This window comes from Pristiophorus japonicus, chromosome 11 (assembly GCF_044704955.1).
Source record: "Pristiophorus japonicus isolate sPriJap1 chromosome 11, sPriJap1.hap1, whole genome shotgun sequence".
NCBI classification, from domain to species: Eukaryota; Metazoa; Chordata; class Chondrichthyes; family Pristiophoridae; genus Pristiophorus; species Pristiophorus japonicus.
Window position 1 is genome coordinate 93,905,580 of NC_091987.1, and position 144,179 is coordinate 94,049,758.

A 144,179-nucleotide genomic window follows, 5' to 3' on the forward strand; every position below is an offset into this window, starting at 1 on the left:
GCTGCACTCATCCAGGCAAGTGGAGAGTATTCCATCACAATCCTGACTTGTGCCTTGTAGATGGTGCAAAGGCTTTGGGGAGTCAGGAGGTGAGACACTCGCTGCAGAATACCCAGCCTCTGACCTGCTCTTGTTACCAAAGTATTTATGTGGCTGGTCCAGTTAAGTTTCTGGTCAATGGTGATCCCCAGGATGTTGATGGTGGGGGATTCGTTGATAGTAATGCCATTGAATATCAAGGGGTGGTGGTTACTCTTGCTTGTTGGAGATTGTCATTGCCTGGCACTTGTGTGGCGTGAATGTTACTTACCACATATCAGCTCACTTACCCCACTACCACCCCTTTTGCTTCCTTGCTCCATCATACCCTTTTGTACTTTAATCTCTCCTGCCTTCCACCCTATCACAGACCTTGCCTTTTGTTCTTTCCTCCCCTCCCCCTTTCCCTGCCTCTGTACCCGCTTAAAACCTGTTACATCTCAAAATTTTGTCAGTTCTGACAAAAGGTCATCAACCTGAAACGTTAACTCTGTTTCTCTCTGCACAGAGGATGCCTGACCTGCTGAGCATTTCCAGCATTTTCTAATGATATTAATAAAGAGCTAATAGTTGGCAGGCCATCTCCTTGTGGTACTTCCACAACACTTCTCAAAATCATATTTCAGCAACTTTGCTCCTCACTTGTACCGTCCACTTTATGTTAACGTGACGTTGACTCTGTCGTATGAGTGCCTAATTAGTGACTCCCACTATTACTGAAGAAGTGAACTAAGGCTTAAACCATGCGACACTAAAATATAATTGTATCTGGAGCAGTAGAATTGGGAGTTTTGACTCTCATTGTCCACGTGGCGGGTGCTTGATTTTCAGCCTTCAGTGGGATATGTATGGTGGAGCCCTGACAGGGAGTCACAATCAATGGCTACATCTTACTCAAACCCCAGTAGCCTGTTGCAGAGGAACGAAAGCAAAGGCTCAGAGTTGGGCGTCTCTCAGCCAGGTACGGTACATGGCGTGAAAAGACATGAAAGAAAGAGATAAAATTCTATTTTTTTAAATAAAAAGAGAAACAAAACAATATAATTGTGTTAGCAGTTTGCTGAATCACAGAGGGTGGCAAATAGCAGTTTTGATACTTGTTTTAAAATTGCAATTGAAAGAACAAAAATCCACCCATGATAGTGATTGAATAGGGTATAACAGTAACTATCTCTGCATATTGAAGATATATTATCAGTAGTCTGGAGTTTTCCTTTAATGATATTGCCTAATGCTTATTGGTTTATTAATGAGAAAAGATTAGTGAATACACTTGAAATCTTTAAATTTTAATATTTTGGATGTCAGCTCTAATTGCTTTGAGATACATTTTTATGCATTACCGACTTTTTCTTTCATCTTTTTTTTCCTCACTTGCCTTCACAGCTGCTCCACAGAGATGAGCGGACCCAATCCCCAAATCCCTGAGTAACATGATGTGAAGTTCCCGCCTACCTGACAGAATTAACTCAACAAAAACAAATGAGCTCGAGTGATAAATGGTCCTTGCCATCAGATCACTGGCGTATTTGAGCTGAAGATTGGAGCATTGCAGGGATTCACACTAAAGCTTGTAGCTCAATTTGTTATTAAAAAAAAATCACTTTAGTGAATTTCTTTCCTTCTCTCCCCCACCACCTAAAAGAGATGCCACTGCTTCTGAAAGTCCCATAAGTAAACTATGATAAGTATGGGGCGAAATTGCCCCGCGCCCCGATTGGAGGCAGTAACCTTCCGGGCCCGGGACTTTTTGCGCCCGGCGCGCAAGTCCCGCCCTGCTGCGGAATTGCCCTTACCGCCCCAGAAAGGAAGCGGAGAACAATCTCCCGCGCTCCACTTCCTTTGGGGGCGGTAACCGGGGCGCTACTGGGGCGGGGAATCAAACTCTACGCTGATGCTCCGCATAGCGCTGATGCACTTCAATGCCCCTCCCATTCGCTTAAAAGGGATGGACACTGCACACTCTGCATGGCCTGTGATGGCCTCCACTCGGCCACCAGTGTGTGACCGGGCCAACAGTCCAGCAAGACAGAGTGCCAGGCTGCACAATGGCGGCCCAGACAATGTTAGGGCCACTATCATCGAGCCCACCGGAGAGTTGGCTGACAAAGAAAGATGGCGGCCTGGGGTGCTGGCATCCTCCCCTTCAAGCACCGCCCCGAGAACGGTTGTCGGCCATCTTCGCGACTCGCGAAGTGGGTATTGACATCCGCTGGCGCTAGCCTCACAATTTCCCCCACGGAGCGGTAAGGGGTTGGCGCGGGGCGGTGAGGAGTTGCTGCGCACGGCAATGACATCATTGTCGGTTGCGCGGCAGCTAACCATGGCAGAGCCTCCTCAAACTCCCGGGCAATTTCCGGGAGGTGGTAGAGCCCTCCCTCCCTCGGGCAAAAACTGTCTTGTGCCCCATTAGTGCCCCGGGCGGCACTAACAGGACTATACAAAGGGTAAATTTCACCCCCTCAATTTATTAAGGCAGGCTTGTTGGTCTTTTCCTGCCCATCATTTTTGTGTGCCATTTTCTTACGTAAGTCTGATAAAGGAAAGTTGAATCCACAAGCAGTTTGAAGATGCTGCAGTTTAAGAGCTAACAGTTATTCGGGTGTTGGTGTACTTCCAGTGAGACTGAGAGCTAGAAATTCATTACAGCCCAGGAATGGGCGTTACAATTAGAAAAGTTGGAGAATTAGCACCAGGCGCTAATGTTTTAGACTGCGTGCAAAATTCGTACTCACTGCTCAAAGAAATGATTGGAGTCCTAATTCAAGTCTGAAAGCCCCAAGCTCATTGGTGTTAAACTCAAAGGGTGGATCAATATCGTGCAGTCTAATCGCAAGTCATCAAAGCCACAAGCTTTTTTCACTGCTTTAATGGGAGGTTCATTGATGCTGCAGAACCTCATTTTTAGCATTGCTGGCTGTGCAGCTGTCTCAGCAAGACGCAGCAGGACAAGGAGAAGGAGCCGGAGGACTGAAGCAGCTGTAGTCATGGCAGATCCATGCCCAGGGACAGAGCCCGCAGATTCTGCGATCAAGCATTGGAGATGTTGGCGTTTGCTGTGGTGAGACAGAGATCGGTGGCAGGAGGCCCTCACCGCAAGTCTTCTGCACCATGTGGAGGGAGATAGTGCAGCACATATCGAGCAGCACCATGGTCCCCAAGATCCACGCACAGTGCAGGAAGAAATTTAACGACCTCACCCATGTGGTCAGGGTGAGTCAATGCTTCAACAAATGCTACATACCACCATCTGAACCACAGTCTTCACACACTGCCCAAAGCACCACACCCTCAGCACTCACCCATCAACAATTGCTACCTACCAACACTCACACCCACATCTCACTGACAGATATTCAGCTATGGCAGGCACATCACCCAAACTAGCACGAAATATAACAACAGATTGCAAGAGTTTCTATAGGTATATAAAAAGGAAAAGAGTGGCTAAAGTAAATGTTGGTCCCTTAGAGGATGAGAACGGAGAATTAGTAATGGGGAACATGGAGATGACAGAAACTCTGAATAAATATTTTTTATCAGTCTTTACAGTAGAGGACACTAACAATATCCCAACAGTGAATAGTCAAGGGGCTATAGGCAGGGGGGGTGAGGAACTTAACACAATCACAATCACTAAGGAGGCGGTACTCAGTAAGATAATGGGACTAAAGGCAGATAAATCCCTTGGACCTGATGGCTTGCATCCTAGGGTCTTAAGAGAAGTAGCGGCAGGGATTGTGGTTGTCATTGAACAAAATTTCCTGGATTCTGGGGAGGTCCCAGCAGATTAGAAAACTGCAAATGTAACGCCCCTATTTAAAAAAAGAGGCAGACAAAAAGCAGGAAATTTTGACCAGTTAGCCTAACATCTGTGGTTGGGAAAATGTTGGAGTCCATTATTAAAGAAGCAGTAGCAGGACATTTGGCAAAGCATAATTCGGTCAGGCAGAGTCAGCATGGATTTATGAAGGGGAACTCATGTTTGACAAACTTGCTGGAATTCTTTGAGGATGTAACGAACAGGGTGGATAAAGGGGAAGCAGTAGATGTGGTGTATTTGGACTTCCAGAAGGCATTTGACAAGGTACCACATAAAAGGTTACTGCACAAAATAAAAGTTCACGGGGTTAGTGTAATATATTAGCATGGATAGGGGATTGGCTAACTAGCAGAAAACATAGAATCAGGATTGTAGTGTATGCAGCACTCAAATCACTGACTCCACGCAGTCTGGTGTTGTCGTAATTGCTGTGACCTTAGTCCTTTATTGTGTAACTCCAGAGTGCCTCCCAGGTGTGGTGGGCAGCCTTTTTTACTCTGTCTTGCAGGTACCTTCAGGTCTCCCACCACAGCGCCCTCTGTGGCGCACCATTGTACTTATACATTTAATGTACCTGGACAATACATGACATCTCACTCCCCCCTCAGTTCCAGAAGCCATTGCCGGTGACCTCGGCCTTGTTCGTCCTGGTTGATTTGTGAGTGTGAGTCCATGAAGTCCATAACCGTCCACTTCCCTCTTCTCCCCCATGTAAAGGTTAGGCTTGCGATCCGGTACAAGCTTATGGTATTTGCAATCCTTACATGGGTGATGAAGTACACAAGCATAACCTCCAACAGAAAACAGGTATACATAGACAGTGCATTTGTATGGTACATATAATATGTGGTACAGATGTTGCAGATACACTGAACAGTTATTTAATTCCAGCTCCTCTGGGTGAGGTGCGGTGGCGGTATACTGCCCCTTTTTTTTGCCCGAGGTAACGGGCTGCGCTGAGACAGGGTATCACAACTAGTGCGGCTCATCTGCAGCCACTGAACAATTGCATGAATCACATAAATCAAGAGTCTCATTGGTCCATTAATCATGTTAGTCACGGATCCATTTACCCTTTTTCTGTACCTTGTGGTAGTAACTCTTTTCGCAATACATATCCCTTATTTTAAACACAGTACCCATTCAGCATCAAACTATTAACTCTTATCATAACTCACGTCATCATACAAATCACATTGTTCATTTAGACTTGCTCTTGCCTTACAAAAGTCTCTTTGTGGGGCCCGCCACGGTGTAAAGCCCTTTTAAGACTCCCAGGTGCATTTTCCTTTTAAGACGCCATCTTGTGGTTCCCACGAGGCTTCCCTTGGGTGCCGCCATTTTAGTTGCTCTGCTTGCCTTTGCCTGCAGAGCTCTGTTGCCACGAGGCTTGCCACCATCTTGGGCTCGCTGGCATGACGTTTTACTCTCTGGAATAGAAGAATTAAAGAGGAAAGAAGAAAGGAAAACGGTCAAGACAATTTGGTCGTGGCTCTTTGCATTCGATCAGTCATAGTCCCTGTGAGAGCGGCCTCCGTAATTGCTGCCGTATCCGCCGCTCTGGCTCTTGTACCCACCCGAGTAGCTGTCGCGTTCTCCCGAGTCATACCTGCCGCCGCCGTAGCCTCCGCTGCCGCTGTAGCCTCCGCTCCTGCCATTGTACCAGTAACTGCCGCCTTTCCTGTAGCCTCCGCTCCTGCCATTGTACCAGTAACTGCCGCCTTTCCTGTAGCCTCCGCTCCTGCCGTTGTCCCAGTAACTGCCGCCTCTCCTGCGGCCGCCGTAGCCGCCACCACCGCTGCCAATGTCCCGGCCTCCACTGTAGCCGTGACTGCCGCCCAACTTTTTCTCCGCGTGGGCACCCCTGGATTTGTCGGCCATCGATGGAGCTCCCGTTCATCGCCTGCAGCGCGTCGTCGGCTCGCACCTCAGGGATTGGCCCGTACTTGAAAAACTGCTCTTCCAGGGTCTGCTTGTCTGTGTGGGGATTTCTCCTCCAGCTCGGTCTGTGCTGCTCTTTGGGAACCTGGGGAACAGCAGTCTGTGGAGGAATGAAGTCTTTCCAGCTCCCATAGACCTTCCCCAGCTACCTCCTGCCGAGAAGCGTCGGCCCATTGCCTGCAATGACCCACAAAGGTAAACCGTGCGTCTTGCCCCTGTGAGATACCTACACATCCGCTCTGCCAAGAACAAGTATCAGTTCCTTGGCGTAGGTACGCAGCTTCGCCGTGACCGAGACCAGCTTGGGTAGTACAGCTGGGTTGATCCACAGTTTATCAAAAGTTTCCTGACTCATCAATGACGGACCCGATCCAGTGTCCACTTCCATACTCACTGGGATGCCGTTAATCTTGATTTCCATAATCACTGGGGCCGAACCGTCGGTACACGTATACAGTCCAAACGCCTCATCTTCTTCTGTCTGCTCCTCGCTGGAAGATGGACCCTCTATCATCTCCTCAGCCACACGGTGAGTCAGATTTCTTTTGCACATACGCTGAAGGTTGGCCTTTCGTAAATGGCAGGCATTGCAAGAATACTCCGCAAACCTGCACCGGTGAGCCCCATGGCTTCCTCCGCAGCGCCAGCATGGTGCTGCTCGATTAGCTCCCCTCGGCGGACTCTGAGTTCCAGGACCCGAGGTCCGTGCTCTCTGCCCTGGACAGAGCCATGTTCTGCAGTTTTGTCCGTGGTGGGCGCTATCCTGTGGACAGTGCCTGCCGGGTTCAAGACTGTGTGTATCATCTGCTTGGTGCTGCAAGTCGAGGTCATAAATACCCTGCTGATGGTGATGGCTTGTTTTAGGGTGACTGTGGGTTCAGTGGTTAGCAGTTTGTGGAGGAGACCCTCATGTCCAATCCCCATGACAAAGACGAATCGAAATGTCTCGTCAAGGTGTGTGCCCAAATCACACAACGCCGCGAGTCTCCTGATGTCCGCAGCATATTTGATGACATCCTGGCCCTCAGGTCTGCAGTGGTGGTAGAATTTGTGCCTGGCCGTGAGGATGCTCTCCTTCGGTTTCAGTTGGTCACGAATAAGTTCAATCAGCTCCTCATATGACTTGTCCTTGGTGCTCGCGGATGCCAGCAAAGCCCTGACGAGACATAAACCTCATCACCACAACTGGAAAGCAATATCGCCTTACGCTTCTCTCTCAGTGCGTCCGTGTTCCCCGTCAGGTCATTTGCTGTAAAGTAGTACTCGAGCCTTTCCGTAAAGGCCTCCCAATCATTGCCCACCGTAAAATCCTTTAACGAGCCCAGAGTAGCCATGCTTGCGTGAAGCTCGTCCTTGTCCTCGTTGCCAATGTAGTGTATGCAGCACTCAAATCACTGACTCCACGCAGTCTGGTGTTGTAGTAACTGCTGTGACCTTAGTCCTTTATTGTTTAACTCCCGAGTGCCTTTTTTACTCTGTCTTGCAGGTACCTTCAGGTCTTTCACCACAGCGCTCTCTGTGACGCACCATTTAATGTACCTGGACAATACATAACAGGGATAAATGGTTCATTCTATGGTTGGCAATCAGTAACTAGTGGGGTGCCGCAGGGGTATCAGTGCTGAGACCCCAACTATTTACAATCTATATTAACGACTTGGAAGAAGAGACTGAGTGTAACGTAGCCAAGTTTGCTAATGATACAAAGATGGGAGGAAAAGCAATGTATGAGGAGGACACAAAAAATCCTCAAAAGGACATAGACAGGCTAAGTGAGTGGGCAAAAATTTGGCAGATGGAATATAGGGCCCAAGTTTCCACACGTGCCTAGAACGGCGCAGTCCCGACCTGGACGCCCGTTTTTCGCGCCACAAAGTGCGCCTAAAAAAATCTTCGGTATTCTCCACCTACTTGCAGGTCCTCTGGCCCTCGGCGCAGCCAGCACGAGCTGTGGGGGGGCGGAGCCAGGTCCCTGTGCTGAAAACAGTGCCGGGATCTCTGCACATGCGCGCTACAGTGGGCACGCAAGTGCAATAGCTCCAGGCGCCGAACTGTGTGGGAGGGGCCCGAAGCACGCAGCCCCTAGCCCTGGCTGAATGGCCTCACTGGGGCTGCGTGAATAAGGCTCCTCCACGGCCAGCTCCTGCTTCCCCTCCCCGACCAGACCCGACACCCGCTCCCCGCCACCCCCCCCCCCCCCCCCCCCGACTGACCCGACCCGACTCCCGCCCACGGACTGGATCCGACCTGACCTCCCCCCCTCCCTCTCTCTCTCTCTCTCTCTCCCCCCCTCTCCCTCTCCCCCCCCTCCCTCTCTCCCCCCTCTCCCTCTCTCTCTCTCTCTCTCTCCCTCCCTCTCTCTCTCTTCCCCCCCCCTCTCTCCCTTCCCGCCTCTCTCTCCCTTCCCCCCTCCCCCCGACCTGACCTGACCCAACCCGACCCAACCCAATGCCACCTACCTGTAAATCTGGTGCTGGGAACTGGCCGGCAGCCTTCGGTCCCGAAAGGCCTGCCTGAAGCACTTTCACACAGGTAGGAAGATGGTTTATTTAATCTTTTCTTTGCTTATAAATGTTTATTTAGGTTGGATTTATTTGTATAATATTTGTATAAGTATAAATAAGGATCTATTATAGAATTTAATGACTTCCCTTTCCCCCCCCCCACCTCGTTCTGGACGCCTAATTTGTAACCTGCGCCTGATTTTTTAATGTGTAGAACAGGTTTTTTCAGTTCTACAAAAATCTTCACCTGCTCCATTCTACTTTAGTTTGGAGTACGTTTTCACTGTGGAAACTTTCAAATCAGGCGTCAGTGGCCGGACACGCCCCCTTTTGAAGAAAAAATTCTGTTCCAAAGTAGAACTGTTCAACCTGACTAGAACTGCAGAAAAAAAAATGTGGAGAATTGCAATTTCTAAGATAGTCCATTCTCCACCAGTTGCTCCTAAAAATGAGGCGCAAATCATGTGGAAACTTGGACCCATAATGTTGGAAAGTGTGAGATCATGCACTTTGGCAGAAAAAATCAAAGAGCAAGTTACTATTTAAATGGAGAAAGATTGCATAGTGCTGCAGTACAGCGGGACCTGGGGTTACTTGTGCATGAAACACAAAAGGTTAGTATGCAGGTACAGCAAGTGATCAGGAAGGCCAATAGAATCTTGGCCTTTATTGCAAAAGGGATGGAGTATAAAAGCAGGGAAGTCTTACCACAGCTATACAGGGTATTGGTGAGGCCACACCTGGAATACTGAGTGCAGTTTTGGTTTCCATATTTACAAAAGGATATACTTGCTTTGGAGGCAGTTCAGAGAAGGTGCACTAGGTTGATTCCGGAAATGAGGGGTTTGACTTATGAGGAAAAGTTAAGTAGTTTGGGCCTCTATTCATTGGAATTCAGAAGAATGAGAGGTGATCTTATCGAAACATATAAGATTATGAGGGGGCTTGACAAGGTGGATGCAGAGAGGATGTTTCCACTGATAGGGGAAACTAGAACTAGAGGGCATAATCGAAGAATAAGGGGCCGCTCATTTAAAACAGAGATGAGGGGAAATTTCTTCTCTCAGAGGGTTGTAAATCTGTGGAATTCGCCGCCTCAGAGAGCCGTGGAAGCTGGAACATTGAATAAATTTAAGACAGAAATAGACAGTTTCTTAACCGATAAGAGAATAAGGGGTTATGGGGAGTGGGCGGGGAAGTGGACCTGAGTCTATGATCAGATCAGCCATGATCTTATTAAATGGTGCAGCAGGCTCGAGGGGGCCGTATGGCCTACTCCTGCTCCTATTTCTTATGTTCTTATGTTCTTATGTTCTCCACACTCACTCACGCACTTTCCTTTCTCTTGCAGGCCAAGGCAGCTCACAACAGGATGGAGCAGGAGCACACAGGTGGGGGACAAGGTGACACCCAACCACTATCTGAGCTGGAGGAGAGTGCTGCAGGTTATTCTACAGCAGGTGGTGGATGCCATTGGGACAACAATGGAATGTTCATCCCTACTCCTTTTTCTCACATCCCACCTCCCCGTCACCCCACAAGCATTTCACACTTTCCAGCTAATCATGCAATATGCATGCATTTCTCCCTCACGCTTTTGTGCCTTTATGCTTTCAGATAATCCGCAAGCACCTGAGCAGCCTGTCCCTGAGGGCACGCTAAAGTGCGAGGCAGGGGAAGAGGATGAGGAAGAACATACTGCGTCACTGCATGTCTCACCCGTAACCACCAACTTAGATACTGGCACTTTGCATTCTTTAGAGTCTAGTATATTAGCGTGATCTGCACAGGGTGAGGCACCGGGGATGAGTGGGCACCGGCAAGGCCAGGGGGAAAGGGTAGTTCGGAAGCCACTTCCCCAGAGGGCAAGTTCGCGCATAAGTGTTGCTGCACAGGATTCAGATGAGAACCTCGATGAGTAGGCGATGGGCATGCACACGGAGATGATAAGTGCAATGGCAAGGATGCCCGAGAGCATCTCGACAATGATCAGGACCATGGAGGAGTCCACCATCGACATTGCACAAGGCTCGGTGCACACCATGGAGCCTATAATTTCCAATTTCGAAAGGATGGTAGACTCCCAGAGAGACTGTGGCACCTGCGGGGTGTTCTCTGGCTGGTCGGTGGGGGGGGGAATTTTGGCAGGAGAGTCACGGAAATCCGTTTACTCTGTTTACCAATGTTGCCACAGATCTTCCGCCAAAGTTACAGAGGGTGAGCAGGAGAACCCGCGCAGAAATTCACCTGCTTTGTGTTTCATGAACAGAATAATACACATTCTGTCATTCCAGGAGGTGAGGAAGGGGCTGAATTTCCACAGGGAGTTCTCCTACTTGACCACTGTAACTTTGGCTGGCTCTCTCATTCTGACAATGACAGTTGAATCCTGACAACATAAAATGGTCACATAAAGCACCTTTCACAACCTCAGAATGCCCCAAAGCACGTTATAGCCAATGAAGTACTTTTGAAGTGTAGTCTCTGTTGTAATGTAGGAAAAGTAAGACAGCATGGATGAAGGCAACAATGCTTAACTACATCACTTATATTTTCAAAGACAAAGCATGTAGTTCAGCCAGCAACCGTATATTTACATCAGTAATCTAAGTAGCGAACTGCCTACTCACATCACTGTGGAGTAGAGGAGAGTGGAGCTCCACACCTGTGTAGAAATTTAAAGGCAGCCCACTGGAGAGTTAGGAGGAAAAATTCGGGTTGTTTGCGCCTCCCGTTAGCGCCCCTCCGCTTAGTGCTGAAAAATTTGGGTTCCTTTCCCGTCACTGAGAGGAAGTGGAGATTTTATGCTCCACTTCCTCGGTGGCGTGGTAAGCCCAATATAGCTCGCAGGGCGGGACTTCTGCACCTAGCGGCGGTTACCACCTAATTTTCAACCGTTAGTGTAAAAGCAGGCTTCACATGGCGCAGCCATTATATACCTACCTTTATCAGACTTACTTATCAAAATGGCATATGGAAATGATGGGCAGGAAAAGACCAGCTGGTCCGTCAAGCCTGTCTTAATAAAGTGTATTATTGTTACTTATCACAGTTTTCTTATGGGACTTCCAGAAGCAGCAACATGAAGTGAGATTATCTTGTTCCTCCAACAGCAACCTCTTCCAGCATATATGCCAAAAATCTCAATGCGGTAACGGTACCATAAAGTGTTGTATTTTACACTGTGTTCAGCATATTGGCTACGAAATTACAGTGTACAGTAGTAAATATACTAACATTTAATACATACATTGACATTCATACAAACATAGGAGTCGATAATATTGGACAAAGTAATTTCATATGAATACATGAAGTGTTCATATAATAAAGCTGCACATATTCTTTCGCTCAGTTTAAAACCACCCCAATCCCCAAACAAGCAAGGGAATTTCAAGGAACATGCGAATGTTACACACCAACAATTCAAGACCAATGAAGATCATTTAAATCCCTCTATATGAAAATCACATCTGTCTCAAGCAAATCTAAACCTTTTAAATACAAATTGCATGTGAAACCTTTCATTTTATGCATTTAAATCTCTCCAAATATATATTACTATCTTTATAATGCAGATCTATTTACAAATAGTAATTTTTGTTCTTGTGTTTAGAAAATAGAAAGCTCTAATAACATTTGGTAAGAGCTTTAATAGATATTACAGCTGACATAAGATTTTTTTTAAATCGGAAGCCTATGATTTTTCTTTCATTTTTTAGAATGAAAAATAGATTGTGATTTGTTGTACTTATCATATTTATTTACTTCTCTTCAGAGTATTAGTTCTCAATTCTACATATGAACACCAGCGACTGCAATACTCTCTGCAAATAGTCTCTCAGAGCTGAGGATTTTTGTATTCGCATTCATTTCTACAAAGTGGCACCACTGGATGATAAACGACCTACATTAGGATGTGGCTCCAGCTACAAAAGTTTGACCTTGCATGTAACAACTAAACTGCACTAAAGCATCTTCGTACTTGTCATTCTAAGAACCTATTGAAATTTGTTATCTGCCAGGATTTTATTGTAAATTGCCTTCAAATACAGTGTCTAGGTCTTGGGGGGATATTAGTCATTCAGGAAAGACTCACACACAAAAAAACCGAGCACATTTCCAATTGTAAGCTCAGCACTTTTAATGTTTACCTGGGAAAATCTATTTCTGACACAGGCTGGCCTATTGGGTGTAGCATAAATTTACTTTATTTCTTTACCCTAATGTATTCTTCGTTAAATGGATAAGCAAAATGGATTGAAACTAAAAATGACTGAATAGCTTTATACTTACTTATTAGCCATTTGAGAGTCCCTAAGCTCTTTCCTGTCCCATAGTTTCCAACATTCTGTGATTGCCCGCCCACCTGTAGCTTGAAGGGGAACCAGGGGGAAATGATACCAATGTGCTATAGTATGCCGATTACCTGGGTTTGTACAGCCTCCACCATCCCAATTCATTAAGATCATATTCTAACTCATTTAGTTAAACAGCATGGTCTGTACAGCATAATATGCAGAGTGTAGGCTTTGAAACATGGATTGCATGTACAGGTTGAACCTCCCTTATCCGGAACACTCGGGACCTGGCCTGTTCTGGATAAGGGATTTTTCCGGACGAGGGATGGTCATGTTAAATTGGATGGTACAGGTACTGAGCAAGGGGATATCAGGGCTGGCTGGCTTGGGGCTGGGAGTGCGGCAGAGAGATGTTGGGGGGGGTGGATCGCGGGGTGATGCCAGCAATTGCGGGAGTCATCAGCGAGGAAGGACTTCAATTTGTTCAATTTGTTCATGTCGGAGTTCTGCACATGCAAAACCCGGTGTCCGGGAATGGTTCTGGACGAGGGGTTGTTCCAAATAAGGGAGTTCTGGATAAGGGAGGTTCAACTTGTACAATTGAATGTTCCACAATAAAATAACTTGCTGAGCACCAAAAATACAAGAACCAGTTGCACATATACAAGAAGCACAGATCTAATTTATAATGCTATACAGTGTAACCAATATTATCCAATACAATAGAATGGGCTCTCCTGATGTTCAATGGATATTGGCGGATAATCAAAAGTCTCCAAACTTGAGTCTTCCACGAATTGTCTTACAACACCCTAGGTACCAGAATGAAGACAAGTAAAACAGAAATAAGACATCTTGAATTTAACAAAAGAAAAATACAGCAAATGCTGGAAATCTGAAATAAAACCAGAAAACGCTGGAAACATTTTTGCTTCTGGAATACATTGCTGGATGCTGCGTTAGGTGCTGACTCTCTGTTTACCTTCAAGAAGGAGCTGAACCATTTCTTGACTGAAGCAGATATCGCATTATAAAGAAGGTAAGTATCAATTTAAATAATATTTGGTCCATGTGATTTCCTCGACTGTTTTCGATCACCTGAGGGGGTCGGAGAGGAATTTACCAGAGTATTTTTCCCTTATCAACTGTGGTTCAAAAAGCACACTCGCCTCCAAGTCAGAAGGTTGTGGGTTCAAGAATCACTCCAGGAACTTGAGTACAAAAAAAGATCTAGGCTGGCACTCCAGTGCAGCACTGAGGAAGTGCTGCATTGTCAGAGGTGCCATCTTTCAAATGAGATGTTAAACCGAGGCCCCATCTGCTCTCTCAGGTAGACATAAAAGATCCCATGGCAGTATTTTGAAGAAGAGCAGAGGAGTTATCCCAATATTTATGTCATGACCAATATTTATCCCTCACTCAACATAACAAAAAAAAACAGATTATCTGGTCATTATCACATTGCTGTTTGTGGGAGCTTGTTGTGTGCAAGTTGGCTGCCGCGTTTCCCACATCACAACAGTGACTACACTCCAAAACTACTTAATTGGCAGTTAAGTGCTTTGAGACGTTTGGTGGTCGTGTAAGGTGAAATGTAAGTCTTTCTTTCTTTTTATTGGCTATGGGTTTTTTTCTCTGTTTTTTTTTTGCCCCTCAGTGAAGATTACATGGCTGTGAGGGTGGGAGAGAAAGAAGAAGTGTTTAGTCACGATGGTTTGGACATCATCATGTGGGGCAGGCTTGATGCACCAGCTGGTCTTTTCCTGCCCATCAAATTTGTATGTACATATCGTCATGTGGAAATCTCAACATCTCCGGCAGCATCGGTGGCAGGACAAACAGAGTTAACACTTCAGGTCGATTACCTCAACCGTTAACTACATTGAATTTAATCTTTCTTAGGCTGTAAGGTTGACTTATTTCAGACAGGGTTAGATTGGTATTAGGCAAATAAACAGGAAGGTCGATAATTCAAGCATGGATTGTGGAGGTTCCACTGTATCTTTTTCACTTTATCATTTTATTTAGAAGAACAGTTCCTGTTTGTTTTAGAATACAAAAGTTTGCTTATAGCATATTCCTTAGAAGTGGGATGAATGTATCCCCCATGGGCTCAGTGGGTAAGTGCCTTGCCCAGTGTGGTACTGACTGATTTAGATAGGGAGGTCTCAGGTTCTATCAATGATTTCAGCAAATGTATCTAAGCTCAGTCAAGGGCAGGTGCCTTGGTTGACTACACTCTTCACAGGTTCGGAGGCAAAAATCAGCCACAGTTTCTGCTCTGGATTGTTTTGCAGTGAACTTACTGTAAAATGTGTGACCATTTATGTGGACAATCGGAGGAAATGAATTGGGCTGAGCCGTGATGCCCCACACAATCATGCCTACTCATTGACTAGGCTAAAACATTACGGGCCCAAGTTTCGGGCCGCGCCTAGAACAGCGCAGCCCCGACCTGGATGCCCATTTTTCGCGCCACAAAAAAAAACGTACAGATTCTCTGGCTCCCTGCAGGTCCTCTGGAGTTGGGCACGGTGCAGCACGAGCTGTGGGTGGCGGAGCTAGGTCCCTGCGCTGAAAACAGTGCCGGTACCTCTGCACATGCACGCTACAGTGGGCGCGCATGTGCAGTAGCTCCAGGCGCCCAAAACTGTTTGGGAGGGGCCCGAAGCACGCAGTCCCTAGCCCTGGCCGAATGGCCTCACTGGGGCTGCGTGCATAAGGCCGCCTCCCATGCCCAGCTCTTGCTTCCTCCCGACCCGACTCGACTCCTGCTCCCACCCATCCCCCCTGCTCCCGGACCAGACCCGACCCCGACTCAACTCCCGCTTCCCCCCCCCGCCCACCCGGACCTCCCTCTCCCTCCCTCCCTCCCCCCCGACCCGAACAGAACCGACCTCCCTCCCACCACCCCGCCCCCCCGACCCGACCCGTGCTCCCGACCCCCACCCGGACCGGACCGGACCGGACCCAACCCTACCCGCGCTCCCCCCCCCCCCACCCACCCGACCTGACCTCCCTCTCCCTCCCTCCCTCCGAACCGAATCGACCTCCCTCCACCCCCCCGACCCGACCCGCGCTCCCGACCCAGGACCCCGGACCCGACCCGACCCAACGCCACCGACCTGTAAATCTGGTGCTGGGGACAGGCCCTGCCCGAAGTCTTGGGCCCGGCCGGGCCCGGCCCGTTCAGCTACCCCCCTCCCCCCCTTCTCCTTTCCCCCTTCTCCTTCCCCCCTTCTCCTTTCCCCCCCTTCTCCTTTCCCCCCTCCCTTTCCCCCCTCCCTCCCTCTCCCTTCCCCTTCTCCCCCCCTTCCCTTTCTCCCCCCTCCCCTCTCCCCCCTCCCCTCTCCCCCTCCCTCTCACCCCCTCCCCTCTCCCCCTCCCTCTCACCCCCTCCCCTCTCCCCCGCTTCCCTTCTCTGCCCCCTTCCCCTTCTCCCCCCTTCCCCTTCTCCCCCTCCCCTTCACCCCCTTCCCCTTTTCCCCCCTTTCCCTTCTCCCCCCCTTCCCCTCTCCCCCCCTTCCCCTTCTCCCCCTTCCCCTTCTCCTCCTTCCCCTTCTCCTCCTCCCCCCTTCCCCTTCTCCTCCCCCCCTTCTCTCCCCCCCTTCTCCCCATCCCTCCCCCTTCCCTCCCTCCCCCTCTGCCTCCCTCCCTCCCCTCCCCCTGCTCCCCCCTCTCTCCCTCTACTCCCCTCCCCTCGCTGTCAGAAACACAGACACTGACAGACAGAGAGTGAGAGACACACACAGACAGACAGACAGAGAGATAGAGACACTGACAGAGACACACTGGGGGGGTGGGGGGGCATCCCAGCACGCTGTTGGAGGGCTCCTGGTGCTGCAGTCGGTAAGTAGAAAATGTTTTATTTATTGATTTAAAAAAAAAATGATTTCTTATTAATTTTTTTTTGATTGATTTATTGGTTGATTTATTGATGTTTTTATCATTTATTATTGATGATCGCTCTTTATTTGTAAAACTGAAGTATTTAATGTTTGTAAACTTCCCTTTAAACCCTAACATCCCCCCCTCCCTCGCCCCCATTCCCGACGCCTGATTTGTAACCTACGCCTGATTTTCTAAAGTGTAGACAAGGTTTTTTCGAGCGTACAAAAATCTTCACTTACTCCATTCTAAGTTAGTTTGGAGTAAGTTTTCACTGCCGAAACTTTGAAAACAGGCGTAAGTGGCAAGACACGCCCCCTTTTGAAAAAAATATTCTGTTCCAAAGTGAAACTGTTCCAACTGACTCGAACTGGAGCAAACTAAATGCCGAGAATTTGAATTTCTAAGATATTCCGTTCTACACCAGTTGCTCCAAAAAATCAGGAGCAACTGAGGCCTAAACTTGGGCCCAAAGAATGGGCACTTGGGCTAAAATCATAGACCAACACCCCAACATGAGTCAACACGTTCAGGAGAAAATGTGAGAAAGCTAGACAAAAAAAAGCAATTAAATGAACAGGTTTTTTTTAAATTTCAGTATTCTAGGAATTATACTAAGGAATAGATAACATAGGGGAGAAATTAGGCTCTTCTACATCTGTTTTTCAGGCACTAAACGGGACCAAACATCACTAATTTCACAGTGCTGTCTCCCATGCCCCAAACGCACCTGAAATATGGGTCTGACTATTTTTCAGGCATGCCTGGTGGCCACTGAAATTGCATTTTGAACTTCTAACATATGTAAATGAGGGGCATAACACTTGTCTTAGGATCCCGCTCCTAAATTGGACAGCGATGAGTGGATATGCACCGAGCCTACTCTGCAGAGGCTTCTTCAGCGACTCCTCTGGCTAAACGGCATAAAAGTAAGTAATGTTTTTTTATTTAAGTTTGATGTGAAGCCAGGAAGGACAGGAGTACTTCTCTCAGCTGCAGGGCACTCCCGAGAACCACTGCTGCCCACGATTGACCCCCCCCCTTTTGATTTACTTGCCACCCTTGCTTCCCGTGATTTACCTGAGAGTCACTGACGACGAGGCAAGTGGCCTGAAATTAATCCTCTTGAAATGGAGAAGCTGTCACTGGAGGTGTGTCAGGCAGCTGTAGCTTGTTCAGAGTGCACTCCCGGCTCAGGCACCCGCTGTTTGCGCACTGTTGGTTATGTCCCCAAAAAGTGACCATAAATCATTTCTAACCCCATGGTTCTGAGTCATGTGGCAGTTCTTCATTTAATAACAAAGAAATGACTAGATAAAGGAAAATTGTCATTTGCTTGTGGACTTTTTGGAAAGTTATTTTTAAATTCATTCGTTCATGGGCTGTGGACGTCGCTGGCAAGGCCCACATTTATTGCCCATCCCTAATTGCCCTTGCTAGCCCATTTCAGAGGGCAGTTAAGAGTCAACCACATTGCTGTGGGTCTGGAGTCACATATAGACCAGACTGGGGTAAGGACGGCAGATTTCCTTCCCTAAAGGACATTAGCGAACCAGATGGAATTTTACCACAATCTGTTAGTTTCATTACTGATACTAGCTTTTTTTTATAATTCCAGACTTATTTAACTGAATTTAAATTCCCCAGCTGTTAGGGTAGAGATTTGAACCCATGTCTACCAGATTATTAGCCCAGGTCTCTGGATTATTCATCCTGTAACATCACCATTATGTTACTGTTCTCCTGTGACACAGTTGTGAAAGGTGTTATTGCTGTTGTGAAACATGTAATGCTGATGTGGTCAAGGTTCCACCACATGTCAAACTTAAAGGCATAGCTGTCAAGGGGACTAGTGTTGATGCCAGAGCTTTCACCTACCTGAATAGAATGCTGCACATGCATCGAGCGAGTGAAGTCACATTCATTTTTGCTGTTGCATTGTGCAGTGCTATCTGGTTTAGGTACAAGCAAGGAAAATTTAAGTTCTAGGCAAGAGAGAGCTTGTTGAGGTAGACTTTAGAATTATTATGCTTTATGCTTCTTGGCATGTATATGGGACCAATTTTAGATGTGGCCCCCTGGCATAAACAGAGTGATTGCAGGCTGAAAACTTATGCTCATGCTCCAGCCCACTGTCATCCATGCAAATGAAGGCCGGGTCTCAAATTGGCTTGGGCCTCGCGTATCAACAACAGCAGGAGGTGGCAAGCTCCACCATCTATTTGAATCGGCCCCAATATCTCTAAACTCATCAGCACTTGCTGTTGCGATTACTACTGTGTTATATATGTGGGCTTGTATTTACTCTGCACATCCACCAGAGGGCTCATCCCCCGGAGTCCCAAGGGATCACATAATCCCTTGGGAGTACAGGTATTTAAGAAGGCTTCACAGATTGGAGAGGCACTCTGGAGACCTACAATAAAAGACTAAGGTCACAATTTACTTTGAGCTCACAGTGTTCAGTCTGACTCTTTCTCCATACACAGCAACTGACGATGAAATACAGATAGCGAACCCAAAGATGCAGAGAACAGTGGGCATCCTGGAGAAATTTTCGGAGGGAGATGATTGGGAAACTTTTGTGGAGCGACTCGACCAATACTTCGTGGCCAACGAGCTAGATGGGGAAGAGAGCGCTGCCAAACGAAGGGCGATCCTCCTCACCGCCTGTGGGGCACCAACGTATGGCCTCATCAAGAATCTGCTCACTCCAGCGAAAACCACGGAGAAATCATACAACGATTTGTACACACTGGTCCAAGAGCATTTGAGCCCGAAGGAAAGCGTTTTGATGGCAAGGTACCAGTTCTACACCTACAAAAGGTCTGAAGGCCAGGAAGTGGTGAGTTATGTCGCCGAGCTAAGAAGTCTTGCAGACACCTTGAATTTGAAGGACATTTGGAGCACATGCTCAGAGACTTTTTCGTACTTGGCATTGGCCATGAAATCATACTTCGCAAACTTTTGACTGTAGAGACCTCAACCTTGAGTAAGGTCATAGCGCGAGCCCAGCTGTTCATAGCCACCAGTGACAATACTAAGCAAATCTCTCAGCACACAAGTGCTGTGAACAAAGTGATGTTGTTTTCGAATGGTAACGTACAGTTTAGGTCACACTTATCTGCAGTTGCACATCCGCAGATGTCTCAGAGTCCACCACCAAGGGTGATGAATGCAAGGCCATTAACACCTTGTTGGCGCTGCAGGGGTGATCATCGTTTCCATTCATGCTGATTCAAAGGATACGTTTGCAAGGTCTGTGGAACAATGGGACACCTCCAATGAGTGTGCAGGCGAGCTGCTAAGCCTGTTAAACCTGCAAAGCATCATGTTGCAGAGGAGGATCATGATGAAACAGAGCCTCAGATAGAGGAGGCAGAGGTACATGGGGAGCACACATTCACCACAAATTGTCCCCCGATAATGCTGAATGTTGAACTAAATGGACTCCCGGTGTCAATGGAGCTGGACACGGGAGCAAGCCAGTCCATCATGGGTAAAAAGATTTTCGAAAGGTTGTAGTGCAACATGACCTCAGGGCCAGTCTTAACTCCAATTCGCATGAAACTAAGAACTTACACAAAATAACTGATTCCTGTAATTGGCAGTGCTACCGTAAAGGTCTCTTACGATGGAGCGGTGCACAAGCTACCACTCTGGATGGTACCGGGCGATGGTCCCACGCTGCTCGGCAGCAGCTGGCTGGGAAAGATACGCTGGAACTGGGATGACATCTGAGCACTATCGCCCGCTGACGACATTTTGTGTGCCCAGGTCTTAAACAAATTTCCTTCGCTGTTCGGACCAGGCATCGGGAAATTCCAAGGAGCAAAAGTGTAGACCCACCTAATTCCGGGGGCGCGACCCATCCATCACAAGATGAGAGCAGTACCGCACATGATGAGAGAAAGGGTAGAGATCGAGCTAGACCGGCTACAAAGAGAGGGCATCATTTCGCCAATCGAGTTCAGCGAATGGGCCAATCCTATTGTCCCAGTCCTCAAGGGAGACGGCACCGTCAGAATCTGTGGTGATTACAAAGTAACTATCAATCGTTTCTCCCTGCAGGACCAATACCCATTACCAAAAGCCGATGACCTCTTTGCAATGCTGGCGGGAGGAAAGACATTCACAAAGCTGGATCTGACTTCAGCCTACATGATGCAGGAACTGGAGGAATCATCGAAGGCCCACACCTGCATCAACATGCACAAAGGTCTTATTGTTTATAACAGATGCCCGCTTGGAATCCGATCAGCGGCGGCGATATTCCAGAGAAACATGGAAAGTTTACTGAAGTCGGTCCCGCACACTGTGGTCGTCCAGGACGACATCTTGGACACAGGTCGGAACACAGTTGAGCACCTGCAGAACCTGGAGGAGGTTCTTAGTCGACTCAACCGTGTGGGGCTCAGGTTAAAACGCTCGAAGTGCGTTTTCCTGGTGCCTGAAGTGGAGTTCCTGGGAAGGAGGATTGCGGCGGACGGCCTCAGGCCCACCAACGCGAAGACGGAGGCAATCGAGAACGCACCGAGGCCGCAGAGCGTGACAGAGCTGCGGTCGTTTCTGGGACTCTTGAACTACTTTGGTAACTTCTTACCAGGTCTCAGCACCCTGCTCGAACTACTACATGTCTTACTATGAAAAGGGGTCGAATGAGTTTGGGGCAAAAGCCAAGAAAATGCCTTTGTAAAAGCGAGAAAATTGTTATGCTCAAACAAATTGCTTGTGTTGTATGATCCATGTAAGCATTTGGTACTAGCATGTGATGCGTCATCATATGGCGTTGGGTGTGTATTGCAACAAGCTAATGATTTTGGGAAACTGCAACCGGTTGCTTATGCATCCAGGAGTCTGTCTAAGGCTGAGAGAGCCTACAGCATGATTGAAAAAGAAGCGTTAGCGTGTGTCTATGGGGTAAAGAAAATGCATCAATACCTATTTGGGCTAAAATTCGAATTGGAAACTGACCATAAACCACTTATATCCCTGTTTTCCAAGAGTAAAGGGATAAATACCAATGCATCGGCCCGCATCCAGAGATGGGCGCTCACGTTGTCCGCATACAACTATGCCATCCGCCACAGGCCAGGCACAGAAAACTGCACAGATGCTCTCAGTAAGCTGCCATTGCCCACCACGGGGGTGGAAATGGCGCAGCCCGCAGATCTAGCCATGGTTATGGAAGCATTTGAGAGTGAGCAATCACCCGTCACTGCCCAGCAGATCAAAACCTGGACAAGCCAGGACCCCTTATTGCGCCTCATTTTTAGGAGCAACTGGTGGAGAACGGACTATCTTAGAAATCGCAATTCTCCACATTTTTTTTTCTGCAGTTCTAGTCAGTTAGAACAGTTCCACTTTGGAACAGAATTTTTTCTTCAAAAGGGGGCGTGTCCGGCCACTGACGCCTGATTTCAAAGTTTCCACAGTGAAAACGTACTCCAAACTAACTTAGAATGGAGCAAGTGAAGATTTTTGTAGAACTGAAAAAACCTGTTCTACACATTAAAAAATCAGGCACAGGTTACAAATTAGGCGTCCAGAACGAGGGGGGGAGGGGGGGGAAGGGAAGTCATTAAATTCTACAATAAATCCTTAGTTATACTTATACAAATATTATACAAATAAATCCAACCTGAATAAAAATTTATAAGCAAAGAAAAGATTAAATAAACCATGTTCCTACCTGTGTGAAAGTTCTTCAGGCAGGCCTTTAGGAAGCGGTTTGCCGTCGGGACCGAAGGCTGAACGAGCCGGGCCCGAGATTTCGGGCAGGGCCCGTCCCCAGCACCAGAGGTAGGTGGCGTTGGGTCGGGTCGGGGAGAGAGGTTCGGTTCGGGTCGGCGGGGGGGGGGAGAGGGGGAGGGAGGGAGAGAGAGGGAGGGAGGGAGGTCAGGTCGGGGAGGGAAGTCAGGTCGGGGAGCGGGGGGGGGGAGGTCGGGGAGGGGGAGGTCAGGTCGGATCCAGTCCGGGGGCGGGGGCGGGAGTGGAGTCGGGTCGAGTCGGGTGGGAGCGGGAGCGGCAGCGACAGACGGGTCGGGTCGGGTCCGGTCCAGGGGGGAAGCAGGAGCGGCAGCGACAGGCGGGTCGAGTCGGGTCCAGTCCGGGGGGGGTGGAGGGGGAAGCAGGAGCGGCAGCGGCAGACGGGTCGGGTCGGCTCCGGTCTGGGGGGGGCGGGGGGGCGGCGGGGGGGAAAGCAGGAGCGGGAGTCGGCAGGAAGCAGGAGCTGGCCGTGGGAGGAGCCTTATTCACGTAGCCCCAGTGAGGCCATTGGGCCAGGGCTAGGGGCTGCGTGCTTCGGGCCCCTCCCACACAGTTTCGGGCGCCTGGAGCTACTGCACTTGCGTGCCCACTGCAGCGCGCATGTGCAGAGGTCCCGGCACTGTTTTCAGCGCAGGGACCTGGCTCCGCCCCCCTACAGCTCCTGCTGCGCCGTGCCGAGGGCCAGAGGACCTGCAGGGAGGTGGAGAATACGGAGGGTTTTTTTAGGCACACTTTGTGGCGCGAAAAACGGACGCCCAGCTCGCGGCGCAAAGATGAAATGTCTATACAGGCAGACTGCCTTCTGTGGGGCAATCGAGTAGTGGTTCCCAAGAAGGGCAGAGACACCTTCATCAATGACCTCCACAGTACCCACCCAGGTATCGTAAAGATGAAAGCGATAGCCAGATCCCACGTGTGGTGGGCTGGTATCGATGCGGACCTAGAGTCCTGTGTTCACAGATGTAATACATGCTCGCAGTTAAGCAATGTATCCAAGGAGGCGACGCTAAGTTTATGGTCTTGGCCCTCCAAACCGTAGTCTAGGGTACATGTCGACTATGCAGGCCCGTTCTTGGGTAAAATATCCCTTGTGGTTGTAGGCGCGTGCTCCATGTGGATTGAATGTAAGATAATATCGACTAGCACGTCCGCTGCCACTACTGAAAGCCTGCAGGCCATGTTTGCCACTCAAGGCTTACCCGATGTCCTGGTGAGTGACAATGGACCATGTTTTACCAGTGCTGAGTTCAAAGAATTCATGACCCGTAACGGGATCAAACATGTCACATCTGCCCCGTTTAAACCAGCGTCCAATGGTCAGGCAGAGAGAACAGTGCAAACCATCAAGCAAGGCTTGAAGAGGGTAACTGAAGGCTCACTGCAGACTTGCCTATCCCGGATCTTACTTAGCTACCGCACGAGACCCCACTCACTCACTGGAATCCCACCTACTGAACTGCTCATGAAAAGAGCACTTAAGACAAGGCTCTCGTTCATTCACCCTGATCTACATGAACAGGTAGAGAGCAGGCGGCTTCAACAAAGTGCATACCATAATAGCACAAATGTGTCACGCGAGATTGAAATCAATGATCCTGCATTTGTATTAAATTATGGACAAGGTCCCAAGTGGCTTCCCGGCACTGTCGTGGCCAAAGAGGGGAGCAGGGTGTCTCGGGTCAAACTTTCAAATGGACTCATTCACCGCAAATCAAAATCAGATTTACGGACTATCCTGAGCAACCCACCTTGGACCTCACCTTTTTTGATCCCCCAACATACACACCAGTGGCAACCGGCATCACGGTTGACCACGAAGCAGAACCCATCATCCACAGCAGCCCTGCAGGGCCCAACAAATGATTCAACAACACCAGCTTTCACACCGAGATGATCAACCAGGACCAGAAGGGCCCCAGATCGACTCACATTGTAAATAGTTACACTATTGCCTTTGGGGGGGAATGTTGTTATATATGTGGACTTGTATTTACTCTGCACAGCCACCAGAGGGCTCATCCCCCGGAGTCCCAAGGGATCCCATAATCCTTTGGAAGCACAGGTACTTAAGAAGGCTTCACAGGTTGGAGAGGCACTCTGGAGACCTGCAATAAAAGACTAAGGTCACACTTTGGTGGATTACAGCCGGTGCATCCACGGTCCCTGACGCTGCTTCTCTTGGGACTCTGGGATGCGGGCCATGGGGTCCAGGGGATTTGTCCGCCTTTGGTCCCCTTGTCTTGCTGAATGCCACCTCCTTTGTGGTTGTGTTGAATTCCTCGCCCCCCCCCCCCCCCCCATAGTCCCTTGACTATCCACTGTTGGGGTGTTGTTGGTGTCCTCTGGCATAGGGACTGATGCAGGGTATTTGTTCGGAGTTTCTGCCATCTCCATGTTCCCTATTGCTGGTTCCCCGGTCTTGTCCTCTAGGGGACCAACATTTACTTTAGCCACTCTTTTCTTTTTATATACCTATAGCTGAGGCCCCAGTACTGATCCTTGCCATACCCCACTAGTTACAGTCGACCAACCTGAAAAAGTCCTGTTTATTCCTGCTCTGTTTTCTGTATACTAACCAATCCTCAATAGGAGATCACATGGCTCCAGTTGGGGTGGAGTATAGATGTGTTTAGTATAAGGGTTGTTGCAGTGGTGTGGGGCGAACTGGTTGGGCTGGGTGCTCTTTGCCTTTCCAATATTATTCATGGGTTTATATGTAACCTTTAGGGCTGGTGACAGAGGGCCGTGCGGCTCTTTGTCAGCCGGCGCAGACACAATGGGCCGAAATGCCCTCCTTCTGCACTGTAAATTTTGATGTTTCTATGTTACTTTGAGCTCACAGTGTTCCATCTGACTCTTTCTCCATACGCAACATACTGTTTGTAAGGAAGAGGAGGGTGGGGGGTCAGTCAGCCGCTTTGACTGCTGCGTCTCCATGAGATGAGGATTGTTATGGCTGAATTCACTGTAAGTTGTTAAAGATAGGATCAAATTCAGGGGCGTAGTGAACAATCTAGCTGGGGCTAAAGTTCGATGTCACTGCCTGGGTGGTAATGTGAAGAAGCGGATTACCCACATGTTATAGCACTCGGCCCATTTTCATCCGATTGAAAGCAATAAGATGAAAAGCGTCTGAGTTCTATAATGGGCAGGCGTTACAGAATGCTGCTAGGTTACCACCCAGGAAGTGAAGCTGAAAATAACCCCAACTGATTTTTTTCTAAGTTCCATTGGTCTGGTCTCATAAATGATGCACAACAGTATTCCAATATGGTATGTCATGTTAAACCCTTAAATCTTGTAAAGAACAGTGTAGTATTATCCACTGACTGAGTGATTAGTTCCCTTATTTTATAACATATAGCCAACTGTAACTAATTACGGTTATTAGCAACAGACATTGGATTGTGTCAACAGCCAATTCCTAGAATTGAGGAGATTATGTTTGTTTGTTCCTGGGTCTTTGCATCTTTATGAGAAAAAATTGTTAATGGCAAATAAATAAAGTATCTATTTTTTGATACCATAATGGATATTATCATACCGATACTATGAAATCAGCAGAGTTATTTAAATGCTATGGGGGTGAATTTCCTTGGGTATTTATGCCGTTTTCCAGGGTTTCCTGGTTCTTCCGTTGAAGTTATGGTGGAGAATCCTGGCGGAAATTCACCCCCTAATTAATGAGGAGAGTTATTAAACATGTACGATGTTTTCTCTGGTGTACCTTCGATAGAACTTACTTGAACTGTCTGAGCTTCGTGCTCACACCTCAACATGTGTCTGTTCCGTTCTCAAATGCTTCTTCGTTATCTAGTCTTCAGAGTAGTCCCTCTCTTTTAATCCTACTGAAATGCTTTTTATCCCTTCTAAACCAGCCAATCTGTTTCATCTCTCTGCTGGATCCAAAAATGTGATCTTCACAACATCACTAACAAACTCCACCACCCTCCTGAACCTATTTTGGGACATCCTGGGGTCAGGAAAGGCACTATGTAAATGTAAGTTCTTTCATTCCTTATAGATTCTTCTGGTAAAGTATTTCAAATACACTGAACATTTCCTTCTCCTTCACAAACCCGTTGAACCCTTTTGCGTCTCCCATGTCTACTGATTTTATGGAATGAGATCTAAAAATATTACTCCAGTGTATTATTCCTGCTCACTTCCATTTATAGAGAATAACCTATCCGATAGTAGGTTAATAATACCCAGCTAATAGGAGTGTGCATTTATTGAGATTAAACTGTAATGCAAAAGAGTAATTCATAAATCTATTTAGATCTTAGGTTTTGTGAAATAATTGGAAGTGCAGCCCAGTCTCTTTCCATGCTGCACATTAAAATGTGGATCTCAGGAGGAAAATCTAAAGAAAATTATTGGAATGAAAGAATTGGGTTCATTACAAAACAGACAGCTATGACTTTATAATGTACTTCTGTCAACAGACTAAAATTATATACCGGTTATTCTCACCCACACCAGTGCATCATGGCTGCAGTGTGTGCTATCTACAGGATGCACTGAAGCAACTCGCCAAGGCTTCTTCAACAGCACCTCCCAAACTCACAACTTCCACCACCTAAAAGGACAAGGGCAGCAGACGTATGGGAGCACCATCACCTGCAAGTTCTCCTCCAAGTCACACATAATCCCGACTTGGGCGTAAATCGACGCTCCTTCATTGGCGCTGGGTTAAAATCTTAGACTCCTTACTTAACAGCACTGTGGGAGCAACTTCACCACATGGACTGCTACGGTTCAAGAAGAGGGCTCTCCACCATCTCCTCAAGAGCAACTAGGAATGGCCAATAAATGTTGACCTTGCTAGCGATGTCCACATCCCTAGAATTTAAAAGCCAGTGTTCTCTAAAGTTTTACTTTCTTCAAAGATTTTAGCAACAAGTAGTAAACTCTTCAGGGTTTTATTGCTGTGTGTGTAGTTGAAGTATTCTGTGTTTTATCATATAGAAAGTAATTCAATTATTTATGCCTCGCACTTATATTTGACATTGCAAACAATATAATAGAACAGTGTTATGGGCACAAAAGTAGGTTCAATTTAATTATTTACCAAGCTGTAAAAATTTCATTAATCTTTCAAAGTACTGTCTGCTGAGTAATAAAAAGATCAACAAACAGCTTATATGGTACATGCACAATGCATTAATGAGGAAGCAGTTTTATTTGATCCCTTTCATGAAGTGTCTTGATAATGAAAGAACAAAAGTGTGAGACGCTCCATCATAAGTTATATGAAATTACACTGCACTGTTCGTAGGCAGGCTTCCATATCAAAAGAGTACAAGTGCTTAATAACAGACCAATGCAAACTTTGATATCGTGCTACCTGTACCAAAACAGTACAGCCAATGTCAAGGTGATGTTACTAGAAAATTACTTTAGAATGTTCCTCGGCACTGACTTAAAGGACATTTTTTAACTGAATGATCAATGCATTAGGAAAAGCTTTGGGGGAGAAAGTGGTACCCGTTGTGCTTGTTTTTTGGGTGCAAAATGCATGTCGGGGATACGACTTTCCGGGCAGCATCCCCCACACCTGATCCCCCCCGGAATTGTGGCAGCTTCCAATTCGTTGACTCCCGAATCCTCCTAATACAGGCTTAAGGCCCCCAGGAGTCTATTGCCAATTGCAAGACCCCGATGCCAAATTCACCGAAAATAGGCGAAGTATGCACCACACATGCTCCATACAGTTTTTCCAGGTCTACGGCAGGCTAACCAGCGGTGCTTAAAAGGACCACAAGAGGCCGTCGAAGAAGAGGTAAGTTTTTCTTTCTCCACTTACCTTAGTGTGGAGCCAGGAGGAGTAGGTGATCTCCTCATGGTTCAACAGCAATATTGGCGGACCCACACTCATCTCCGTGCATATCTCTTCCTCCTACCACACAGCACTTACCTAGGGGATATCTCGGCATCCAAGCCAGCCATTTTTGGTAAGGCCCCAATCGATGAGCTGCTTCGAGATGACTGATTGGCGTTCGAAGCTTGTTGGTATTATGGAGAGGAGACCTGAGGCCCAATTTGGAGTGTGTCCTTTATCACACACTGTGGATGCATTGTCGTTTTGTGCCAGCTCCCAGTGTTACCCGAATTTCCTGACCATTGTTTATTTCCGTTTTGATCCATGATACCTCATTTTGCAAAGAAGGCCGCAGAGGCGTTCGGTCCCTTGTTGGCATATTCAAAGTCAGCAAATCAGGTAGCACTTCTGCAGAGAGAGAAACAGAGTGAACAGGGAGAGTTTTAACATTGAAGAGCGTGTAGGTTTAGGTGGGAGATTAAATTTATTGAAAAACTCAGCACGTCCAGAAGTTGGTTCCAACGCGTTGACTTCTGGGTTCATTCTTGGGTGCGTTCAGCTGCATGGGTTAATAATTTGAATATAATATGGTGCAACAATATTTTAACCGGCTTTAAATTTAGCGGTGAATGCATGGGATTCCTGTGCTTCTTGAAACTCTGAATTGAACCAAGGCGAGAAGATTGAACAGCAATTCATGTGGCTCATTAAAGGTCAGCCACGCACCATACTCTGTGCTCACAGCTGCTTTCTTACCTCCCCCTAGGAACGGGTTTGGCAAGAGTACTTGTGGTGAAAGGCTAATTTGGAGATAATGAGACTCAACAGCAGGATGGTTGGTGCCAAGACTGCCTTAGATTGGACTTCAGATGAAGAGCAAGATAACCATTAACAGCAGCAGCGGCCTTCTGTGGGTAGAGCTGCAGGTGGTCAGCAGAGAGGGGAGCAGCCAGGAGTAACATAAAGCACAAGTACTTCCATTCCATCAATGTTCAGCTGATGTGCAACCACAAGAAAAGGTTCCAGATTCCCAGAGAGCTGCCATGATGCTTTCATCCTGCGGCAGTCCAACCTCCCTGGCATCTTTGGATCTGAATTTGACATCGGGGGTGGCTGCTGGGAGATAATGGATACCTCATTCAACCCGACTGATGATACCGTGAGAAATCCAACCAATGAAGCCCAAGAGCAGTACAATGAAAGTAATTTGACAACCAGAGGTGTCACTGAGCAAGTGATCAGCATGCTCACGATGTGCTTCAGGTACCTGGACAGATCTGACGGTGCCGTTCAGTACTCGCCAGCCAGGGTCTCCAGAATGATCATGGTCCGCTAGAAGATGTTAGAGATTAACAGCTTTTAAGCATGTATAAAGGTAGGGTAAAGTGGGTAGGGGGTGGTTGTCATGTATCCTACATGGCTAACTGTTGGTACTATCACAAGGTGTGCCACCAGAGGGCACAGCAGTGGGAGACTTGTAGGTTACCTGTACAGGTGTGCCTGGCCTAGTATAAAAGACAGGCCACCAGGTGTGATCCTCACTCTGGAGTTAACAATTAAAGTACTAAGGTCACTACAGTTCAAATACAACACATTGCCTTGTGGAGTAATTATTGGAGCATCCAAGGACACAACAATTGGCAACGAGATTACAAACTTTCACGCGAAAATGGCTACTCTTGGTACATTGCAGCAGTTCGCCGATGGTGATGATTGGGACGCCTTTGTGGAGAGGCTCGACCATTCTTCACAGCAAATGACATGGCAGGAGATGACCTGGCCACACTGGCTGATAAGCGCAGAGCTATCTTGCTAACCAGTTGTGGGCCCACCATCTATGGCCTCGTCAAGGACTTGCTGGCACCAGTGAAGACAACGACCAAGACGTACAAGGAGCTCGTAACCCTGATCTATGGGCAACTCAAGCCCAGGGAGAGCATCCTCACAGCCAGACACCGGTTCTACATCCAAAGGCCAGGAAATTGCAAAATACGCCGCAGACCTCAGGAGGCTGGCGGCATTGTGTGAATTCGGCAACCACTTCAACAAAGCGCTGAGGGACATTTTTGTCATTGGAATCGACCATGAGGGCCTTCTTCATAAGCTACTGTGGGCAGATAACACAGTCACACCGCAGAAGGCCATTTCCATGAGCCAGGCATTCATGACCTCGACTTGCGGCTCTAGGCAGATGACTCACCCTCAGGATTCCAACCCGGCAGGTACTGTGCACAGAGTGATGCCTTTTAGAGGCTGGGCTGTAGAACGCGAACCCTCTCAGGGGAGAGAGAACAGGCTCCCGAGTCCCTTAACTCAGAGTCCGCTGAGGGGGGCTAATCAAGTATCTCCATGCTGGCGTTGTGGAGGGAATCACAGGGCTCACCAGTGCTGCTTTAAAGACTATGTAAGCAAGGGCTGCAGCACAAAGGGCCACCTCCAGCGAATGCGTAAGAGAAATCTGACTCACTGTGTTGATGAAGAGTCTGCAGATGGTCATGAATCCAGCGTGGATTATGAAACGATAGGCAGAGGGGTAGCTCAGCAACACGATGAGGTATATAGCATGTTTCCCTGCACCGCCGAGTGTTCCTCGTTGAGGATGGAAGTCGAGATAGATGGCGTTCCAGTCTTCATGAAGTGGACACAGGGGTGAGCCAGTCAGTAATGAATCAAGAAGCCTTTGAGAGGCTATGGGACAATCAAGCTGAACGACTCAAGTTGGTCGTGGTTCAGGCTGGAACTTATCCCAGTCGTTGTTAGTGCGAATGTAAAAGTACTCCATGATGGCGCGGTGCACAAGTTACCTCAGTGGATTGTTGCAGCTGATGGACCAACGCTGCTCGGCCGAAGGTGGATGGTGAAGATCCATTGGAAGAGGGAAGACTTCAACCCTCCAGCAATCGACGTCCTCCACGTTCGAAGGCACAGCAAGCCCTCACTTGAGGGTGGACCCGGCACCAGAGAGCAGACCAGCACAGCACCCGAGGCAAAGACCGCTCAGCACGACTGCGTGGAGATGATCCAGCTGAGGAAGAAAATCGGATCCAAAGGTGACTTCCCAGCTTCGGTGGCAGAACCCGGGGAGAAGAGGGTCACCGCAGTCGACATTGTGGATGAAGGAAAGATGGTGCCTAAACCACGAGGTGAGGCGCTGAAGAAAAAGATGCCGGCGGCCAGACCACGAGGTGCAGCGCTGATGGAGCAACATGTGGCATCAAACGGAGAAGAGGATTGGGGTAAACAAAGCAAGGCTCTCTTAAAGAAGGCCTGCAACCCACTACAATTTCAGGGACAGTTCCACACACTCAAGCAATGTAATAGCAACTCTAAGTTAGAGACTTTGGGCCCAAGTTTCGGGCCGTGCCTAGAACGGCGCAGTCCCGACCTGGACGCCCATTTTTCGCGCCACAAAGTGCGCCTAAAAAAAACTTACAGATTCTCCGGCTCGAGCTGTAGGGGGCGGAGCTAGGTCCCTACGCTGAAAACAGTGCCGGGACCTCTGCTGAATGGCCTCACTGGGGCTGCGTGCATAAGGCTGCCTCCCACGCCCAGCTCCTGCTTCCTCCCGATCCGACCTGAGTCCCGCTTACCCCCCCCCACCCCACCGCCCCCGGACCGGACCCGACCCACGCTCCCCCACCCACCCCCACCCAATCTGACCTCCCTCTCCCTCCCTCCCTCACCCCCCAACCTGAATCGTGCTCCCGACCCCACCCCCCCCACCCGGACCGGACCCGACCTGACCTGACCTCCCTCCCCCCCGCCCCCGACACGAACCGACCCGAACTAACTCCCTCTGTCGCCCTCCCCGAACCGAACCGAACCGAACCGAACCGACCCGACCCGACCCGCGCTCCCGCCCTCCCCCCCCCACCCAAACCAACCCGACTTCCCTCTGACCCTCCTGACCCGACCCGCGCTCCCGACCCCGGACCCCGGACCCGACCCGACCCAACGCCACCTACCTGTAAATCTGGTGCTGGGGACGGGCCCTGCCCGAAGTCTTGGGCCCGGCCGGGCCCGGCCCGTTCAGCCCCCCTCCCCCTTCTCCTTCCCCCCCACCCTTCTCCTTCCCCCCCTTCTCCTTCCCCCACTTCTCCTTTCCCCCACCTTCTCCTTTCCCCCCTTCTCCTTTCCCCTCCTTCTCCTTTCCCCCCTTCTCCTTTCCCCCCTCCTCATTTCCCCTCCTTCTCTTTCCCCCACGTTCTCCTTCCCCCACTTCTCCTTTCCCCCACCTTCTCCTTACCCCCCCTTCTCCTTTCCCCCATTCTGCTTTCCCCCCTCCTTCCCCTTCTCCCCCTTCTCTTTCCCCTTCTCCTCTTCTCCCCTTTCCCCTTCTCTCCTCCCCCCTTCCTCTTCTCCTGCCCCCCTTCCCCTTCTCCTCCTCCCCCCTTCCCCTTCTCCTCCTCCCCCCCTTTCCCCTTCTCCTCCTTTCCTCTTTCCCCTTCTCCCCCTCCCCCCTTCCCCTTCTCCTCCTCCCCCCTTCCCCTTCTCCTCCTCGCCCCGCTTCCCCTTCTCCTCTCCCCCTTCCCCTTCTCCTCCCCCTCTTCTCTCCCCCCCTTCTCCCCCTTCCCTCCCTCCCCCTCTGCCTCCCTCCCTCCCCTCCCACTGACCCCCCTCCCTCTACCCCCTCCTCCCCTCCCCTCGCTGTCAGAAACACAGACACTGACAGACAGAGAGTGAGAGACACACACAGACAGACAGACAGAGAGATAGAGACACTGACAGAGACACACTGGGGTGGGGGGGGGGATCCCAGCACGCTGTTGGAGGGCTCCTGGTGCTGCAGTCGGTAAGTAGAAAATGTTTTATTCATTGATTAAAAAAAAAAATTATTTCTTATTATTTTTTTTGATTGATTTATTGGTTGATTTATTGATGTTTTTATCATTTATTATTGATGATGGCTCTTTATTTGTAAAACTGAAGTGTTTAATGTTTGTAAACCTCCCTTTAAACCCTAACACCCCCCCCCCCCCCCATTCCCTACGCCTGATTTGTAACCTACGCCTTATTTTCTAAAGTGTAGACAAGGTTTTTTTGAGCGTACAAAAATCTTCACTTACTCCATTCTAAGTTAGTTTGGAGTAAGTTTTCACTGCCGAAACTTTGAAAACAGACGTAAGTGGCCGGACACGCCCCCTTTTGAAAAAAAAATTCTGTTCCAAAGTGAAACTGTTCTAACTGACTAGAACTGAAGCAAACTAAATGCCGAGAATTTGAATTTCTAAGATACTCCATTCTACACCAGTTGCTCCAAAAAATCAGGAGCAACTGAGGCCGAAACTTGGGCCCAAAATGTGTAACTGACGATCAGAGTTGTGTGCATGCAATAAGCAAGGAAACGTCAAGCGATCATGTAAAATTTGTAATAGATGATCAGAATTGTGTACATGCTACCAGCGAAGAAAATTTGCGCGATCGCGATCAGAGCTACAGAGTATCCACAATAAGTAATGAAAAATTGTGCAATGTAGGATTTCAACTGCACGCAGCCAATGCAGCGGGCAGGCACCCATCGGGAGCACACAGGTCCAGCGAGCTATCCAATGCTGTAGCCTGTATCCTGGGGACCAGGGTTATGCACCATGGAGTGTGGCCACAAGCAGCCAATACACACGAGCTCCAGAGCAAGCGATCTCAGCAAGGCAACAGCACCGGTATCGATACCCTGCCCCTGATCGGCTCCACCTCTCAGGCACCCGATGGCACCAACCGCCACGAGCCTGAAAGAGCAAACTGTGCTAAGGCGCAGCCCCCAGACCCCATCGCCACCAAGGCCATACCCGGAAGTGAAGGGTCACCCATTACAGTCCCCCCAAAGGGGACCGGGACCAGCCAGGATCCCAAACCAAACAACGCCCAGGCTAGCGAGTCAGCAGTTCCCTGTGCACTGCTAGACGACAGCTCCTCAGGGAGCAGCAGCGACCCAGGGTGTAAAGAAAGGTCAGGGGGTCACAGATATCTGTGAACCTGCCCAACGCTGGGAACCACCGCAACAGCCCCAAGAGCAGGCAAGTTGAGCCAACCAGGATCCCACTGCCAGCACTGGGCACCGCGCCGCCATCAGACTGCCTGGACTCCATCCAGCAGTTCTGGAACTAGTTTGTCTTTACGCACCGGTCACCGCATCGATAATGTATCTCACCAGTCTAACGTACTTGTCTCACAACGGAACCATAAATGTAATGCAATCTTGTTTTTCTGAACTTGAATGCAATGAGCTTCTGGCATAATCTATTTGTGCGGGGGGGAGGGTGGGAGAATGGAGTGATCAGGGACACACACAAACAGCAACCACCAGCACTCTACTGCACCAACCACTCACCCAAGATTGAAACGATCTGCCAAGGGTCAACCAGATAGAGCCCAGATAGAGCTAAGCCTAAAGCACATTCAATGCAGAGGCGATTTGCATTAAAGGCTTGGGGGAGAGTGATGTCATGTATCCTACATGGCTACTGTTGGTACTATCACAAGGTGTGCCACCAGAGAGCACAGCAGTGGGAGACTTGTAGGTTACCTGTAGAGGTGTGCCTGGCCAATATTAAAGGCAGGCCACCAGGTGTGACCCTCACTCTGGAGTTAACAAATAAAGGACTAAGGTGACTACAGTTCAAGTACAACACATTGCCTCGTGGAGTCATTATTGGAGCATCCAAGGGCACAACAGTGGGAGTGATGCGAGCGGGGCAGGTTCTGATGAAAGGTCATCGACCTGAAACATTAACTCTGTTTCTCTCTCCACAGATGCTGTCTGACCTGCTGAATGTTTCCAGCATTTTGGGGTTTTATTTCAGATTTCCAGCCTCCGCAGTATTTTCCTTCTGCCAAAGGAGAACACTGACTGCTTTCTTTTTAACTTTGTGAGTTAAGTTTAAGACTAGTTAAATACTTTTATGGAATGCAACCTTATAGTCAGTGTTTTACTTTGTTATCTACAAGTAGATCTGCGGCATTCCAAAATTGATGACTTTTAGGTTCCACGAAATAATGTTGTTAATACTGCTCAGTCTCATTGGTTTACTGACAAATAAACCACTTATGAGTCACACCTCATAACCTGCTCAATGGTTTATCTCAGCCAGTGTCTGCCACATATTGTCTATCTGTCTCGTACTTGAATCGGAGAATGACACACAAAAGCTTTGATATTGAAACTGCAAATTCTTGGCTTTTCAATGGAATTGTAAATTTTGCCACGTAGGCTGCAGTATCTCCAGCTATAGGATTTGTGAGATACAGGTTATTAACACGTAGGGGAATCATAATTCCACTTTCTCGGAATACAGGAAAGATTATTTTTTAAATCATTATTGCCATCAATATAAATGCTAAATAGAAAAGGGAAATTGGATCCCACCTTGTATAACAATTTCTCTGACAGGAAATTATAGCACCGAGGATGATTCTGCCAAATCTTTACATTTGAAGCTCAGCAAGGGTACACAAGGCTTCATAGAAAATAAATGACAAAACACCTCTTAATTAAACAGCACTTTTGTTCAGCCTAAATGAATGTTCTCCATATGTCCACTGAGCAGCAGACAGCAATTTCCCTAAGGCATCGTAAAAGTCTGAAAGTTAGTGGAAAGAAAATTGATAAATCCACCCCTCATTATCTTCAGTGTTCAGTACTGCTGAGCTGATGGTAGTGCTGCCTCACGGATATTATGCTCTGAATTCATTAGCGGTAAATGTGTTAACTGTCTGAAAACCAAAGAAGCACCAAACCGCTACGGTCAACATTAGCACTTTGACAAGCTTACTTTACTATCACCTCACTAACTAGGTTTTGAGATTATTTAATAGCAATCTGTTTACCCCCCCCACTCCCCCCCGGCCCCCGTGCTGCCGGCAGCTCCAGGGAAATGATAAGCCCCGAATTTCTTTGGGCTTTCTGCCACTGTGCCCCCCGCAACTTCTCATGAAGCTCGGTCGGAAATCCCAGTGTATGTGGTTGAATGGGACTTCCGCCACATTTCCGGCAACATTACCACCGTGCAGCAGAAGAAAGTGCAAGGAAATTTAGGCCCATAGTCTCCTGAGACTGGCCGGTATTTTAAATTTCTGAAACAAAAGACTGCTATCACATTAATAAAGCTATCGAAACGTCTGGAACGGAGTCCTTGGATTATGGTTCATTGCACACCCCTCCCTCCTCCTCATCTACAAACATAGCTTCCAGCTGTCCACATCAGTCCCTCTGGAACTCTATAAACCTAATTTTTTAAAATATTCTATCTGTTGTAGAATAACCTGCTCAGACTATTTTTTGCTTTAGGTATCATTTTTGCTATTTTAATTTAGAAAGCAAAAACTAGGTTTGACAGGTAAATTCAGTGCTCCCAAGCTCAAAGGGAGTGACGATCAGAGACTGTGGCCTTAATTCATAGGAACTTAGGAACAGCTAGATGCTGAAAGACCCAAGGTCCATCTTGTCGGCCATCTGCCATCCTGGTAGTCACATGATACAATATGAGGTGAGGAAAACACTACTGGTGGAGAACTTTGGGAAACACAGGTCCAAAGAGACAAATTCCTCCAAAGCATGCTACACTTACCACATCTGATGTCTCAAATTACTCATACACTGTATCCCAAATTGTCAATAAACGTCTCCCGAGAGCTCAGATCAATGATGGGAACATCTAATAAGAACATAAGAACATAAGAAATAGAAGCAGGAGTAGGCCATACGACCCCTCGAGCCTGCTCCGCTATTTGATACGATCATGGCTAATGCGATCATGGACTCAGCTTCACTTCCCTGTCCACTCCCCATAACCCCTTATTTCCTTATTGGTATATCTCTGTCTTAACTCCATTCAATGTTCCAGCTTCCACAGCTCTCTAAGGCAGCGAATTCCACAGATTCACAACCCTTTGAGAGAAGAAATTCCTCCTCATCTCAGTTTTAAATAGGCGGCCCCTTATTCTAAGATTATGCCCTCTAGTTCTAGTCTCCCCTATCAGTGGAAATATCCTCTCTGCATCCACCTTGTCAAGCTCCCTCATAATCTTATATGTTTCGATAAGATCACCTCTCATTCTTCTGAATTCCAATGAGTAGAGGCCCAACCTCATCAACCTTTCCTCATAAGTCAACCCCCTTATCTCCAGAATCAACCTAGTGAACCTTCTCTGAACTACCTCCAAATCAAGTGTATCCTTTTTTAAATATGGAAACCAAAACTTTACGCAGTATTCCAGGTGTGGCCTCACCAATACCCTGTATAACTGTAGCAAGACTTCCTTGCTTTTATACTCCATCCCCTTTACAATAAAGGCCAAGATTCCATTGGCCTTCCTAATCACTTGCTGTACCTGCATACTAACCTTTTAGGTTTCATGCACAAGTACCCCCAGTTCCCGCTGTACTGCAGCACTTCGCAATTTTTCTCCATTTAAATAATAACTTACTCTTTGATTTTTTTCTGCCAAAGTGCATAACCTCACATTTTCCAACATTATACTCCATCTGCCAAATTTTGCCCACTCTTTTAGCCTGTCTATGTCCTTTTGCAGGTTTTTTGTGTACTCCTCACACATTGCTTTTCCTCCCATCTTTGTATCGTCAGCAAACTTAGCTACGTTACACTTGGTCCGTTCTTCCAAGTCATTAATATAGATTGTAAATAGTTGGGGTCCCAGCACTGATCCCTGCAGCACCCCACTAGTTATTGATTGCCAACCCGAGAATGAACCATTCTCTGTTTTCTGTTAGTTAGCCAATCCTTTATCCATGCTAATATATTACTCCAACCCTGTGAACCTTTATCTTGTGCAGTAACCTTTTATGTGGCACCTTGTCAAATGCCTTCTGGAAGTCCAAATACACCACATCCACTGACTCCCCTTTATCCACCTTGTTTGTTACATCCTCAAAGAATTCCAGCAAATTTGTCAAACATGACTTCCTTTTCATAAATCCATGCTGACTCTGCCTGACTGAATTATGTTTTTCCAAATGTCCTGCTACTGTTTCTTTAATAATGGACTTCAACATTTTCCCAACCACAGATGTTAGGCTAACTGGTCTATAGTTTCCTGCTTTTTGTCTGCCTGCTTTTTTAAATAGGGGTGTTACATTTGCAGTTTTCCAATCTGCTGGGACCTCCCCAGAGTCCAAGGAATGTTGGTAAGTTACAACCAATGCATCCACAATCCCCGCCGCTACTTCCCTAAGCTGCTTCAATTACCTATTAACTTCATCCTCCCTCTCATTGTTCATTTTGGAGGTGGAACACCATCCACAAAATGGAGCTGGCTGATCAACCATCTCCAAAGGGCTAACAGTAAGTGTTACATTGCATTTGTGCCACCATAAGCACAGTCTGGGAGCCCCAATGTGCTTTGTAAATTGTTGGCATGCTGGATAATCTGGTTAATTGTGTTCAGCAAGCTTGGGAGGGGAAGAAATATGTGAATTGGGGATGGGATGATGCTGCTATATGGTTCCTCAGACCAAGTTTCATTTTTTTTTCTCAGCAGCATTAACAAAAGTGCATGTAGTGTACAAGTTAGACCTTGGTTCTGGCCGTGCAGTCATTGCATTATGCCGTTGATTTGCCTTTATGTAAAAACATTTTTGGTTGGCACAAGTAAAAAAAAACAGGATCCTATTACAAAAACAATCTTCATGAATTATCTAAGAGCTGTCCCGCAGACAGGCCATCTCTCCCTATTATTTTGAAACTACATTATCATACACATTCAAATATTGCCACTAATGACTCGAAGATAGTCCATTTGTGTTACACTGCAACATGACATTAATAGCGCAGATTTCATTCGTCCAAAAACCTCATATCCTTTGAAAGTACCTTGTTATCTTGTATAATTTTACATAGTTTATTATCTGCGCTGTGCAGTGAGATTAGAGCATTGTTGCGATATCCAGCATGTCTGCTGCCAAAACTTTTCTTATAATTGCATCACTATAGTTTGTGCTATACTCGACAACACCAGTTCTTCCTGGGACTATATGGCCGCTCTGAGACATAGGTTTTACAAAGCAAGGATATGTCCGACTGCTTCAGAAACTGAGCCTGTCTAAAAACATGATAATCACCCCTTCAACTTTTACTGATGCAATCTGTACTCAGCACACTTGGCTGCAAATATGAAATCGCTTCTTCCAGATGAACAGGATGTACCACGACAGATTCAGGTGCATGTGTGATCCTCATATGGAGAATCCAATGACAAAAAGTAAAAAAAAATATTGAGACCAGGTGACAACATCAGACAATTCATGGTATTGTCTAGTGGAAGTACGAATAGATCACAAAAGTTCTAATCTCACATCCCTGCTTTCACTGAAACTTCAGCTCGCCTACCAGCTTATTGAGTGAGTTTAACTAGATCTTCACGGATCCGGTAGATGGATCATCTTTCAGCACCAGGGCATTCTCCATCTTGGAGATAGGAGCGATAAAAATCATGGAATTTCACAGCACAGAATGCAGCTGTACCGGGTCACTGTAAAGACCGGCTCACTTTTAATCCCACTCTCCTGCTCTTTCCCCACAGGCCTTTAAAGTTTTCTTTTCAAATACTTATCCACTTCCCTTTGAAAGAATAACAACTGCCCACAAAACTCAGCCTGTTGTCGGCCAATAAATCCATTAACAGTGGTCATAGAGGAACCCCAGATATTCGTGCTGACTAGCTAGAGGAGGAACCATGGGAAATGCGGCGGCAGAAATGGAAGTGGAGCAATATAAATGACCGGAGTGAATATTTGTCCTGTGATGAATTGTCCAGGTACATTAAATGTATGGTTACAATGGTGCACCACAGATGGCGCTGTGGTGGGAGACCTGGAAGTACCTGCAAGTCAGAGTATAAAAGACTGCCCACCACACCTGAGAGGCGCTCTGGAGTTACACAATAAAGGACTAAGGTCACAGCAGTTACTACAACACCAGACTGTGTGGAGTCAGTGATTTGAGTGCTCCATACATCACATGTCCTAACTCCGCCTCTGCGCATGCGTCTCCCGATTCCGCCCCCCACCGCCGAGCGTAATTTCCACTAACCATTTTCTGCATATGCATCCTCCCTCCGCCATCCCGCCGCCGCCCCCCGACGCCCAATCCGAAGCCGGAACCAGAACCAGAAGCAGAACCAGAATTGGCCCCGAACACCATGTTGTCTCCATTGTGTAGACTGAGTGCCGATCCATCCCCCCGCTGAGCCACCGTGCCAGGAGCATCCCGCTGAGCCACAAGTTGCCGAACGCTGAGCCGGGGGGAGAGCAGCGGGGAAAGAGAGCCAGCGGGCGATCAGGAGAGAGAGAGAGAGCCAGTTTGTTGTGGGGGGCGGAGAGAACCTGGTTGTTGGGGGTGAGGGGGGGAGGGTGGGAAAGCCTGGTTGTTGGGTGGGGAGAGAGAGCCTGATTGTTGCGGGGCGGGGGGAGAGAGAGCCTAGTTGTTGGGGGGGGTGGGGGGGCAGAGCCTGGTTGTTTGCGGGTGGGGGGAAGAGAGAGAGCCTGATTGTTGCAGGGTGGGGAGAGAGACACAGTGGGAGAGAGAGACAGAGTGGTGGGGAGAGAGGGAACTCAGGGAAGACGGATCACATTCTTCCAAACCCCTTTACACCCACACCCGATTTCTCGGAAAGCTCGGTGCGTCAGGGACACCGTTGAAGTGGATGAAATCCAGAAGTTACGACACTCTCACTATTCACGTCATACCCAATAAATCTGTTAACAATCCGCACACAATGCCCATCTATGGAGTGGGGGTGGTGGTAAGGTGGTAATGCACTTGCACTGGGGTAAGGAGGGACTTCGGTTGGGGGAGGCAGCACATGCTGTGGTAAGGGACTTTCCCTTGAGGAGGGATGCACTTGCGCTGGGGTAAGGAGGGACTTCGGCTGGGGGAGGGATGTGTCCTTACTGACTTCTGAAGTCAAAATGGATCATGTTACAATGTGCAAAGTTAGGCTGGGCAGTTCCATTTACACATTCAAGAGAAACTTCAGGATGTGGCTTATCCTAAAAAGGTACCAATTAGCAATAAGTCATGTGATAATGGAGAGCCAATCTGAGGAATGGCTGCAATTCAATGAGTACAAATAAACACATCCATAAATGACATAGCTACAGGTGCAAATTATTATTTTCTCCTCCATTACAAAAGAACATAAGAAATAAGAGCAGGAGTACGCCATTTGGCCCCTCGAGCCTGCTCCGCCATTCAATGAGATCATGGCTGATCTTCTACCTCAACTCCACTTGCCTGCACTATCGCCATATCCCTTGATTCCCTTAATATCTGAAAATCTATCGATCTGTGTCTTGACTATACTCACCGACTGAGCTTCCACAGTCCTCTGGGGTAGAGAATTCTAAAGATTCACAACCCTCTGAGTGAAGAACTTTCTCCTCATCTCAGTCCTAAATGGCCGACTGACCCCTTAAATGACTTACTACTTATAGTAGGAGAATACCATCTGTGATTTTTCCAGTTCCTCATTCTCTTTGGTGACAGTTCCTCTTACAAAGTCCTTTTTAAAAATAAATTGTTGATGGGATGTGGGCGTCGCTGGCAAGGCCAGCCTTTAAGAACATAAAAACATAAGAATTAGGAACAGGAGTAGGCCATCTAGCCCCTCGAGCCTGCTCTGCCATTCAACAAGATCATGGCTGATCTGGCCGTGGACTCAGCTCCACTTACCCACCCGCTCCCCATAACCCTTAATTCCCTTATTGGTTAAAAATCTATCTATCTGTGACTTGAATACATTCAATGAGCTCGCCTCAACTGCTTCCTTGGGCAGAGAATTCCACAGATTCACAACCCTCTGGGAGAAGAAATTCCTTCTCAACTCGGTTTTAAATTGGCTCCCCCGTATTTTGAGGCTGTGCCCCCTAGTTCTAGTCTCCCCGACCAGTGGAAACAACCTCTCTGCCTCTATCTTGTCTATCCCTTTCATTATTTTAAATGTTTCTATAAGATCCCCCCTCATCCTTCTGAACTCCAACGAGTAAAGACCCAGTCTACTCAATCTATCATCATAAGGTAACCCCCTCATCTCCAGAATCAGCCTAGTGAATCGTCTCTGTACCCCCTCCAAAGCTAGTATATCCTTCCTTAAGTAAGGTGACCAAAACTGCACGCAGTACTCCAGGTGCGGCCTCACCAATACCCTATACAGTTGCAGAAGGATCTCCCTGCTTTTGTACTCCATCCCTCTCGCAATGAAGGCCAACATTCCATTCGCCTTCCTGATTACCTGCTGCACCTGCAAACTAACTTTTGGGATTCATGCACAAGGACCCCCAGGTCCCTTTGCACCGCAGCATGTTGTAATTTCTCCCCATTCAAATAATATTCCCTTTTACTGTTTTTTTTCCCAAGGTGGATGACCTCACACTTTCCGACATTGTATTCCATCTGCCAAACCTTAGCCCATTTGCTTAACCTATCTAAATCTCTTTGCAGCCTCTCTGTGTCCTCTACACAACCCGCTTTCCCACTAATCTTTGTGTCATCTGCAAATTTTGTTACACTACACTCTGTCCCCTCTTCCAGGTCATCTATGTATATTGTAAACAGTTGTGGTCCCAGCACCGATCCCTGTGGCACACCACTAACCACCGATTTCCTACCCGAAAAGGACCCATTTATCCCGACTCTCTGCTTTCTGTTAGCTAGCCAATTCTCTATCCATGCTAATACATTTCCTCTGACTCCGCGTACCTTTATCTTCTGCAGTAACCTTTTGTGTGGCACCTTATCGAATGCCTTTTGAAAATCTAAATACACCACATCCATCGGTACACCTCTATCCACCACGCTCGTTATATCCTCAAAAATTCCAGTAAATTAGTTAAACATGATTTCCCCTTCATGAATCCATGCTGCATCTGCTTGATTGCACTATTCCTATCTCGATGTCCCGCTATTTCTTCCTCAATGATAGCTTCAAGCATTTTCCCCACTACAGATGTTAAACTAACCGGCCTATAGTTACCTGCCTTTTGTCTGCCCCCTTTTTTAAACAGAGGCGTTATATTAGTTGCTTTTCAATCCGCTGGTACCTCCCCAGAGTCCAGAGAATTTTGGTAGATTATAACGAATGCATCTGCTACAACTTCCGCCATCTCTTTTAATATCCTGGGATGCAGTTCATCAGGACCAGGGGACTTGTCTACCTTGAGTCCCATTAGCCTGTCCAGCACTACCCCCCTCGTGATAGTGATTGTCTGAAGGTCCTCCCTTCCCACATTCCTGTGACCAGCAATTTTTGGCATGGTTTTTGTGTCTTCCACCGTGAAAACCGAAGCAAAATAATTGTTTAAGTTCTCAGCCATTTCCACATTTCCCATTATTAAATCCCCCTTCTCATGTTCTAAGGGACCAACATTTACTTTAGTCACTCTTTTCCGTTTTTTATATACGTAAAAGCTTTTACAATCTGTTTTTATGTTTTGCGCAAGTTTACTTTCGTAATCTATCTTTCCTTTCTTTATTGCTTTCTTAGTCATTCTTTGCTGTCATTTAGTTTCCCACTAACCTTGGCCACCTTATACGCATTGGTTTTTAATTTGATACTCTCCTTTGTTTCCTTGGTTATCCACGGCTGGTTATCCCTTCTCTTACCGCCCTTCTTTTTCACTGGAATATATTTTTGTTGAGCACTATGAAAGAGCTCCTTAAAAGTCCTCCACTGTTCCTCAATTGTGCCACAGTTTAGTCTGTGTTTCCAGTCTACTTTAGCCAGCTCTGCCCCCATCCCACTGTAGTCCCCTTTGTTTAAGCATAGTACGCTCGTTTGAGACACTACTTCCTCACCCTCAATCTGTAATACAAATTCAACCATACTGTGATCACTCATTCCGAGAGGATCTTTTACTTGGAGATCATTTATTATTCCTGTCTCATTACACAGGACCAAATCTAAGATAGCTTGCTCCCTTGTAGGTTCTGTAACATACTGTTCTAAGGAACAATCCCATATGCATTCTATGAACTCCTCCCCTAGGCTACCCTGTGCGATTTGATTTGACCAATCGATATGTAGGTTAAAATCCCCCATGATTACTGCCGTTCCTTTTTCACATGCCTCCATTATTCCCTTGATTATTGCCTGCCCCACTGTGAAGTTATTATTTGGGGGCCTATAAACTACGCCCACCAGTGACTTTTTCCCCTTACTATCTCTAATCTCCACCCACAATGATTCAACATTTTGTTCATTCGAGCCAATATCATCTCTCACAACTGCCCTGATATCATCCTTTATTAACAGAGCTACCCCACCTCCTTTCCCTTCTTGTCTATCTTTCCGAATCATCAGATACACCTGTATGTTTAATTCCCAGTCTTGGCCACCCTGCAACCACGTTTCTGTAATGGCCACCAAATCATACCCATTTGTAATGATTTGTGTCGTTATTTCGAATTTACTTTATTTCGAATGCTGCGTGCATTTAGGTAGAGTGTTTTAATACTAGTTTTTAAACCATGATTTTTAGTTTTGACCCCCCCTGCAGCCCCTTTATATTCAGTGGCCCTTTTTGTTTTTTTGCCTTGGGTTTCTCTGCCCTCCACTTTTACTCATCTCCTTTCTGTCTTTTGCTTTTGTCTCCTTTTTGTTTCCCTCTGTCTCCCTGCATTGGTTCCCATCCCCCTGCCATATTAGTTTAACTCCTCCCCAACAGCACTAGCAAACACTCCCCCGTCCCCACCCCCTTTATTGCCCATCCCTCAACCTCCCTCCAAGCAAGTGCCCCAAGGACGTGGAATATTACTGCATAATTAAATGTATAAGTCACATATATTCTTATATCCTCTAAATATAGAGGAGGTGCATATTGGTGTGATTTGTCGGGTTTTTAACAAACTGGTGATTGTAAAGCAGACAAGTAAATCATGTATCTAATTTTACATGCAGTTTATGCAACTAATTATGCAGTATATCTTCAGGTAAAATTGGAGAACTGCAGCTGATCGCGTTCCCTGGATAAAGTATGTTTAGCCTAGAAATTACTGCTGGGAATATTAGTGGACAAAGGCTTACGCATTTATATTAAACTCTAAAACAGTGGACAGAGCGCATTAAGGATGTGTTCACTGTCATCATTAACGTCATTTCTAGGCTAATACTTCTGTGGAGAGGCTAGAGATGCTGGGATTGTTCTCCTAAGCGCAGAGAAGCTTAAGGGAAGATTTAATAGAGGTTTTCAAGAGTATGTAGAGTTTTGATAGACTAAAGAAGGAGAAACTGTTTCCACTGGAGTAACCAGAGGACACAGATTTAAGATGATTGGCAAAAAACCAGAGGGGCGAGGAGAAGAACTTTTTTATGCAGCGAGTTGTTATGATCTGGAATGTACGGCCAGAAAGGGTGGTGGAAGCAGTCGGTGGAAGCAGATTCAATGGTAACTTCCAAAAGGGAATTGGTTATAAACTTGAAAAGGAAAAAAAATTGCAGGGCTATGGGGAAAGAGCAGGGGAGTGGCATTAATTAGGTCGCTCTTTCAAAGAGCTGGTCCAGACACGATGGGCCGAATGGCGTCCGTCTGTGCTGTACGATTCTATGATCTATGATTCTGAAGGAATCAGCCAGTGGGGGCTTTCAGCAGGTTCAGAAATAATTTTCATTTTGTCTAATATCTTTGATAAGCAACATGCAATTCACTTACACATCGAGCATGTTGAACAGCAACTGTCAATAACAGCTCAGTTTAACTCGAGTTATTCATACATTTATGGGGGTGATGCGCATTGGGGAGAGGAGCACTGAATTCTAAAAACAAGATCATCAAATGGCAGTGAATCTTATATATCCTGAGCACATACAATCACTGGTATTCGGCAATCTTAATTCCAGGAAGGTGCAAGCTGCGATTTACACCTTTGTGGGGCCAGGAATTTACGCCCGGGTTCCACTGGAGCAGTGTCGCGGCAGAAATTCCCTTCAGCTTCAGAGCCCGCCACGTGAAGTCAGGATGGGATGATGTCAACTGCGCTAAATTCTAGGACATCAGGCTTCCCATCTTCCCTGGAAAATCGCCACTGCTGTTTAAAAGCTAGATCATTTTTATTTTGTCCAATTGTGTAAATCGGCTGACTTCAAGGGAAATAAAAGTCAAGGAGAGATGTAAAATGGGCCGCTGACTTGCTGTTACCCGTTTTACACTATTGCACAAAGACAAAATTGCCCCCATGTTTACCGGGGCCCATTCATCAAGGCAGAAACATTTGGTTAATGGGGCATTGCTCACTGAGATTGCTTGTGGAGACTTTTGGTCCTTTCTTGGGACACACTGCAGGGATTGCAAATTTGTTTTCCACCCTTGTGAGGAAGCCTTCCCCACATTCTGCATTACCCTGGGAAAGTATTGTATTTCAACACAATTACTGAGCGAGAGTCTGAGGGCTGCACAATAGGTTTCCCAATGGGAATTCCACTCTAAATGATAGATATGCTGCAGGAGGAGAAGTGGCAGGAGGCTGTAATGGATGCCAGATAACTCAGGCAGCACCAGAGGAGAGCCAGACTGTTGTATATCTGTAAAGCATGCGCTCCCATGTTCCGCCACCAGCGAGCGCATCCCCTGAAGTCCCAAGGGATCCCAGAATGAGGTCACTGTTACTTTAACCTCACTGTGTGCAGTCTCATCTGCGTTAGGAACACAATAACTGGCGACGAGTGTATGAATCCAATGCAAAGATGCAGCAAACTGTGGGCATCCTGGAGAAGTTCTCGGAGGGTGAGGACTGGGAAGCCTATGTTGAACGGCTAGACCAGTACTTTGAAGCCAACGAGCTGGACGGAGAAGGAAGCGTTGCAAAAAGGAGAGCGGTCCTCCTCACGGTCTACGGGGCACCGACCTACAGCCTCATGAAGAATCTTCTAGCTCCAGTGAAACCCACTGATAAGCCGCATGAGGAGCATCTTAACCCGAGGGACAGCATGCTGATGGCGAGGTATCGGTTCTACATGTGCCAACGATCTGAAGGTCAGGAAATGGCGAGCTACGTCGCTGAGCTAAGGCGACTTGCAGGACAATGTGAGTTTGATGGCTACCTGGAGCAAATGCTCAGAGAACTTTTTGTTCGGGGCACTGGCCACGAGACCATCCTATGAAAATTTTTGACTGTAGAGACACTGACCCTCAGTAAGGCCATTGCGATAGCACAGGCGTTTATGTCCACCAGTGATAACACCAAACAAATCTCTCAGCACACAAGTGCTAGCAATGTTCATAAATTAACTGGAACTGTGTTTGCGAGCAGAAATTTACAGGGCAGAACCCAAGAGTCTGCAACTGCCAGCAGGCCGCAGGTGACCCAGATGACTCAGAGTCCGCAACAAAGAATGAATGCAAGGCAATTCACACCTTGTTGGCGTTGTGGAGGTCTCCATTCAGCCTATTCATGCTGCTTCAAAGGGTATGTTTGCAAGAGCTGTGGAACAATGGGGCACCTCCAACGAACTTACAGATGAGCTGCAAGCTCTGCAAAAGCTGCTAACCACCACATGGCAGGGGAAGATCGGTCCATGGTGGATCAAAGCAATTTCGAGCCTCAGAGAGAGGAGGCAGATGTTGAAGTACACGGGGTGCACACATTTTCGACAAAATGTCCACCTATAATGCTAAATGTAAAATTGAATGGCTTACCCGTAGCCATGGAACTGGACACTGGCGCTAGCCAATACATCATGAGTAAAAAGATGTTTGAGAGACTGTGGTGCAACAAGTCACATGAGGAACTGTGTACACTGGTTTGGGGGCATCTTAACCCAAGGGAGAGCGTGCTGATGGCGAGGTATCAGTTCTACACGTGCCAGCGATCTGAAGGTCAGGAAGTGGTGAGCTACGTCGCCGTGTTAAGGCGACTTGCAGGACAATGTGAGTTTGATGGCTACCTGGAGCAAATGCTCAGAGAATTTTTTTTACTGGGCATTGGCCACGAGACCATCCGACAAAAACCTTTGACTGCAGAGACACCGACCCTCAGTAAGGCCACTGCGATAGCACAGACCAGCCCTGAGCCCCATCCACACGAAACTGAGAGCATACACCAAAGAGCTTATCACTGTCCTTGGCAGCGCCATGGTCAAGGTCACCTACGAGGGCACGGTGCACAAACTGCCACTCTGGATTGTCCCGGGCGATGGTCCCACACTGCTTGGAAGGAGCTGGCTGGGCAAAATCCACTGGAACTGGGATGACATTCGAACGCTATCACATGTCGATGAGGCCTCATGTACCCAGGTTCTTAACAAATTTCCTTCCCTTTTTTGAGCCAAGCATTGGAAACTTTTCTGGGGTGAAGGTGTGGATTCACTTGGTCCCAGAGGCACAACCCATTTACCACAAGGCGCGAGCAGTACCTCACATGATGAGGGAGAGAGTGGAAATCGAGCTGGACAGGCTGCAATGCGAGGGCATCATCTCCCCAATGGAATTCAGCGAGTGGGCCAGCCCGATTGTTCCAGTACTCAAAAGTAATGGCACGGTCAGGGTTTGCGGCGATTATAAAGTAACTATTAATTGTTTCTCGCTACAGAATCAATACCCGCTACCTAAGGCAGATGACTATTTGCGATGCCGGCAGGAGGCAAGACGTTCACCAAGCTCGACCTGACTTCGGCCTACATGACGCAAGAGCTGGAAGAGTCTTCAAAAGGCCTCACCTGCATCAACACGCACAAGGGACTGTTCATCTACAACAGATGCCCGTTTGGAATTCGGTCGGCTGCAGCGATCTTCCAGAGAAACATGAAGAGCCTACTCAAATCGGTATCACGCACGGCGGTTTTTCAGGACGACATATTGGTCACGGGTCGGGACACCATCGAGCACCTACAAAACCCGGAGGAGGTCCTCCAGCGACTGGATCGTGTAGGGCTGCGGCTGAAGAGGTCGAAATCCGTCTTCATGGCAACAGAAGTGGAGTTTATGGGGAGAAAGATCGCGGCGGACGGCATTCGGCCCACAGACGCAAAGACAGAGGCTATCAGGAACGCGCCCAGGCCACAGAATGTCACGGAGCTGCGGTCGTTCCTGGGACTCCTCAATTATTTTGGTAACTTCCTACCGGGGTTAAGCACCCTCTTAAGCCCCTACCTGTGTTATTGTGTAAAGGTGAGAACTGGGTATGGGGAAAAAAACAAGTAATTGCTTTTGAGAAAGCCAGAAACATTTTATGCTCCAACAAGCTGCTTGTATTGTATAACCCGTGTAAAAGACTTGTGCTAGCATGTGATGCGTCGTCGTACGGAGTCGGGTGTGTATTATAACAAGCTAACGTTGCGGGGAAGTTGCAACCTGTTGCCTATGCCTCCAGGAGCTTGTCTAAGGCCCAGAGGGCCTACAGCATGATTGAGAAAGAGGCATTAGCGTGTGTGTTCGGGGTAAAGAAAATGCATCAGTACCTGTTTGGCCTCAATTTTGAGCTGGAAAACGATCACAAGCCCCTCATATTCCTGTTCGCTGAAAACAAGGGGATAAATACTAATGCTTCAGCCCGCATACAAAAGTGGGCACTTGCGCTATCAGCGTATAACTATACCATCCGCCACAGACCAGGCACCGAGAACTGTGCGGATGGTCTCAGTTGGCTACCATTGCCCACCACGGGGGTGGAAACGGCGCAGCCTGTAAACTTGTTGATGGTAGCACAGCCCGCAGACTTGTTGATGGTCATGGAAGCATTTGAAAATGAGAAATCACCTGTCACGACCCGCCAGATTAGTACTTGGACCATCCAAGATCCTCTGCTGTCCCGAGTAAAAAAACTGTGTACTGCATGGGAGCTGGGCCAGCATCCCCGTTGAAATGCAAGAGCTAATCAAGCCGTTCCAGCGGCGAAAGGACGAGCTGTCCATTCAGGCAGACTGCCTGTTGTGGGGTAACCGCGTCGTGCTAGCCAAAAGGGGCAGGGAGACGTTCATCTCGGATCTCGACAGCGCACACCCGGATATAGTAATGATGAAAGCGATAGCCAGATCCCACCACGTGTGGTGGCCCGGTATCGACTCTGACTTAGAGTCCTGTGTACGGTGATGCAGTGTGTGTGCTCAGTTGAGCAACATGCCCAGAGAGGCACCACTAAGTTTGTGGTCCTGGCCCTCCAGACCATGGTCGAGGATCCATGTCGACTATGCGGGCCCGTTTCTCGGTAAAATATTCCTGGTAGTAGTGGATGCTTTTTCAAAATGGATTGAATGTGAAATAATGTCGGGAAGCACCGCCACCGCCACCATTGAAAGCCTGAAGGCCATGTTTGCCACCCACGGCCTGCCTGACATACTGGTCAGTGATAACGGGCCATGTTTCACCAGTGCCGAATTTAAAGAATTCATGACCTGCAATGGGATCAAACATGTCACCTCGGCCCCTTTTAAACCAGCCTCCAATGGGCAGGCAGAGCGGGCAGTACAAACAATCAAACAGAGCCTTAAATGAGTCACAAAGGCTCACTCCAAACCCGCCTGTCCCGAGTACTGCTCAGCTACCGCACGAGACCCCACTCACTCACAGGGGTGCCTCCGGCTGAGCTACTCATGAAAAGGACACTTAAAACCAGACTCTTACTGGTTCACCCCAACCTGCATGATCAGGTAGAGAGCAGGCGGCAGCAACAAAATGTAAACGATGGTCGCGCCACTGTGTCATGGGAAATTGATCTGAATGACCCTGTGTACGTGCTAAACTATGGATATGGTCCCAAGTGGATTGCGGGCACGGTGATAGCTAAAGAAGGGAATAGGGTGTTTGTAGTCAAATTAGACAATGGACAAATTTGCAGAAAGCACCTGGACCAAACGAGGCTGCGGTTCACAGACTGCCTTGAACAACCCACAGCAGTCACCACCTTTTTCGAGCCCACAACACACACCCAAAGGATCAACGACACCACACCGGACCAGGAAATCGAACCCATCACGCCCAACAGCTCAGCAAGGCCAGGCTCACCCAGCAGCCCTGCAGGGTCAACAACACGCCAGCCCAGCGAGGGCACAGCCAACACACCAGAACAGACATTTGTACCGAGGCAGTCCACCAGGGAAAGAAAGGCTCCCGACCACCTCACCTTGTAAATAGTTTTCACTTTGACTTTGTGGGGGAAGTGATGTTGTGCATCTGTAAAGCATGCACTCCCATGTTCCGCCACCAGGGAACGCATCCCCTGAAGTCCCAAGGGATCCCAGCATCCCTTGGAAGCACTGTATATAAGCCAGCCCCTAAAGGCCTGTTACTCACTCTGGAGTGTCTTAATAAAGACTGAGATCACTGTTACTTTAACCTCCCTGTGTGCAGTCTCATCTGTGTTCGGAACGCAATACAGACAATCCCAGCACAACACAACCAGCAGGATCTGTGGACACAGATGCACTTTCTGAGACTTGTCCCAGGAACTCTGTCTCAGGAGGCTTCACTGCAGTCATGAAGTTTTGGAGAGGTTCCATTTGTTGCTGCCATCAGATCTGCAACCCACCAATGCCCTGTTTTTTTTTAAGGAACCAATTAGTTTATGAACAAAAGTGTATCAATCACGCCACACATTATCAGTTCATCCACCTGCCTCCAATGCCCCGTTTATCAGAGCAGCTCAATTTATACAGTTTGTCAGAGCTCCAACAAAGCTGATTGAGAGGGTCATCACTTTTTTCAGAATTTCTTTTTGTGGGGGTCCTTGATTGTACCTCCGTGATATTTCATGACACACATATAACCCTCCCCCCCCACAAGTTTTTACGAAATGCAAAGGCTTCCATTCTATTCCATTCCATTCTAAACTATTTACAATCTATATTAATGACTTGGATAAAGGGACTGAGTGTAATGTAGCCAAGTTTGCTGCTGATACAAAGACAGATAGGAAAGAAAATTTCGAGGAGGACACAAAAAATCTGCAAAGGGGTATAGACAGGCTAAGTGAGTGGGGAAAAATTTGGCAGATGGAGCATATGTGGGAAAATGTGAGGTTATCCACATTGGCAGAAAAAATAGAAAAGCAAATTGTAATTTAAATGGAGAAAAATTGCAAAGTGCTGCAGTACTTGAAACAGAGAGTAGGAATAAAAGCGTCTTTTTCGAGGTGGCGGGCAGTGACTAGTGGGGTACCACAGGGATCAGTGCTTGGGCCCCAGCTATTCACAGTATATATATAAATGATTTGGATGAGAGAACCAAATGTAATATTTCCAAGTTTGCTGACGATACAAAACTAGGTGGGGTTGTGAGTTGTCAGGAGGATGCAAAGATGCTGCAAGGTGATTTAGATAGGTTGAGTGAGTGGGCAAACACATGGCATATGCAGTATAATGTGAATAAATGTGAAGTTATCTACTTTGGTAGGAAAAACATAAAGACAAAGTATTATTTAAATGTTGATAGCTTGGGAAATGTCGATGTACAAAGGGACCTGGGTGTCCTTATACACCAGTCATTGAAAGCAAACATGCAGGTGCAGCAAGCAGTTAGGAAGGTAAATGGTACATTCGCCTTCATTGCAAGAGGATTTGAGTACAGGAGCAAGGATGTCTTTCTACAGTTATATAGGGCCTTGGTGAGACCACACCTGGAGTATTGTGTGCAGTTTTGGTCTCCTTACCTAAGAAAGGATATACTTGCCATAGAGGGAGTGCAGTGAAAGTTCACCAGACTGATTCCTGGGATGGCAGGACTGTCGTATGAGGAGAGATTGGGTCGACCAGGCCTATATTCAATAGAGTTTAGAAGAATGAGAAGGGATCTCATTGAAACATATAAAATTCTGACGGGGTTGGACAGATTGGATATGGGGAGGATGTTTCCCCTGGCTGGAAAGTCTAGAACAAGGGGTCACAGTCTCAGGATACGGGGTAGGGAATTTAGGACCGAGATGAGAAGAAATTTTTTTACTCAGAGGGCCGTGAACCAGTGGAATTCTCTACCAAAGAAGGCTGTGGAGGCCAATCATTGAATATATTTAAGAAGGAGATAGATAGATTTCTCGACACAAAAGGCATCAAGGGGTATGGGGTAAAAGCAGGAATATGGTGTTGAGATAGAGGATCAGCCATGATCATATTGAATGGCGGTGCAGGCTCGAAGGGCCGATGGCCTATTACTGCTCCTGTTTTCTATGTTTCTATGTTTCTAAGTACAGAGGGACCTGGGTGTCCTTGCGCATGAAACGCAAAACGTTAGTATGCAGGTACAAGAAGTAACCAGGAAGATATTTATTGCAAGGGGGATGGAGTATAAAAGCAGAGAAGTCCTGCTACAACTCTACAGGGTATTGGAGAAGGTTCAATAGGTTGATTCCGGAGATGAGGGGGTTGACTTATGAGGATAGGTTGAGTAGGTTGGGCCTATACATATTGGAGTTCAGAAGAATGAGAGGTGATCTTATTGAAACTTATAAGATAATGAGGAGGCTTGACAAGGTGGATGCAGAGAGGATATTTCCACTCATAGGGGAAACTAGAACTAGGGGACATAGGGCTAGAACCGCCACTTTTTTTGCATGCTGAACGCTCACTTAACGCCTATTTTACCGCTGAAATGACGTAGAACACACACATATCGTCCATTTTGGCACAAAATGGAAACTAACAGGCATTTTGAGGAAACTTATCGCCGAGCGTTACTTTCCCCATGTGCTTAACGGCGGGAAAAAATATTACCGTCCGGCCACTTTTTTAGGGCGGCAGCATCAGAATGGGCGAAATCAACACCCATAATATCGCCCAGCATTACTTTCCACACGGAATTAACGCCAAGATTCAATACTATTGCCCGCCCATTTTTTTTTGTTGTAAAGAGCGCATTTGACGAAACTAACGCCCAGGAAATCGCCCACCGTCACTTTCACCACCTCACACACATATCGCCCACAATATCGCTCGCCCAAAACAACGCCCAGAAAAAGTGGTACTGTTCTGAACGAACGCCAGTGGTGTGGCTGCCATTTTTTAAATCACAGGTTGCATCATTCAAAAAGCTGCTTCAACTTCACTGAAGTTTGCATTGACTCTGGAGTTCTTCTCAGGTGAAGTGAACATCTAAACAGACATATTTTCAAAGTCTGGACTATTGGGGGTTTACTCGAGGTGTATTTTAATGAGGAAATCATTGCTTCTGATCAATCGCTATTATACTTTCATTGCAATGGGGCTAGCAAACAATAACTGTGCTTATGCAACGCTTCAGATGTCTTGACCACTCAGGACGGGAGCTACAATACAACCCTGAGCAAGTAGGTAAATTCATGGTCGCATGCTCGATGCTGCACAACCTGGCTATCAGGAGGGGCCAAGAATTGTCAGAAGGCACTGATGCTCCATCTCAGGAGAGAGAGGAAGAGGACAACGAGGGGCTGGACGCTGACCTAGGGCCAATCAGGCTGGCTATACAACCATGCCCACGACCCCCTCCAGACCGCAGGAAAGGGCCCGTGGTGGCTACATAGCTGCAAGATTCTTACGTAAGGAGTTGATATCTGAACAACTTGTCTGAAAGAGCATTGATGTGAGTGACAACGCTGACACACTGCTGTGTGTGTGCAGCTCAGACATCAATGGTGCCCATCATCTTGGTGCCAGTTAAAGTTTATATTGATTGAAGTTAAGTCGTATTTAACCCTTTCATATTAAGGAATCACCAGTGTGTAATGGTCCAGCTATCTGAGATAATGCGCAACAAGGTTATGTTCAATAAAATAAATGTTATTCCAACATTGTTCTGAAACCATAAGTATCACAGGCAATAACACCCAACCCCCTCCCACACCCCACGTTTTCTATCATTGACATCACTCAAATGTTCAACATGTCCAGCAACACAGAATACAAAGGCAAAGCAGGAGGGTGGTTCCAAGCCCCCATACATTACAACAAATTGCCTCAACCAAATGGAGATATAACAAAGCCATCACCTGCGGACATGCACCTCACTTTCCTTCTCCCCTCCCCTTCTTCCCCTCACCTCTACTCCTTCCCCTCCTCGCTCCAAGGCGCCTGGTCGAGGGGCTCCTCAGGCGGTGCCTCATTGGGGGGGATGAAGGCAGATACGTTTGTTGGATGGGTATGAGAACGGAGGGTGCCGAGGGGGCAACATTCTCTGATGCAGAAGCAGGATCTTGGTCCTTGCCCTCATCTGTCGATGCAGAAGCTAGGGGTGGAGTGCCACGCTCGGGGACCACTGGGAGGCCTGTGGCAGCAGTGTTCCTGGCTATCGCATCCAGGGCCTCCGTCATCCGCGGAATGTACTCGGTCATGGTGGCCACCTGTCGGGATATGCCCCACAATGCTTCGATGAGCGGATCATCAATGTCTACAGTCCTCCTGGACAACTGTACCTTCTCTCCGCTGTCATGTGGCGCTCATGGAACAGACCTGCCGCGTCCACGAGACCTCCGCAGGGCGCCATCCTGGGGACAAATGGGGTGCCCTATGGCAAGGTGCTTGGGGCCGGCACCTCCAGAGTGGAGGCGGAAATGATCGGAGGATCACTAGATGGTCTTGGGGTGTAATGGCTTCTGGAGCGTGGCGATGCAGGTTCCTCGAAGTTCACGCTCTCATCCGTGGAGAACAGACTGAGCAGATTGACGGGCGAGAATCAGAGCTCCTCAGCATCAGATGTAGTAGGATCGTCTGGAGAGTCCAGCCCCCACCTTCTGGCCTCTGTGGTCTTGCCTGGGGCCACGCTGCTGGCTGGACTGCAAAACACAAATGAGGTTATTAGAGGAGAAAGGGGGTGCTAGGGTCACAAGGTTATTCCAGCGCTACACACAGCATATGCACAACAAAAGCACCACCGCTCTCAAAATCATCGCAGACATCACATTTCATGACCATCAACGCATTTGCATTCCAATGATTTTCATTAGGCCATCATTATTTCTATGACAATTTTAGAAATCACCTATCACATGTGATTGTTCGGATATGAGTGGATGTGGCAGCTATTGACTTTACATCACGCAATGGTGTAAGCTTTACTCACGTAGCATCACTTCAGAGTCTGCCGATGCATCCATGGCTATCTGGGTGTGCTTCCCCACGAGTGCGAGCACCCGCTCCTCCATCTCAGTGATGTCGCTGGTAACTGGTGGCCCCCCAACTGTTCGCATCTGCATGGACCTCATCGTCGATAGCTTCTTCTGTAAAAGGTGACAGGACGACATGGCATGAGATCATTGCGTGATATCATTGCTAGGTACAGTCACAGAGACTGATACAACACATAACCGACAGATGTAATCATGATTATTATAAAAATGATCATTCTTGACCTAAAGACGTACACCATGACCACAGGCTTTGAGTAAAACATTCCCGGTAAAAGTGAAAGACCTCACATCTGCTGATAGTCACTCATGACTGTTACAAATCAAATTATATAAATACATAAGTACATTTAAATCAATGGAATACTTACTCTTGCAGATCTCACAAGGTCGTTTGTGGCATTGGTTGCCCTCACGAACCTCGTTGGTCGCCAATGAGACCACCTCTGCTATCTCGCTCCATATCCTCTGGTATGCCTTTGGGGTGGGCTTCCCACGCCCTCCCTGTGTCAAATCACCCCAGCGTGACTCGACCTCCTGCAGGAGGGATGCATTTGCCTCGTCCGAGAACCTCCTGGCTCTTTTGCGCCCTTCAATGTGCTCCTCTCCCACCTTACTGCTCTCTCCAGCGTCAGTCTCCACAGTGTGCTGTGATGCCTCCTCCTCTCTCTCCATTATAGTCCAAATTCAGGCAAATATATTTTTGTTTGCCTTCTTGCTGTGAAGCTCTAAAGTCTCCCTCCTTCCTCCTAAAGCAGCCACACCACACCCAGACACGCCTTCAGTCCCTCTGAGCTCCCTCTTTCTCTGTCTCCTCTTCTGCGCATGTCATGATGATTCTTGACCTCCTGAATCGCGGGAATCGAGCGTTACCATGCTATTGCTAAGGACGGTGACACTTTGCGGCAGAAGGTCAAAAAAAATTAACGCTACCTCCCTTTTCATATCGCTCGCGGTAACGCCCATTTTAAAAAATGGAGACTAGGTGCTTTGAGAATAGGCGAGAAGCCAGCGATGTGAAAATTCTTTTTTACCGCCCACGCAGGAAATAACGCCCATTGTTGGGCGATAAGCACAAAAGTGTAAAATCTAGCCCATGGTCTCGGAATAAGGGCCGCCCATTTAAAACTGAGATGAGGAGGAATTTCTTCTTTCAGAGGGTTGTAAATCTATGGAATTCTCTGCCCCAGAGAGCTGTGGAGGCTGGGTCATTGAATATATTTAAGGCAGAGATAGACAGATTTTTGAGCGATAAGGAAATAAAGGGTTATGGGGAGTGGGCAGGGAAGTGGAGCTGAGTCCATGATCAGATCAGCCGTGATCTTATTAAATGGCAGAGCAGGCTCGAGGGGCCAGGTGGCCTACTCCTGCTCCAATTTCTTATGTTCGTATGTAATCACGAAATGTGCAGCTCATTTGCAATGATACGTCAGACTTCTTGCACATGAATTCACGACATGCTGGGAGCTGTCATGATGTTTTTGTACTTCATCAATCCAACATCTCAGCTCCATTTTAACAGTAAAGACAAGGGCCAGGATGGCTGCTGAACAGCAAGGGATACCTTTTACTCTCATGACTCATGATGCCTCTTCATAGGACCAGCAGTGCTGCAGAGGAGCACCGCAATGATGTACACATGAAGACAAGGACAGATATGCGCCCAGCATTGCCTCACAAATTAAGGTAGCACGTTCACAACTTTGCAAGCAGGAAAGGGTTGATGGAAGTTGACCCAGCGAAGAACCCGATGGTTACACTCTTGATGCTGTAGACCAGGCACATAAAGAACAGGGTACAGGTGCCATAGCAATAGCAACTAGATACCTGAGAGATAGAAAAAAAAAGAAAGGCTTGCATTTATATAAGCACCTTTCACAACCTCAGGATGTCCCAAAGCGCTTTACAACCAATGGAATACTTTTGAAGTGCAGTCACTGTTATAATGTAGGAGACGCTGCTGCCAATTGCACACAGCAAGCTCCCACAAACAGCAATGTGATAATGACCAGGTACTCTGTTTTATTGTTATATTGATTGAAGGATAAATATTGGCCAGGACACCAGGGATAACTCCCCTGCTCTTCTTCGAAATAGTGCCATGGGATCTTTTATGTGTACTTGAGAGATCAGACAGGGCCTAGGTTTAACTTCTCATCTGAAAGACGCCACCTCTGACAGTGCAGCACTCCCTCAGCCTTAACTTTTGTGCTCGAGACAGACTTGAACCCACAGCTTTCTGACTCAGAGGCAAGAGTGCTATCCATTGAGCCACAGCTGACACTAGATCAGTTTACACATCTTCACAAATGAACAGAATTTTAAAGTCTCAGTCCATCAAAGATCTGCCTCCTCTCACAAAACTATCCATAGTCTCGGTAAAATCCTTGCACCTCACATCGTAATCCTGAGCTTCACCAGCGCACCACCTGTTCCCATTGTCATACCAGAACCAAACAGCAAGCAACATCAACATCAACAACAACTTACATTTATATAGTGCCTTTAATGTAGTAAAGCATTCCAAAGTGCTTCTCAAGACTAAAGATTGATCAAAGAGGTTGGTTTTCAGGAACGTCTTAAAGGTGGAGAGTCAGGCCGAGAGGTTTAGGGAGAGAATTCCAGAGCTTAGAGCCGAGGCGGCAGAAAGCATGGCGCCAATAGCAAGGCGCGATCTTGCGGAGGAAATACCACCAACGATGTCTCAGCAAGATCCTGCATATCCCCTGGGAGAATAGACACACCAACGTAAGCATCCTTGATCAGGCCAACATCCCCAGCATCAAAGCACTGACCACACTCGGCCAGCTCCGTTGGGCGGGCCACGTTGTTCACATGCCTGACACGAGACTCCCAAAGCGAGCGCTCTACTCGGAACTCCTACACGGCAAACGAGCCCCAGGTGGGCAGAGGAAACATTTCAAGGACACCCTCAAAGCCTCCGTGATAAAGTGCGGCATCCCACTGACACCTGGGAGTCCCTGGCCCAGGACCGCCCTAAGTGGAGGAAGAGCATCCCAGAGGGCGCTGAGCACCTCGAGTCTTGTCACCTAGAGTATGCAGAAACCAAACGCAGGCAGCAGAAAGAGCGTGCGGCAAACCAGACTCCCCACCCACCCTTTCCTCCAACCACTGTCTGTCCCACCTGTGACAGAGACTATAATTCCCGTATTGGACTGTTCAGTCACCTGAGAACTCACTTTTAAAGTGGAAGCAAGTCTTCCTCGATTTCGAGGGATTGCCTATGATGATGATGAATAGTGAGGCGAGTGAGAAACAATAATAAGAATAAAAAGAAAATGAATTTGAAATTGAGCACGTTCTCTCCGTCAGTTTATTCGGGTTTTCTGGTGTCACTTTTCCTTTTCCTGAGCTGTCAGATTGACTTCAGTTACATTGTTTATAAATCTATACCCATGTGCAGTGAAATTGGCTTAGATCTTGAAGCAGCAAGAAACATATTAATGGAACAAAAGCTAAATAGCATTTGATCTGATTTTACTTCCTACTGCCCTGTCACTCTGCTTTGCTGTGTATGTTTCAATTATGACATTTAAAATGTTGCAACATTTATAGTTTCAGTGCCATGGGAACCAGGTTATATGTTACACAAATATAATCAGCATTTTAGTCCAGGACTGTGTCAACTATCAGCATTAGTTTTCTTAGCAGCATTCCCCTTTAAATCACACCAACACATATGGGCTAGTTTTACGCCAAATTTACCGTTTTCGCTGCGCTTCCATTTTTAGGCCTAAATTTCGGATTTTACATCATCAGTAAAGTCGGCGCTACACAAAAAGTCACTGCGCAAACCGCGAGTTTCAGCAACTTTAGTCCGGGGCTGGTTACGCAGCAAGAGAGACCTTGGGAAGGGGGCAAAAACAAAAACAAATCATTCACAAAACATTCACAAAACCCTTACCTACTAAATCGCCGAAAAATCATTAAAAAATAAAAACTTTAACTTACCTTTTTTGCAGGTCTTCATACTTAGCGCTGTTAGCAGGGCTGCACCAATAGGTCTGACCCTGTGGGTATTCTGGGCGTGGTGTAAGGGTCAGGAGAGTGCCGAATGTACGACGGTAATGCATTTCACGTCGGCACACCTCTCCCCAGCGGTACATGGAAGCGCCGCCGCAAAAAGGTGCCGGAAATCCCACCAACCGGGTTTTCGCTGAGGAGGGTCAAGTCGCAGTGAAAACCCGGTCGTAAAGTCGGCAAAAATCTAGCCCTTAAAGTTTACAAATTTGCCTACTGAGGTGGCTCAGTGCGGCCGAGGTAGGTGGCAGACTGCAACCCCGCTCCTTGCCGGCTTCCCTCACGACGTTCCCCTGATGGGGCTTCCGCCCTGCAAGGTTCCCAGACAATTAAAAGGAAGCGGGTCTGCTGACGTCATTTCATGATGCATCAGCAGCTAGTTTCCTTCAAGGTACCATGTCCAAATTTATTTTGACTGTTGTGCTGTCAATGTTCTACAGCACTGAGGTGCTGCAAACACTGACGATCACTGCACAGAGGTGCACGGTTGCACGCAAGCTCTCCCATGACTCCCTCCATATGCTTATGGAGGGAGTCACAGCATGCAGGGAGGTTCTCTTCCTTTCCCATAGACGGAAGCGACCTCCACACGACACCAATGTAGCCTGGTCACTCATTGCACAGGAGGGCACAAGTAGTGATGTCGTCAGGAGGAACTGGCTGCAGTGGCGCAAACATTTAAATGATCTCAGTAGATCACGAAACATTACTGTAAAGCCGCACTTAAACTCATCCTGCTGGGCCATTCATCATATCCCCACCACTCAGCCTTCCCTACCTTACCCCTGCACATCCTTACTCACACCAACTTACCTTGCACTTCCACCCATCCCTCTCTCTCTATCTACATTATCACTTCCCCATCTCACTAGCCACCCTTCACACTCACCCACATCCTAGTGCAATCATAACAACTAACAACACACAATGGTAGGTACTTGGGTCTTTTAGCCAATGTTCAAGTAGCCTTTCTGCTAATGTGTTGTCAGACATTGAAACCTTTATTTTGAACACTTTGTGTTCTTGATCAGATTGTGTGCACCTTTAGAAGTGGCCTAGTGAGTTGTAGTGAATGGTCAGGCATAAGGGATCCCTGTTCAATGCTGATGAGTATGAAAGGAATGGTTTGGACATTATAGGAATGCTTTATGGAGCTGGTGTCGGGTGGTGCCAACCTGGCACATCATGTGGCAGTCAGGATGCACAGCATCAACTGAAGTAAAGCATGGCCATAGTGAGGCCATCCTTGGCCTCCCAGCAGCAATGTGGTCGGGTGCTGTTGCCCTGTGTATTGTGCAGCATCTGGTGATTGCAGAGAAGGCTGGTGTTGTTGTTAGTTGCTGGTGTGCCTGGTGATTTTAGTGTTGGGGCTAATCGTGCTGGGATTCTGAAGACCAAGGTGAGATTTTTTCAAAGGCACCGATGCTGATGAAATAGATGGCAGCTGAAGTTGAGATGATAGAAGCGATCTGTCAATGGTGAGAGAGGTTGCTCCAAGGAGGTGACACTGGATAGAGAGTTTACTCCAAACACTTCCAACCTGCATAAAGCTCAAATGTGTGTTCCAAATCCTGAAGGCTCCAGCTCTTAATATTAAAGTGAACAGCTGTGAAATGGTAGCTTTTATACCACTTTTGCAGCTGTTACCTTTTCAGAGGAATGGAGAGTCATTGAAAACCCGACCTGCTTGCCTGACATGATCCCCGAGCACCGGGAACCTCGTGAAAAAGCTGGAAAAATGGTCAGTAGATGGTAAAATGCTATTTAAGTACCTTTTAACAAGCTGTTAACCATTTCAATTGTCTCACCTGCCGCTTGGTGTCGGTTCTGTAAAGCGCAGGCAGATGTGGCACTTGGGAAACTGACACGGAGGCGGGTTCACAGTGGACAGTCGATCCGCTGTCAATCTTACATAGTTTGACAGCGGACTTACCCTCTAAGCGCCGGCAAAATCCAGGCGGGCGAATCCCACCATACGTGTTCATTTTATAAGTTAAAGCCACAGAAAATCCTGTTTCAAGCTCTTTTCATTTACTTTTGTCTTTCTCTTTTATTTAAACTGAGGGTTAGTTATATGATTTAGGGAGCAGCTTGGAGAAATCATTACATGATGCAAAAGCTGAACCCAGAGCGAGAGTGGTGAATGGCAGCAAAATGCCAAAACACGAATGCAAACATTTTTGGAATCTGTCACAGTTTTATATTGGCCCAGAAATTCCACTTTCTCCTTCCCACGGGAATTTGACTAGATTTTAGAGAAAAAATACGCACCTACCTGAAGCTGCTGCCCCCGTTCGACTTCCCGATGCACAGGCCTCCTCTTGCTGTGTCCCTGACGACTACGTGTGTGGGAAGTGTATCCGCCTCGAGCTCTTGACGGTCCGCGTTGCGGAATTGGAGCTGAAGGTGGATTCACTCTGGAGCATCCACGATGCTGAGAATGACGTGAGTATCACGTGTAGTGAGTTGGTCTTACCGCAGGAGAAGGGTCCACAGCCAGATAGGGAATGGAAGACCAACAGGAAGAGCAGTGCAAGAAAGATAGTGCAGGAGTCCCCTGTGGTCATCCCCCTGCAAAACAGATACACTGCTTTGAGTACTGTTGGGGAGGATGACTCATCAGGGGAGGGCAGCAGCAGCCAAGTTCATGGCACCGTAGGTGGCTCTGCTGCAAAGGAGGGCAGGAAAAAGAGTGGGAGCGCGATAGTGATAGGGGATTCGATGGTGAGGGGAATAGATAGGCGTTTCTGCGGACGCAACCGAGACTCCAGGATGGTATGTTGCCTCCCTGGTGCAAGGGTCAAGGATGTCTCGGAGCGGGTGCAGGACATTCTGAAATGGGAGGGAGAACAGCCAGTTGTCGTGGTGCACATTGGTACCAACGACATAGGTAAAAAAAGGGATGAGGTCCTACGAAAAGAATTTAAGGAGCTAGGAGCTAAATTAAAAAGTAGGACCTCAAAAGTAGTAATCTCGGGATTGCTACCAGTGCCACGTGCTAGTCAGAGTAGGAATCGCAGGATAGCGCAGATGAATACATGGCTTGAGCAGTGGTGCAGCAGGGAGGGATTCAAATTCTTGGGGCATTGGAACCGGTTCTGGGGGAGGTGGGACCAGTACAAACCGGACGGTCTGCACCTGGGCAGGTCCGGAACCAATGTCCTAGGGGGAGTGTTTGCTAGTGCTGTTGGGGAGGAGTTAAACTAATATTGCAGGGGGATGGGAACCTATACAGGGAGACAGAGGGAGACAAAAAGGAGGCAAAAGCAAAAGACAGAAAGGAGATGAGGAAAAGTGGAGGGCAGAGAAACCCAAGGCAAAGAACAAAAAGGGCCACTGTACAGCAAAATTCTAAAAGGACAAAGGGTGTTAAAAAAGCAAGCCTGAAGGCTTTGTGTCTTAATGCAAGGAGTATCCGCAATAAGGTGGATGAATTAATTGTGCAAATAGATGTTAACAAATATGATGTGATTGGGATTACGGAGACGTGGCTCCAGGATGATCAGGGCTGGGAACTCAACATCCAGGGGTATTCAACATTCAGGAAGGATAGAATAAAAGGAAAAGGAGGTGGGGTAGCATTGCTGGTTAAGGAGCAAATTAAGGCAATAGTTCGGAAGGACATTAGCTTGGATGATGTGGAATCTATATGGGTAGAGCTGCAGAACACTAAAGGGCAAAAATCGTTAGTGGGAGTTGTGTACAGACCTCCAAACAGTAGTAGTGATGTTGGGGAGGGCATCAAACAGGAAATTAGGAGTGCATGCAATAAAGGTGCAGCAGTTATAATGGGTGACTTTAATATGCACATAGATTGGGCTAGCCAAACTGGAAGCAATACGGTGGAGGAGGATTTCCTGGAATGCATAAGGGATGGTTTTCTAGACCAATATGTCGAGGAACCAACTAGGGGGGAGGCCATCTTAGACTGGGTGTTGTGTAATGAGAGAGGATTAATTAGCAATCTCATTGTGCGAGGCCCCTTGGGGAAGAGTGACCATAATATGGTGGAATTCTGCATTAGGATGGAGAATGAAACAGTTAATTCAGAGACCATGGTCCAGAACTTAAAGAAGGGTAACTTTGAAGGTATGAGGCATGAATTGGCTAAGATAGATTGGTTAATGATACTTAAGGGGTTGACTGTGGATGGGCAATGGCAGACATTTAGAGAACGCATGGATGAATTACAACAATTGTACATTCCTGTCTGGCGTAAAAATAAAAAAGGGAAGGTGGCTCAACCGTGGCTATCTAGGGAAATCAGGGATAGTATTAATGCCAAGGAAGTGGCATACAAATTGGCCAGAAATAGCAGCGAACCTGGGGACTGGGAGAAATTTAGAACTCAGCAGAGGAGGACAAAGGGTTTGATTAGGGTAGGGAAAATGGAGTACGAGAAGAAGCTTGCAGGGAACATTAAGGCGGATTGCAAAAGTTTCTATAGGTATGTAAAGAGAAAGAGGTTAGTAAAGACAAACGTAGGTCCCCTGCAGTCAGAATCAGGGGAAGTCATAACGGGGAACAAAGAAATGGCAGACCAATTGAACAAGTACTTTGGTTCAGTATTCACTAAGGAGGACACAAACAACCTTCCGGATATAAAAGTGGTCAGAGGGTCTATTAAGGAGGAGGAACTGAGGGAAATCTTTATTAGTCGGGAAATTGTGTTGGGGAAATTGATGGGATTGAAGGCCGATAAATCCCCAGGGCCTGATGGACTGCATCCCAGAGTACTTAAGGAGGTGGCCTTGGAAATAGCGGATGCATTGACAGTCATTTTCCAACATTCCATTGACTCTGGATCAGTTCCTATCGAGTGGAGGGTAGCCAATGTAACCCCACTTTTTAAAAAAGGAGGGAGAGAGAAAGCAGGGAATTATAGACCGGTCAGCCTGACCTCAGTAGTGGGTAAAATGATGGAATCAATTATTAAGGATGTCATAGCAGCGCATTTGGAAAATGGTGACATGATAGGTCCAAGTCAGCATGGATTTGTAAAAGGGAGATCATGCTTGACAAATCTTCTGGAATTTTTTGAGGATGTTTCCAATAAAGTGGACAAAGGAGTACCAGTTGATGTGGTATATTTGGACTTTCAGAAGGCTTTCGACAAGGTCCCACACAGGAGATTAATGTGCAAAGTTAAAGCACATGGGATTGGGGGTAGTGTGCTGACGTGGATTGAGAACTGGTTGTCAGACAGGAAGCAAAGAGTAGGAGTAAATGGGTACTTTTCGGAATGGCAGGCAGTGACTAGTGGGGTACCACAGGGTTCTGTGCTGGGGCCCCAGCTGTTTACATTGTACATTAATGATTTAGACGAGGGGATTAAATGTAGTATCTCCAAATTTGCGGATGACACTAAGTTGGGTGGCAGTGTGAGCTGCGAGGAGGATGCTATGAGGCTACAGAGTGACTTGGATAGATTAGGTGAGTGGGCAAATGCGTGGCAGATGAAGTATAATGTGGATAAATGTGAGGTTATCCACTTTGGTGGTAAAAACAGAGAGACAGACTATTATCTGAATGGTGACAGATTAGGAAAAGGGAAAGTGCAACGAGACCTGGGTGTCATGGTACATCAGTCATTGAAGGTTGGCATGCAGGTACAGCAGGCGGTTAAGAAAGCAAATGGCATGTTGGCCTTCATAGCGAGGGGATTTGAGTACAGGGGCAGGGAGGTGTTGCTACAGTTGTACAGGGCCTTGGTGAGGCCACACCTGGAGTATTGTGTACAGTTTTGGTCTCCTAACTTGAGGAAGGACATACTTGCTGTTGAGGGAGTGCAGCGAAGATTCACCAGACTGATTCCCGGGATGGTGGGACTGACCTATCAAGAAAGACTGAATCAACTGGGCTTGTATTCACTGGAGTTCAGAAGAGTGAGAGGGGACCTCATAGAAACGTTTAAAATTCTGACGGGTTTGGACAGGTTGGATGCAGGAAGAATGTTCCCAATGTTGGGGAAGTCCAGAACCAGGGGTCACAGTCTAAGGATAAGGGGTAAGCCATTTAGGACCGAGATAAGGAGAAACTTCTTCACCCAGAGAGTGGTGAACCTGTGGAATTCTCTACCACAGGAAGTAGTTGAGGCCAATTCACTAAATATATTCAAAAGGGAGTTAGATGAAGTCCTTACTACTCGGGGGATCAAGGGGTATGGCGTGAAAGCAGGAAGTGGGTACTGAAGTTTCATGTTCAGCCATGAACTCGTTGAATGGCGGTGCAGGCTAGAAGGGCTGAATGGCCTGCTCCTGCACCTATTTTCTATGTTTCTATGTTTCTATGCTGCGCATCGCAGCGTGTGTACGTTGGGACGTGCGCAGGCTTGGAGCTGGAGTCACATGGCTCTGGGCAGTCAATCAGGTATAGTGTATTCTCATTCATCGTAATAGGAGTTTCGTAAGTCCGAAGCTCCTGTTACTATGAATGAGAAACCCCCCCAAACACCCAAAACACTAATAAAAAAATGTAAATATACATTACATACTTAAGATTCATTTAAATTAAAGATAAATTCTTATAAAAAAAAATATTTTCCTGATTTTTAAGAAAGTTTTTGTAATTATGCCTTAAAATAAACTTACCATTGTGGGGAGTGTTTTTAACAAAATATGTTTTCATAACTTTATTTTTTATATGTTTTTGTGTGTTTTAAAAAACTTGAGCCTGTAAAAGTAGGCTATGCGCCTGTTTTTTCAGGCGCAAGATTTTTGAGGACATTTGTATGTGTAAATATCGCAAATTTGCACATACAAATGTCCTCATTCCTGATATGCGCGAGATCTGTCCAGCCAGAAACTTCTCAGATCAGAAAAGCTTTTCTGATGCGTTCCTGGGACCATAGAAAATTCATACGGGCCCCGGGACATCGGAATTTCAGGCTCAATGTCAACAATCAAATTGGAATGGCCCAGAACAATTGTACAGTTTTTTTCACCCCAATTTTCTCTAAAGACATTTGCGGCTAATTTTCCACCAGAACTCTATGCACCCAATTCCCCAGAGTCAACTTCCTTTCAATAAATGTGACCGGTTCCCAGTGAGATTCCTGCTTGCATCAGGATGCCTGCTTCAGAGGGGGGAGGGAAATTGCAGGTGCAATGCCCCGGGAGCCTAAAGCAAGGGAGCCCATCCAGCTGACTCTCAGTGTAATGTATGCATCTGTGAGTATGATCACAGGCTTGTGGAGCTGTTGCATGGCCAAGGTGGCCATTAACCGGTCCAGGCAGCGAGCGGTCAAGGGGGTCGTTCAGTCCGACTGCCTGCCTCTCTTCCGCGGTTACATTCGAACCAGGGTGTCCCTGGAGATGGAGCATGCGGTGTCCACTTGTACGCTCGCGGCCTTCTGCGAGAGGTGGGCGACGGAGGGATTGGAGTGCATCATCACGCCCGGCAACCAAATTCTAATTTGATTAGGGGTTTTTGTTACAGTTTTAAATTGTTAATTTGTGGGTTCTAGTGCCAAAAGGGATTGATTTAAAGGTTCTACTAAAATAGTTGTGGAGCTGTTGCACTGTGAGTAGCTTAGCTAGTCACGTGTTGTTCACAAGACTCAATAAAACCCCAGTTAAATGAGGTGTGCAGTTGTGAGCCTGGTGGATGAACTGGTAGTGTTCAGTTTGATTGTTAAACCTCTGCTAATAAACCAGCTCGTTCTTTACAGCAAATGTGTAGCTATGAATTCTTAAGCAAAGAACCCATGAAGCAAATACACTACACTCGGTAACCAAAGATTTGTTTTAGTTTGAAACAATAAGTTTACAAAACGGGAGTGAAAATCAATGACATTCCCTTGGTGGGATTTAAATTTTAATTGGCTCTGCTACTACTGTTTCCCTTCTCCCCTGTGACTCTAACATGCTGGAGTTTAGTTATGAGTGTGGGGGCATTATCGGGAGTGGGGGATGTCCTGATGGAATTTAATTGGTGAACACCAGGACAACCCTCAATGGAAAATATTACTCCCTCTGTCTCCCAGCTCCAGCCTATTTACTCTCTACTTTCTTTCTGAGCCATACTTTATGCGTATTGATAGGCATTAAGAGAATGTGATAGTTTGAGACCTTAGGTCAGGTTGGGGGATGTATACTGATACCAGATGCAGCAAAATGTTGCTTCTGTTAACAAAGTAGTTTGTCTGCCAGTGCTGGAAGGCACACTGTATAGAAAAAATACTTAACTATGTGCATATTATTTTCATAAGTGCTGAATTACAGGGGAATGTTAACAACATTACTGAACTTAAAACAAAATCATTTGGCATGATAATTTGTTTCTTTCTTTCATTGAGCAGAGTCAGGAAGTTCTCATTTGCAACGAGAGGTTATTAGCATTTTTAGAAACAGAGAGATGCATTAGAGAGTCATCTTGTGTAAATGTTTTCTTTTATCAAGAAACCAAGATGCAGGGCTGATACCCATATACCAAGACAGCAAATTAAAGAACTAAAGGAGATGTGATAAATCAAGTACAACTGCTTGGATGATGCCAAGCTTAGATGGAAACAGCTTGAATATTGTAGAAGGAAGGGAAGAGAGAGGTCGGTAAGGAATTCCACAGATCCTGAGAAAGAATGAGTTAAAATAGGAGATAATAGCTTGGATTTTAAGATTGGATCTGCACAATCTAACTGCCTAATTAGCAGAAAACAGAGAGTCAGAATAAATGGGTCATTTTCCGGTTGGCAAACAGTAACTAGTGGGGTGCCGCAGGGATCGGTGCTGGGGCCTCAACTATTTACAATCTATATTAATGACTTGAATAAAGGGACCGAGTGTAATGTAGCCAAGTTTGCTGATGATACAAAGATGAGCCGGAAAGCAAATTGTGAGGAGGACACAAAAAATCTGCAAAAGGATATAGACAGGCTAAGTGAGTGGGCAAAAAAATTGGCAGATGGAGTATAATGTGGGAAAATATGAGGTTATCTACTTTGGCAGAAAAAGTAGAAAAGCAAATTATAATTTAAATGGAGAAAAATTGCAAAGTTCTGCAGAACAGAGGGATCTGGGGGTCCTTATGCATGAAACACAAAACGTTAGTATGCAGGTACAGCAGGTAATCAGGAAGGCAAATGGAATGTTGGCCTTTATTGCAAGGGGGATAGAGTATAAAAGCATAGAAGTCCTGCTACAACTATTGGGTATTGGTAAGGTCACACCTAGAGTGCTGTGTTCAGTTTTGGTCTCCGTATTTAAGGAAGGATATACTTTCATTGGAGGCTGTTCAGAGAAGGTTCACTAGGTTGATTCCAGAGATGAGGGGGTCGACTTATGAAGATAGGTTGAGTAGATTGGGTCTATACTCATTGAAGAATGAGAGGTAATCTTATCAAAACATACAAGATAATGAGGGGGCTCGACAAGGTGGATGCAGAGAGGATATTTCCACTCATAGGGAAACTAAAACTAGGGGACATAGTCTCAGAATAAAGGGTTGCCCATTTAAAACTGGGATGAGGAATAATTTCTTCTCTCAGAGGGTTGTAAATCTATGGAATTCTCAGCCCCAGAGAGCTGTGGAGGCTGGGTCATTGAATAAATTTAAGGCGGAGATAGACAGATTTTTGAGCGAAATGGGTGTAAAGGGTTATGGGGAGCGGGCAGGAAAGTGGAGCTGAGTCGATAATCAGATCAGCCATGATCTTATTAAATGGTGGAGCAGGCTCGAGGGGCCAAATGGCCTATTCCTGCTCTTATTTCTTATGTTCTTATGTTCAATGTACAGTCTTAAATTGGGCAGGTCTAAGCAGGTGAGTGATGGAGATGCTTCACCCACTTTGTGCATTCCTCGTACTTTCCTCATTTGGGAAACATGTGCAGCGAACGCCCATCTTAAACAAGCTGGGGCTCCATTTTAATACTAACTTAGTGGTGAGGGCCTCCTGCATGCCATTTTCTGATATTCTGGTGTACAGGATCTTGATTGTTAGTCTTGCCCATGTGAACGAACCACCCTGTGTTGCTGAGCAGTGGTAAGTATATGGAAGTTCATTTAAGGACACATTATTATGCTGACGTAAATAACTTTCCACCAACTCTTAACTTTTTTCTTCTGCTGGTCCTTAGGTTCTCAGGAATGTTTGTGCTATTTGTTCTAATTACAATAGCAGAGCAATGTGTACAACTACTATTATTGGCAAGGATAGTCTTTCTGTAACAGGAGTGTCAGGTAGGGTCTTATCTATTGCCACAAAAAAAAGACAATAAAAAAAAACGGTTGAAGATTTGTGTTATTTCCTAAGGCATTTCATTAGATTCTACAAAATTCAGGAAAGCAACCCTTCTTCATTAAGCTGAGTGGTCCAATTGTCTGATTTCTGATTTCTTCCAAGGGCATCCTAGAATCAAAGTGAGATTTTTAAATGCCCGGCACATTTTCCACTTGTCCATGGGTAATGCATCTTCACTCTAGCGCCATGTTGATCAATATGTTTTGATGTTAATAAAGAGACTGTTGGAGACATAATTGGTATGCATTTTCCATCCGTTATCTTTCAACAGGCATCTACCTCTTCCTTAACACAACAAAGAAGAAAATGAAACAAGGCTCCTCTGAAGTAAAGAATAAAAAGATTTTAGTTGTATCAGATTTATCAGGTATAAAGATTGATTTGTAGTGTAACAGGCAGAAAAAAACGTTTGATTCGGCACATCAAATCAGAGGCCGGATCAATCGTCATTTCTACAAGAAGGGACTTAAATCACTCTACACATCATTTAATCTGTCATCAGATTAAGGAGATTATGTGCCTTTGGTGTGTGCCATTTGTACAGGAGATATTGATAGTTGAATGCTATGTTATTGTGCTACTTTGTCTACAGAAGTTAGATTCTGTTACATGTTGATTAGACCTAGGGTTTCATCAGTTTAGTTCTGAAGGTTGTGTTTCATTGTTCCTGTGAGAATCACATCTGTAACTATAGCAACACAATAGTTCATCTGTCATGTTAAATAGGTGCTTTGTTTAGTAGTACGTGGTGTTAAGTTGTGTCATTGTTTCTTTGAAGCCACGATAACAACAACTTGTATTTGTATGGCGTCTTTCACGTAGTAAAACATCTCAAGGCAATTCATAGAAGTGTTAAAAAACAACATTTGACACCGAGACACATAAGGAGATATTAGGGCAGATGATCAAAAGCTTGGTCAAAGAGGTAGGTTTTAAGGAGAGTCTTAACGGAGTGATTATGTGCATGAACATTTTTGTCTCCTTCTGCGCAAGCGCGCCATGGACTCCGCCCTTTTTGCGAATGCACGCTCTATCCGGTCGTGTATGCGCAGTACAATATCCGAGGAAGCTGGAAGTTGGCTCGAACCATGTTGTCGAGCTTGGAACTTGAGTCTGAGCCTGCTACTGGGGCTTTTGGGTTATCTCCAGGACTTTTGCCTAGAATAGCATTGTGATTATCTACATGTATATTTTCTGAGAGAGAGAAAATCAGAAGTGGGAGAGAGAGACGGGGCGGGAAGAGAGAGAGTGAGATTGAGAGAGTGGAGGAGAGTGAGAGAGAGAGAGATTGGGAGAGTGAGAGAGAGACTGGGGCAGAGAGAGAGACTGGGGGGAGAGAGAGCAAGAGTAGAGGAGACTGAGAAAGAGAGAGTGGGGGAGAGAGAGAGAGAATGGAAGAGAATGAGAGAGAGAGTGGGGGGAGAGAGAGTGGGGGAAAGTGAGAGCGAGAGTGGGGGAGAGTGAGAGAGAGAGAGACTGGGACAGAGACAGAAAGAGAGACTGGGACAGAGAGAGAGAGACTGTGGGCGAGAGAGTGTTGGGGAGAGAGGACAAGAGAGAAAGCAAGAGAGAGGCCGAAAGAGCGAGAGAGGGGGCAGAGAGAGAGAGAGGACAGAGAGAGAGAGAGAGAGAGTGGGGAGAGACGGGGCAGAGAGAGAGAGTGGGGCAGAGAGAAAGAAAGAGTGGGGGAGGCGGAAAGAGGGGAGGCAGAAAGAGAGAGGGGATGGGGAGATGGGATCAGAGGGGGGAGAGAGAGAGAGAGAGAGGGGGAACTTAGTGAGAGGAGGTTAGGAACTCGGTGGGGGAGTGTAAAGAGCATGGATAGCACAGTGGGGATGGGGGAAGAATGTGATCCAGGGCTAAAGGAGGGGTTGAGCACACCCACACCATGTTTTTCCTCTCCTCCCCCTACACCTGGTTGATTTCTCAGAAAGCTTGGTGTGTATGTGGCAAGTGATATCATTGGACCGGATGAAGGAAGTCTCGACACTGTCACTATTCACCATACCCAATAAACCTGTTAACAATCCGTGACCACACACAATGTTCCATTTATGGTGGGTGCATGGGAAGGAGGGGATGGGAAGGTCAGGAATTTGTTGGGGGAGGTCATGAATTCATTGGGGGGGATCTCGGGCAGGGGCTGAAGGACAGGAACTTGGGCAGGGGAAGGAGGTCAGGAACTTGGGGGGAGAAGGTCAGAAACTTGGGCTGGGGGGAGGTTAGGCACTTGGGCAGTAGGGGATGGGGGCAGGAATATGTTGGGGAGGGGTGGGAGAAGGTCTTAACCCATGAGAGTGAGCCCTGTCTATTCCAACTGAGCTCTGTTCTGTCTGGAATCGGCAATCAGAATGGCTCAAATAACGCTTTGCAAATTCACGAATTATGTGGACAGGGCGGTTCTAATTATACATTCCAGAGAAACTACTGGGTGTGTCTTATCTTCAAAGGGGACCAATCAGCAATCAGGTCTTGTGATCAAGGGGACCCAATCAGAGCTTTTGGTGTTGCAATCTAGCACATCTGCGTCTTAAAGGAGGAAAGAGAGGTTGAGAGGTGGAGAGGTTTAGGGAGGTAATTCCAGAGCTTAGGGCCCAGGCAGCTGGAGACAGAGCCCTCAATGATGAAGCGATTAAAATCAGAGATGCTCAAAAGGCCAGAATCAAAGGAGCGCAGATCCTGGGGCATTGTTACTGGGGCAGTGTACTTTTAGTTATTTGATTTGTTTTTATGTCGAGGTATATCAAAGCTGAGATACTGATTTTGCAAGGTAATAGCTAATTTTTGACACATAATGCAAATTAACATTTCCTGCTGCTATGTATTGAGTAGAAGTATGCCTTTCATTTGAATTACTACCTTGTGTGTCGTGCATGGAATGAGCGTTGTCTGTGTTAAGTGGAGGAAGTGCATCCGGGAGGGCGCTGAGCTCCTCGAGTCTCGTCGCCGAGAGCATGCAGAAAATTAAGCGCAGGCAGCGGAAGGAGCGTGCAGCAAACCAGACTCCCCACCCACCCTTTCCTTCAACCACTGTCTGTCCCACCTGTGACAGGGACTGTGGTTCTCATATTGGACGGTACAGCCACCTAAGAACTCATGCTAAGAGTGGAAGCAAGTCTTCCTCGATTCCGAGGGACTGCCTATGATGATGATGATAGTTGAGATGGAGACCAGCACAGTGTCTTGGACACAAGCAAACATTTACCTTGCACTGTGAGCACAGAATTAAAAGATAAGACTACAATTTTAACAAGCTTCGAGCAAGACAAGGGATTAGAAGGATTCTGATTTTTTTCCCAGAGTGGTGGATCTGTAGAATGGACATCCAGATAAACCAATCAATGCTGCATTGATTAACGCTTTTAAGAAAGTGCTGGAGAGGAAAAGGACTGAAGGTCATAAAGATAAATGCAGATAGTGGTTCTCATGGTGTAGGAACATGATGGTTCCTGAGCTGCTTGAACCATGGAAATATCATACCAAGAAAGACAACAGCTCTCAGATGGATAATGTAGAATTAATGACAGTAATTAATGGAAGGCGAGATTGGTATTCCGAAGATTTGGTTGACTTACTTTTGTAAGGCAAAGAGCGACTGCAAAACCTGTCCTCAGGAGATTAAAGAGGCTAAACAGAATCCACAATAGAGTTCATGATGTTTAGTTTGTGGAAGGAAAGGCCACAATGAATAGATTGCCCTTTCTCACTGTAACTCCTAACATTCTTATCTACAACATAACGTGTGGTCTGAGCTGTACCCAAAACTAATTCTTGTATCTCAGTAAACTTCTTTAGTTTGTACTTAACACTGCGCAGCACTCCATTCGAATTTGCTATGTTAAAACAAAAGGGCTAAGGCTGTTTCTGGACAGGATACCTTGTAGAAGCAGAATAGAGGTGCATTCACTATATTTCACCTTTTACAGAAATATTCCTTAGAAACAGAGTAGTTCTTGACACATAAGGGAAGATTTTACAAATGTGCGTTCCTAACACAGAACTAATATCAAAAATTAAGGTCGGGAGGTTTCCCAATATTCGTTCCTGGCACATACACACATACGCAGCTCCACACTGGGATAGCAAATTTGTATTCTTCAGTCTCAATATTCAACGTAGCAAGCCATGAGAAGCAATATATGATGGTGCTTATATGTAATTTGTATCAAGCGGTTGCGTTCTGTAGTGAGACAGAAGACTATTAACGGGCATTTTTTTTATAATTACATAAAACCATTACAAGCTGATCTGCAGAACATCTTTTTCTCATTAGTGCAGGTTGAAAGGAGTCACTTGGCTGGCCCTGTCCATCTGTCTATGTATCAGTGTGTCTGTAATAGTGTCAAATAACTGGCAAACAGGATGGCAATCAAGCCTGATATTTTGATAAACGTCAGTGAAAGAAATTTTAAACATTGGTATTTATTTTCAGATAATTTAGCATCATTAAGACTGCAAAACTAGGGAACTGGTCGTGTCGCTGTCCTTTCACCTCCGGGACCTGATTCAAATCTAACACAGACTGGTGAAATTAATGTGTTTTTTTTGCGAGCCATAATGGCCCTATGTGAAATGAATTTGGACATTCTTAACCCATCCAGTGCCAGTGGTACAATAATTTGTTTTGTTGGAACTGAGTTAGCTTGTTAAATGAGCAGAGGGGCTGGCAATACACAGAAATAGGAATGTCAAACAATTGACCTAATTTCATTCACTAACGTGACCTCTCGATCCTTAATATCCTGAGCCTCGAGCTCTGGTGAGTACATAAGAGCATAAGAAATAGGAGCAGGAGTAGGCTATTTGGTCCCTAGAGCCTGCTCCACCATTTAATAAGATCATGGCTGATCTGATCATGGACTCAGCTCCACTTCCCTGCCAACTTCCCATAACCCTTTATTCCCTTATCGCTCAAAAATCTGTCTATCTCCGCCTTAAATATATCCAATGACCCAGCCTCCACAGCTCTCTGGGGCAGAGAATTCCACAGATTTACAACCCTCTGAGAGAAGAAATTCCTACTCATCTCAGTTTTAAATGGGCGGCTCCTTATTCTGAGACTATGTCCTCTAGTTTTAGTTTCCCCTATGAGTGGAAATATTCTCTCTGCATCCACCTTGTCGAACCCCCTCATTATCTTATATGTTTCGATAAGATCACCTCTCATTCTTCTGAACTCCAATGAGTACAGGCCCAACCTACTCAATCTATCTTCATAAGTCAACCCCCTCATCTCCAGAATCAACCTAGTGAACCTTCTCTGAACAGCCTCCAATGCAAGTATATCCTTCCTTAAATACGGAGATCAAAATTATACGCAGTACTGTAGGTGTGGCCTCACCAATACCCTGTACAGTTGTAGCAGGACTTCTCTGCTTTTATACTCCATCCCCCTGGCAATAAAGGCCAACATTCCATTTGCCTTCCTGATCAATTGCTGTACCTGCATGCTAACTTTTTGTGTTTCATGCACAAGGACCCCCAGGTCCCTCTGTACTACAGCATTTTGTAATCTCTCTGCATTTAAATAATAATTTGCCTTTCTATTTTTTCTGCCAAAGTGGATAACTTTACGTTTTCCCACATTATACTCCATCTGCCAAATTTTTGCCCACTCACTTAGCCTGTCTATATCCCTTTGCAGATTTCTTGTGTCCTCTTGACAATTTGCTTTCCCACCCATCGTTGTATCATCAGCAAACCTGGCTACATTACACTCAGTCCCTTCATCCAAGTCATTAATATAAATTGTACCACGCTGCCGATATTTTCCTGTTCTCATAGAATCATAGAAAATTACGACACAGAAGGAAGCTATTTGACCCATCGTGTCTATGCCGATTGAAAAAAAGCTACCCAGCCTAATTCCACCTTCCAGCACTAGGTCAGTAGCCATGTAGATCACAGCTCTTTAAGTGCACATCCAAGTACTTTTTAAATGTGATGAGGGTTTCTGCCTCTACCACCCTTTCAGGCAGTGAGTTCCAGACTCCCACCACCCACTGGGGGAAGAAATGTTTCCTCGTCTCCCCTCTAATCCTTCTACCAAATATTTTAAATCTATGCACCTGGTTATTGATCCCTCTGCTAAGGGAAATAGGTCCTTCCCATCCACTCTATCTAGGCCCCTCATAGTTTTATACACCTCAATTATATCTCCCCTCAGCCTCCTCTGTTCCAAGGAAAACAACCCCCGCCTATCCAATCTTTCCTCATAGCTAAAGTTCTCCAGCCCAGGCAACATCCTCGTAAATCTCTTCTGCACCCTTTCTAGTGCAATCATATCCTTCCTGTAATCGAGCAATGGGGATTAAATTGGGCGCTTTGCTTTTTATTTAAATTTTAACATTTATTTTCAGTAACATAGTTTCATGTTATAAAGCTCGTGACACCTGATTATTACTGTGATATTAGCGTTTGCATAAGTGTCGAGGTGAGAGTGCAGACATCTCAAATATTGGCTAGCTCATGCAGCCTGGAATATTCTGGAGCTGTTTGCAGTCAGACAGTTAACGTTCTCAATGGGCATGAGTCCACAGCACACAATGTTGTACAAATTGGCTCAAGATTGGCAGTCTCACTCAGGGCAGCTGTGGGAAAAGGACATTTGAATCATTAGTGATCAGGGGACCAATTTTGGCCATGACTTGCATCAATTTTTTTGGAGTAAGTTGTTTTTTCTGGCATAAGTTAAAAAATGCCCCCAAAATTTGCTCCAGAGTCAATTAGGTACGATTTTTTTTAGTTCAGTTTTTTTTTTCAAAAGGGAACGTTCCCAGACACTTACGCCAGTTTTGGCCATTTATGCCACTTTGGCCAGCTAAAACTTACTCCAAATCGCCTTAGATCAGCATATGTGGCCAGTTCTGAAAAACATTGCGGGCAGTTAAGAATTCGGCGCAGGTTTGTACATTTAAAGCACCAAGACTTTTTTTTAAAGTTCTTCCCCCCATCAAAACACTCTTTCTCCACCACCCCCCCCCATCAAAATACTCTTACTTCCCCCCCCAAAAAAAACTCTCCTCCTACCCTCACCACCGTTCCCCCCCCCCCGCTCCCAATCAAAACTCTCAAGCACAACCATCAATAAATAAAAAATAAAACTGAAGTCCTACCTCGGCCCAGGAAGTTAGTAGGCTGGCCGGCCAGTGCGGGAGGCCACTCGGCTGGGGATAGGGTGCGGCGAAGATCTGGGCGTCCCTTCGGCAGGGGATAGGGGCTGCGAGCATCGGGTCCTGCTCACAACCCGCAGGACACGCTGGGAGGGCAGGCGCATGCTCGCAGACTTCAGCTGCCGGCAGTGCTTTCTGCGCTGGCCTGTTGCTCCACCCCCCACTTCACCAGCTACGCCACGCTGGGACACCGGAGAGTCTGGCAGAGCGGGCAGGATGGAGCCCCTTTTTCGGCGCTGTTTCCAGCATGCAAAGTCAGCGCATTTAAGGTAAGTGCGCCGAAAATAGGGGTTGGGGAGAATTGCGCCCATGAACTGTAATAGCTCCAAATAATGAAATACCTGAGAGAACAATCAACACGCTGTGAGTTGCTCATTTTCCTTGCTCTTGTCATCAAAAATGGTAGGTAATGTGCTTCCCTAGGTTAACTATAATATATCATAAAACGGGCAGTGCAAATGAAGATAAAATGAATATAAAATGAGTGGGTAGCAGAAGGTTGTGGGGTCACGTCCCACTCCAGGGACTTGACCACAAAATTCTAGGCTGACACTCCTGTGCCATCTTTTGGATTAGGCATTAAACCGAGGCCCCGTCTGCTCTTTCAAGAGGACGTAAAAGATCCCATGGCAATATTTCAAAGAACAGCAGGGAAGTTATCCCAGTGTCCTGGCCAATATTTATTGCTCGATCAACATAACAAAAACAGATTATCTGGTCATTATCGTATTGCTGTTTGTGGGAGCTTGCTGTGTATTCAAATTGGCTGCCGCATTTCCCACATTACAGCAGTGACTAAACTCCAAAAGTACTTAATTGGCTGTAAAGTGCTTTGAGATGTCTGGTGGTCATGAAAGGTGCTATATAAATCCAAGTCTTTCTTTCTTTAAAATATCAAGCGTGCATTATGATACAAAATGAACTAATAGTTTGACATTGGACAAACATAGAATCATAGAAGTTACAACACAAAAGGAGGCCATTTGGTTCATGGTATCTGTGCAAGTGCTAGCTCTTCAACTTGACCTAACTAATTTAACACAAAAGCAAAATACTGCGGATGCTAGAATCTGGTATAAAAACAGAAAATGCTGGAAATCTCAGTGGGTCAGGCAGCATCTGTGGAGAAGAAGCAGAGTTAATGTTTCGGGTCAACGACTCTTCGTCAGAACTGGCGAATGTTCAGAAAGAACAGATTCTTAACAAGCACTGAAAGGGGGAGGGCAAGAAAGAACAAAAGGGAAGGTCTGTGATAGGGTGGAAGACAGGAGAGATTAGAGAGATTAGATGGCCCAAATTCAAATGGTAATACCAACAGTTAGAAAAACATTAGTCAAGATAAAGTGTGAATGGCGGGATAATGACCAGCTGGAGAAGAAAAGAAAGAAAGAAACAGGCTCTGGGGGGGGGGGCGGGGTTGGGGGGAGGGAGTTGGGGAGTGGGGGGTCATGGGAAAGGGAACCAAAGATTGGCAGCGGCTATGCTCTGAAATTGTTGAACTCGATGTTGAGTCCAGAAGGCTGTAAAGTGCCTAAACGAAAGATGAGGTGCTGTTCCTTGAGCTTGCGTTGAGCTTCGTTGGAACAGTGTAGGAGACCGAGGATGGAGAGGTCAGAGTGGGAGTGGAGTGGAGAATTAAAGTGACAGACGACGGAAGCTCAGGGTCACACTTGCGGAATGAACGGAGGTGTTCCGCAAAGTGTTTACCCAATCTACGCTTGGTCTCCCCAATGTAGAGGAGACCACATGAAGAGCAGCGAATACAGTATACTAAATTGAAAGAAGTATAAGTAAATTGCTGTTTCACCTGGAAGGAGTATTTGGGATCCTGGATAGTGGGAAGGGAGGAGGTAAAAGGGTAGGTGTTGCATCTCCTGTGCTTGCACGGGAAGGTGCCGTGGGAAGCGGAGGGAGCGATGGGGGTGATTGCAGAATAGACCAGGGTGTCATGGAGGGAGCGGTCTCTTTGGCATGCTGAGAGGGGAGGGGAGGGGAAGATGTGATTGGTGGTGGGATCACGCTGGAGGTGGCGGAAATTAGAGAGGATGATCCGTTGAACGTGGAGGCTGCTGGGGTGAAAAGTGAGGACAAGAGAAACCCTGTCATGGTTCTGAGAGGGAGGGGAAGGGGTGAGAGCAGAGATATGGGAAATAGAACAGACACGGTCGAGGGCCATGTTAACCATGGCAGAGGGGGATCCTCTGTTGAGAAAAAGGGAAGACATGTCAGAAGCACTAATGTGAAAGGTGGCATTGTCAGAGCAGATGCGACGGAGACGGAGAAACTGGGAGAATGGAATGGAGTCCTTACAGGAAGCGGGGTGGGAGGAAGTGTAGTCCAGGTGGCTGTGGGAGTCAGTGGGCTTATAGTGGATACTGGTCGAAAGCCTAGGAAGGGAAGAGAAGAGTTGGAGATGGACCATGTCAAGGTGCGGGAAGTGTGGAAATTGGATGCAAAGTGAATGAAATGTTCAAGTTCTGGGCGAGAGCAGGAAACGGCACCGATATAGTCATCAATGTACTGGAAACTGAGGTGCGGGAGGGGACCCAAGTAGGACTGGAACAGAGGATGTTCCACAAAAGGCAGGCATAGCACAGACCTGGGCAGGGAATTGTCCATGATCACATCAGCCATGATCTTATTAAATGGCGAAACAGGCTCGAGAGGCCAAGTGGTCCACTCCTGCTCCTATTTCTTATGTTCCCAGAGCAACACTTTTAATTTGGAGGAAGTGAGTGGAGTTAAAGGAGAAGTTGTTCAATGTGAGAGCAAGTTCAGCTAGGCAGTGGTGGATGGGAACTGGTTGGGCCTCTGCTCGAGGAAGAAACGGAGTGCCCTTAGGCCATCCTGGTGGGGGATAGAAGTGTAGAGGGATTGGACATCCATGGTGAAAAGGTGGCGGTTGGGACCAGGATACTGGAAACTGTTAAAGTGACGGGGGCATCGGAGGAATCGCGGATGTATGTGGGGAGAGAGTGGACAAGGGGAGAAAAAAATAGAATCGAGATAGGAAGAAATAAGTTCCATTGGGCAAGAACAGGCTGAAACAATGGGTCTACCAAGGCAGTCCTGTTTGTGGATCTTGGGAAGGAGATAGAAGCGGGGTATGCAGGTTTGGGGAACTATGAGGTTGGTGGCTGTGGAGGGAAGATCTCCAGAGAAGATGAGGTCAGTGACGGTCTGGGAAATAGAAACATAGAAACATAGAAAATAGGTGCAGGAGTAGGCCATTCGGCCCTTCTAGCCTGCACCGCCATTCAATGAGTTCATGGCTGAACATTCAACTTCAGTACCCCATTCCTGCTTTCTCGCCATACCCCTTGATCCCCCTAGCAGTAAGGACCTCATCTAACTCCTTTTTGAATATATTTAGTGAATTGGCCTCAACAACTTTCTGTGGTAGAGAATTCCACAGGTTCACCACTCTCTGGGTGAAGAAGTTCCTCCGCATCTCGGTCCTAAATGGCTTACCCCTTATCCTTAGACTGTGACCCCTGGTTCTGGACTTCCCCAACATTGGGAACATTCTTCCTGCATCTAACCTGTCTAACCCCGTCAGAATTTTATATGTTTCTATGAGGTCCCCTCTCATTCTTCTGAACTCCAGTGAATACAAGCCCAGTTGATCCAGTCTTTCTTGATAGGTCAGTCCCGCCATCCCGGGAATCAGTCTGGTGAACCTTCGCTGCACTCCCTCAATAGCAAGAATGTCCTTCCTCAGGTTAGGAGACCAAAACTGTACACAATACTCCAGGTGTGGCCTCACCAATGCCCTGTACAACTGTAGCAACACCTCCCTGCCCCTGTACTCAAATCCCCTTGCTATGAAGGCCAACATGCCATTTGCTTTCTTAACCGCCTGCTGCACCTGCATGCCAACCTTCAATGACTGATGTACCATGACACCCAGGTCTCTTTGCACCTCCCCTTTTCCTAATCTGTCACCATTCAGATAATAGTCTGTCTCTCTGTTTTTACCACCAAAGTGGATAACCTCACATTTATCCACATTATACTTCATCTGCCATGCATTTGCCCACTCACCTAACCTATCCAAGTCGCTCTGCAGCCTCACAGCATCCTCCTCGCAGCTCACACTGCCACCCAACTTAGTGTCATCCGCAAATTTGGAGATACTACATTTAATCCCCTCATCTAAATCATTAATGTACAGTGTAAACAGCTGGGGCCCCAGCACAGAACCTTGCGGTACCCCACTAGTCACTGCCTGCCATTCTGAAAGTACCCATTTACTCCTACTCTTTGCTTCCTGTCTGACAACCAGTTCTCAATCCATGTCAGTACACTACCCCCAATCCCATGTGCTCTAACTTTGCACATCAATCTCTTGTGTGGGACCTTGTCGAACGCCTTCTGAAAGTCCAAATATACCACATCAACTGGTTCTCCCTTATCTACTCTACTGGAAACATCCTCAAAAAATTCCAGAAGATTTGTCAAGCATGATTTCCCTTTCACAAATCCATGCTGACTTGGACCTATCATGTCACCTCTTTCCAAATGCACTGCTATGACATCCTTAATAATTGATTCCATCATTTTACCCACTACCGATGTCAGGCTGACCGGTCTATAATTCCCTGTTTTCTCTCTCCCTCCTTTTTTAAAAAGTGGGGTTACATTGGCTACCCTCCACTCCATAGGAACTGATCCAGAGTCAATGGAATGTTGGAAAATGACTGTCAACGCATCCACTATTTCCAAGGCCACCTCCTTAAGTACTCTGGGATGCAGTCCATCAGGCCCTGGGGATTTATCGGCCTTCAATCCCATCAATTTCCCCAACACAATTTCCCGGCTAATAAGGATTTCCCTCAGTTCCTCCTCCTTACTAGACCCCCCGACCCCTTTTATAACCGGAAGGTTGTTCGTGTCCTCCTTCGTGAATACCGAACCAAAGTACTTGTTCAATTGGTCCGCCATTTCTTTGTTCCCCGTTATGACTTCCCCTGATTCTGACTGCAGGGGACCTACGTTTGTCTTTACTAACCTTTTTCTCTTTACATATCTATAGAAACTTTTGCAATCCGTCTTAATGTTCCCTGCAAGCTTCTTCTCATACTCCATTTTCCCTGCCCTAATCAAACCCTTTGTCCTCCTCTGCTGAGTTCTAAATTTCTCCCAGTCCCCAGGTTCGCTGCTATTTCTGGCCAATTTGTATGCCACTTCCTTGGCTTTAATACTATCCCTGATTTCCCTTGATAGCCACGGTTGAGCCACCTTCCCTTTTTTATTTCTATGCCAGACAGGAATGTACAATTGTTGTAGTTCATCCATGCGGTCTCTAAATGTCTGCCATTGCCCATCCACAGTCAACCCCTTAAGTATCATTCACCAATCCATCTCAGCCAATTCACGCCTCATACCTTCAAAGTTAGCCTTCTTTAAGTTCTGGACCATGGTCTCTGAATTAACTGTTTCATTCTCCATCCTAATGCAGAATTCCACCATATTATGGTCACTCTTCCCCAAGGGGCCTCGCACAACGAGATTGCTAATTAATCCTTTCTCATTACATAACACCCAGTCTAAGATGGCCTCCCCCCTAGTTGGTTCCTCGACATATTGGTCTAAAAAACCATCCCTTATGCACTCCAGAAAATCCTCCTCCACCGTATTGCTTCCAGTTTGGCTAGCCCAATCTATGTGCATATTAAAGTCACCCATTATAACTGCTGCACCTTTATTGCACGCACCCCTAATTTCCTGTTTGATGCCCTCCCCAACATCACTACTACTGTTTGGAGGTCTGTACACAACTCCCACTAACGTTTTTTGCCCTTTGGTGTTCTGCAGCTCTACCCATATAGATTCCACATCATCCAAGCTAATGTCCTTCCTAACTATTGCCTTAATCTCCTCCTTAACCAGCAATGCTATCCCACCTCCTTTTCCTTTTATTCTATCCTTCCTGAATGTTGAATACCCCTGGATGTTGAGTTCCCAGCCCTGCTCATCCTGGAGCCACGTCTCCATAATCCCAATCACATCATATTTGTTAACATCTATTTGCACAGTTAATTCATCCACCTTATTGCGGATACTCCTTGCATTAAGACACAAAGCCTTTAGGCTTGTTTTTTTAACACCCTCTGTCCTTTTAGAATTTTGCTGTACAATGGCCCTTTTTGTTCTTTGCCTTGGGTTTCTCTGCCCTCCACTTTTCCTCATCTCCTTTCTGTCTTTTGTTTTTGCCTCCTTTTTGTTTCCCTCTATCTCCCTGCATTGGTTCCCATCCCCCTGCCATATTAGTTTAACTCCTCCCCAACAGCACTAGCAAACACTCCCCCGAGGACATTGGTTCCGATTCTGCCCAGGTGCAGACCGTCCGGATTGTACTGGTCCCACCTCCCCCAGAACCGGTTCCAATGCCCCAGGAATTTGAATCCCTCCCTGCTGCACCATTGCTCAAGCCACGTATTCATCTGAGCTATCCTGCGATTCCTACTCTGACTAGCACGTGGCACTGGTAGCAATCCCGAGATTACTACTTTTGAGGTCCTACTTTTTAATTTAGCTCCTAGCTCCTTAAATTCATTTCGTAGGAACTCATCCCTTTTTTTACCTATGTCATTGGTACCAACGTGCACCACGACAACTGGCTGTTCTCCCTCCCTTTTTAGAATGTCCTGCACCCGCTCCGAGACATCCTTGACCCTTGCACCAGGGAGGCAACATACCATCCTGGAGTCTCGGTTGCGGCCGCAGAAACGCCTATCTATTCCCCTTACAATTGAATCCCCTATCACTATCGCTCGCCCACTCTTTTTCCTGCCCTCCTGTGCAACAGAGCCAGCCACGGTGCCATGAACTTGGCTGCTGCTGCCCACTCCTGATGAGTCATCCCCCTCAACAGCACTCAAAGCAGTGTATCTGTTTTGCAGTGGGATGACCACAGGGGACCCCTGCACTACCTTCCATGCACTACTCTTCTTGCTGGTCTTCCATTCCCTCGCTGGCTGTGGACCCTTCTCCTGCGGTAAGACCAACTTGCTACACGTGATACTCACGTCATTCTCAGCATCGTGGATGCTCCAGAGTGAATCCACCCTCAGTTCCAACTCCGCAACGCGGACAGTCAGTAGCCGGAGGTGGACACACTTCCCGCACATGTAGTCGTCAGGGACACTGGTGTTGTCCCCGTGTTCCCACATGGTACAGGAGGAGCATATCACATGACCGAGCTGTCCTGCCATGACTTAACCCTTAGATACACTTAAATTGCCGACAACAATGTTAAAAGTTACTGACTAATAAAGAAAAAGAAAAACTACTCACCAATCCGCAGCCAATCACTTACCACGTTGGCTGTGACGTCACCTTTTGATTTCTTTCTACTTCTTTTTTGACTTCTCTCAGCTGGAGCTGCACAGGTCCCGCCTCTCTCGACTCCCGCCTCTCTCGACTCCCCGGACTGCTGAGCCTTTTATAGGCCGCTGCCTCTCTCGACTCCCGCCTCTCTCGACTCCCCGGACTGCTGAGCCTTTTATAGGCCGCTGCCTCTCTCGACTCCCGCCTCTCTCGACTCCCCGGACTGCTGAGCCTTTTATAGGCCGCTGCCTCTCTTGCCTCCTGCCTCTCTCGACTCCCCGGACTGCTGAGCCTTTTATAGGCCGCTGCCTCTCTCGACTCCCGCCTCTCTCGACTCCCCGGACTGCTGAGCCTTTTATAGGCCGCTGCCTCTCTCGACTCCCGCCTCTCTCGACACTCCCCGGACTGCTGAGCCTTTTATAGGCCGCTGCCTCTCTCGACTCCCGCCTCTCTCGACACTCCCCGGACTGCTGAGCCTTTTATAGGCCGCTGCCTCTCTCGACTCCCGCCTCTCTCGACTCCCCGGACTGCTGAGCCTTTTATAGGCCGCTGCCTCTCTCGACTCCCGCCTCTCTCGACGCTCCCCGGACTGCTGAGCCTTTTATAGGCCGCTGCCTCTCTCGACTCCCGCCTTATGGCTTGATGTTCAGTAGTGGGATCATGGTCGAGGGGGAGGTACGAGGAGGTTGCCGATCAACCTCTGCAAGGTAGAGGTCAGTTCACCAACAACAGCGGCACCTTTGTCAGCAGTTTTGATGACAAGGTCGGGGTTGGATCTGAGCAAGCGGAGTGCTGCAAGTTCAGAGGGAGGTAGGTTGGAGTGAGTGAGTGGAGCAAAGAAATTGAGATGGCCGCTATCTTGTCTCTCACTAATTTAATCCTATTTACCCATTGTTTCCTTTTTAGTTTTATATTGAAAATCTTTCTTCTAACTTCCCTATTTGTTTTGATTGTGACAATCCTGCGTCTACGCCCGTTGTTACCAATTCACCAGCCAGTGGAAACAATCCTCCACTACAGATCCTCTCATTTTAATAGAGGTATCTCCGCCCCTGCCTCAACTCATCTGCTGCTGAAACCCTCATCCATGCCTTTGTTACCTCTAGACTTGATTCGTTCAATGCACTCCTGGCCGGCCTCCCATTTTCCACCCTCCATAAACTTGAGCTCATCCAAAACTCTGCTGCCTGTATCTTAACTCACACCAAGTCCCGTCACCCATCATCCCTGTGCTCGCTGACCTACATTAACTCCTGGTCGAAATATCGATTTTAAAATTCTTATCCTTGTTTTGAAATCCCTCCATGGCCTCACCCCTCCCTATCTCTGTAACCTCCACCAGCCCTACAACCCTCCGAGATGTCTGCGCTCTTCCAATTCTGGCCTCTTTCGCATCCTCGATTTTAATCATTCTACCATTGGTGGCCGTGCCTTCAGCTGCGTAGGCCCTAAGCTCTGCAATTCCCTCCCTGAACCTCCGCCTCTCTACCTCTCTCTCCTCCTTCATGATGCTCCTTAAAACCTGACTCTTTTACCAAATGTTTGGTCACCTGTCCTAATAACTCCTAATGTGGCTCAGTCTCATATTTTGTTTGATAATGCACCTGTGAAGCGCCTTGGGACGTTTTACTACATTAAAGGCACTTTATAAATGCAAGTTGTTATTGTTGTTCAAGATTATTAAAGGTTTTGATAGAGTGAATCGGAAAGAACTGATTCCAGTGGCAGAAGGATCGATACCAGAAGTTGCAGAGTTAAGATAATTGACAAAAGAACCAGAGGCGAGATGATGAAAAAAATGTACACAGTTTGTTCTGATCTGGAATGCACTACTTTAAAGGGTGATGGAAGCAATGGAAAAGGAAATATTTGTGAGGAAAGAGCATCGAGTGGGACTAATTGAATTAAAAAAGCCAGCACAGAATGGTCTCCTTCTATGCTGTATGATTCTATGACTCTATTCTATGAAGATATTCCATAACTTTGAAAACCTCTGTTGGATTCCCCTTTAACCTTTCTGTTCCAGTGAGCCTTTCTGTTTTCCTATAACCTCTCGTCCTTATATCATTCTCATGAATCTTAGCTATAATCTTTCCCGGCTGTAATATTCTGCTTATAAAGTGTCAAATATTCTAGAAAGGTGAAATCAAATGACCTTCTTCATTTAAAACCTATCTTGTGATCTTGCAAATAAAAAATCTAAAATTGGGCCTCGGTTATTGCAAGCCGCAAACAACCAAAATGATCACCTGGTTTGTGAACTGCACCTGAGCCTTGGCAATGAAATAATATATAGGGCAATAAATCATAATAACTGAAATTAACCTATCAGTGCATGTTGTTATCCGACATCATTTCAATGAAAGGAACATGCTCTTATCGCTTTTCCTGGAAATGCGTCACGAGAGCTTCATGACACCAACATATCTTTTATCTTTCACTGTGACTGTTTGTCAGGCAGACTGTGCCCTCTATTACTTGCTGTTTGGCCGCTCTGTGGGTACAGCTGACAAGATGGCAGGATGATTGAAAGGAGAGACAGACGAGCAAGAAAGTGAATTTTCACAGGGATTTTTCAGCACCGATCCGGGCAGTATAATAGATTCTTTTTTTTTTTGTTCTCCTCCGCTGTCTATGATAGGGAGATTTACACTGACCTTTGAGCCATTAAATCTTTCAATTTGCCAGGTCTTCGAATTTTTTTTTAAAAATCTGTAAAAGTGTAAACGTTCCTAAATCTCATTGACAGTTTAATTCCTTTCTGATCGCTTTGAAGTCGGGCTGCCAATCAGAATGATTTTCTTTTTGATTTATTAGAGTGATAACAAGATGAGAATTTACAAGAAGTCCATTGCTATTTTCTGCAGCTGGCTGAATTCTTCTAATCCTGGTTGTGTTACACTTTCCCACCCTCCTGGCTTTATATCGCATTTTGTACAGAGGTAAAATAAGATAAAATAGGCAAATTTGTTCCATGATTGGATTTTAAATGTGTCTCTTTGATAAAGAAATGGTAAATTGAAGAACGATCTTTGCATTATAGTACATAAACCACTTGTCCATTAGTCGTCTAGAATTTTAAAAAAAGATCCTAAAGAGTAATCAATGTGGATGTAAAAGCAGGGAGTTCTAGCCGACATTCCTCCTTAATTGCCCACCATGACTGGGTGTAGGCCGGCAGAGCTTTGACTTGATCCGTTGGTTGTGGGATCATTTGGCTCTGTCTATACCATTCTGCTTTCACTGTTTAGCAGGCATTGAGCCAGGTGTTTTATTATTATTATAGCCCAATGATGTAGCTTCACTAGGTTTGTGCCACATTTTCAAGTACACTTCATTAAACCAGAGCTGGTCAACTGGCTTGATGGTGATGGAGCAGTGAGGGATATGCATGGCATGAGGTTATATATGTTGTGGTGGTATACGAGTCTGCTGCTCAATGGCAGCTCATGGATGCCCAAATTTAAGCTGTTAGATCTGTCCTGAATCTATTCCACTTAGCACAGTGGTAGTCATCATCATCATAGGCAGTCCCTCAAAATGAGGATGACTTGCTTCCATGCCGAAAAGGGATGAGTTCTCAAGTGTTTCAATGAAGGACTTAATATTCTGGATCCTAAACTACATCTTGAAGGGTGGAAGATGTCTGTACGTGCATTTTTTTAACATGTGGTGGCCGTTGCACCCCAGCCACCACATGGACTTGAAAGAGCTAGGTCTTGATCCAATGGCAAGGATTAACCAAGACAACTGGAGACCAGCTCTGCAAATGCACTCAAGTCTTCATACACAAGTCACACACATTCAGATTACACATTGGTTTCAATAATGCTCCAGATAAGCAAATAGAGCCCAAAATATATTTCAGCATCAAGTTCACACGTTGCACGTAAGACAGTAATCATGTAAATCACACTTCATTACAGAAAGAAAGACTTGCAGTTATTTCATGCCATTCACGATGTCCCAAAGCATGTCACAGCCAATTAAGTAATTCTGAAGTATAGTCACTGTTGGAATGTAGAAAACACAGCAGCCAATCTGCAAAGGTCACACAAACAGCAACATGATAATGGCCAGACAACAGTGGTCGTGCCATTCAATACGATGGCGGGTGTCCGGGATTGATCTCCATAAGGACTGTGTGGTGGCCACTCCAACCAATGCTTTCATGGACAGGTGCATCTGCAACAAGTAGGTTTGTGAGATGAAGTTCGGGAGCTGGTACGTCAGGACCCTCATGGACAACCCCAATAGAAACTGACCGGAATGCCACACCGCTATTGTTGCCCAGGAACTCGAGCGCTTCGACATTGACATCGTGCCCTAAGCGAGACCCGGCTGGCGGGGAAAGCCAGCTCAAAGAAGAAGGTGATGGCTACACCTTCTTCTGGAAAGGCAAACCAGAAGCAGAACACTGCCTCCATGGGATTGTCTTCGCTGTAAAAAAATAACTAGTGTGCCGTCTCAGAGACTCCTCCTGCAGGGTAAACGAATGCCTCATGACTCTTCGGCTCACCCTAGCCCAGAACCAGTGCGCTTCGATCTTCAGCGCGCATGTCCCAACACTGGAAGCTACAGATGAGACCAAAGAGGAATTCTATTCCAGCCTCGAACAATCCTTGTCCCGAGTCCCAACGAGCGACAAGCTGATCCTCCTTGACGACTTCACCGCCAGAGTCGGAAAGGACACTGACCTCTGGAGAGACGTGATCGGCAGAGAGGGGGTAGGGAAAGCCAACTCCAATGGCACCCTCCTCCTGACAAAATGCTTAGAATACGGCCTCATCAAAACCAATACTCTGTTCTGTCAGAAGGACAAATATAAAGATTCATGGCAAAACCCTTGCTCCAAGCACTGGCATCTGCTAGACTATGTCATCGTCCGAGTGAGGGACCGCAAAGATGTGTGCATCACCCATGCCATGATGGGAGCTGATGACTGCTGAATGGACCATTGCCTAATTTGCTCTGTCATCACCATCAACATTGCCCCAAAACAGTGACGGCAACAGAAACAATGCTACAGGAAAATCAACACCGGAGCACTCAAAGATCCTGCTAAGAAATCGCTATTCAGCCAGCGCCTCGCTATCAACCTGATGACTCCCAGTGACTCAGAGATGCAGAGTGTCCACAGTGCCTTGTTAACCCTCACAGCTTCCATAATCAGCACCTACAAAGAGGCACTTGTTCACTCGACCAAGAAACACCAAGACTGGTTCAACGAGAATGACCAGGAGATCCAGGAGCTAATACACCGCAAGCGCAAAGCATTCTTGGACTGGCAGCAGCAACACAACTCGAGGGCAAGAAAGCAGCTCTACAGATATCTGAAGGCTGAGGTCCACCAAAAAACCCGTGACCTAAAGGACAGATGGTGGGTGGAGAAAGCTCAACAAAATCCAGCAGCGAGCCGACAACCATGATGTGTGAAGATTCTTCAGTGCAATCAAGATGACCTACAGGCCAAACACCCAAGGCCCTACCCCACTACTGGCCAAGAACAGAGAGGTGCTCATCAAGGACAGAGAGGCAGTCAGTATCCACTGGAAGGAGCACTTCGAGGATCTCCTCAACCGAGACTTTGTTTTCGACGTGAGTATCCTCAACTCCATCCAACAGCATGCCACCCGCCACCATCTTAGCACAACCCCAGCCCAGCACGAGGTTGAAAAGGCCACCCGACAACTGAAGAACAGCAAGTCATCAGGAGTGGATGGAGGCCCTGCCAAAGCACTAAAACTGGCATGGATCCATGACCTCATCTCTCTTATTTGGAAGAAGGCGATCATGCCAGGAGATTGCAGAGACGCTGTAATCGTAACCATCTTCAAGAAAGGTGACAAGTCCAACTGCGGTAACTACAGAGAAACTTCCCTGCTGTCGACCATCAGGAAAGTAATCGCAAGAATCCTCCTCAATCGCCTTCTCCCTGTGGCTGAAGAGTTCCTCCCAGAGTCGCAATGCGGATTCCGCTCACTAAGGGGGACAATGGACATGATCATCACCTCTCGACAACTACAAGAGAAATACAGAGAACGGCACCATCCCTTGTACATGGCAGCCTTTGACCTCACAAAAACCTTCGACACTGTCAACCATGAGGGATTATGGAGCGTCCTCCTCAGATTTGGCTGCCCTCAAAAGTTTATCACCATCCTCTGCCTGCTCCACGATGACATGCAAGCCGTGATCCTGACCAATGGATCCACCACAGACCCATTCCACGTTCGGATTGGGGTCAAGCAAGGCTCTTCTTGATCTTCCTTGCTGCAATGTTCTATCTCACCCTCAGCTGGAGTGGAGCTAAATTACAGGACAAATGGGAATCTGTTCAACCTACGCCGCCTCCAGGCCAGATCCAAGGTCATCCCATCCACCATCATCAAACTACAGTACACAGATGACGCCTGCGTCTGCACACACTCGGAGGCCGAACTCCAAGCCATCGTCAACATCTTCACCGAGGTGTATGAGAACATAGGCCTTACACTAAACATCTGTAAGACAAAGGTCCTCTACCAACCTGCCCCCGCCACACAGCACTGCCCCCCAGTTATCCACGCTGAGACCTTGGACAACGTGGACCATTTTCCATACCTCGGGAGCCTACTGTCAACAAGGGCAGACATTGACGATGAGGTCCAATATCGCCTTCAGTGTGCCAGTGCAGCCTTCGGTCCCCTGAGGAAGAGAGTATTTGAAGACCAGGACCTCAAACCCAGCACCAAGCTCATGCTCTACAGAGCAGTGATGATACCTGCCCTCCTATCTAACTCAGAGATATGGACTATGTACAGCTGGCACCTCAAAACATTGGAGAAGAACCACCAATGCTTCTTCCGCAAGATCCTGAAAATCCATTCGAAGATCGAGAAGAGCTTTGGTGCGATGACACAGCCTTGCTTGACCCCGGTCCTAACATGGAATGGGTCTGTGGTGGATCCATTGGTCAGGATCACAGCTTGCATGTCATTGTGGAGCAGGTGGAGAATGGTGACAAACTGTTGAGGCAGGATAGGCGCACCAATGTCAGTGTCCTCGCTCAGGCCAACATCCCCAGCATCAAAGCACTGATCATGCTCAATCAGCTCCGCTGGACGGGCCACATCATCCACATGCCTGACACAAGACTTCCAAAACAAGAGCTCGACTCGGAGTTCCGACATGGCAAGCGAGCCACAGGTGGGCAGAGGAAACACTTCAAGGACACCCTCAAAGCCTCCTTGAAAAAATTTAACATCCCCACCGACACCTGGGAATCCCTGGTCCAAGACCGCATAAAGTGGAGGAAAAGCATCCAGGAAGGTGCTGAACACCTCGAATCTCTTTGCTGCGAGCAAGCTGAAGCCAAAGGAAGGCACGTGCCCAGCGTTTGCCCCACCTGTGACAGAGACTGAAGGTCCTGCATTGGATTCTTCAGTCACCTGAGAACTCATTTTTAGTGTGGAAGCAAGTTATCCTCGACTCCAAGGGATTGCCTATGATGATGATGTGAGGACAAGGTCAAGTGGGTTGTTCCTTCATGTTGGTTTTCTCACTACCTGCAAAAAGCCTTTTCTATCAGCCGTATCCTTCAAGATTTGGTCATCTCAGACAGTGGTGCTACTATCAAGCCACTGTTGGTGATGGGCATTGAAATCCCTCATCTAGAATATATTCTGTGCCCCTTCTACCCTGAATGCTTCCTTCAAGTGATGTTCCATATGCAGAAGTACTGATTCATCAGCTGAAGGCTGGCGAGAGGTGGTAATCAGCAAGATGGTTTGCCAATGTTTGACTTGAAGCCACGAGTATCCATGGGGTCCAGAGTCAAAGGGCCAAATATCGTGGTCTCTACGAGCGTGTACGATGTGCGTATGTGCCGAAATCCGACACTTGTGAAAATGTATCCTCAGGAGAAGGGCCTTTGCGGGCAGAGATTTGGACTATTTGCCCAACTCTTGATCAGCGAATGTCCTTCAAACTCTTACACCCGGTGAAAGCAGGCATAAGGCCTGCTTTACCAGCGTAAGAGTTTTAATAGATAGAATCAATAAATGTTATTACTTATTTTTATATTAAAAACCCTGTTTGTGAAGATAAGTTTTTAACACCATTAAAACATTTTTTTTTATTTTCAAAAAAATATTTTTTTCTCGATAACATTTCTATTTTGCAACATTGCAATTTCTATTCATTTAAAAAAAATGAAGTGTTCTTTAAATTTATGTTTGTGTTTTATTTGTTTTTAGAGGTATTCTCAGCATGGAGCTCCCATTACTATGAATGAGAATACTACCATCGTCCAGGCCCACGTTTTTCCAGGATACGCATACACTCTTGGAATAATTGGGCCCCTACACTGGACTGCGCAGCTAGGCCTCGGAGCGCAAGTCTACATTCCACCGGGACCACATTTTTTTTCCGGTCAGAGGCATCCGCCCGCGGGAAGCCTCCGACCGCAATTTTTGGCCCAATGTTGAGGGCTCTCAAGGCTACTCTCCTCTGACTGTATGCTACTGTGCTGCCACCTCTGGTGAGTCTGTCCTATTAAGTTTCCTATAGAACAATAGTCATTGCACTTCAAATTTTATTGTTTGTAAAGCATTCTGTGAGGCTTATGAGAGACATGATATGGTGAAGAAAAGTGAAAATCTTCGTTTTTCAATTCTTTCAGTACATGATGGCTAAGAAATTTGGCTTGGGCCCTAATCTGAATGACACTGGCAAGCTATGGGCACCAATCGGGTGACCCGCTGTAACTCACCACTCAGGGAGGATGGCAAGTGGCCAGCTACTATGCTGAGCCAGCTGGCACGTGACATCTGGGGGGGGCTGGCGATTCTGGGATGGCATTCAACGCACTGGCAGTGGGCCGGAGTTTGCATTGTGAGTCCAGAAGTAGCTCTCTCCCACAAAAATACAAACTGGAAATTACTTGGACATCCAGAGGTCCCTTTATGGAGCGCTGACCCTGCCATCACCGTCTGGTAGAAGTAGATGGAACGTGCATTGAGCTAACTCCACCTATTTGTACCTGAATTTCACATTCAAGGTCCTATACCAGTTGTCGAACCCCGATTTACATATTTAAGAAGTCTAATGCTCATTTCAGGTGGTTGCCACGGATAACTAAAAGTCGCCTGAGCCAATATTGTGTACGGCTCACATTTCCATAGTTAAAGAAAGACTTGCATTTCTATAGCACCTTTCACGTCCACCAGCTGTCCCAAAGCACCTTACAGCCAATGAAATACTTTTGTAGGCCAGAGGATTGGGAGTTTTTTAGAAACCAGCAAAGTATAACTAAAAAAATAGTAAAGAGGAAGAAGATAGATTATGGGCTAGACTTTCCACCACATCGCCCATATATTGCCTATATATCGCCCAAAACGGACCTCAATTGCCCATTTTGACCAAAAAGTGGAAACTAGACCAGAAACATCACCAGAAAATTAAGCTCCCAAGATTTGGCTCACATCGCCGAACTGATCGCTGAGGTGATCGCCTGCACTTCACCCATCCCAACTTTTGGCACATCGCTGGCACTTCGCCGGGCTGATCGCTCGGCGAGAACATCGCTGGAAAATAATTGCTTTTCCAGGGCCTTTCTCATCAAAATGGGCACTACGGACTCCATTTTGAATTTCAGAGGAAGGGAGCTGGGAGCAAAAAAACTGCAGCTGAGATATTTGTTAGTTATTTAAGGCTATTTTACAGATAGATCGACTCAGATTTATACTTATATTTCATTGTACAATTGTAGCTTGGTACGTTAGGCATTTTTTAACTGAAAAGTGCATTTATAACAAGTGAAAACAATTATTGCTAGTGGTGGGGCCTATGCTTTCTGTGTCATTACTCGTAACTGCTCACGCTGGTTTCTGAAAGGATCAATCGAAGAGGTAGCAGAGTAATGCATAGACAGAGACAGAGGAGGCGAGCATACAGTCAACGAAGGTACTTGGAAAAGCAATGTTACATCAACTTGTCTGAAAACACGTGTCTTAGGAGACTGCCTTTCTGGAAGGAGGTCATTGACGAGATTTGTGAGCTTGTCTAGGGGGATTTGCAGCCTTCCAGCACCATCTGAACTGCACTGTCCGTTGAGGTAAAGGTTACTGCAGCACTAGCCTTCTACGCATCGGGATCCTTTCAGGCTTCAGCTGGCGACATCTGTCGGATCTCTCAGAATGCCACACACTGCTGCATTCGGCAGGGACTGAAGCCCTTTACGCTCACAGAATGAACTTTATAAGCTTCCCTATGACCAGGGAGGCACAGACCGGGAGCGCTTTGGGTTTCTCCAGAATAGCAAACTTCCCCAAAGTGCAGGGAGCAAGAGACTGCACGCACATCGCTCTGAAAGCCCCTTTAAAGAATGCAGAGGTGTTTTGTATCAGAAAGAGATTCCACTCCCTAAATGTGCAGCTTGTTGTTGACCACAGCCAACTCATTCTGACAGTTAATGCTACATTTCCTGGCAACATCCATGATGCGTACATCCTACGTGAGAGTGCTATCCCTGACCTGTTTGTCAATCAGCCAGTAGGTCACGGTTGGATGCTGGGGGATAAGGGATATGGCCTCGCCAGCTGGCTGATGACCCCACTGCGTAATCCCGTCACTGAAGCAGAGAAACATTACAACGAAAGCCACATTGCGACACAGAACATCATCGAGAAGACAATTGGAGTCCTAAAGCAGCGCTTCAGATGCCTGGACCACTCTGGTGGCAGCCTACAGTACCACCCTGACCAGGTCGCTGAGTTTATTGTGGTATATTGCATGCTACATAACCTAGCAATAAGGAGAGGACAGCAAATGCCTGATGGGGCTGCAGGTCCACCTCCAGAAGGAGGGGAGATGGAAGAGCCAGTCGGTGAGGAGCAAGAGGAGGAGGAGGAGGAGCAGGAGGAAGAGGAGGCTGGTGAGGACCTTGGGGAGAACCAGCCTGATGATGTAGTCATGGTCTTAACACACCTCCCCCCCAGAAGAACAGTACCCCATGGGAGTTACGCGGCCGCAAAGCTGTTGTGTCAGCAGCTGATAAAGGAACGCTTTGCATGAACTTACATTGGGGATCGTCACATTTACATTTAGATTAACAATTACGTTTATACAAAAGTTGCATTTGCGTTGAGTTACGTTGAGTTATGTTTTAGCCTTGCCTGCACTGGCCTGGCCTTTGTAGTGCAGCATTTGCATTAATGCTTAACTTAAGTAATGTTTTTACAAGAGAATAAAGATGTTAAATTATTCAAAATGCCTAAGTTAACTAACCTTATCAGAGAATGCACAACATTGTTAAAATCATTAACAAAATTTATTGCAAACAGAATTCTTTTCAAACCTCCCCAAACACCCACCTCCCCACCCACCACCACGCACCCCCCCAACTATGAACAAACATTTTAAACAATTTAACTTACAATGAACAATGATCTCTCCTCTCTCCTCTCTGTCTCTGCCTTCCTCCTCTCTCTCTATCCTCTCTCTCTGCCCCTCCCTGTGTCTTCTGTGCATGTGTGGATGAACCCTGACCTCCCACACATGCGCAGAAGCCCGTTGCTATGGAAGCTTTTGCCTTCCACATCGCTGGCCATTCAGTGGGCGAATGTCACATTGCCGACATTTCAGATCACCCATTTCACATTGCTGGCCTATCGCCGAGTGGAAAATCGCTCAAAAAAAATGGCCGATGTTCCAGCAATCAGTAAGGCTGAGACGTCGTACATCGCTGGAACATTGCCCATTTTTTGGGTGATGGCCAGCAAAGTGTAAAGTCTACCTCTATGAGAATAAACTAGCAAGAAATATAAAAACAGACTGTAAGAGCTTCTACAGGTATATCAAAAGGAAGAGAGAAGCTAAAGTAAACATTGGTCGCTTAGAGGATGAGACTGGGCAATTAATAATGGGAAACAGGGAAATGGCAGAGACTTTGAACAAATATTTTGTTTCGGTCTTCACGGTAGAAGACACTAAAAGCATCCCAATAATAACAGATAAGCAAGGGGCTATAGGGAGGGAGGTACTTAAAACAATCACTATCACTAGAGAAAAAGTATGAGGCAAACTAATGGGACTAAAGGCGATCAAGTCCCCTGCACCTCACAGCCTGCATCCTAGGATCTTAAAAGAAGTGGCTACACTGACTGGTTGTAATCTACCAAAATTCCTTGGATTCTGGACAGATCCCAGCGGATTGGAAAACTGCAAATGTAACACCTCTATTCAAGAAAGGAGAAAGACAGAGAGCAGGAAACTATAGACCAGTTAGCCTAACATCTGTCATTGGGAAAATGCTGGAGTCTATTATTAAGGAAGTAGTAGCGGGACATTTAGAAAATCATAATACAATCAAGCAAAGTCAACATGGTTTTATGAAAGGGAAATCATATTTGACAATTTGCTAGAGATTTTTGAGAATGGAATAGGTAGGGTGGATAAAGGGGACCCAATGGATGTTGTGTATTTGAATTTCCAGAAAGCATTCGCTAAGGTGCCATATAAAAGATTATTGCACAAAATAAGAGCTCATGGGGTTGGGGGTAATCTATTCGCATGGTTAGAGGATTGGCTAACTAACAGAAAACAGAGAGTTAGGACAAATGGACATTTTCCGGTTGGCAAATGGTAACTAGTGGGGTGCTGCAGGGATCAGTGCTGGGGCTCAACTATTTACAATCTATATTAATGACTTGGATGAAGGGACCGAGTGTACTGTAGCCAAATTTGTTGACGATGCAAAGATAGGTGGGAAAGCAAGTTGTGAGGAGGACACAAAGAATTGTAAAGTGATATATATAGATTAAGTGAGTGGCATAAATCTGGCAGATGGAGTATAATGTGGGAAAATGTGAGGTTATCCAAGTTGGTAGGAAGAATAAAAAAGCAAATTATTATTTAAATGGAGAGAGGCTATAAAATGTTGTGGTACAGAGGGATGTGGGGCTCCTTGTACATGAAACACAAAAAGTTAGTATGCAGGTACAGCAAGTAATTAGGAAGGCAAATGTAATGTTGTCCTTTATTGCAAGGGGGATGGAGTATAAATGTAGTAGATCACACCTGGAGTACTGTATACAGTTTTGGTCACCTTATTTAAGGAAGGATATACTTGCATTGGAGGCAGTTCAGAGAAGGTTCATAGGTTGATTCCTGAGATGAAGGGGTTGTCTTATGAAGAAAGGTTGAGCAGGTTGGGCTGATACTCACTGAAGTTTAGAAGAATGAGAGGTGATCTTATTGAAACAGATAAGATACTGAGGTGGCTTGACAGGGTAGATGCAGAGAGAATGTTTCCTCTCATGTGAGTATCTAGAACTAGGAGGCATAGTTTCAGAATAAAGGGTCGACCATTTAAAATGGAGGTGAGGAGGAATTTCTTCTCTCAGAGTGTCATGAATCTTTGGAATTTTCTACCCCAGAGAGCTGTGGAGGCTGGGTCATTGAATATATTTAAAGTGAAGATAGACAGGTTCTTGAACTATAGAGGAGTCAAGGGTTATGGGGAATAGCAGGAAAGTAGAGTTGAGGCAGAGATCAAATCAGCCATGATCTGATTGAATGGCAGAGCAGGCTGAAGGGGCTAAATAGCCGACTCCTGCTCCTATTTCTTATGTTTTTCGAACTCCACTGCTCTTCTTTGAAATAGTGCTTTGGAGAGCAGAGTTTAGCATCTCATCCAAAAGAGAACACCTCCAACAGTGCAGCACCCCCTCAGCACCATGTTGGCCTAGATGTTTGTGCTCAAGTTCCTGGAATGGGACTTGAACCCACAACCTTCTGACTCAGAGGTAAGAGTGCTACCCACTGAGCCCCAGCTGATACAGCTGACAGCATAGGCATAACAGATCATAATGTGAAATTCTGAAGCCTAACATCGATTTTACTCTAAAAAAACGAGTGGCCATAAGTTGAATTTCTGCACCTGTGTCTTACAAATTGTGTTTTATTTAGGGGTTTATTTAATTGGTGGACAAGGGTAATTCAAAGGATGGAAGTTATTTGAAGTTATTTGAATTAGACGACTGTTGAATATTAAAACTTGTCGGTGGTGGAGGAAAATAGGCAACAGCAAATTGGTTGTCCTTTCTACCCCCACACCCCCTCCACCGCCCCACCATTCAGTTTTTCTTTCAAGGAAACTCAGGCGGGGTTTATAATGGGAAACCGATCCTCTACTGTCCGTTTTCAGAAAACTCCGAAAGTTAAAATAAGTACTATTGAACTAATGGTAAAATCGCTGGTGGTTATAAACTAGCTTTCAATAGAAAGTAGAGGATGCAGATGGATGGAAAAGGCTTTGCTTTGCAGCAATGGTTAACGATGTTTCACGGGAATATGTTCGAGGTCTCTGCTAGCAACATTAATTGTAAATAATATGGGAAAGGGCACACTTTGAAATATATTTATGCTGACGACACCAAACTATGTGGCCAAATGATTGACTGTATCCGAAGGGATTTGTACCAATTAACAGAAGAGGTAAGGAATGGCAGATGGATAACGATTAGACAATCTGCACAACTTGTGATTACAGAGTGTCCATTAACAAAAGTGGAAAGGGAAATAATTTGTGTGTATTTATTGACAGAAAGTGTTCAGTCTGTGTGACGTTGTTATTATTGTGTTCCTAACACAGATGAGGCTGCACACAGGGAGGTTAAAGTAACAGTGACCTCAGTCTTTAATAAGACACTCCAGAGGGAGAAACAGGCCTTAGGGGCCGGCTTATATACAGTGCTTCCGAGGGATGCTGGGATCCCTTGGGACTTCAGGGGATGAGCTCCCTGGTGGCGGAACATGGGAGTGCATGCTTTACAGATACACAACAGTCATGAAGAAACTCTGGCAAGTACCAGTATACATTGGAGGGGCAGTTGACTAAACGTAGAATTATTAGAGAGGCCATATTTCAAGTATTTACAGACTCTACTGTTGAAACGCAATTAGAGAGAGTTCAGAGGATAGTATCAAAATGGTCCTGAGATTTAGCACTCTAAATTATGAAGAAGATATATTTAACTAAACTTGTTTTAAGTCACCAAATGATGCTTTAGTATGTGATATTGCAAGAATTCACACACAGACACACATGTACACAGTGATGGGAATGCAGAACAAATTCCCAGTGAAACAAAATAATATTATTACAAAAGCAAAATACTGTGGATGCTGGAATCTGGAATAAAAACAGAAAATGCTGGAAATCTCAGCAGGTCAGGCAGCATCCGTGGAGGGGAAGCAGAGTTAATGTTTCGGGTCGATGACCCTTCGTCAGAACATAATATTATGGTGGGATGAACTATCTTTAGAAAGAGTCTGATAAAATAGGCTGCAAATTGTGAACCCAGCAGGCAACCGATGATGTGGCAGCAGAACCACGGCAAATTGGTCTATCGGCTTCATGAGGATTGTGCTGACGAGCTGTGGGCACTAGTCACAACACCAGAGCCAGCTTGCCTGTCAGGAGGATGGAAGCAAATCCATCCAGTGATAGCGGCAGTTGAGGACCTCAGGTAAACTTGGGGGTGAGGGAGCAAGGGAGGCAATCGTTGGCGGACCAGCGGAGGCCGGCAGCGACATGTGGTTTGAATGTGGAGCCGACAGGAGCATAACTGCTCCACGTTTTGTTTTTAAACTTAGAGGGAGAAATTCCCCAGCGCCCCGATTGGGAGCAGTAACCGACTCGGGGCGGGACTTCCTGCATCTGGCACGGAAGTCCCGGCCCGGCCATGAAATTGGGGTTACCGCCCTGAAGAGAAATGAAGCACAATCTCGCACGCTCTACTTCCTCTTGGGGCGGGTTCCAGGGCGAGACTGGGATGCGATCAGCAGCGCTAGGTGAATGCTGGGTGTAACGCTGACACGTTTCAACGCCCCTCCCATTTGGTTAAAGGGGAGGGCCGCTTGACACTCTGCCGGGCCTCCACTGGACCACCAGGGCGGCATGGTGCCGAATTCCTACATTTCCCTAAATAACAATGGTCCCAGTATTGCTGGGAGGCTTTATTAATTACTTGTGGAATGCAACTAGTTTGAGTGAAATTGTAAATTTGGGTTATTATCCGAGGTGGTGAAATTCCCCTGTTGTATGCCTCCCATTAGCGTCTCCGGTGGGCTGGTTGTCTTACATTTGTCAGTTGAAGCGTTCTCATGGCTGTTAATGCTGCTGAAGCACTTTTAGCCACTGCGCGCACTGGCGCACTTTGGAGAGGACAGCAGGAGAAGCAGCGATATCCAAAATGGATGAGCGGGCATTAACTTGTCGTTGCACACCGATTGACGTCACGCTCCAACTAATTACAATACTTGCGGCGAGTGCAGGCAATGCTGCTGAACATGACAGCAGCCGCTGGCGAAAGTGCGACGGCCGCCATTTTTCCCCTGAAACAGGCCTTAATGGGCAGCGGTAAGATCTTGAATATTTAGCCGCTGGTGCTTAGTTGCATTATAACTGTTTAGGACAGGCCTGATTATCCAACGATTTTTTTCTTATCTGCCATTTAATTTGTTCATATCCATGATAAAGCAAATTGCACATGGTCAAGAAAGTGGGCTTGATGGATCAAATGGCTTACACTCATTCCATATTTTCTTACATAATTACTGTCAGTCTATCGTCCATTTGTCTTTTCTTCATAGCAATTAAAATAAATAATTCGAAGTAAAATCCCGTTCAGGCTGTGAACTACAGCAGGGTATTGTAGTATTTACACTTTTCGTTTAAAGGTCAGGTACATGGAATGAGTCCTTTTATTGAGGATGGGTTGGCATTGTATCAAGCTAAACATTGGGAGCTGACTACTTAATCATTGGAAACACTTAACACCATAACAGCTATTGGTTGCGATCAATCGAAGGAAACCTGGCATCCAGTCAAAATGACAATGATCTATTTTATTCAGACATTGTTCTGCTGACTCAGAAGAGGCAATTGTAAATTGGTATTTCATCTTCCTGCTTTATTTAGTTTTTCTTCTGCCTCATAAAATATTTTAGTGAAATTTACTACTGCAAGCAATTTTACAGTGACTTCAATTGGACTAAAGTGCAACTCATAATTTAAGTTTGCATGTCTTACTCATGTTAAGACATGGAAACTTAAATTATGAGTTGCACTTTTATTATGGTGTCATTTTAGCTCAGTTGATAACACTTTTACCTCTGAATCTGAAGATTGTGGCCACTCCAGGATTTGAGCATGTGATTTATGCTGACGCTCCAGTGCAGCACTCAGGCAGTGATGCCTTGCCAGATGTGTTGTCCTTCAGATGATATGTTAAAGCGAAGTCCCATCAGCCTGTTCAGATGGTTGTTTAAGATTCATGGAATATTTCAAGAACAAGAAGTTCTACTGATGTGCTCGCCAACATATCTCGTTTCACCAACACCAGCAAAACAGATTAACTGCTCATTCATCACACTGCTGTTTTTGCATTATGCCATCTGCAAAATGTCATACATTTCCTTACATAACAACAGCCACTCTACTCCTGAATAATGCATTGCATTTGAAGCAAGTAGGTGCTATAAAAGTGGACCCATTTTCTTTTCACTGTTTCTTGATCTCAGATGAGACGTTAAATAAGATGAGGCCCCGTCTTCTCTTTCAGGTGGACGTAAAAGGTCCCATGGCACTATTACAAAGAAGAGCAGGGGAGTTATTCCCAATGTCCTGGCCAATATTTATCCCTCAATCAGCATCACTCAAACAGATTATCTGGTCAATATCACATTGATGTTTGTGGGAGCTTGCTGTGCACAAATTGCCACATGCCCCTATTTACATCAGTAGTTGCATTACATCAGTAGTCCACACTTCAAAAAGTACTTCATTGGCTTTAAAGCGCTTTGGGACATCCTGAGGTTGTCAAAGGCACCATAGAAATGCAAGTCTTTCTTTCAATCCACTAAACAATAACAGCAATCTAGCCCTTAATTTTAAGCACAAAGGAAATTCAACTGTCCATTACAGTGACTGCCACCAGGCATATTTTACAACGCCGATCATTTAAATTGCCAGCTATTTAAGAGATTAGGTAATGATATACATACACCAGAGCAAATATGCATAAAACTCAGTGGTTATGATCTCATGTGTGATACCTACAATGTGGTTAATCCATATGGTCTCATTATCTGGCCAAGATTCCAGTGGCTATTACTAATCACAGCAGGGCTCTGTTTTCTGCAATGGGAAAGTTAGCCAACCAGCCAAAGCCCACACTTAATTCTGTATAATGCCTTTGTGCCAAGGAGTCGTAAAAAATCCTGGAAATGTCTGGTAAGTCATTATTTTATCCAGAAAAGCTATGTTGAGAATTTGTTCTAGTAAAACTAACTTCATTCAGGAAAGGCTGGTGTTACTGCAGTTATTGGTTCAGTAATTTGAGTTTGCAGAGAAGCAAATTCCTGTGACTATATGCATCGCATTAATTCAAAGTATTTTTTAAATAAATGGCACATATTGCAAATTGTGTTTCTAAAGAAGAAAGAAATAATGTTTACAAAATCTTGAATTGAGAACTGGATGGTGCAGTTGGTAAGAAAGCTATTCTTTCACTGCTATAAACTCAGTTTGAACCCAGCCCACACTAATGAGATGAAAGTGTCCCTCTCCACCAGCTGTAAAGGTCCAACATAAAATAAGCATTGGCTCGTCTGAACTTTACATGGCAGTGGTCTACAGTGCATAGTTCTCTATGTTCATAAGTGGCTATAAATTGGCAATCTTACTTGGCGATGCCACAAGGATGGTTGATGTGGGAAATGCAAGTCACCAGACTAGTGCTTCAGAGGGTGTTTCTCTGTTGCTCTGCATCTTACATGTGCTAAACCATAACTTTGGACCGTTCTGATGAAGGGTCATCGACTTGAAACATTAACTCTGTTTCCCTCTCTACAGATGCTGTCTGTCCCGCTGAATGTTTCCAACAATTTCTGTTGTTATTTCTTAACTTGGGAGTGTTTGACACTATTACTGGGTTCGATAAGTGGAAGAATGATTCACTGGGCAACACTGACGTTACTCATTTTAAAGATTGCAAAAAGTTGCCACAGGATTAACTTAAAAGAAAACCTGAACACCAATCCTAAAGATCCTCTTTAACTTTATTTGACTTTAGACTATTATTGTCCACCCGAGCAGGCATACCTAGGTTTAAAGGGGGGGGTAATTTTGATTCAGGCAATATCAGATCAGCTGAGTATGACTCTGGGAGTTATTGAATATTTATTCCTTAAATCCCACTCCAGAAACTTGAGTACAAAAATCTAGGCTGACACTCCAATACAGTGCTGAGGGAGCGCTGCACTGTTGGAGGTGCCATCTTTCAGATGAGACGTTAAACTGAGGCCCCGTCTGCTCTCTCAGATGGACATAAAAGATTCCTTGGGACTATTACAAAGAAAAGCGGGGGAATTATCTCCGGTGTGCTGGCCAATATTTATCCCTCAACCAACATCGCTAAAAACAGATTAACTGGTCGTTATCACATTGCTGTTTGTGGGAGTTTGCTGTGCACAAGTTGGCTGCCACGCTGCCTACATTCCAACAATGACAACATTTAAAAATAACTTCATTGGCTGTAAAGTGCTTTAAAACATCCTGAGGTCATGCAAGGTCAATATAAATGCAAGTTTTTCTTTTCTTTTTTTTAAACTTTTAACAAGACCTGTTAAAATCATCTAATGGTAAACATATTTTGGTAACATTACCACATGAAATATTGAGGATGTTTAAAGGTTTTAATTTAATTGCATTTAAGGTAAGTGTTAGCAGATTGTACAATTGTACCAGTTGGATCAGAGACTGAGGGGCCGAAATTCAGGTGCACCAGAAAGCTGGCGCACCTATGAGTTTTAGAGTGGTACTTACTGCTGGAACTCTTGGTACGGTGAGTAGATCCATTTTCAGACTTTGAAATTTTTTCAAAGTTCTACAGGAAATGGGTCATAATGGGGCGGGCCTTAGATTGAAAGCCAGGCTGACTGACTGAAAATGGGTTGGTTGGGACCTCTACCATTGTCAATCAGCAGTGGAGGTGTGGTGACATCACAGCGCGTGTGCATCACCACGTTCTCTCCCCTCCGTTAATGGGGTGAGATGCAATCATTTTTTAACTTTGGCCACTGGGCCACCAGGGAGGGTTTCGGCCAGGCCAGCGGCCTTACACCCAAGAGGGGGTGCCAGGCTGCCCGTTGGCGGTCCAACCAAACCCGGGGGCATTATTTTGCTGGCCGATCAGCAAGTCGGCCAGCAAAAATGTCTCCATTGGCAGTGGGCCCTCTCCTTTAAGGGTGGCCGCGCTGCCGGGCCGCACTCAGTTCGGAGATGGTGCACTGGCAGAAAAACCTTCCAAGGGCACTGCGCGGCGGGAGATCGAGAGATGGAGCTGAAAATCGCTGGTAAGTATTTTTTTATTGCTTTAAATTGTCAGGGCAACTACTTGGGTGGAATGGTGTTCAGGGCGAAAAATCTCTGACCTGAATTTAGGTCGAGTCGGCCTGTTGACCCCAAAGCAGCACCCATTCGATTTTTAGGAATGGCCGTCGCAAATGGGCATTAACAGGTCTCTTTGAGACCCTGAATTTCGGCCCCTGAATTTAAATACTCCCTCAGAGACATTGGGGGTCATTTTGACTTTGGGCAATAGTGTAGATCTTGCGATATCAGATCAGCCACCTGTGGACTACGGTGAAAATAGGGAGAGATTCATAATGGGCGGTTGATACAATGTCGTTCAAAAGTCAAAATTACCCCATTAAACCAATATGCCTGTTCAGGTGGACATTAAAAGTCAGATGATGATATTTTTAAAAAGAACAGGGAATTCGCCTAGTGACCTAGCCAAAATTACCCCCTCAACCAACACATTGCTTTTAGTGGGATATTGCGGTGCGGAATAACTGCTGTGTTTGTTCACAGAAGTAGTTAGTGCAGTCTAAAAGTAATTCTTGTGTGGAGTTTTGAGATGGATTGACAAAATAGTAATGTGCTATATAAACACAAGTATTTGCTTCTTTTAGTGGAGAGTGGGAAGCTTGCTCATTGTTTATGCTCGTGATATATATTAATATATATGAAGCTAGTATCTTCTGTAATAGCAGTGTGTTTCCCAGTCAAATTGCCCAGTGGATTCCTGAGTTATACAGCCAGTTTTATGTTGATGCTGATCCAAAGCATCAACATAAAAACAAGATGTGCAATCACTATCATGATCCAGGCAAATTAGAATAATAATCGGCTTTGGCTCAGTATGATGCACAATGATGCATCAGAGGGTCCAGGCATACATTCTAATTCAATTCTTATTCTGAGAAGATGTGGGTTAAAACACAGCAAGCAGCAGGGTTAAGGAAAGGAGTCATGATTCGAGCAAAGCTTACACTAATGTTTCATATGCATAATCCCAATAACACCATGGAAATTGGAATGAAGCATACAAGTTATGGAAACAAAATCATTTGTTAAAATGCTATGCTGAATAAATTAAGGACTTGAGAATTTTTGTCAAACCTCAGGACATTTTTTATCAAACTTTTGAAAAGGTTTTCCCTCTTCCTTTTCATGGTGATAGAAGGATACATTTCAAATAGCAACACTACTGAGGATTCATCGACCACGTGCTTAATTGTACAAGACATCTGAATTTGTCTCGCCACCAGTCGAATCAAATTTTTAAAATAACTTTAAATGGGATCACTCCATTTTGTGATTTGCCTGACATGGTACTTTATCAAAATGTATCAGAACTGTATCTGAAAGATAGGGCCTGGCATGATGGACAGTTAAACTCAACACTGAGTGACAGCAGCTTTTTTGGCACATCAGTGCCACGCAAGATTGAGTGGCAGCTGCAGCTACCCAGTGACAGATCCAAAGTTACAATGAATCTCGTATTCATATTGCTATTTATAAACTGTAATAGGTATTCCATTTCATTTTCCCCCATTTCCTTCTATCATTGCCACCATCTGTCATGCTTAGAGAGAGAGGGGTATGATCTGAGCCATGGCATTTTCCACATCGAACATCAATCACATTGTGTAAGGAGCTGACAAGAGTTATGTTTCCGGCTTGGTGTTTTCTTCAGTCTTGATGCTGTCCTGATCCATGGCTCATGGCTATTTACTGAGGTTCTCCATTGTTTTAATTTAAAAAAATTCCTTTGCTGAGATCAACACGGTTTTGTCGGCAGCACCTTCCAAACTCGCGACCTCGAACACCTAGAAGGACAAGGGCAGCAGGCGCATGGGAACACCATCACCTGCAAGCTCCCCTCCAAGTTACACACCTTCCTGACTTGGAAATATATTGCCGTTCCTTCATCGTCACTGGGTCAAAATCCTGGAACTCCTTCACTAACACCACACCGGGAGAAAAATTGCAAAGTGTTCCAGTACAGCGAGACCTGGGGGTCATTGTGCATGAAACAGAAAAAGTTAGCATGCAGGTACAGCAAGTAATCAGGAAGGCAAATGCAATGTCGGCTTTTATTACAAGAGGGATAGAGTATCAAAGCAGAGAAGTCCTGTTACAACTATACAGGGTATTGGTAAGGCCACACCTCGAGTAATGCGTACATTTTTGGTCCCTGTATTTAAGGAAAACAGAAACATAGAAAATAGGTGCAGGAGTAGGCCATTCGGCCCTTCGAGCTTACACCACCATTCAATATGATCATGGCTTATCACGCAACTTCAGTACACCATTCCTGCTTTCTCTCCATATCCCTTGATCCCTTTAGCCATAAGGGCCACATCTAACTCCTTTTTGAATATATCGAACGAACTGGCCTCAAAAACTTTCTGTGGTAGAGAATTCCACAGGTTCACAATTCTCTGATTGAAGAAGTTTCTCCTCATCTCGGTCCTAAATGGCTTACCCCTTATCCTTAGACTGTAACCCCTGGTTCTGGACTTCCCCAACATTGGGAACATTCTTCCTGCATCTAACCTGTCCAATCCCGTCAGAATTTTATATGTTTCTATGAAATCCCCTCTCATTCTTCTAAATTCCAGTGAATATAAGCCTAGTTGATCCAATCTTTCTTCATGTATCAGTCCTGCCATCCCGGGAATCAGTCTGTTGAACCTTCGTTGCACTCCCTCAATAGCAAGAATGTCCTTCCTCAGATTAGGAGACCAAAACTGTACACAATATTCAAGGTGTGGCCTCACTAAGGCCCTGTACAACTGCAGTAAGACCTCCCTGCTCCTATCCTCAAATCCTCTCGCTATGAAGGCCAACATGCTATTTGCCTTCTTCACTGCCTGCTGTATCTGCCTGCCAACCTTCAATGACTGATGAACCATGACACCTAGGTCTCGTTGCACCTCCCCTTTTCCTAATCTGTCACCATTCAGATAATATTCTGCCTTTGTGTTTTTGCCACCAAAGTGTTGATAACCTCACATTTATCTAAATTATTCTGCATCTGCCATGCATTTGCCCACTCACCTAACCTGTCCAAGTCACCCTGCAGCCTCTTAGCATCCTACTCACAGCTCACACTGCCACCCAGCTTAGTGTCATCTGCAAACTTGGAGATATTACATTCAATTCCTTTGTCTAAATCATTAGTTTATATTGTAAACAGCTGGGGTCCCAGCATTGAACCTTGTGGTACCCCACTAGTCACTGCCTGCCATTCTGAAAAGGACCTGTTTATTCTTACTCTTTGCTTCCTGTCTGCCAACCAGTTCTCTATCCACGTCAATACATTACCCCCAATACCATGTGCTTTAATTTTGCACAATAATCTGTTGTATGGGACCTTGTCAAAAGCCTTTTGAAAGTCCAAATACACCACATCCACTGGTTCTCCCTTGTCCACTCTACTAGTTACACCCTCAAAAAATTCTAGAAGATTTGTCAAGCATGATTTCCCTTTCATAATTCCATGCTGACTTGGACCGATCCTGTCACTGCTTTCCAAATGCACTGTTATTTCATCTTTAATAATTGATTCCAACATTTTCCCCATACCGATGTCAGGTTAACTTGTCTATAATTCCCTGTTTTCTCTCTCCCTCCTTTTTTAAAAAGTGGGGTTACATTAGCTACCCTCCAATCCATAGGAACTGATCCAGATTCTGAAGAAAGTTGGAAACTGACCACCAATGCATCCACTATTTCTATGGCCACTTCCTTAAGTACTCTGGGATGCAGACTATCAAGCCCTGGGGATTTATCGGCCTTCAATCCCTTCAATTTCCCTAACACCATTTCCTGACTAATAAGGATTTCCTTCTGTTCCTCCTTCTTGCTAGACTCTCGGTCCCCTAGTATATCCGGAACGTTATTTGTGTCTTCCTTAGTGAAGACAAAACCAACGTATTTGTTCAATTGGTTTGCCATTTCTTTGTTCCCCATTATAAATTCACCTGATTCTGACTGCAAGGGACCTACATTAGTCTTCACTAATCTTTTTCTCTTCACATATCTATAGAAGCTTTTGCGGTCAGTTTTTATGTTCCCTGCAAGCTTACTCTCATATTCTATTTTCCCCCTCCTAATTAAACCCTTTGTCATCCTCTGCTGAATTCTAAATTTCTCCCAGTCCTCAGGTTAGCTGATTTTTCTGGCCAATTTACATGCCTCTTCCTTGGATTTAACACTATCCCTAATTTCCCTTGTTAGCCACAGTTCAGGCCCATTTTATTTTTACTCCAGACAGGGATGTACAATTGTTGAAGTTCAACCATGTGATCTTTAAATGTCTGCCATTGCCTATCCACTGTCAACCCTTTAAGTATCACTCGCCAGTCTATTCTAGCCAATTCACGTCTCATACCATCGAAGTTACCTTTCTTTAATTTCAGGACCCTAGTCTCTGAATTAATGGTGTCACTCTCCATCTTAATGAAAAATTCTACCATATTATGGTCACTGTTCCCCAAGGGGCCTCGCAGAACAAGATTGCTAATTAATCCTCTCTCATTACACAACACCCAGTCTAGGATGGCAGCTCTCTAGTTGATTCCTCGACATATTGGTCTAGAAAACCATCCCTTATACACTCCAGGAAATCCTCCTCCACCGTATTGCTACCAGTTTGGTTAGCCCAATCTGTATGTAGATTAAAGTCACCCATGATAACTGTTGTACCTTTATTGCACGCATCCCTAATTTCCTGTTTGATGCGATCCCAACCTCACTACTACTGTTTGGTGGTCTGTACACAACTCCCACTAGCATTTTCTGCCCTTTGATGTTCCGCAGCTCTACCCATACAGATTCCACATCATCCAAGCTAATGTCCTTCCTTACTGTTGCGTTAATCTCCTCTTTAACCAGCAACGCTACTCCACCTCCTTTTCCTTTCTGTCTATCCTTCCTGCATATTGAATATCCCTGGATGTTGAGTTCCCAGCCTTGGTCACCCCGGAGCCATGTCTCCTAATCCCAATTACATCATATCCATTAACAGCTATCTGCACAGTTAATTAATCCACCTTATTACGAATGCTCCTCGCATTGAGACACAGATCCTTCAGGAAGGATATACTTGCATTGGAGGCTGTTCAGAGAAGATTCACTAGGTTGATTCCGGAGCTGAGGGGGTTGACTTATGAAGATAGGTTGGGCCTATACACATTAGAGTTCAGAAGAATGAGAGATAATCTTATTGAAACATATATGATAATGAGGGGGCTCAATAAGGTTGATGCAGAAAGGATATTTCCACTCATAGGGGAAACTAAAACTAGGGACATAGTCTCAGAATAAGGGGCCGCGCATTTAAAACTGAGATGAAGAGGAATTTCTTCTCTCAGATGGTTGTAAATCTATGGAATTCTCTGCACCAGAGAGCAGTGGAGGCTGGGTCATTGAATATAATTAAGGCTGAGATAGACAGATTTTTGAGCGATAAGGGAGTAAAGGGTTATTGGGAACGGGCAGGGAAGTGGAACTGAGTCCATGATCAGATCAGCCATGATTTTATTGAATGGCGGAGCAGGTTCAATGGGCCGAATGGCCTAATTCTGTTCCTATTTCTTATGATCTTATGTAAAATTGTGGGAGCACCTTGTAAGATCTCTATGACAGGGTCAGGTTCCCTTCTGACCACTTGAATGGTTTCAAATCGCTCCCCCTCCATTTGGGTTCTGTACTCTGGATTTATTTGGGGGGGGGGTGACAAAAGTGCAGAGGATACTGGTTTGATGCAAAGAACTTTGGTTTTATTACTGTCAAAGTAATACAGGCTTATTACTCAAGTAAGAAAATACACGGCCAAACTTACAATCACTCTAATAAAGAACAATACAAGGAAAGGTACAAGGTCAAACTTATAATCACTCTAATAAAGTACCATACACTACACATTCAACGGGGGTTGCAGTAAAATTATACCTCCCACCTCCCATTACCTAATTCTAGCTAGGTTAGACTCTAGGGCAGGCAGGGACTTATGCGCACCAATCCTTTTGATAGTTAATGGTAGATGGTGATGTTCTTCCTTCCTTCAGGACTTCAAGACTTTGATACTGGAGAAGTTAGTTTACAACTGTCACGTTGGTTTCTCTCCTTGTCTTGATGAGGTAGTAGCAACCACCTTTCTCCCCTCTATCTTCTCTCTCTCTCTCTCCTCTCTCTCCTCTCTCTCCTCGCTCTCCTCGCTCTCCTCTCCCTCCTCTCTCTCCTCTCCCTCCTCTCTCTCCTCCCTCTCCTCTCTCTCCTCTTTGTTGAAAACATGGGCAGTTATATGATTTCAGTGTTCTAATCTTGCCGCCCAATCTGTTCACAATCCTTTGTATAATTTTGGCGGGCTTGGTTCTTTGTAATATTTTGTCGGGCTCGTTAAAGTTGATATGTCTTGGGTGGGTTGATGTTCGAAAACTGTTTCCTGATGGAAATATTAATTTGGTAATTGCAATGTCCTTTTGTGCTTAGTCTTTCGCATACAGGCTGGATTGGGCCTCTTTGTGATGTATATGCTGAAATGGTTTGTCCAAACCCATGTTGATGGGGAGCCACCTCTGGGTGATTTTGTGATGGTAATGTCTCTTGTGGAGGAAGATTTTCAAATACTCATTCTTCCAGACAGGTTACCTCAGTCCTCACACCCAGACAGTTCCAATAATCAAGTGGGCTTCTTTTGTTCCCTAGGTCCACCCACAGGCTTGAATTTGTCTTGTAAAAATTCATAACTCTATTACAGTTCGTAGTTTCTTCCATAAGCACTTTAGAGTTCCAAACTTTTCGGTAGATAGTCTCAAATTAAATTTCCTTTCGAATGAGCCCAAACACAGGTGGGGGGGTTCTGGTGAATTTTGCTCTCTGTTGACACTCTACACTCCTTGAATGTCAATCAAGGTAAGCAAAATTCCTGCTCCCGAGAGTCAACCTTCCCTGCATTTATACTGGCTAAACATTACCCTGCATCCCCCGTTGAAATGCAATGCAATATAAAGGTGAATACAGTCATTACAATTCGATTATATCATAGAGGGGGTATAATGTCCCTCTTTTACTCGGTTTTCACAGTAAAATCATGATATAGTCATACACAACTTTAAGTAAAGTAAAATAAAAACACATAGTAACACATTCTCAAATCGCATCTAAGATCCATAGTCAAACACGTTTTATGTTCAGTAAAATAAAGGTACATAGTCAAAACATTTAAGTAACAATCTTACAACACTCATGATGTTGCGGTTTACAGCAGGTAAAATCAAACACAAATTAAACATGTTAGTATGGTGTGACCCCTCCCTGCGCGATTCCCAAGTTCGGCCAAGGAGCGTATAGCATCCTTTGGTGCCTGACCTGACGGCCTCTGCGTTTCACTCGGCAAGTGAGACACCATAAGTAAAGTACAATCGCGAGTTGACAAATAACTAAAGTGTGGGAAGTGATTCGGATCCAGACTGGGTCCTCTATATTTTTGAAAAGGTCCCACCAAGGCGGAATGGTGATCTCAAGAATCTTTTTCCCTATCTCAATGGTTTTCTGTTCTAGAGTATACAAGTGTTTTTGTGAGATAATTACAGCTTTTAGCAGAGCAGGAAGCTGTTCGGGTCAAAGGGGAATTGCATAGCCAAAATTTGCAACATAATCCTGCAGGTTTGTAATGTTTTCCTTCACAGTGAGGTGGACAGTGGAGGGTTCAGGAATGGGGACAATCCGTTCCTGGGCTACTTGAATTGATGCCTCAGGTTTGAAGCAAAAACTGCTGTCACTCACCGGACACCAGAAGTGTCCATGTTGTTACTGACACAATATGTCCTGCCCCCTATGTATGCTACCTGTGGAGGGACATGGTCTTAAACCCACACTGTGACTTTGAATGGGCACTTAATACTGGGGACACAGTATTACGTGTGCACCCCAGCTCCGGTACCCGGAGAGGTCAGTACCCGTTACAGCGTGCTCCCACTTTATGACATAGGGTGGGACCACTGCGAAACGAATGTGTGCACCTCCCTGAATAACTCCAATGTTCTCCACCCGATATACCGATGTGGGTCGGGCTATCCCACCCATGACCGGCATCGTTAATACTATCCCCATAATAGTGTAGTTAGATTTCCCACAGTCTACTGGGACAGGGTAGGCTTCAGAGGCTAGGCGGAGCTGGCACGTGCTTAGTGAATTTCTGTAGATTGAGTAGATGTCCCTCTTTTACTCGGTTTTCACAGTAAAATGACGGTATACAGTCATACACAAAACACATTTTCTTTCGAGTCCAAGAGATCAACTCTATTTCCTGTTAATAAAGATTGCCTTAATGGCACTTATAATTTAGTAAAGGAATGGTGTACGTCCCAAAAGGGAACTGATATTGTGCTTGTTCCTGATCCAAGAGAGGACTACACCTTGTTTTAAATCCTCCAGGTTGTTGGGGCGCTCGCCCACCTCGTTCTGTGCAGCCTGGTGAGAAGCATTTCTATCCTCCCGTATAAGTGCATTCTCTGTCTATGCATGTTTTTCCAGCTCAGCTACTATTTCCTTAAAATGAACAGTCATAGCCTGGTCCTCGTGTAGTTCTGATCCTACTATGGTATTCTCCTGTTTCAGGACTTTTCTCAATTGGGTCTTTAAACTGTTTATCTGTGTTTGCAGCTCCATGTCATCTAGGCTATTTATTACAGTGGATGCTGTATTGTAGGTAGTGAAAACGTCGTTTATGATTCCCCTTCTAGGTCTCCCTGAGCCCATGGTGTCCCTAGCATTTAGGATGTATAGGTCTGCTTTGTCTACATTCCCAAAGTCTAACTCATAAAATTTCTTGATCATGTCTCTAAGTAGGGCCTGGTATAGCAGCTCTGTTTCCTTCGGATACCATGCAAGTAGGTGTACCTAGTTAAGGTTTAATATTACTGAAGCTATTGCATAATGTACCCCCTGGTATAACACCTTTTCGGTCAGTACCAATACTAACCCGTTCCCTGGTCCCTTGGTGGTGGTAGGACACCTTTCTATTACTGTGCGTATTGGCGGGGTTGTGGGTAGGGGTTTCTTAATGTGTGCTCTTAGTTCAGTGGCGTTAATTGGGAGTGGGGAATGTGGGACCGTACACCTGTGTAGGCTAGAATCCCACCCTGTCCCTTTCCCTTCATCTTGTCATTGCCTGGCGAAGACGATCGATATGCCTACGGGACAAATACTCTCTGATCCCCACATGCAAACATAAATTCCTTGTTTGGATTCCCACCATTTGTCCCAACACACTTTTGTTCCTCCCCGTGTCCCCGTGATGGTGCGGTACGTATCATTACTGAATCTTTCCCAGTCCGATTCCTGGTCCCATACGTCCTTGCTGAATTTTCTGAGCCACCACCGTCTTCCTAGGGGAATGTTCCCTTTGCAAGTCAAACACACACATTTTCCTTCTGCAACACTGACTCTGGCAGTGATGATCCATACCCGGAGGCATGGAAGTGAGGCCTCCCCGTAGGTAAAACCTTCCTGGCTGGAGTAGCGGGTAGAATTAGATCCCAGCCACCCTGGCCATCTTCCCTCGTGGGCGTAAACGGCGAGTTCTTCCACGTCTCGGGGGCCACCCCCGGTGATTACGATCGGTGCTCTTCCTCCTGAATACCTGTAGATGAGGGATTCTTTCACTTCTCCTCGGTCGCTGCTGCTCATCCCTATCAGGGCGAGTAGGAACAGGATCCTTCTCATGCTGTCCTCTTTCCTGTAGGTGCACATAAAACAGATTGTCTAGCCCTGAGAAAGTTCTCTGGCTTGACAAATGTGACTGAGTTCTAAATTAGGCTCATAGTCTTTATTGACTGGCTGTCTTATTCAGTTCCTTCAGGGCTGATTTCTGCTACTTTTATCTCACAGTCGTTTTGCTTGTTATCTTACCGGTGCTTCCTTAATAGCTATACCGGTAGATTCTTCTTACTCCCGGGTGTTACCCAGCTTGCGCCTCTTTTAATAGCTGTACAGGTAGATTCTTTTCCTTACCCCAGTTAACTAATACATATATTCTTAACATTACACGTGATCTTACACTACTCTAAATTACTAAACATACTTAAATCCATATCACTATATATGTACATCTGCCACCCATCTCCGGGTGGCCAGGTTAATTTCAGCCTTCTCTTTTTCTTCTTCTCCCACTGGGTGTCCAGCGAGGTAAGTGATAGATTGGTCTGCACTGTCTAACCCTAAGTACCCTGACTGGACGTGGGCTTGAGTCCCACACTATTGGGGGAACGTCCCCTCCGGTGCTGCAACACACCGCTCCTTTGGGGGTGGCTGCCTGGTTTGTTTCTTCCCCTGGGGGTTCTGCCTGGCAGAGGGCTACAGGCTGGGGACTCTCACTTGGTGGCTGTTCCACCGCTATCTCTTCTGGGGGTCCCTTGTTGCCCGGGGCTACCGGCTGGGTGTCCCTGCTCACGGGCTGGTCTCTGACCTTAGGTGCCCCTTTGTGGCTGGTCCCTTTCCCGGGGCTGAAGCGTACAAATTGGAGCACTGGTGACCACGGTGTCTTTGGCTGTGGCGTGCGGGGAGTCCTTCTTAAGGCTCTGGCTGCTGGAGGTGCGTCCGAGTCCCAAAAGATTGGGGGGACAGCTGCTCCGGTAACACTGTTCACCGCTCCTCTAGGTGCAGTCTGTGGGTCTGCCACATCCCCTGTGGGATTTCCACAGTCGGGGGCTGTTGGCTGTGGATCCCTGTCTTTAGTGCGGTTCACAGGTTTTGGCTGTCCCTTACGTTTAGCTGCTGCCCCTGGGTTGAAAAGTTTGCACTGATTTATGTGGAACCACTTTGTACGGTGGGGCAGTTTTATGGCATCAACCATGGGGCTTGCCTTGTCGACAATGTGGTACGGTCCCATGTACAATGCCTCAAAGACCCCTACTCTAGCATAGTTTCTCACCATGACCTGGTCCCCTATCTCCCACTCGTGGTGTTGCGGGGTTCTAGCAGCAGTCGGTTGCTCCGATGCTGTTTTCCCATGTTGTTAGCAGCCTGCCAGTGAATCTGTTTAAGGTGTTCAAACAGATTCCTGACAAAGCTGTCCCGGTTCGCTTCCCTAAGCTGACCTTCCATGAGTACCGGGACTAACACATGGGTGGGGGTTCGCATGGCTCTGCCAATCATGAGCTCGTACGGGGAGTACCCCGTGCTCTTTGATTGGCTGGCCCAGATCCCCATGAGGACCAGTGGTAGGACCTCTACCCACCCTTTGGGTGAGTCCCCTGTCTCTGCGCAGCCTTTCTTTGATGGTGCGGTTTAAACGCTCCACAGGCCCGAATGGCTGCGGGTTGTGGGCAACATGCCATTTCCCTTTGATGCCGAGTAGCTTAAGGGTCTCCTGCATCACCTGCCCGGTGAAGTGACTCCCTTGGTCGGACTCCACGTATTGTGGTAGTCCCCATCGAGAGAACACTTCTCTGACCAGGATCCTGGCTGTTCCCAGGGCAGTGGCTGTTCGGCATGGGAAGGCTTCCACCCATTTGGTGAATACATCCACCAATACTAGGCAGTACTTGTAACCTCCCTGGGCAGGTTCGACTGCCAGGGTCCCTCTACCCTCCTGATATGTGCCATAGACACCTTTCTTTCCTGGGGGTCGGGGTTGTTGGCCGCGGACACTAGACAGCTAGCGCAGAACTCGCGGACGTCTTCCCTGAGTCCTGGCTACCACCCTCCCTGTTCCACTCGTTGCCAAGTGGTCTCAGGTCCGGGGTGTCCAATTCCTGGACCCTCGTGGGCCAGCTGGAGGAATTCTCTCCGGTGTTGTTGTGGTACTACTCATTGCTCCCCCCTAAACAGCATGCCTTCTTTAATGGCAATTGCTGCGGTGCTGTATTCTTTCTCCTTTAGCTAGCATGTTCAGGACAGTTTTGAGGACGGGGTCTTGGGTCTGAACCGTTTTTAGTTCCAGGGGCAAAGCCATCCCTGCCTTCCCTGCCGTCTCTATCCTGCCCCTGACTGCTGCGATAGGTCCTGGATTGTACGGATCCCAGAGCCTGCCCGTGCGGGCACCTTGCTTGGCCAACATGTAAGCCTGCTGGTTTCCCTCGCTACGGGGTTCTGTGGTGGAATGTGCCTTCACCTTATGTATATAGATGTTTCCTTCCTCCCCTACGGCTTTCATGATCTTTTCCAGTAGGGGCTTAACTGCCAGGGGTCTCCCATCTGCGGATGTGTATCCGCGGCGGAACCAAATAGCCAGGTACTCCGTACACGAATTGCATGTGAACATACTGTCCGAGCAAATCGTGTATGGGGTCGGGAATTCTTCGCGGTGTGTGACTACATACACCACCGCAGATAGTTCAGCGTGCTGAGCGCTCATAGTACTGGGGAGTTTAATCTCCAGGGCAATGTCTGCCTCGAGGTCATAAACTCCGCAGCCTGTGAGTCATTCACCTGCACATACCGTGCTTGAACCGTCCACATAGATCTCTCGGCCTGTGGGGTGTAACCCAGCCCGAAAGCCTATGTCAATTTCCCATACCTCTTCTGTGGAACACTGGTGGGCTGTCCCTGGATAATTCATGTTGGCTGCGAGTCTTGGCTCGCAGAGACCCTTTACCCGTAGGTCCATTTGAGAGAGGAGCAGGGTCCAGAAATTGATCTCAATACCCCCTGTTTAACCAGAGAACCCAAGGCTGTTTCCATGTCTGCCTCTGCCTCCCTGGGGAAGTTGTACTGTTTCTGTGGTCGGGTCATGGGGTCCCCATCTATGCTAACCTCGACCCCATTTATTCTCCCGCAGTCGTGTTTGTGAGTGGCAAAAGCTGCAAGGTTTTTCCTCACATATTCTTGATATTCTACAAGGGTGTTACTTACCAGTGATTCAAGGTCGTAACCCTCCTTTGGTTTCATGGTGCACACCATCCCTTTTCCCTGTTTTCCTGGGATAATCATCACCTCACTCTCCTGTCCTGTACAGACTGACCCCCAAAGACAGTGGTTTCTTAAATCCACTAGGATCCCGTGGCCTAGGATGAAGTCGGCCCCTTGGATCCCTCTCACTTCCTGTTCCCACTTCATCAGGACACGTCCACTTAGTGTGGAGTGTACCTAAATGAATGGAGAGCGGAACGGAGAATGAACCAGTCTGTTCAGTGCCTGTGAAACCCACCAAGCTGTAGGGGATCCCGTTAGACAGAGGTGAGGCGGCGGGGTTAGCTGCATAGACAAGCGTGCTTGAGGCACCGGTGTCCAGCAAGTAAGTCCCTTTCACCTTTTCCACTTCCATCTGTACGGTCGGTCTCCCCCACGCATCATACTCGAGGTCACACAGGTGGACAGGCTGTGTCTGTCCTAGTTACGGTTTTGGTTGGGAGGGGGCAGATGGGATCTTGTTCCCGGTGGCGTTGGCTACCTTCCCTGGGCCATCTAACATGGCTCGAAGAGAGGTTAAAAAGGTCTCAAATGAGTAGGAAGGGACTGGCTTATCTGTCTCAGTCTTTTGGGCAGGAGCTGGAGAATTCTTTCCTGCGCTATTCTTCCAAGGATTTTTACAATCCTTTATCCAGTGCCCACTCTTTCCGCACCCAAAGCAGGTACGTTTGGTATCGGAGGAGTTGCCCCCCTCATGGCGCCATTCCCTCTTGTCTTGGTTAGGTCAGATTTCCTGAACCCTTCCCTTTTGTGGGTGCTCTTATGTCCCTCTGCCATTTCTGTAAGCTAGGGTCAGTTGCCTAAGCACTCCCTGTTCTGTGGCTTGGGGATCTCTGGGGTCGAACCAAGCCTCAGCCTTGGATCTTATTCTGGGTAAACTGTTAGCTACTAGGCTTCAGAGCCAGTGCTAATTCGTCTGGGTTTAAGTGATCTCTGTCTATGTCCCCACTACAGGCGCTTTTGTACTCCGGCCACAGGCGGTCTGTGAAAGCCTGTGGGGTTTCTCCTGTGAGCTGCACCGTTTTCTCTATCCTAGAGAAGGAACACCCGTCATTGCAGCCCATAGCTTCTAAAATGTCTTTCCGGATGGCAGCAAGTGTTTTCTGTCCTCTTTTGCTCTCAGTAGAGAGGGGCTGGTACAGTTTGCTGTCTAGAGATAGGAGAAGCATCTTTGCCATTTCTGTATCATCGCACCCATTAATATCCCCTGCCTGTTCCACTTCCACAATAGGAAATTAAAACAGAAAATGCTGGAAATATTCAGCATGTCGAGCAACATCTGTGAAGAGAGAAACAGAGTTAACGTTTCAGGTCGATGACCCTTCATCAGAACTGGTAATGTTTCGAGATGTAACAGGTTTTAAGCAAGTACAGAGGCAGCAATAGCAGGGAGGGGTGGAAAGAACAAAAGGGAAGTTTTGTGATAGGGCGGAAGGCTGTTTCAAATCACAAAAATGTCTGTAATATCAGTTTTGTTTAAATTCAAACTGCTTTTTCCAATGGACATCTGTGTGTGTGTGGTCTGGTTACCATCAGCCCTTGAACTCCATCAATCAACATATGGATCCTTCATAGGGCAACGGATGTTACCTTTTGTAGATCCCTGTCACACAGGTGTCAAGGAGTATGAGTTGTCAGATGTAGGCGATGGATCAAAAAAAACTATTCAGAACGATGAATCTGGTAATTGAGCAGACAGTGGGATGGGAGTGACAGTTCCAGCTCCATTTGCCTGGAAGTTATACAAGGTTGTTCACCTCCCTGTTAGAACATAAGAAATAGGAGCAGGAGTAGGCCATACGGCTCCTCGAGCCTGCTCCGCCATTTAATAAGATCATGGCTGATCTGATCATGGACTCAGCTCCACTTCCCTGCCCGCTCCCCATAACCCTTCACTCCCTGATCGCTCAAAAATCTGTCTATCACCCCCTTAAATATATTCAATGACCCAGCCTTCACAGCTCTCTGGGGCACAAAATTCCATAGATTTACAACCCCCTGAGAGAAGAAATTTCTCCTCATCTCAGTTTTAAATGGGCAACCCCTTATTCTTAAACCAAGTCCCCTAGTTCTAGATTCCCCGACGAGTGGAAACATAGGGCCCAAGTTTCAGGCCGCGCCTAAAACGGCGCAGCCCGGACCTGGACGCCCGTTTTTCGCGCCAGAAAGTGCGCCTAATAAAAACTTACCTATTCTCCGGCTCCCTGCAGGTCCTCTGGAGTCGGACGCGGCGCAGCACGAGCTGTTGGGGGCGGAGCCAGGTCCCTGTGCCGAAAACAGTGCCGGGACCTCTGCAAATGCGCGCTACAGTGGGCGCGCATGTGCAGTAGCTCCAGGCGCCCAAAGCTGTGGGAGCCGGATGGCCTCACTGGGGCTGCGTGAATAAGGCTCCTCCCACCCGATCCAACCTCCGCTCCCCCCCACCCCACCGGACCTCCACGACTCTCTCTCCCCCCACCCCCCGGACCTCCGCAACTCTCTCTCCCTCCCCCCCTCGGACCTCCGCGACTCTCTCTCCCCCCCAGACCTCCGCGACTCTCTCTCTCCCCCCCCCCCGGACCTCAGCGACTCTCTCTCCCCACCCGACCCCCACCTTGGCGACTCTTCCCCCCCGCACCCCCGGACCTCTGCGACCCCCCCGAGACCCGATGCCACCTACCTGTAAATCCAGCCCGATGTCTTGGGCCTGGCCGTTCAGCCTCCTTCTCTCCCTTCCCCCCCTATCTCCTTCCCTCCCTCCCTCCTCTCTCCTTCCCTCCTCTCTCCGTCCCTCCCTACATCCTCTCTCCCTGCACCCCCTCTCCCCCCTTCCCCCCTTACCCCCCTTTCCCCCTTCCTCCCTTTCCCCCCTTCCCCCCTTTCCCTCCTCTTTCCTTCCCTCCCTACATCCTCTCTCCCTTCATCCCCTCTCCCCTTACCCCCTCCCCCTTCCCCTCCTCTCCCCCTTCCCCCCCTCTCCCCCTTCCCCCCCTCACCCTCCCTTCCCCCCTCACCCCCTCTACCCCCTCTCCCTCCCTCGCCCCTCCCCCCTTCTCCCCCTCTCCCCCTTTCTCCCCCTCTTCCCCCCTCTCCCCCTCTCCCCCCTTCTACCCCTCTCCCCTTCTACCCCTCTCCCCCTTCTCCTCCTCTCCCCCCTTCTCCTCTCCCGCCTTCTCTTCGCCCCTCCTCTTCTCCTCCCACCCCCCACCCCTCCTCCTCCCACCCCACACCCTTCCTCCTCCCCTCCACCACCCCACCACCCCTCCCACCCCTCCTCCTCCCTCTCCACCCCATTCCCCCCGTCACAACCCCCTTCCCCCCCCTCCCCCCTCCCACCCCCCTTCTCCCCTTCCCATCCCCCACTCCCCTTCCCCCCTTCTCCCCTTCCCCCTTCCCCCTCCCCCTTCTCCCCTCCCCCCACCCCCTTCCCCCCTCTCCCCGTCCCCCCCACCCCCTTCTCCCCCTCCCCCCACCCCCTTCTCCCCTTCCCCCCTCTCCCCCCTTCTCCCCCTCGCCCCCACCCCCACCTCCCTTCTCCCCCTCCCCCTCCCACCCCCCTCTCCCCCTCCCCTCGCTATCAGAAACACAGACACTGACAGGCAGAGAGTGAGAGACACACACACAGACAGACAGATAGAGACACTGACAGAGACACACTGGGGGGGGGGGGGTGTCCCAGCACGCTGTTGGAGGACTCCTGGTGCTGCAGTCGGTAAGTAGTATTGATTTTTTAATTTTTAAAATGTTTTATTAATTTTTTTTTGATTGATTTATTGGTTGATTTATTGATGTATTTATCATTTATTATTGATGATGGCTCTTTATTTGTAAAACTGAAGTGTTTAATGTTTATAAACTTCCCTTTAAACCCCTCCCCCCCCATTCCCTACGCCTAATTTGTAACCTATGCCTGATTTTCTAAAGTGTAGACAAGGTTTTTTTGAACGTACAAATATCTTCACTTACTCCATTCTAAGTTAGTTTGGAGTAAGTTTTCACTGCCGAAACTTTGAAAACACGCCCCCTTTTGGAAAAAAAATTCTGTTCCAAAGTGAAACTGTTCTAACTGACTAGAACTGGAGCAAACTAAATGCCGAGAATTCAAATTTCTAAGATACTCCATTCTAAACCAGTTGCTCCAAAAAAACAGGAGCAACTCAGGCCGAAACTTGGCCCCATCCTCTCTGCATCTACCTTGTTGAACTCCCTCATGATCTTATATATCTCAATAAGATCACCTCTCATTCTTCTAAACTCATGAGTATAGGCCCAACTTGCTCAACCTTTCTACATAAGTCAACCCCTTCATCTCAGGAATCAACTTAGTGAACCTTCTCTGAATTGCCTCCAATGCAAGTATATCCCTCCTTAAATAAGAAGGTCAAAACTGAATACAGTCTCATCAATACTCTGTACAGTTGTAGCAGAACTTGCCTGCTTTTATATTCTATCCCCCTTGCAATAAAGACCAACAATCCATTTGCCTTCCTGATTACTTGCTGTACCTACATGCTAACTTTTTGTATTTAATTCACAAGGACTCCAGGTCCCCCTTTACTGCAGCATTTTGTAATCTCTCTCCATTTAAATAATAATTCGCTTTTTTATTTTTCCTGACAACCTCACACTTTCCCACATTGTACTCCATCTGCCAAATGTTTGCCTACTCACTTAGCCTGTCTATATCCCTTTGCAGATTCTTTTTGTCCTCCTCACAACTTGCTTTGTCACCCATCTTTGTATCATCAGCAAACTTGGCTACATTATACTCGGTCCCTTCATCCAAGTCATTAATATAGATTGTAAATCGTTGAGGCCCCAGCACCGATACTTCCGGCACTCCACTTGTTACCAACCGGAAAATGACCCATTTATCCCGACTCTCTGTTTTCTGTTAGTTAGCCAATCCTATATCCATGTATTAGCCCAACCCCATGAGCTCTTATCTTGTGCAGTAACCTTTTATGTGGCACCTTATCGAATGCATTCTGGAAATCCAAGTACACTACATCTACTGGTTCCCCCTTATCCACCCTGCTCGTTACATCCTCAAAGAACTCCAGCAAATTTGTCAAACATGATTTCTCTTTCATAAGACCATGCTGACTCTGTTTGACTGTATTATACTTTTCCAAATTCCTGCTACTGCTTCCTTAATAATGGACTCCAGCATTTTCCCAACAACAGACATTACGTTAACCGTTTCCTGTTTTCTGTCTCCCTCCTTTTTTAAGTAGGGGCGTTACATCTGAAGTTTTCCAATCTGCTGGGACCCTTCCAGAATCCAAGGAATTTTGTTAGATTGCAACCAATGCATCCACTATCTCTGCAGCCACTTATTTTAAGACCCTAGGATGCAGGCCATCAGGTCCGGGGGACATGTCCATCTTTAGTCCCATTATTTTACAGAGTAGCAAATGCATGGCAGATGCAGTATAATGTAGATAAATTTGAGGTTATCCACTTTGGTGGCAAAAACAGGAAGGCAGAATATTATCTGAATGGTGACAGATTACGACAAGGGGAGGTGCAACAAGACCTAGGTGTCATGGTACATCAGTCATTGAAAGTTGGCATGCAGGTACAGCAGGTGGTGAAGAAGGCAAATGGCATTTTGGCCTTCTTAGCAAGAGGATTTGCGTATAGGAGCAGGGAGGACTTACTGCAGTTTTACAGGGCCTTGGTGAAGCCACACCTTGAATATTGTGTACAGTTTTGGTCTCCTAATCTGAGGAAGGACATTCTTGCTATTGAGGGAGTGCAGCGAAGGTTCACCAGACTGATTCCCGGGATGGCAGGACTGACATATGAAGAAAGATTGGATCGACTAGGCTTATATTCACTGGAATTTAGAAGAATGAGAGGGGATCTCATAGAAACATATAAAATTCTGACGGGATTGGACAGGTTAGATGCAGGAAGAAGGTTCCCAATGTTGGGGAAGTCCAGACCCAGAGGTCACAGTCTAAGGATAAGGGGTAAGCCATTTAGGACCGAGATGAGGAGAAACTTCTTCACTCAGAGAATTGTGAACCTGTGGAATTCTCTACTGTTATGTCTCAAATAAAGCAATGTGACTTGTGAGTACTGTAGACTAGAGTAAGTATGACCTTAGTCTCTTTATTCTGACTCCAGAGTGCCAGCACAGCATGGGAGACCTGCTTATATGCAGTGCTCTCAAGGGATGCTGGGATCCCTTGGGACTCCAACAGATGGACCCTCTGGTGGCGGTAGAATGCTGGTTACAAGGTGTTGCATACGTAACATCTACCACAGAAAGTTGTTGAGGCCAGTTCGTTAGATATATTCAAAAGGGAGTTAGATGTGACCCTTACAGCTAAAAGGATCAAGGGGTATGGAGAGAAAGCAGGAATGGGGTACTGAAGTTGCATGATCAACCATGATCATATTGAATGATGGTGCAGACTCGAAGGGCCGAATGGCCTGCTCCTGCACCTATTTTCTATGTTTCTATGTTTAGTGATTGTGATTGTTTTAAGTCCCCCCCACCCCTTCTTGTTGGGCTGCGGGGCTTCATCTGCATGCTATAGTGAGGTAAAGACACTTTCATTCTGAGGTGTCAGTAGTTGCCTTGCCTTGTTATATCCGAAGAGTAGCTATAGGTTCTTCAGTTCATTCAGATGAACTGTAATTGCAGAACCACTGTGCTTATGTAAAAATCATCAAAGGAGTTTGTTTTAAAGTGCTTTTGAAGAAGGGCCCAGAATGCTCAAACAATTTATGTTGGACTCAAAAATAAAAAGTTTAATGTACGAGTGAAAGTTAAGTACTGTATTGATACTTTATCTGATGCACTGTCAGAGCAGCTGTCTTTTGGGATGAGATGTTAATCAAAACCCTGTCTGTTCTCTCAGGTGGACATGAAAGATCCCATGGCACTATTTGATGAGTAGTGGAGTAGTTCTACTGATATCCTTGTGAATATCTATCCCTCAAACAGCATAACTAAAACAGATTTTCTGGTCATATATCTTATTGTTGTTTGTGGGAGCTTGCTGTGCACAAATTGGCTGCTATGTTTTCCACATTAATACAGTGAGAGCACTTCAAAAGTATTTCAGCGGCTGTGAAATACTTTGGGTCATCATGAGATTGTGAAGCGCACTATATAAATGCAAGTTCTTTACTTCTTGTTACCCCTGAGGCACAATACATCCCTTTACAACATACATAGTATATAGTGGCCTTTCAATACAAGCTGTCTTTTGCAATGAGCATGAGTATAAAGTGTTAGGAGACAGTTTGAATTGCAAAACATGACAAACAAGATGTTTCCAATGATATGTTGAAGAAAAAGGCTGTCTACGCTTCTTGGTTCAGTGGTGCTCTGTTTTTTCGATTTTGGGACCTAGGTTCAGCTTCAGCCCAGACTGAAAGTCTGCTCTCCATGCTGTCTGAAGAGGTTCTAAGTAAAATGCATTTGGACAGAGCTCCATGTTCTAGTGGACATGAGTCCTTAGCTCAGACCTTCCCACAAATTGGCACTGAGTTGGCAATATCAATCACAGAAGAATAAAAATCCTTGGCATGGGAAATAGAATAGCATAGTCAGGAGGTCTGCCTGTAACCCCAGGAACTGGGAGCCAGCTGTGGAGATGAAAGATCCTTCAGATGCTTTGTAAATTATACCAATGGTCAAAGCTTAAATATCTGAGAACAATGATTTTCCATCACCTACCGATATTATCATTAGTGATTACCTTCTTTTGTTCCTTTTTAAATGCTTGGTAATCTATTTCATTTTAACAGGATTTAATTCAAAAACTGCTTTAGGGAATATTCTCATGCATCAAAGTTTCAATTTAGCAAAATAGTTAAGCGGACAGTAAAGTGAACGAGCTCCTGCATCACAGTATTAAAGATCTAATTCTGCAGTTACTAATAATAAGGAGGAAGATTTATTTAAGTTTAGGTAAATCCAATGTATCCAATTAGCATCAAACAGTGCCAATAAAAGTACTGTCACTCAGGACATTGACCTCACAATGAACAGATTTCAAGGTGTAAAGGATGATTCTGATTGCTTTGACATTTGAAAAGAAATCCCTTGTTCTTTGTACGAAGGCTGCTAACCCATAATGAGGTTTATACTTTTGACAATCAATAAGGCTGGACAATGATGTCATCTCTTCACTCAACTGAAATGTATGAGCAGCTTGAGAAATGTGTGTGTGAAACCCAAGAATTTCAGCAGGGTCAGCCAATTGCAGCCTTTGTGGGGAAAAAAGCAGGGAGAAACCCAGTAAAGAAGCCAGTAAAAGTTATATCTTAAATTCCTTACAACCCCATGCTAGCTTGAGTAAAAAGGAATAATGAAGTTGTGGTGGATTATATTTTAGGAGGTACTACTGGGTTGCAAATGGGCCTCATTATTGCTACAAAATATTATTTCCCAAGTTTGTCCCAAGCTTTATTCCCTTGGCACCATTCTGGAAAAACACAACAGGTCCTTTCACATCTATAAACATAGAGACCCCTCACTGTAACTGAAAAAAAACCAGGCAGGTAGCCTGCCTGGGAGACTGGTCAAAACAAAGGGAGTGGAGGATATGTAGTTAGGGGACGCAATTGAAATATGTTAAATTCCAATATGAGGAAGCAGCAAGTTTAGATGATATACAATAGTCAACTCAATCAGGCTGTAAAAGGGTAATAGAAAGACAATAGATGAGTTCAACAGGTTCAAAATAGAAGGATTCACAAATGGAATGAGAATAGAAGGAACAGGCAAGAAAATAATGAAGACATTTAAAGTCAGAAGTTAATGAAGTTATTGTTCAGACCAAAAGCCTACAGAGTGCCCAGGAAGAAGATAAGATACTGTTGCTCAAATTTGCATCTAGCTTAGTTGGAACAGTGTAGGAGGCCAAATATGAAACTGTAGGGTGTTTGTTTTACATTCTACCTTGATTCATAAACCTCGGGAATTATAGGAAAAGGGACTACTCGTGAGGCAAAGTTTAGGCTTAACCCAGTGTCAGTTTTATTATGCAAAAACTAACTCAAAACTACAGAACTAGACTTCTGAGAGAATTGACTGAAGACATATAATCACCCATCCAGTTCGTAGCTGTAATCATAGACTGTAGGTTCGTTATCGTTGGTTCAGTGACCAGTTGTTCCCTCTTATGGTCGTTCTGTTCAGTTCTGTTCCTTTTGTGTTCATTCCGTTCCTTTCCATTCGCTTCTGAGCTGCTTCTAGCTCGTATACATATATCCATTCTATGAATAATATCTCAACTGAGCTGCGTTTTCGATAATGTGTTTGGATCGATATGTTCTTTGTGGTGATCCGTTTGACTGACTGTTGGACCTGGATGTTCCTAATTTGCACACAGAGTCTACAGGGCAAAAGATAACTCCTTATCTTAAGTACCCCGTTCTCCAAAAATGTACACCTGGTGGCCTCCTTTTGTTGTTCTGGTTTTTTGCAGACTTGGTGTCTCAAGAGAGAGTTGTTTTTCCCCCTCTGGCCAATCAGTTCAGGGGCTCTTCTGTGGGTTTATATCAAATGTATCAAACCCATTGTTTCTATGCATAAAACCAGTCTGGTTCTCAACCGCAGAGATTGTCCTGAACTGGTGATGAGTCACCACCTGCCCCGGGCCGACGCCCTTTTTCTCCCTTTGTCCAGTCAATCCCAAAAGCTTGTATTAAATCAATTTAATCAAATTTTAGTTTGTGGCCTCTTTCTGTGCCTTCTGGAAAAGTGTGTAACCTTACGAACACTCGAATTGTAAATGGGATGGTGACAAAGCAAGTTGTGAGGAGGACGCAAAGAATCGGCAAAGGGATATAGACAGGCTAATTGAGTGGGCAAAAATTTGGCAGATGGAGTATAATGTGGGAAAGTATGAGGTTATCCACTTTGGTAGGAAAAAGTAAAAAAGCAATTTATTATTTAAGTGGGGAGAGATTACAAAATGTGGTTGTACAGAGAGATCTGAGGGTCCTTGTACATGAAACACAAAAAGTTAGCATGCAGGTACAGCAAATAATCAGGAAGGCAAATGGATTGTTGGCCTTTATTGCAAGCGGGATAGAGTATAAAAGCAGGAAAATCCTGCTACAGCCGTACAGGGCTTTGGTAAGACCACACCTGGAGTACTGCGTACAGTGTTCGTCTTCTTATTTAAGGAGGGATATACTTGCATTGGAGGCAGTTCAGAGAAGGTTCACGAGGTTGATTCCTGAGATGAAGGTGTTGCCATATAAAGAAAGATTGAGCAGGTTGGCCCTATATTCACTGGAAATTAGAAGACTGAGAGCTGATCTTATGGAAACATATAAGATTCTGAGGGGGCTTGACAGAGTAGATGCAGAGAGGATGCTTCCCCTCATGGGGGAATCTAGAACTAGGGGGCATAGCTTCAGAATAAGGGTCACCCATTTAAAACAGAAATGAGGAGGAATTTCTTCTCTCAGAGGGTCGTGAATCTTTGGAATTCTCTGCCCCAGAGAGCTGTGGAGGCTGGGTCATTGCATGTAGTTAAGGTGGAAATAGAGAGATTTTTGAACGATAAGGGAGTAAAGGGTTATGGGGAGCGGGTGGGGAAGTGGTGTTGAGGCCAAGATCAGCCATGAACTTATTGAATGGTGGAGTAGGATCGAGGGGCCAAATGGCCTACCCCTGCTCCTATTTCTTATTTCTTATTGAGGCGATAAACTGCAGGAAGTTTACTTTATGCTTCTGGATACAAACAAGAGATGTTAAGCAAACCAATCGCCCAATCTGTATTTGAAAAAAGGGGGCAGACAAAAGGCAGGTAACTATCGGCCGGTTAGTTTAACATCTGTCGTGGGGAAAATGCTTGAAACTATCATTAAGGAAGAAATAGCGGGACATCTAGATAGGAATAGTGCAATCAAGCAGATGCAGCATGGATTCATGAAGGGGAAATCATGTTTAGCTAATTTACTGGAATTCTTTGAGAATATAACGAGCATGGTGGATAGAGGTGTACCGATGGATGTGGTGTATTTAGATTTTCAAAAGGCATTCGATAAGGTGCCACACAAAAGGTTACTGCAGAAGATGAAGGTACGCGGAGTCAGAGGAAATGTATTAGCATGGATAGAGAATTGGCTAGCTAACAGAAAGCAGAGAGTCGGGATAAATGGGTCCTTTTTGGGTAGGAAATCGGTGGTTAGTGGTGTGCCACAGGGATCGGTGCTGGGACCACAACTGTTTACAATATACATAGATGACCTGGAAGAGGGGACAGAGTGTAGTGTAACAAAATTTGCAGATAACACAAAGATTAGTGAGAAAGCGGGTTGTGTAGAGGACACAGAAAGGCTGCAAAGAGATTTAGATAGGTTAAGCGAATGGGCTAAGGTTTGGCAGATAGAATACAATGTCGAAAAGTGTGAGGTCATCCATCTTGGGGAAAAAAAATAGTAAAAGGGAATATTATTTAAATGGGGAGAAATTACAACATGCTGCGGTGCAGAGGGGCCTGGGGGTCCTTGTGCATGAATCCCAAAAAGTTAGTTTGCAGGTGCAGCAGGTAATCAGGAAGGCGAATGGAATGTTGGCCTTCATTGCGAGAGGGATGGAATACAAAAGCAGGGAGGTCCTTCTGCAACTGTATAGGGTATTGGTGAGGCCGCACCTGGAGTACTGCGTGCAGTTTTGGTCACCTTACTTAAGGAAGGATATACTAGCTTTGGAGGGGGTACAGAGACGATTCACGAGGCTGATTCCGTAGATGAGGGGATTACCTTATGATGATAGATTGAGTAGACTGGGTCTTTACTCGTTGGAGTTCAGAAGGATGAGGGGGGATCTTATAGAAACATTTAAAATAATGAACGGGATAGACAAGATAGAGGCAGAGAGGTTGTTTCCACTGCTCGGGGAGACTAGAACTAGGGGGCACAGCCTCAAAATACGGGGGAGCCAATTTAAAACCGAGTTGAGAAGGAATTTCTTCTCCCAGAGGGTTGTGAATCTGTAGAATTCTCTGCCCAAGGAAGCAGTTGAGGCTAGCTCATTGAATGTATTCAAGTCACAGATAGATAGATTTTTAACCAATAAGGGAATTAAGGGTTACGGGGAGCGGGCGGGTAAGTGGAGCTGAGTCCACGGCCAGATCAGCCATGATCTTGGCTAGTTCCTAATTCTTATGTTCTTATGTTATGTTCTCATTATGAATTTCCCAGAAAAGTGGAATAGCTATACTATATTGGATGAAGTACATATAAACCACCTTCTCACATGGAAATAGTATTTGGGGTTCGAGACAATGGTATGGGAATAAGTGAATGGACTGGTGTTGCTTCTGCTTTGATTTCATGGGAAGATGTGCTTGGTGATCAGATCGTCTGGCAGGTGGTGGAAAAGGTGGAAGATGAAAACAGGCACAGGAAATGGGGCAGGTGAGGTTGAAGGCCCAGTTGGTCACAAGCAGAGAGAATCTCAGCAGAATAAGAAGGTGGACATTTTAGAAGTGACAGTGTTTCAAGTTGAAGATTCAGAGCAGATAGGATGAAGATGAGAAAACTAAGATAAAGGGTTAGAATCTTTTCAGGATGATCAGAGAGTATATGTGCTAGTAGTAGATAACTGTGGAAAGTTAATTGTCAGAGAAGTAGAGATATGAGTCTAGGAAGGGCATGGAAAAATCAGAGATGAATCACGTAAAGATGAGCAATGGGTCAATATGGGAAGCATAGTCAATGAATATCCTCAGATGAGAGAAAAAGCAGGAAGCAGCACGAACATAATCATCAACATAGTGATGGAAGAGATCAAAGATTAGGCCTGTAGAGGGTTGTAACAAACATTGTTGAAATATCCAAAGGAAAGATAACCCCAGGCTAATTGTGGATGGAAAATGGTTTAGGTGTTACTCAGAGAAAAAGAGTACAGTGCATAGACCATCCTGTTGGATGCTGGTGGTATAGAAGGACTGGGAATTAATGGTGAAGAGGAGACGATTGGGGTTAGAGAACCTGATGTTTTCAAAGTAACAGAGAGCATCAGAAGAGTTTTAACTACCAGTGTCAGCTGTGGCTCAGTGGGTAGCATACATGCTTCTTAGTCAGAAGGTTGTTGGTTCAAATCCCACTCCATGGGACTTGAGCACAAAAATCTAGGCTGACACTCCGAGGGAGTGCTGTACTGTGGCAGGTGCTATCTTTGGATGAAAAGTTAAACTGAGACCTTGTCTGCCCTCTCAGAGGATTTAAATGATCCCATGGCACTATTTTGAAGAAGAGCAGGAGAGTCCCAGTGTCTTGACCAATATTTATCCCTCAATCAACATAACAAAAACAGATTATCTGGTCATTATCACATTGTTGTTTGTGGGAGCTTGCTGTGCGCAATTTGGCTGCCGCGTTTCTCACATTACAACAGTGACTACACTCCAAAAGTACTCCATTGGCTGAACAGCGCTTTGAGATGTCTGGTGGTAGTGAAATGCGCTATATAAATGCAAGTCTTTTACCTAGAAACTTGACAAGGTGAGAAAGAATAGAATCAAGAGTAGATGAACAAGTTGAAATGCGATCTATCAGCTCATTGACCTGTTGTGTATTTCGACAATTTTCTCTCTTTATTTCAGATCCAGTATTTGATGTTTATCTTTTTAATTTCAATTTATTGCAGCTCATTTTAATAATAGAATTCATTGAATTAATGTACATCAGCCGGAGTCAGCTTATCTCAGTGGTAGCATGCTTACCTCAGAGTCAGAAAATTGTGGATTCATCAACCCGCTCAAGAACTTAAGCACATACTATGAAATGATACTTCAGTGCAGTATTGATGGACTGTTGCATTGTTGGAGAGACCCTGTTTGACTCTCTTACCCAACACCACCAAAAACAGGTTAAATACTCATTCATTTAATTTAGTATCCTTGGGACCTTGCTACATTCAAACAATTCTTTTGTTACCCATACAACAGCAGTGACTGAACTTTAGGGAGTTAATCATTGGATGTGAATTATTTTGGGACATCCTGAGACATATGAATTCAAATGTTATTTCATTCTTACAGGGCTGGGAATAATAATTAGTAAAATGACTTCTTATCCAAAATCACTTTGTAAAGAGAAGCAGAGTTGAAATATTAGAGGAAGCAACCTTTGTCTAGTACATCTTTGTTCACTTGAAAACCAAAGTGAACAAATCCACTTTGGTCCCAAGCTCAGGTCACTTCTGCATGCATTATGAGAAGGTGTATTATCCACATTGGTAACGCCCATGTGTTCAGCTCAGTTAGGCACCTACAGTGTTCCTTCCACATGATCTATGGTACTCGTGCAGTGGAGCTATTTTCTCTGTGAGGCGAACTTAAGATAAAGGCCAATTTTTAAAGATAGTGGCCAGCCTTTATATATTTTGGCTACTTCGTTAACAGGAATTTTATAATCGATTTTCCAATGTGAAGTCTCACTATTCCAGAAGCATATATTGGTAAATTGTTGGCACGCTCCACACAGCTTCGCAGCCATTAATTTTAAGGTGTGAAGCAAGCGACAAATCTTAAGAATGAATGTTTGGAAAATTCAAAGACATTGGGGGCTAAATTTGATCACCCCCGAAAACAGGCGCAGGGATCATGAAGTGTGGTTTGCTTCTAATGCAGGCAGCACGCATATTTCGTGCTGCCTGCTAATTTAAATGATTGCAACGTTGAGGCCGTGCTAAAGGCACTGTTGAATGGCTGAACGCTCAGCAGGGGGCCGAAGTTTGTGTGAAGCTAGTACCACTTAAAGTTAGCCTGCACTAATTAAAGTCAGCCTGCACCTGTTAAAGGGGAGGTGCATTCTGGCAGGCGCAGGTGCTGGAAGTGGCTGGGGACGAGAGCCTGACCTGCAAGAACACAGAGTAATGGTGCAACAGGGAAGAGAGAATGCTCCAAGGTTCGCAGGCACTGCACTAGAGACCTTGGTGGTGGAGGTGGACAGGAGGAGAGAGAACCTCAATCCATAGGTGACAAGGAGACCCCCCAGACAAACTTTGTGAAGGCAGTGGGAGCAGGTAGCCATGGTGGTCAATGCCAGAAGTTAAGCCCAAGGACCTGGATGCAGTGCTGCAAAGAAGCTCAATGACCTTACATGAATGGTCAAGGTTAGTGAATTCATCTTCAAACGCCAAATCACCCCACACACTGCTCAATGCACCATAGCCCCATCACTCATCTACCAACAATCTCTATCAATCAGGCCTCATACCTCACACTCATAGCTTTACCTCACCCTCACAAACTTACCACTGCTGCAAACCTTACACCTACATCTCATAGCTTGCACACTGCCAGCTATTCAACCATGACAGCCACATCACCCAAACACATTGTATCACACTCACTGAAACACTTTCGTCTCTCTTGCAGGGCAGGTTGACGTATAACCGGATACAGCAAGAGCTAACCGGCGGGCGACAGGTGAACCTACATGATCTTACCCTGATGGAGGAGATGTTGGTCATGAAAATGACGTATCCTCATACCTAATCCTCCTTCCCACATCCCACTTCCCCCTCATCCCACAATGTCTTTTGATTTAAAGTTGCAGATGGACCTCTTACTTACCCTGCTCCCACACTGCAACACTACCCTTGTGCATTTCTCCTTTCAGGTATTCAAGAACTGCAACCTGACCAGGCAGTGGTGGTGGAGCAACAGGTGGAAGAGGAGGAAGGCAGTGATGATGAGGACACAATACCATCAATCGATTACACATGCCCAGCCACCAGCTCAGATATTCATACTCTGCATACTTCAGACGATAGCTTTGAAGGGTGCAAAATTCATGAGAACCGCCCCTAGTGTTTGGTCTCATGTGAAAGGAAATTTGATTTGGGACTGTCTACCAGAAAGTTTGAAATCCTAAAGTGTTTATGGAAGAAACTATGAACTTTAATCGAATTTTGGATTTTTACAAGACAAATTCAAGCCTAAGGGCAGGCCTAAGGAGCTAAAGAAGCCCACTTGATTATTGGAACTGTCTGGGTGTTGGGACTAAGTTAAATTGTCTGGAGGAATGGACATTCGAAAACCCTTCTCCACAAGAGACATTTACATTTCAACAATAATTCAGAGATGGCCAGCCATCAAACCAAACTGAGAAAAGTCATCTTCAACATGAATAAGAACAAAGGGCCCATTACAGCCTTATGCGAAAAACCAAGCACAAAAGAACATTGCGATTACCAAGCTAATATTTCCATCAGGAGACAGTTTTAGAAATGCAACCCACCCTAGACATATTAACTTTTAACGAGCCCGCCAAAATATTACAAAAGAAAGTCAAGCCCGCCAAATTTATACAAAGAATTCTGGAGTGATTTGGCGCGAGGATTAGAACAATTCAAACTGTATAACTAGCCCCCTGTTTTAATAGAGGGAATGCCATATTGCTCGTGCTATACTACGACTATGTCATCAAGAAGGGAGAGAGACCAACATGACAGTTGAAAACTAACTTCTCCAGCTCGAAGTCCTGAAATCCCGAAGGAAGGAAGAACATCGCCATCACGGCAGCAACTGACCACAGCCAACGTGGTACCAACGAAAAACCACCGCGATCGACCAAACTCAAAACAAAACTCCAACAGAAAGAAACCGAAGAATCAAAAGTTTCCACTCTACAATCTAAGTCTGACTACCAACAGGTGAAAACATTACCTAAAGAGACTTTGAACCTATTTCTAACGAAGGAAACTGGGTACTTACCCCATAGATCCAAAACATGCCTTACCGTATCAGCGGACTCAACCCAACTGAAGATGGAGCAGTAAGAATTCGTCTCCGATGTTTGGGGTATGGCAAGCAGAACCTACAGATTTCAACGAACCCCGAAATCGCAAACTACTGCTAACTGACCAGAAAGGATTGGTAAGCATAGTCCCTGCCTGCCCTGGAGTCTAACCTAGCTAGAATTAGGTATTGGGAGCTGGGCGCTGTAATTTTACTGTAACCCCCTTTGAATGTGTAATATATTGTTCTTTATTAGAGTGATTATAAGTCTGAGATTGTATTTTTCTTGTCTGTAATAAAGTCACAGTTCTTTTGCATCAAACCAGTTGTCCTTTGCACTTTATCACACCCCTCAAATAAACCCAGAGTCTAGAACCCAAGGGAGTGAGAGCAATTCGAACCGCTCAAGTAGGCCAGAGGTGAACCTCACCCCCGGGACCACCCCCTTACAAAATGGCGACTGCGGCAGGACTCTGGTACAAGGGGTATGAGTGCTGGTTTGGGGCAAAGAACCAAGATGGAAGAGCGGATTTCCTCCTATGTGTATAAGAAAGTGAATGTCACTAAAGAATGGGTGCTTGGTCTATTGCGTACTGAGCGTCCAGCTGCGCTGCAGCCCAGTGGACTGCAAGCAAGGATCACAAAGAAGCAGTAGAGAAGGCAATTTGGTTGGTCTGTCTACAGCGACAGGTCCAACTCCTAGATAAAACCAATGAGATACTACAGGCAGAGTTATGGGAATGCGCAGAGAATTATCAGGAAAGGGCTATGGCAGAAGAAAGGTTATGGGGAGAACTCCGTAAGCTAAAACAGGAAAGGACCCAGATAATGGAAAGGTTTAAAAATAATCAGGACTATTTTCAGTTTCGGGTTACCGAGGCCTAAAATAATGAAAAGTCACTGCGGGAGGAAAGCACGCGCCTCACCCTACAAGTAAAACAGCTCCAGGAAAAAGTAAAAGATGTGCGGGCAGCGTATAAAGTAGCGAGCAGTAATGGGTTTGAATCGGGAGACCACAGTCCCTGCCAGCAACAAATCAAAAGTTTAAACCTTGCTCTGTCCAAGGCAAAAGGAATGGTATGCCTAATAAGCCCGTGTACGTCCCAGGTAAACCTGGAAGAGAAGGAAGAAACTGTTCAGCCACCACCTGTGGCACCGGTGACTACACTGGTGCAGCAGCAGGAGGGGCGAACGAGTTGCGAGGTAGACAGGGATAGCGAACCACCACCACCTGTGGCACCGAGTTTCAGCTCAGTCTGGTAGCAGGGAGAAGGGATAGGCGAGCCAGAACAAGGAGAGCCAGAACTAGGGCCAGCAACAGAAGTTTGGCCCGCCCACCAGTGCCGGGGGTCAAGGGCCCCTGGAAAGTCAGTTTGCGGTCCCCCACACTCCCCAACAGCTTAGGGCTATGATAAGCCGCCTGGGAAAGCTAACTCAAAAGGGAGACCCCTCGGTCCACTTTATGGAGATGGAACAGGCAGGGGATATCAATGGGTGCGATGATGCAGAAATGGCAAAGATGCTTCTCCTATCCCTGGACAGCAAGCTCTACTGAGAGCAAAAGGGTCAGAAAACATTTCTGCTGCCTGGAAAGACATTTTAGAAGCTATGGGCTGCAATGATGGGAGTCCCTTCTCTAGAGTACAGAAAACAGTGCAGCTCACAGGAAAAACCCCACAAGCTTTCGCAGACCGACTGTGGCCTGTATACCAGAGTGCCTGAAGTGGGGACAGCGACGGAAATGACTTAAGCCCGGACGAGTTAGCCCACTGGCTCCGAAGCCTAGTAGCTAACAGCTTACCCCGAATAAGAGCCAAGGCTGAGGCTTGGTTTGACCCAAGAGATCCCCAAGCCACCGAACAGGGAGTGGTTAGGCAGCTGACCCAAGCTTACAGGAACGGCAGAGGGATGGAAGAGCTCCCACAAAATGGAAGGGTTCACGAAATCCCACCTAGCCAAGATAAGAGGTAATGGTGCCACGAGGGGGGCAACCCCACCGATACAAAATGTAACTGCTTCGGGTGCGGAAAATGTGGACACTGGAGAAAGAATTGTAGAAATCCTTTGCAGAGTAGCGCAGGAAAGAGTTCTCCAGCCACGGCCAAAAGGGCCGAGACAGATAAGCCAGTCCCTCCCCACTCATTCGATACCTTCCTAACCGCACTCCGAACCATGTTAGATGGCCCTGGGAAGGTAGCCACTGTCACCGGTACCGAAATCCCATCTGCCTCATCCCCACCAAAACCGTGACGAAGACAGGCGCAGCCTGTCCACCTGTGTTCCCTCAAGTACGATGCGTGGGGGAGACCGACCATTCAGATGGAAGTGGAAAAGGTGAAAGGGACTTATCTGCTGGACACCGGTGCCTCAAGCACCCTCGTCTATGCAGCTAACCCTGCCGCCTCACCTAAAGCTTGATGGGTTTCACAGGCACTGAGCAGACAGGCTCATTCTCCGTTCCGCTCTCCATTCATTTAGGTACACTCCACACTAAGTGGACTTGAAACCTGATAAAGTGGGATCAGGAAGGGAAAGGAATCCTGGGGGCCGACTTCATCCTAGGCCACGGAATCCTAGTGGATTTAAGAAACCACTGTCTTTGGGGGTCAGTCTGTACAGGACAGGAGAGTGAGGTTATGGCTATAGTCATGTATTCAACTGTCATTGTAACCCATGTATAAGCTGACCTAAGTTGTACACCTTGAGAACACTGACCACAGCGGGTAACCTTATGGGAGACACTCCTAACCTGGACTTTCCGGTATAAAAGGGGAAGCTCCACCCACCGTCTGTCTCTTGAGGTCTTGGTAATAAAGGTAACTGGTCACAGAGTGACTTTTTCTCAAGTATGGGCCTCGTGTGCATTTATACTGTATAGTAAGGACATATCAGTTATTCCGGGAAAACAGGGCAAAGGGACGTTGTGCACCATGAAGCCAAAGGAGGGTTACGACCTTGAATCACTGGTCAGTAACACTCCGATAGAATACCAAGAATATGTGAGGAAAAACCTTGCAGCTTTCGCCACATACAAACACAATTGTGGAGAATAAACGGGGTTAGCATAGATGGGGACCCCATGACCCGACCACAGAAACAGTACAACTTTCCCGGGGAGGCGGAGGCAGACATGGAAACAGCCTTGGGTTTTCTGGTTAAACAGGGGGTATTGAGACCAATAGCTACCCATGTGAACTCTCCATTGTGGCCGGTTAAGAAACCGGGCAACTCCTGGAGAGCCACGGTGGACTATCGAATACTCAACCGTAACATCCCCGCCTGTGCACCCACCGTTGCTGCTGTCGCTGACCTCATTGGACGTATCCCAGCCTCCGCAACCACCTTCACGGTGCTGGATATTTCCAATGGATTCTGGTCCATACCTTTAAGAAGGGAAGATCAGTACAAGTTTGCTTTTACCTTTAAGGGACAGCAATACACTTGGAACTGTCTCCCTCAGGGCTTCCACAACAACCCCAGTATTTTCCATCAGTGTATGGTCAACTGTTTAAAGAGCTTCAGCAGAGCCCAGCAGCTTGTACAGTATATGGATGACCTGCTCCTGTTCACCGATGAGGGTTGGAGCATGGCCCACTGCTGGCTGAACTGCTGGAGCTGCTGAAAGAAGAAGAGTTTAAAGTGAACCCCAAGAAGGCACAGATCGGCCTGAAGGAAGTAAAATTCCTGGGACTGGCTGTGTGCGTTGGGGAATGGGCCATTGACAAAGCTAGAAGGGAAGCAGTGCAGAAGTTACCAGCCACCAACACAGTAACAGGAGTAAGATCTTTTCTCGGGCTGACCGGGTACTGCAGAGATTTCATTGAGGATTATGCAGCCACAGCAGCCCCTCTGCTCTGACTCCTACACAAGGGAGTTGAGTGGGAATGGGATGAAGGCTGTGATGCAGCATTTATCCAACTCAAGAAAGACCTGCAGACCATGCCAGCTCTAGGGGCTATCGATGGGGGTAAAGAGTTTTTCCTGGAGGTAGCAGCCAGTGGGGACAGCCTGAGCGCAGTACTGCTCCAAGAGCGGCACGGCCGGCTGAGACCAGTGGTCTAATTCTCCAGGATACTCACGGACGTGAAGAAGGGATACTCCCACTGTCAGCAGCACCTCCTAACCACTCACTGGGCTGTCAAAAGATCACTGATCTTCACAGGGAGGTCCCCTTATCCACCATACGCCCACCCAAATACTCCTGGAAGGGAGAATCAAGGACGGGACAGTGAGCAGTGCCGTGCAATAAATTTTTAAGCCGGTTCACGGACTCCCAGGCAGCCTACAATTTCTGCGGTCTGGAAGAGTCCATGTTCCATGTTTTTATTGAGTGCACGAGGTTGCAGCCCCTGTTTTGTTATTTAAAGGGGCTGCTCCTGAAATTCTGGCTGCACTTCAGTCCCACACTCCTGATCTTCGGGCACCCTGTGCGGAGGGGAGCGGGTAGGTCCGAGGGCCTCCTCATAGGACTGCTCCTGGGCACGGCCAAGGGGGCCATCAGCCGGTCCAGGCAGCGGGCGGTCGAGGGGGTCGTTCAGCCAGACTGCCTGCCTCTCTTCCGCGCATACATCTGGTCCAGGGTATCCTTGGAGATGGAGCACGCAGTGTCCACCGGTACGCTCGTGGCCTTCCGTGAGAGGTGGGCACCGGAGTGCATCATCACGCCCGGCAACCAAATTTTAATTTGATTTTATGTTTTTTAAGTTAATTTGTTTTAATTGCCGGTGCTTTTAGTGTCCCCATCCCCTTTTATAGGGGGCACTTGGAGAAAAATATGTTTTTTGTGCCGAAAAAACCCCCCCAAAAAATACCACAAAAAAAAAAGGGCATTGTAAATGTTGGTGTTTCCCCCAGATCGGGGGGCACGGTTTAATGTTTTTTGTTTACTCCTAAAAAAGTTTCATGCACAAGAACCAATGGTGGAGCTTTGGAGGCGTGGCCTAATCAGTTGGAGCCCGGAGCAGTGAGAGAAGGAGCTGCTGTTTTAGCTCCTGTCTGGAAGGCCTTTGAGAGCCCTGAGACCAGCCCAGGAAGAGGAGGAAGGAAGGGGCTTCATTACAATCCATCCAGAGTGAGAGGAGGAGAACAGAGGACTGCAACACCTTCATTATTTCAACAAAGAGTTGGAGAGAGGGGGAAAAAAGAACAACAACTTACCAGTGTGGAAGGAGGGAAAGACTTCTTCAGCCAAAGGTGGCTGTGTTTTGGTGCATTCCCCAAAAAGACTTTGTTGAATCGGTGGGGGGAGGAAAGAAGACCAATCGAGGGCCGGAACATCGCGGGGGGTGTGTGTGTGTGTGGAAGTGTGTGTGGGGTTTTGCCTACAGCTAGGCCCACACACCACTGAAGCACCCCTCCCCCATTGCCTAGCCTGGGATAGCTGGAGCTACCAGGCTGAAGAAACTCAATTACCCTAATTAACATCGTTGGGAGTGTGTACCTGTGTGGCTCCAGCTGCCCCAGGTGAAGACATCTTCTCCCCCCACCCGAAGACCACCCCAAAGACTGTTTTGTTTGCCATCTGGGGAGTGCACCCACCCATTGCTGTGCGGGGAGACCTGCCCTCACAGTTTCCCTCTTTCCCACCCCCCCTCACTCTTTCTCTCTTTCTCTGTCTCTCCCCTCTCTCTCTGAGAGCCCTTCCTCCCAATTGATTGAAAAAAGAAACAAAAAAAAACAATTAAGGCAACTGAGCAGAGGGAGCTAGGGCCCTCCCCAATTGCCAACTAGGGGAGAGGGGTGCCTCTTTCAGAGCTCCCTCTGTTAAATACTTAAGCGAGGCCACTTAAGACCATTAAGGCCTGTGACTTTGGGGTGGGTGTAGCCCTTAAAGGGACCCCGTGATGGCGACCCCATCCACGCCGGTGGCAGGGCCAGCTAGGACATATGCGCAGACGGCGTCCACATCCACGGCGCCTCCTGCGCCTCCTGCTGCCCTGCCACCATTCAGACTGATAACTAAAAAACACGGGGTCAAGAGCTACACTCACCCCACAGTGAGCATTGAGGAGTGCGTGCGGGCGATGGCTGGGGTAGTCGGCCCCTCGGCCATTGTCGCAGCCTCCAAGATGTCTGGGAAGGCCGTGTTCTTCCTGGGGCCGGAGCGGGCGGTGTCCCTGGCCCTTGAAAAGGGGCACACGGTGGGCGGGACGTTCCTGCCGGTGGACCCTCTCAAGGCCACCGCACAGAGGGTCATCATTTCAAACGTCCCGCCCTTTGTTCCCGCTGAGCTCCTCCTCCCTCACCTACACCAACTGGGGAGATAAGGTCGGGGATCAACCCCATACCGCTTGGCCTCAGGGAGAACAGCCTGCGCCATGTGTTCTCCTTCCGCCGCCAGCTCTTTGTCCGGCTGGCGCGGGAGGAGACGACGGAGGAAAATTTTAATGTGGTGCACGAGAGGACTGCCTACCGCGTCTTCTGGACGTCGGACGGCGTGCGGTGCCATGCCTGCAGGGAGGTGGGGCACGTTCGCAAGAACTGCCCCGCCTCCAAAGCCGCCAAACCACCGAGGGCGGCCAAGGCTGGCGCCGCCGCCACCCCTCCCCCTAGTAGCGTCCGTGTGCCGGGAGCTGTGGGTGCGCGGGCATCGTCGGGGGCCTTTGTTTTCACGGCCTCCGGCGGGGGGGAGGGAGAGCGTCCGGCCGGAAAGAAGGCGCGGAAGAAGACGAAACATCTAGAGGCGGGTCCCCTCGGTGCGCCAGACAAGCTGTTTACCGCGCTCGGCCCAACCCCGTCACCGGCGAGCGCGGGGTGCCCTGAGCCCGTGCCCGAGCCCTTGACTAGTATCACAGAGGGGCTCGGGCGTGGGCAAGATAAGAAAAAGGGGGGGGTGGAGCGGGAGGCCTCGGCAGACATGGAGGTCTCCCTGCCTCCGCGTACCCCCAGGAACAAAAGGAGGCGCCACTCCAATGAGGCGGAGGGGGAACAACATCCCTCCGCGGAGGAGTCGGTGCCCGCCGCGTGTCCCGCGTCCCCCAACGGCGCCCCCAAACCGCGCCGTAGCCGCGAGGAATCTGTCCCCGGGGAGGGTGAGGCAGTCGAGGCTCTGCCTGTCGTGGGGGGCGTGGGGCCAGCGGAGGAATGCGTTGCTGCCGGGTCGAGCGTCCCGGGGACTGAGGCGGGCGGGGCCGAAAAGGCCGAACCTGGGCCCGCCCAGCTATTAACCAACTTCCCCCGGGTGTCGCTCGGCCCGGAAGAAACGGCAATGAATGATTTTAACGAGTCTGTACACGCTGGGCCGGGGGGTGGCGGCGGGGAGGGGGAAGAACAACAACCCTCGCCCCATACTTTGGAGCTGGGGTATTTGGAGGACCTGGAGAATTTCTTTGGCCAGGTCTCTCCGTGTTCCCCGGCTCCTTTGGGCAGAGGAGGAACCCCTTCCGCTGTCGCTTCCCGACCCAGCACCAATTTTAAAAGAGCCCAGTGGGGACTCCTCTGCCGACGATCCTGGGGGTGGGATCGGGGCAGAGCCAGGGCCGGATGGAGCGGCCGGGCCGTTTGCCGTACCTTGTGCGGTCGACGGGCCGGCTGCTAGCGGCGACCTCCCGGAAGAGGAAGGGGACTCGGTGGAGGACGCGGGTGAAGATCTCGAGTCCATCGCCAGTGAGGCGGTGGATCTCCTCGTGCCCGCCGCTGAGTCCCCTCTCATTCCCGTAGAGGATCTCTGGGACTTTTTGGTCCAGAGCCAGGGTCGCCGCAACCGAACGCATCTGGCCCGGGAAAGATGGTCCGAGCCAGGGCTGCTCATCGCTTCCGTCCTCGTCGCCGCTAAAACCATGGCCGCGGGCGGGCCCTTATCAAAGGCGCAAGGCCTTGAGCTGCGCCGGCTCAAAAAGTTCCTCGCTGGGCTGCTGAAGGAGTGGAGGTCAACAAAAGACTCCGCTCCCTCCCCCACAATAGGTTGGGTAGAGGTTACACTATGCTCTAGTCATGAAGATAACCATAGCCAGCCTCAACATCAACGGCGACAGAGAGGCACGCCGTAGATTTAACAATTTTTCGCTCCTGCGGGAGGGGAAATATGCGGCGTGCTTCCTGCAAGAAACCCACACCGTTCCGGGAGACGAAGCCACGTGGCTCCTGGAATGGCAAGGAGAGGTCCGCATGAGCCACCTCACTGCCACTTCTAGTGGGGTGGCCATCTTGCTGGCCCCGCATTTTCAGCCGGAGATCTTGGGGGTCGAGGAGCCCGTGCCAGGTCGCTTGCTGCACGTAACGGTTCGCCTGGGGGACGTGCCGCTCCATCTCGTGAACGTGTACGCCCCTGAGCCCGGCCCGCAGCAAACGCGCTTCTTCGAAGAGGTGTCCGCTCTTCTTGGCTCCGTCGACGTCGGCGACTGCATTGTCCTTGGGGGGGATTTTAACTGCACCCTCGAGGCGAGGGACCACTCCGGTGCCCCCGCAGAGCATGACGGCGATGGAGAAGTTGAGGGACCTGGTCGGGTCCTTCGACTTGGTGGACGTCTGGTGAAATCTCCATCCCGACTCCAGCGCCTTTACTTGGGTGAGGCCTGGAGTAGGATGGTCCAGAGTCGACCGCCTTTACGTGTCTCGGGCGTACGTTTCCTGCGTCCCGGTGGCCTCCATGCGACCGGTGCCGTGTTTGGACCACCACCTGGTGTGGGCGGAGCTCGCTTCGCTCCGCGCGAGGACGGGGTCCGCGTACTGGCATTTTAACAACCGGCTGCTGGAGCACATGCGGTTCCAGGACTCGTTCCGTCGTTTCTGGGCCGACTGGAGAAGGAAGCAGGGGGGCTTCCCCTCCTTGAGACGATGGTGGGACGTGGGCAAGGCTCACGTCCGCGTCTTCTGTCAAGAGTACGCGAGGGGGTCGACCAAGAGGCGGGCGGCCAGGGTCGGGTGCCTAGAAAAAGAGGTGCTCGACCTAAAGTCCTGTCTCGGTCAAGTCATCGGAAACCCTGCCCTGCAGACGGTGTACGAAGCGAAGAAGGCCCCTCTGAAGGACCTGCAGCTCGCCGGGTCCCGAGGCGCGTTTGTGAGGTCGCGGATCCGGTTCCTGCGGGATCTGGACCGTGGCTCCCCCTTCTTCTACTCGCTGGAAAAAAGACAGGGTGTCCGTAAGCAGCTCTTGACGCTGCTGGCCGACGACGGCTCTCTCGTCTCGGATCCGGAGGGCGTCAACAACAGGGCCCGTGAATATTACTGAGCCCTGTTCTCTCCGGAACCGTCCAGCGAGGAAGCGCGTAGAGTTTTGTGGGAGGACCTGCCGAAGGTCAGCCCGGA